The 121,695-nt window shown below is 40.6% G+C and overlaps 15 protein-coding genes, 4 long non-coding RNA genes and 1 pseudogene across 26 annotated transcripts; 12 read left to right on the top strand and 8 right to left on the bottom strand.

The window, feature by feature from the left end:
- Nucleotides 1-8,091: 8,091 nt before the first annotated feature.
- On the top strand, nt 8,092-11,649 carry LOC115736112 (disease resistance protein L6-like). The gene is made up of 6 exons (XM_030667630.2): nt 8,092-8,386; nt 9,446-9,477; nt 9,789-9,966; nt 10,126-10,889; nt 11,074-11,352; nt 11,442-11,649. Exons 1-6 carry the CDS (start codon nt 8,092-8,094, stop codon nt 11,646-11,648), a joined length of 1,755 nt encoding a protein of 584 aa, XP_030523490.2. The 3' UTR covers nt 11,649.
- Nucleotides 11,650-11,823: 174 nt separating this feature from the next.
- On the top strand, nt 11,824-16,345 carry LOC115736088 (erbin-like). The gene is made up of 3 exons (XM_048278003.1): nt 11,824-12,362; nt 12,534-13,290; nt 14,777-16,345. The coding sequence occupies exons 1-3, from the start codon at nt 11,824-11,826 to the stop codon at nt 14,813-14,815; spliced, it is 1,335 nt and encodes a 444-aa protein (XP_048133960.1). The 3' UTR covers nt 14,816-16,345.
- A 357-nt stretch (nt 16,346-16,702) lies between these two features.
- LOC115736071 (disease resistance protein L6-like) lies at nt 16,703-33,161 on the top strand. 7 transcript variants are annotated; one of them, XM_048277583.1, is made up of 8 exons: nt 16,703-17,122; nt 17,171-17,343; nt 17,828-18,932; nt 19,071-19,352; nt 19,445-19,702; nt 22,007-22,187; nt 22,284-22,405; nt 32,979-33,152. In XM_048277583.1, exons 1-7 carry the CDS (start codon nt 16,835-16,837, stop codon nt 22,379-22,381), a joined length of 2,385 nt encoding a protein of 794 aa, XP_048133540.1. In that variant the 5' UTR covers nt 16,703-16,834; the 3' UTR covers nt 22,382-22,405; nt 32,979-33,152. The 7 variants fall into 7 exon arrangements, with proteins under 7 accessions (XP_048133540.1, XP_048133543.1, XP_048133542.1 ...); XM_048277586.1 differs by lacking the exon at nt 32,979-33,152 and adding an exon at nt 19,805-19,808 and having other exon boundaries at nt 19,445-19,724; nt 22,007-22,028; nt 22,310-22,962; XM_048277585.1 differs by lacking the exon at nt 32,979-33,152 and adding an exon at nt 19,805-19,808 and having other exon boundaries at nt 19,445-19,724; nt 22,284-22,962.
- On the top strand, nt 24,593-26,830 carry LOC125314699. The gene is made up of 2 exons (XR_007198127.1): nt 24,593-24,840; nt 26,764-26,830. It is a non-coding gene; the product is annotated as an uncharacterized LOC125314699 (long non-coding RNA).
- On the top strand, nt 25,748-26,309 carry LOC125314697. Its single transcript, XR_007198125.1, has 2 exons — nt 25,748-26,118; nt 26,199-26,309. It is a non-coding gene; the product is annotated as an uncharacterized LOC125314697 (long non-coding RNA).
- On the bottom strand, nt 29,685-30,409 carry LOC125314703. The gene is made up of 2 exons (XR_007198132.1): nt 30,244-30,409; nt 29,685-30,099 (listed from the first exon to the last, which is right to left on the bottom strand). It is a non-coding gene; the product is annotated as an uncharacterized LOC125314703 (long non-coding RNA).
- An 869-nt stretch (nt 33,162-34,030) lies between the features above and the next one.
- On the bottom strand, nt 34,031-36,236 carry LOC125314695 (annotated as a pseudogene).
- Nucleotides 36,237-38,682: 2,446 nt separating this feature from the next.
- Nucleotides 38,683-39,868, top strand: LOC115736095 (disease resistance protein L6-like). The gene is made up of 3 exons (XM_048277606.1): nt 38,683-38,761; nt 38,799-38,905; nt 39,419-39,868. Exons 2-3 carry the CDS (start codon nt 38,814-38,816, stop codon nt 39,687-39,689), a joined length of 363 nt encoding a protein of 120 aa, XP_048133563.1. The 5' UTR covers nt 38,683-38,761; nt 38,799-38,813; the 3' UTR covers nt 39,690-39,868.
- Nucleotides 39,869-42,955: 3,087 nt separating this feature from the next.
- LOC115736082 (3-hydroxyisobutyryl-CoA hydrolase-like protein 2, mitochondrial) lies at nt 42,956-72,452 on the bottom strand. Its single transcript, XM_030667596.2, has 15 exons — nt 72,331-72,452; nt 49,520-49,670; nt 49,337-49,417; nt 49,114-49,182; nt 48,881-48,944; nt 48,330-48,409; nt 46,861-46,944; nt 45,260-45,344; nt 44,917-45,002; nt 44,704-44,822; nt 44,014-44,074; nt 43,691-43,789; nt 43,505-43,606; nt 43,313-43,354; nt 42,956-43,224 (listed from the first exon to the last, which is right to left on the bottom strand). The coding sequence occupies exons 2-15, from the start codon at nt 49,640-49,642 to the stop codon at nt 43,108-43,110; spliced, it is 1,212 nt and encodes a 403-aa protein (XP_030523456.1). The 5' UTR covers nt 49,643-49,670; nt 72,331-72,452; the 3' UTR covers nt 42,956-43,107.
- LOC115736080 (phospholipase D Z-like) lies at nt 50,400-55,363 on the bottom strand. Its single transcript, XM_030667594.2, has 7 exons — nt 55,054-55,363; nt 54,676-54,880; nt 53,808-54,009; nt 53,398-53,591; nt 52,061-52,214; nt 51,439-51,603; nt 50,400-51,041 (listed from the first exon to the last, which is right to left on the bottom strand). The coding sequence occupies exons 1-7, from the start codon at nt 55,226-55,228 to the stop codon at nt 50,583-50,585; spliced, it is 1,554 nt and encodes a 517-aa protein (XP_030523454.1). The 5' UTR covers nt 55,229-55,363; the 3' UTR covers nt 50,400-50,582.
- LOC115736111 lies at nt 63,054-63,497 on the top strand. Its single transcript, XM_030667629.2, has one exon. The coding sequence runs from the start codon at nt 63,066-63,068 to the stop codon at nt 63,372-63,374; it is 309 nt and encodes a 102-aa protein (XP_030523489.1). The 5' UTR covers nt 63,054-63,065; the 3' UTR covers nt 63,375-63,497.
- On the top strand, nt 65,368-67,798 carry LOC115736091 (nuclear nucleic acid-binding protein C1D). Its single transcript, XM_030667615.2, has 5 exons — nt 65,368-65,669; nt 65,815-65,870; nt 66,099-66,153; nt 67,270-67,350; nt 67,436-67,798. The coding sequence occupies exons 1-5, from the start codon at nt 65,465-65,467 to the stop codon at nt 67,693-67,695; spliced, it is 657 nt and encodes a 218-aa protein (XP_030523475.1). The 5' UTR covers nt 65,368-65,464; the 3' UTR covers nt 67,696-67,798.
- LOC115736093 (early nodulin-like protein 1) lies at nt 68,057-68,912 on the bottom strand. The gene has a single exon (XM_030667617.2). The coding sequence runs from the start codon at nt 68,809-68,811 to the stop codon at nt 68,236-68,238; it is 576 nt and encodes a 191-aa protein (XP_030523477.1). The 5' UTR covers nt 68,812-68,912; the 3' UTR covers nt 68,057-68,235.
- Nucleotides 72,337-76,779, top strand: LOC115736075 (transmembrane 9 superfamily member 8). 2 transcript variants are annotated; one of them, XM_048277593.1, is made up of 7 exons: nt 72,337-72,458; nt 74,166-74,330; nt 74,408-74,517; nt 74,607-74,715; nt 74,804-74,910; nt 75,006-75,162; nt 75,408-76,779. In XM_048277593.1, the coding sequence occupies exons 1-7, from the start codon at nt 72,345-72,347 to the stop codon at nt 76,563-76,565; spliced, it is 1,920 nt and encodes a 639-aa protein (XP_048133550.1). In that variant the 5' UTR covers nt 72,337-72,344; the 3' UTR covers nt 76,566-76,779. The 2 variants fall into 2 exon arrangements, with proteins under 2 accessions (XP_048133550.1, XP_030523451.1); XM_030667591.2 differs by having other exon boundaries at nt 74,804-74,916; nt 75,012-75,162.
- An 818-nt stretch (nt 76,780-77,597) lies between these two features.
- Nucleotides 77,598-82,357, bottom strand: LOC115736084 (probable protein phosphatase 2C 60). The gene is made up of 11 exons (XM_030667604.2): nt 82,002-82,357; nt 81,417-81,535; nt 81,249-81,312; nt 81,025-81,133; nt 79,889-80,042; nt 79,639-79,764; nt 79,244-79,367; nt 78,933-79,009; nt 78,663-78,715; nt 78,198-78,252; nt 77,598-78,116 (listed from the first exon to the last, which is right to left on the bottom strand). The coding sequence occupies exons 2-11, from the start codon at nt 81,531-81,533 to the stop codon at nt 77,907-77,909; spliced, it is 1,089 nt and encodes a 362-aa protein (XP_030523464.1). The 5' UTR covers nt 81,534-81,535; nt 82,002-82,357; the 3' UTR covers nt 77,598-77,906.
- On the top strand, nt 78,181-85,585 carry LOC125314704. Its single transcript, XR_007198133.1, has 3 exons — nt 78,181-78,322; nt 84,097-84,100; nt 85,575-85,585. It is a non-coding gene; the product is annotated as an uncharacterized LOC125314704 (long non-coding RNA).
- An 879-nt stretch (nt 85,586-86,464) lies between these two features.
- On the top strand, nt 86,465-89,754 carry LOC115736212 (putative glutathione peroxidase 7, chloroplastic). The gene is made up of 6 exons (XM_030667784.2): nt 86,465-86,889; nt 87,370-87,446; nt 87,527-87,588; nt 88,546-88,664; nt 88,751-88,918; nt 89,409-89,754. The coding sequence occupies exons 1-6, from the start codon at nt 86,605-86,607 to the stop codon at nt 89,436-89,438; spliced, it is 741 nt and encodes a 246-aa protein (XP_030523644.1). The 5' UTR covers nt 86,465-86,604; the 3' UTR covers nt 89,439-89,754.
- Nucleotides 89,755-98,977: 9,223 nt separating this feature from the next.
- On the top strand, nt 98,978-104,308 carry LOC115736110 (probable folate-biopterin transporter 6). Its single transcript, XM_048277597.1, has 3 exons — nt 98,978-99,716; nt 99,984-100,088; nt 103,414-104,308. The coding sequence occupies exons 1-3, from the start codon at nt 99,045-99,047 to the stop codon at nt 104,197-104,199; spliced, it is 1,563 nt and encodes a 520-aa protein (XP_048133554.1). The 5' UTR covers nt 98,978-99,044; the 3' UTR covers nt 104,200-104,308.
- A 7,937-nt stretch (nt 104,309-112,245) lies between these two features.
- Nucleotides 112,246-113,702, bottom strand: LOC115736233 (probable CCR4-associated factor 1 homolog 7). Its single transcript, XM_030667817.2, has 2 exons — nt 113,356-113,702; nt 112,246-113,209 (listed from the first exon to the last, which is right to left on the bottom strand). Exon 2 carries the CDS (start codon nt 113,125-113,127, stop codon nt 112,303-112,305), a length of 825 nt encoding a protein of 274 aa, XP_030523677.1. The 5' UTR covers nt 113,128-113,209; nt 113,356-113,702; the 3' UTR covers nt 112,246-112,302.
- Nucleotides 113,703-115,873: 2,171 nt separating this feature from the next.
- LOC115736232 (replication termination factor 2) lies at nt 115,874-117,369 on the bottom strand. The gene has a single exon (XM_030667816.2). It carries the CDS (start codon nt 117,208-117,210, stop codon nt 116,077-116,079), a length of 1,134 nt encoding a protein of 377 aa, XP_030523676.1. The 5' UTR covers nt 117,211-117,369; the 3' UTR covers nt 115,874-116,076.
- Between the last annotated feature and the right edge of the window lie 4,326 nt (nt 117,370-121,695).

The raw sequence follows: 121,695 nt of genomic DNA, 5'->3' as shown, positions 1-121,695 counted from the left end.
CTTATAACAACGAGGTCGCAAGAGAAATTGACCTCGAATTAGGTCATCGGACCGGGCGACGTCCGCCCTAGGGTCGCTCGATCCGAGCGACTTAGCCTTGGAGTCGCTTGGCCCGGGTCGCCCGGTCCGGGCAACACCTTCCCTAGGTCGCCCGGTCTAGGAAACTCAGACTCGGGGTTGCCCGGTTAGGCAACTTCTTATGACGTCAGATCCTTCATGGATAGGTCCGGTCGAGTCGGAGCGGGAGTTTTGTGGAGGTTGGTGGTCACCGGTGTCAAATCTAGGATTTAGTTTTAATTGTGCTCTGATATCATGTTAACGATAAAAGAGCAATTGTCTTATTTATGAGAATAAGAGGAGTACTTATAGGCTTAAGATTAAGCCTAGTACAATTTCACTTATATCCCAACTTGCTAATACTCTAACGGAGACAATATCTCTCGAGAGGTCACAAATTCCTTTGCCGAGAGAACCTTATGCCTTTTGAAAAGTTGGAGTACATGGTCAAAATTCAACTCCTTCATTTCATAAGCCAGAATTCCTCCCTTAATCTTCAATACAATAGTGTTCCTAGTAGTGATAATTATCCTCGATCCTGGATGCAACTAATCTCGTCCAATTAAATTCTCGATTTGTTCTTTCTCATCAACGTCATCAAGAACAATGAGAACCTTCTTATTGCCAAGTATATCTTGAATCCTCATCCTTCCTTGATCAACGTCATCAATAATATCTGCTGCTATAGGACTAACAATTTCTCTTACTAGCTTCTTCTACAACTTGACTAAACCATCCTTCTTTGACTTTTCTCGAACGTCATCAAGGAAGGCGCAACGCACTCCAAAGTGAGAAGAAATTTTGTTGAAAATGACTTTAGCAAGAGTGCTTTTACCGATACCCCCCATCCCATGAATTTCGAACAACCTCACATTACTATAGTTAACATCTAACGGGATAAGTACACTAAAAGTGCCATAACTTGTGTACGGCGTTCACTTGAGTGCCATAACTTTCAAAACATTCACTTAAGTACTATAACTTTAAAAAATCGTTCACTTGAGTGCAACGTCAGAGCCAAATCATTCACTTGAGTGCTACATCAACTTTTCCGGCGTGTCACGTCGCCTTTCCAACATGCCACGTCATCTTTCCGGTGAGCCACGTCAGCTTCCCGGCTGCTACGTCAACTTTTCCAGCGTTCACATCAACATAGCACTCAAGTGAACGATTTTTGAAAGTTATGGCACTTAAGTAAACGTTTTGAAAGTTATGGCACTCAAGTGAACGCCATATAAAAGTTATGATACTTCTAGTATACTTTTCCCACATCTAACAATTTCAATACTCCTTCCACTGGACCATCAAGTCCAACTAAATGTTCAGTCACAAACTTATATCTTCTCTTCAGCCTATGCAAAAGCTCTTTAACTACCAACTTCATAAGTTCCATTGGGCTACCACAAATAGAGGCCATTTCATTAGTTACAAAATCTGTTACTATCAAATAAACTAGCATGTAAGCCTCTAACTCCAAAAAAGGGTATGCTCCTTTTGCTTATCCTTTATAACGCATGCATATCATTGTACTATGTGAAGATTTGCTAATTTACTTATCTCACGATGTCCCTTGAATTGGGACGGACAAGATTCTAGAGCCGAAAATGTCGGGGATCTTTAGAGCTTACCTTCTACGCTTTGGCAGGCTCCAGCCCTTGAACTAATTGACCTTCATAAGAACCTGCTGCTAGGATTCTACTTCTTTAGGAAACTTCTTCTTCTGTTCAAGTATGGCCATATTGTATAATTGGGTTTTAAGCTTAACATCATCAAGCTCCACGTTGTAAAAAATGGGTAGAATCTGTTTCTTACCCTCCGACATGGATGTACTGTCTACAATCCTAGCGAGCTCCCGGAGACTCCATTTACTATCAGCATAATTTCTCGAGAAGATGGGTATGTAGATTTGGGAGTTGTCGATCGCCCGCAGAAGCTCTCCACCAATCTTTTCGCCAACTCAAAGTTCTTTGTCATCTATGAAGACGTTAGCACCATGATCTACCAAGTCATGATGGAGGAAATCGGTGAATCCATCTCTAATATCTAGTCCATGGAAACTCAGGAATACTTGGTACTCGCCTCCTCTTGCATTGTTGCTGCTCCTTCCAGCATTTGAGTTCGCCATAGCAGGAGCTTTGCTATGCAAATTAGGGTCAATCATTAAATCTCTCACTCACCATGAGTTCTTGGCTAATATGACGGTGATTTGGTATACCATAGCCGGTGCCTCCTTCCTCAAATCAGAACGAGTCCGAAGTTAAGGAAGATTAGGAAAACCACCCGAGTGAATCAACCAAGGGGACTTGACTTATTCGAACCAAAGGCTAGCGGCTTAAAGTTAAGTCTATCATGAGCGACCTAGCCGCTGGATCGCCAGGGAGGAGTGTGACGCCCTGAAATTTCGGCGTCTATAAGTTATCCGAATTCAATAAAAGGTTCGACATTTAGTTTCAATTTATCATGAAATATTGGATTTTAAGAAATTGAGTGATGAGATTTGGATAATTCCCGAGACGTCGATTGAATTAGTTTAGGATCCAATCGTTTAGTCGTCGCGCCTTCGGATTGAAATCCTCACGCCCGAGCCTAGCTTTGAAATGTCCATCCAGTCTCAAGATATCAAATGACCATTTTGCCCATGTATATTATTCACTAGAAGACAGAAATGGTCGATTCCTTTGTGCGTCCCACCTTATCACTTCTTTTTCCCAAAATTCAAAAATTCTAACTCTCATTTTCTCTCTCTTTCCCCCCAACCGACTCTCATGTTTCTATCGTGCAGCCCCCCTTCTGTTCTTCCTCTTCTTTTTCTTCTTTCCTTCTTGCTCTCCCTTCTTCTTGGTTGTGTGACTCCCCCAGCCACCGAACACCATCCCTCACTTTCCCTCCCGCCCCGTCGACGATCCCAGCTACCACAACCACCACCGCACACCGTCGGGCAAATGGACAGACCACCGCAAGCTTGAAACTAGCCACTACCCCGTATCCCCTATTTTTTTTTCTCATCCTCTACATCCGCTCGAACAGCTCACCGCTTCTGCCATTCTTCGATTCTGTTGTGGTCACTAAACCAAACCTTGTCGCTCCCTCCTCTACCTGTAGCCACCGTTCGTCGTTCCTTGCCTTGAGCCAACCTGAAAACAGCCTCGACGCCCCTGTCTTGCTCCGGATCTGCTGTTGTCGTTGCTTCCGGCCCCTCCGGCCCTCGAGAGCCGCTACTACCTCATGCCGACGTCCCCTCGAACCACCACCAGCCACTACCACCCTTGCTTCAGCCGTGCGCTGCCCCAAAGAGCCAAGAATAGCCCCAAAGTCCCATGTCCCGACGAGCCCCGCCGAGTGCCTTGATCCGCGGGCCAACGGGCTAGGCAATGGCTCGATCCGATCTGGGACGTGTCCTATGAGGTGGGCCGAGTGTCTTGGCCATGTGCCAGGTTGTCCCGGGCCTTGTCCTAAGTTGTGAGCCTTTATGGCCGGGCCCGTGTGCTGAGTGTGCCAAGCTCTGGTGCCACTATTCCCGGGCCGCGTCTTGAGTCCGTGAGCCAAGTTGGCCGAGGAATTAGGCCAAATTGTCCAAGAATTAGAGCTCGTGATCCGATCGAGTCTAAGTTCATGTTCGAAGGATTTTTGGGGATCAGCGTCGCACTCACCTCATCTAGTTAATTGTAAGTTGACCTTTAATCCCTGGTCAAGTCGCTAATTACATTCGGAATTAGTGTGATTAGATTATTTAGGTGTTTAGATAGATCGATTAGGATCGGTTTAAGTTAGAAATTGGGCTTAGGCTAAATGTCCCTAATTGAGGAGGTTAATCGATCTCAATTGCTTGAGACTTGATTACTTGATTTCGGAACACTTTTACAAGAATGAAATTGGTTTTCAAGGTGTTTATATTTACCATTGAATTGGCTATTGGTGTTAATTGATTGATTGCCCCAATTACGCAATTATGTACTATGATTGATTGAGGATTGATTGGATGCTAGTGTGAGAACTATTAACCTTGTACGTTCTTGCTAAACCTTGTGGTTGGTATTATGCATCCATATGACCTCGCATGACTCAAGTTGTATGTGTTAGCATGAGAATGGCCGAGAGCCAAGTTTTTTTAGCACGATTGTGTGAGTATCCAGCTAAACTCAAAAATAAGAATGAAATGGTTGTTGGATGAATTGATTGGTCATATGATGGAACAATGATGTGTGGCCTGGCAAGTTCATATCGTGTCTATGGCATGGACCATACGACTCTTTAGTTGCCCTACCTTCTATGTTGTGTCATGGATCGTCCGATTCTGTTGCGAGCTTATGACGGATCGAAGCTCCTTAAAGGAATGCCTACTCGGGGTATTGTGTTACCACCGATAGTTGCCATCGCCGAGAGGAAATGGGACGATGCCCGGTTTACCGGATAACGACCACAGTATTTTGTTGCATGGATCATATTAATAGACCCTAGCATTGTGTTGTGTGTATCGTATTAATAGACTCCAGCATTGTGTTGCATGGATCTATTCATATTAATCACGCAGTTCATCGTTAATAAATGGACTATATGCAATTGTGACTCATCGAGATTTATATCTCACCCCGTCGTCAATAAACTTTTCAAGTTTGAGTTGATGGAGCTAGTAGTTCTTGTGGAACTATTAAAGCAAGGGTGACGTAGACCTCATTTAGAGTAGATACAAAGTTTAACCTTACCATGCCTCGAAGCATGAGGCTGATTAGTATATTACCTTGATTGGGTCAAAACATGTCCGGAAACGAAATGATGTTTTTGAATTGAAGTGTTTCATGCTTTTTTGTCCCTATTTTATTTATTGTCCGGGAGTATTAAGCACTTCCGCTTGCGTAACAAAGTATCATGGGTCAATAGCGAGCCTGGGGCGCAATCTTTTATGACCGGAGGGACGATTTGACACGGATACCGCATGCCCAAGGATTGGGTCATGACAAGGAGCATCTCAAAGTATGGGGCAAAGGATCAAGTGCTTTGACTTTGTCTACCAAAATCCACTACGGGTTGGGTTTGAGAGCCGCATGATGGGTGACTATCCAGCACGGCTCGGACAGCATTTTTAGGCTGCATATGGCAACGTTTCTGTTCTCAGAACAACTTTTAGAACAAAACTACTTTTTTCTGTTTTTGTTCCCGACAACAATGTTTGGGAATAAAAACGTGTTTGGTAACCGCAAAAAAATTATGTTCTTGAAATAAATAAAAAAAGAGCATAAACATTTTTGGTAACTGCATAAAGTTTTTATTCTCGAAACCAAAAAAAAAAAAAACGTTTGGTAACCGCAAAACAATTGTTCCTAAATTTGTCATTTAATTAAGGAGACTATATATATTTTAAAATTAAGATGTCTTTATCTTTTTAACTTACTAAATCAAATTAAATCTTATTTGTTCAATTTACTAAATCAAATTAGACCAATATAAGTATCAGTAATTTATACACTATTTATCAAATTACAATACGGACGAGATCAACTCGTAAAAAAAAAAAAAAACTGAAAGAGAAGACGAATTGAAATTGGACAACAAGAACATCAAATATGTTTTCTATAGATAGGAAAAATTACAATTATGTGTCATACATAAATGCTCCCAAGTAGTTAAAAATATGATTACCTTTAAATGGGGACCCCTAGAAAAATATTAATTGCACTTTGAGTGCAACCGTGGACTAAAATAAAAAATATTTGTGCATTTAGGTCATTTTAGTCCAATTGTGCAATTTTTCCAAACGTGAGGACTGAAATGAGATGCAGGGTATCAAAGTCTCGTGTCATGACTCTAAAAGTAAAAAATTTTGGCTAAAATGATTTAAAATGAAAAATTTTTAGTCAATTTAGGATTATGTTCAATAAAGAGACATGTGGTCCCAAACTGAATTTTTAAAACTTTAAGAGGCCAAAATGAAAAGGTAATTAAAATAAAAATATGGACTATTTTTGCACATTTTTCTGACCATGATTACTATTTTTATTGATTTTCGGATATTTTTATAATTAAAATAAATCCCAAAAATGTCAAAAATTACGAAAAATATTTTTTGTTCAAAATTGGTTCCTAAGGCTAGGCCAAAACTTCCAACGTTGATTTTGTAATTTTATGAATTGTTTGGTATTTTTAATTAATTTTATAAAATAAAATGATAAAAAATCAAGTGCTAACATCGTGCAAGAACAAAAGAGAAGAGAGTATTCAAAAACAAAATTGTTCCCAATTGTTTTTAAAAAAATGTTCCAAATGTGTTTTTAGAAAGTATTCCAGGAACGCAGAAGAAAGTTTTTTTTTTTTTTCTGCTTCAAAAGTGTTTCTGTTTCTCAAAAGTGTTTCCGAAACACTTTGGAAACACTTTTTTACAATACGTATTGCTGTTTCCAAAGTGTTTTGGGAACACTTTGGAAATAGAAACATATATGGTAAAAAAGTGTTTCCAAAACTTTGGGAACAAAAATATTTTTTCTAGAGCGTTACCATAAGCAAACTCGGTTCGCGCTAGTAAATGGAACCCGGCCTATCAAGCAAGAAAGAAGCTGCTCTTCCCACGGCGGAGTCACCATTGACTATTTATTATTATGGTAAATCAGTCTATCATCAAAGGCCCAACTCAGCCCCTCAGGCCATCTAGTTGAATAAAAAAGAGAAAAATGGACTTCTCTTCTCTCCTTTGTGCAGCTCAAATAAAGGCAAAAAATGTAGATTGATGCTGGGAAACGCCATCCGCAAGGGATTGGTGACATGTTATTTTTCCCTCCCTTAGCATGTAAATTTGGAGCTTTAACTGCGTCGATTTCACCGGTGACATTTGGGTCGAATCTAAGTTATTAAATGGTAAGAATAAGGCTGCTCATATCCTAAGAAGATGTGGGATTTTAGGAATTACGTATTGGACTTTCCCTTTGAGATATCGATTTTTTGAAGTTCCTTGAAACTATTGTAGCGATAACTGCGACCAACAATTGTTCGTGCTGAATATGTCAATTGTTGACCCTATTTTAGGTTGGACGACTATCGGGTGTTTTAATACTTCGAGAGAGCTTTTTTTGACTTTAAGCTCACTCGATAAAGAGTTTAATTAAGAGAGACATTGCTTATGATTTTATAGCTTTCGAACAAAGATGACTTTCAATTTGACTTTTCATTAGCTGTCACTGGTGCTTATCTCTTTTATGATTTGTTGAATCGTGTTCTGAAAATGATAGGATTTAGATAATCATGAGTAATGAAAGAGGCATCGGATGGTTTCATACTTATTTAAAGAAAAAACGAGGTGTTTAGAGTATATACGTCGCATAAAGTGAAATTGGATCTTCTAGTAGATCGAGAGGGCTTCTTTTGACCATTGTTGCGGCCCTCCGAGACAGGGATTCATCGACTAAGGAATTTTTCTAAGAACGTGATCGGCGATTGGTTCATTGGGACGACCCAAAAGGCTCATCACTTCGAGGGGGGCGAGGCTCTTCCAAGCTCCATAGCTTATGCAACAGTTTGAAACATTTTATTTTAGGTTTTTGAATAACCTATATAGCTCTAAGTGTCGCCAATAATCATTTTCAGGAGTCGATTAGAAAACTTGACCGAAGTGAGGAAGAATCATTTTGACCTACGTAACCAAAGTTCTGGTTATTTTAGTAAAGATTAGTTACGACCGATTCGTAGTTGTCTAAAAGATGGAGGTCCTCCTCCGCCACATTTAAACATTAGGAGGGTTGCAATTCCAAAATGTTCTAAGGAAAACAGGATTATAAATCAAGGTCTTATCCTCCAAAAGAACATCAAAAGTCACAACCTATTGTTCCTTTTTTATTTCTTCACATTTTTGCAAAGCAAAGCACACTTGATTAAAGTGGGATTCTTAAGCCATAAGTATGAAAGTCAAAAGAAGTTAAACGGCAAGACAAGAAAGTGATAGAAGAAGACCTTCACTTGCTGTCTTGGGAGTAAAGCTTGAATGAACGAGAGAACCGACCCATCCTATTGTTGGGTGAACAGAGAGAGCCAGAAGGCTGTATACTGATGATGGCTGTGACTGCTGACCAAGAACCTCCGATGGTGACCTCGGCTGTTGGAACGAGCAGCGACGCCACCGCACTCGGAGCCAGTTTCCAGGTCTTCCTGAGCTTCCGACGACCCGACACTCGCCGCGGGTTCACCGATACCCTCTACCACGCCTTGGTCGACGCCGGGGTCCGCGTCTTCGGAGACGACGCCGGGGTCCGCGTCGGCGAAACGATCGGCGGAGCGCTTCTGCGAGCGATCGACGACTCCAAGCTCTACATCCCATCTTCTCCAGATCCTACGCGTCCAGCAAATGGTGCCTCCGCGAGCTCGCACGGATCGTGGAGAACACTTCTAGATCGAAAGGGAACAAGAAGATACTGCCCATTTTCTTCGACGTCGAACCCGACGATGTGAAGCTTAAGACCTCTCTGTACAGCGATGCTTTAGTGGAGCATGAGAAGAGATTTCCCGACGAAGCGAAAGCGTGGCGAGAGGCTTTTGTAGTGGTTGATGAAATTAAATGATGGAGCTTGAAAAACTATGGAGGGTAAACTCTGCAGATCCTTTTAACTTTCTTTTGCATCACCTGTATAATAAATAAATAGACTAAAATTCATGTGTGTGCAAATGGGATATCTAAAAGAATGAAATTTTGTTCTTTTCGTATGCCGTATTGTTAATTCAAACTTTCTGGTAAGAAACTTTGACATGTTGTGAATTTGCTCCCTGTTACTTGATAAGCTTGGTGAATTTGCTATTTGGTTTGATTCTGAGTATTATGTCCTGGGAGGTTCTCTTATGTGTTTATGAATGTGTATGTGACGTGAAACGGATAGTGGATTTGTTTCTGTCTTTTGTTGAATCTTTTTCATGGGTGCCATCCTGATTTTACAAGTTCAATGGAGGACACTGACCTGATAGATACCTGACTCGAGAACTACAGTTCTTCTCAGTTAAAGAGGAATCGAGAACTCTGATCTTACACATTGTTTTGCAATTCTGAAGTCGCGAATGGTTGTGGAACTAGTTTTGGTGGGTTCTATGAGCTTGATGATTTCTCTCCTACGTCTCACTTCCTTTATAAGTTTAGCAAGAATAATAAGTTCCATTTGGTTATGGCACCCCTGATACAGTAATGTTATTCCAAACAGGAGTCGATATAAATTTAGAGACATATTTTAACCTGCACTCAGTGTATTTGGACTATTAAGGACTGGTAACTAATGACAAGACCTCCCCTGTCCGATGAATTTTGAGGCAGCTCAATTGAGAAATTTTTATGAGGTCCGCGATGGTAGCGGAGGGCCCAGTCAAATAAATTTCGTATTCCTTTCTAGAGTTCTGATATGAAAGCTCTCTTTGTAATATACAGAGAGTGAGAATTCAGATGTATCGGTAGCTGAGGTATTGAGAGTTCTTCATGTACTCCAAATTTGACCAGTGAATTCCATGCTCATTCACCGGTGGATGCAGGCCAATGGCCATACCACATAGGATATTGCATCAATTTCTCTCTCTGTCTATTTATATTCATATACGTTTGTCGTTTAATTAACAGTATCGTATTCCGTATTTTTCCTCAAATCCTCATCAAATACTCATGATGGTGTAACAGGATTGCATTGGGAAGTAGTTTTGCCATGTACATGTTTCGAGGTTACAAGAACTTGCATATATCATTCTTTTCTACTAAAAGAATGTGTTCTTGTTGACAGGCAAGGAGAGCTTACAAACTGGTTGCTACTGAGGTGTTGGATAATCTCAAGACTAAACACAGATCTGTGACTGAACATCTAATTGGAATGGATGACCGAGTAGCAACCGTACAAAAACTTTTGGACGTCCACGCTGGTAGTGTATGGCTTGTTGGAATTCACGGGATGGGTGATATAGGTAAAACAACCCTTGCCAAAGTCATCTTCAATGAACTATCTTCTCAATTTGGAAACTGTGGAAGTTTCCTTAATGATATCCGAGAAGAGTAAAAAAAGGATGGGTTAGTCACGTTGCAAGCCAAATTAATATCCGACGTTGTTAATTCTAGAGTTATAGGCAAAATTGATGACGTTGGTTATGGAATGAAGAGGATCGAAGAAACACTTTGCAATAAGAAGGCATTGATTGTTCTTGATGACATGGATAAGAGTGAACAAATCAAGAAATTGATTGGAAGTTTTTTACATTCGGGAACTAGAATAATTATCACAACAAGGAATAGAAGTTTGCTGCAAATTAGGGGATTTAAGTATGAAATTCTACCTTATGAAATGCGGGAAATGAATTCTAAGGATGCGCTTCAGCTTTTCAGCTGGCATGCATTCTGTGGAGACTCACCACCAGATGTTTACAACCACCTTTCAAAAGAAATTGTCAGTGTAACTGGAGGACTTCCTTTGGCTCTTGAAGCTGTAGGCTCGTTACTTTATCTTAAAGAGGAAGTAATATGGATAGAGACATTGGACAAGCTAAGAAGCATACCAGAGGAGGAGGTCCAAAAGAATTTGAAGATAAGCTTTGATGTCCTTGATGAGTTTCAGCAGCATATTTTTCGTGATATTACATGCTTTTTTGTTAATGAGGATGTAACCGATCCGATTTACATGTGGACCGCCGATCGAAATTTCCCACAATGTGGGATAGAAGTCCTTATCAATATGTCCTTGATAAAGTTAGTAAAGAACAATAAGCTTTGGATGCATGATCAGTTAAGAGATCTTGGAAGGGAAATTGTTTATCAAGAAAGTCCGATAGACCCTTGGAAGCGTAGGAGGTTATGGATCAAAGAGGAGATACTCAACATCATAAGATCAAAAGAGGTAAGTGAGAAAAACTAGTAGTTTTTTGAAATGAAAAATTATATTCCCTGTTATTAGAAGTTTACTTGTCCACTTATTAGCTTTCTTGTCCCTGTTTCTTCTATTTAAGCTGTGAAACAGAATAGCTATTAGTACATAAAACTTCTTAAATTTAAGTTCACTCATCCTAAGTCTTTATGGGCAGAGGAAGGGAAAAATTCAAGGACTTGATCTAAATGGAAGGCATACTCAGATCTTACTTACAAATGACGAGTTTGAAAGGATTCCACATTTAAGGTTCCTTAAATTATGCAATGGAACCTTTGTTGGGGACTTTGCGAATTGCGGTACAAAGTTAAGATGGATGTCATGGGATTCTCCTCCTCCAGATTTTAGGGTGGCCAATATGTATCTACAGAACGTAGTTGTTCTTAAACTTTCTACCAATCGCTTCAATGACTCAGATGTATGGAGCCTAATCAAGGTATGGTACATGTTTACTTACTACTCTAATCGTCTCTTCCCAAAATCATTAGATGTTCTGTCATTCGGAAGCTTCATTTATTTTGGCAGATGGCCAGCAAATCGAAAGTTCTATCTCTTCAAGATTGTCCTAGCATAACAAGAACTCCAAATGTCTCTGGATGTTCTACTTTAGAGAGGTTGACTCTTCAGGAATGTGAAAATTTGAGGACAATTGACTGCTCCATTGGGATGTTAAAGTGCTTGATTGACTTGGATATTGACAGCTGCCCCCTCTCTCAAAGAGTTGCCCGATGAAATTGGAAGGCTTGGGACTCTTAAGCGCTTCTCTTTAAAGCACTGTTTAAAGGTGAGGAAACTCCCCGAGTCTATTGGTAAGCTTAGATGCCTATTAACTTTTGATATTTTGTATACCTCGATTAATGAACTTTCAAATTCTGTCGGAGAGCTGCGGAAACTTGAGTTTCTGTCCATGGCATCAACAAAGATAAAGGAACTCCCAAAATCTATTCTTAACCGGGCATTATTACTTGAGTTGGATTTTTCATTTGCAGAAATCATTGAATTACCTGAATCAATTGGAAATCTAAAAATGTTGAAAGTGATATGGGTGGGTCATAATCCAATAAAGAAATTTCCTCATGCTCTTGGAACATTGAAGAATCTTGAAGAGCTGCATGCCCCTGATTGTAAATTGGAAGGTGAAATCCCTACCAAAATGGGAGAGTTGTCCATGTTGAGAATCTTAGTTTTGAGGTTTAACGAAAGAGTTATTTTGTCGAGGATTATTGTCACGCTTCCTGTCTTGCAAATGCTGGACTTAAATACGTGCAGTGAGATTCAAGAATTGCCGGAGCTTCCCTCTAGTTTGACCTGTCTACTGCTGGAATCCCTTTCTCTGCAATTTGTCCCTGATCTCTCAAACCTTACTAACTTAGTTAGATTGGTCCCATCTGATGGGTTTCTGGTTAGAGGCACAACAAGCTTAACACAAACTTGTGACATGCGATGGTTAGGGAGTTTATCCAAACTGAATGAATTGAACTTATGCCTGTTGAATTTCCCCGCACCGCCTACAGAACCGGGCTCCCTTTCTTTTCTGTAAAAACTTACTAGGTATGGACTAGACCTGCAATCCCTCACAGAGCTTTCATCATCTCTGCTGTACTTGTGAGTCCATAGTTTCAGCTCAGCAGGGTTACCCATCTCCAAGTTGAAAAACTTGTCAATTTTCAGACTCTCACGATCAGAGCTGAAGGAAATTAAGCTCGATGGGCTTTATGAATTGGCAATTTTGAGTGTCTCGGACTGTGAACTCCTGGAGAGATTATCCTTTCCGTCAAACATAAATGAAATTTCTGTTATCGGTTGCCCAAAGTTGGTTGAAATTCATTTTCCAGGTGCTTTGGAATCGCTTGGGAGATTGGGTATTGAGAGGTGTGAATCTTTTGAAAGGTTAAGTTCTCTGCTGGAGCAAGGATGTGATGAGCTGACATTTTGTGGGGGGAGATTGTCCCTTCTATTGAGAACCTTTAAGAAGCTCAAAGAATTCAGTGTTCTAGAGTGCCCAAAGCTAGTTGAGATTCGAGTTGTGGGCAGTCCGGAATTATTGGAGATATTTTCTGTGGATGGGTGCTTGGTTTTGGAAAGAGTAGGCGATTTATCAAACTTGAAGAACCTCGAGTCGTTAAGTATGAGAGAGTGTGGTGCTCTTCGAGCTGTTGAGGGCCTCGATCAATTGGAGGGCTTGTGTCGATTGCTTGTTGGTGATTATGGATCATTGGAAAGGTGGATTGATGTATTGAGTGTGAAAATACCAGATGAGTGCGAGATGTTAATTTGGGATTGCAGGGGTTCATTAAGTGACCTTTGTCCACGTAAAATTGAGTGCATCTCATTCAATCGTTACAGAGAGAGGATTCTTCTTCGACCAAACCAGGTGCAACTTCTCTTCCTTGCTTATGTTTCTTCATGGCAAGTGCTACTCGCCCTTTCCTCTCTACCTGTTCATTTCTTCCATGTATCGTATTTATTTTCTGTTAGAGTATTTTCGTCTGGTGGCATTTAGAGAGTATGTTGTGTTCTAATAATTGTTGGTTATGGTATTTTTTAACTATTATGCTTATTGGATTGTTTAATCGATACCATTTCTCGTACGCTGTGGTGGTAATTGAAGAATAATGGTAATAAGAAAATCAAGATGCTGGTACCATAATGTACTTGTGGTGCATGTAAAACAAACTGTATCATCTCACACACTGTTTGTAAAATACTACCTTTTTTGGGGACAATGTAGAGACATTACTTTACCATGACAATCAATTCACTCTTACCACACACAAAATACTTGAGGTTTCATGAATGAGCATATTATGTGTACTGCATAATTCATAGCCATACAAATCCAAATGTAAATATGTTGTTCTCAATTAAAAATTGAAGTATGAAGAAACTTCATCTCTCAAGTTTGCAGTCTGTTGTTCCAACCATATGAACAAATTTAAAATGGAAACCCACGATTCTGCTAATACAGAGGAAGAAGTAACTATATAACTAACATAAAACCAGGGCAATCACTGGCATCATTGCAGGGAAACTGCCCCACAAGTTTAACCCACCGGCCCAAGGCGAAACTCAGAACATCCCAATCAGATTAGAGAGGGAGAGTCTCCAGTTGACGACTTATTCTGCCACTCATTTTTCTGTAACCTCATTTGCATACTACTGAATTTAGAGAAAACATTTTGGGGGAGGTCGAATCCTTATGAAACAACAGCTTATTCCTCCAAACGAGTAAGTGCTTGCTGACCAATCTGAAATGAAAGTCCAATTCAGAGTTGATAATATTTTTGCCATCTCCTTTGTTGGGTTTAGTTAAGACCACCGGTTAGGTTTTGAAGCAAAGAAGTGCTGATAAACTAACTTGGCATGGGGGCTTCTCACTGAAGATTCAAGCTTCTTTTCGTGGAACTGACAATCTGAGGATGCTGAGAGTTTCTCACAAATTGTGCTTCATTTGTTAGAAGCCTTTTACATGCAACCAGCCCCAAGATTTTTCTGACATTCTTAAGGACCTGGCCTTTGAAAGCAGGCAACTGTCAGATGCCTTCTCTAAGGGTTTAAGTTTATGGACCCAAAGAAAGAAAATGTTTAGCTCTTAGAATATCTTAAAAGCATTTCTATGCTACATGAGCGTGAATGTGCTAACACCAATATTTTGTCTTTTCAGAGGAATTTAACTTCGGATCAGTTACCGAAATAAATCATTTAACAACTCTAATTATCTGGGTTGTGAATGTGAATATTCTCCTATGTTGCTTTTGCTTAGTTTCATGCAAAAATTTCACAACCCCATTTTTGCTTTATTTATGGCTGTAAATCCTTGGACTGTTATTTATTATTATAATTTTTTTTTTTTTTTGCAGCATCCATGGTATTATAGATTGCTTTGCTGTCTCTTATAGCTCTAGGAGATATCGTTTTTGCTCCGAGGAGGAAGAGGAATTATGTCACCGATTCCATGCTCCATTGGTTTAAGTATCTCTTCCTTTCTATTGTGCGTAGTAGGTCCTGTAGTTGTAGCCCTTCATAAGGAGCCCATGGGAGCTTCAATTTTGTTTCGCTTCTGTTTTCAATGTGCTCTAATATGTGTCCAAAGTACTGTAATTGTATGTTCACCCAAATATTGACGGAATAGATTGGTAAATGGCTTGTCTTACTTTACAGGTGCATTTTTCCATTATAGATACGGAAATTCATTCCACTGGTCATGGTTCTGTTCACAACTATTGTTTTCTGAATATCATAACCAGTTCCTTGACTTATTTTTCTCAGTTGAATTTTCATTTGTCAAACGTCAAGCATTTGAAAGTATTGTCATCAGAGTTGCTCAGCTTCTGGGCTTATTGTGATTAGATTAAAGGTTTAAGTTTCAACATGCTAGAGATAATTGTCTCTTGCCATGTCTAATTCGTTGTTAAATGTTTTGATCCCAAGTCTATTGACTAGAAGGAAGAAGGCTAGGTACATACTGCACCTGTAAGGCCAATTCTTTGCACTCTCAATGAGATTAATGACTAGTTACTGAGTTTTGATTTCTTGTGGTGGCAAAGAAAATCAACTTTCTATTCAAAATTGCAAGCACAAGAATGATGGCACTTTACAGATGTAGAAGCGCAATAGTTAAGCAGGTGAGGGGCGTCTTCAGTTTTGTCAGTCTGTTCACTTTCTCTTGAAATCTGATCTGCTACATATTTGACGTAGGTAGATTTGTTGCCTTTCCTTTCATCATCGATACTCGTGTATCATGGAAGCTGCAGTTATCAACTAAAGAATCTGTCAAGTACTTAATATTTCTGTAGGAATGTAGTGTTACCTTTGAGTCAAATGGGGGTTTCCAAACTAAGATTCATGCGGAGATTCTGGCAATGAATGTTCAATTTAGTCTCAGCTGTTCAACATCTTGTGATGGGAGATCACAAGGGAGCTCAAATTTGAACTCTTGAAATGCCTAGGTGGACTTAATTTCACTCAATGACTCCAACTCGTTGAGTTATGAGCCAACCAAATATGTGCAATTGGCCCAATTTGTACCCAATATGAAATTATTCATTGCTTTGACACCTCATGCATGAGTAGTAACGAGATCCACCTACAGAACCCAACATGAGCTTCGCCTTGGGTTTCCTTCATTGTAAATTTGTCAAGAACATGACCCTCCTGTTGTGATTCACTTTGGCATGCTATAGAAGAGTAAAAAAATAACTGCAGACTCAATTGCTGCACTTCTGGTAGAACTAAAATGTTGAATGTAGTGGGCATCATCTTGAATCTAGTATGTAGATGAGCAGATTCAATGATACGAATGTATTTAATGGCAACTAAATATTTTTCTCGACGTCGAACCACCAGCGGAAAATAGTTCTTTTTCATTTTTTTGCCGAAAGGAGAATTTAGTTCGTTCTTGAAAAATCTATACTACTAGAGTTATTTTAGGTTCTCCACGTGCAAGGAAACTCATAAAAAGTTGACGACAAGGGAGACAAAAGGACAAGGTCGCATGTGAAAGAAGCGAAGACTCAGAGCCACTCCACATTGGATTCTTGGAAAGCACCAATTGCGTTTCCTTCTTCCAAGGAGTAAATAGAATTTTCAAAGACCTGCCCACTTTATTCAAAGCCATCGATTCTATGGGTAAACCTCTTTTCCTGAACAGGAGCATAATTACTGATGAACCCCTTGACCGGCTGATATACTGCCAACGCCAGTCTTAAAACATTGAATACTGAGAAACAGAAATATCATGATCTTGATTAAGCAAACCAAACATTTTTGTCTGCATTAATGCTTCAACTATATAATACTGGTGACTTTCACTTGGTTGTCTATATTGAAGCTATCTAGCTCTCAGCTTAGGTATCCACACACCTATAATTCTTCTATAGCGACTTCTGGGACAGATATATCTGGTAAAACAAGCTCTCATGGCGAACCTAGAGGCCAGAACGAGCAGCGTTGGTGCACCAGGAGGTGAGTATCAAGTGTTCCTGAGTTTTAGAGGAGCAGACACTCGTTATGGATTCACCGACTGCCTCTACCACGCCTTGGTAGGTGCGGGAATCCGCGTCTTTAGGGACGAAGATGAACTCCGTGTTGGGGAAGTCATTGGTGGAGAGCTGCTTCGGGCTATCGACGACTCCATACTCTACATACCTGTCTTTTCTCAAAATTATGCTACCAGTAAATGGTGCCTCCGCGAGATCGCCAGGATAGTAGAGAACACAGATGTGTCTAATAAATCTGAGGGTATTAAGAAGAAGATACTTCCCATTTTCTTCGATGTGGAACCTGATGATGTGAAGCTGAAAACATCATTGTATAAGGATTCCCTTCTAGAACACGAGAAGAGGTTCCCTGAAGAAGTGAAGGCACGGCGAAAGGCTCTTGTGAAGGTAGATGAAATCAAGGGATGGAACTTGAAGAAGGATGAAGGGTAAACTCCTTTCAAATCCTTAAAACTCTTTTTTTTTTTTTCATTTAGGGGAAAAAAGAGCCCAATATCATATCACTGTTTGTTTATCTTCAGTTCTTAATATAACTTCTACTTGATCATGAAAATAGATTCTCGGGGCAAATAACTGTACTTTCTCTAATATCTTTCAAGAACATAGTTCTTCTACCAGATTCTGAGGAATTCATTACTCTTAACTATTATGTTTGGGGAAACTTATGTTGTTTGCCCTTTATTGCTCTGTCTTGAGCTGCAATTATGAGATTTTCTGAGAATAGGTGATTGGAAGATACGTCAATTTATCCAACATACCAAATCACAGATCCATGGAACATTTGAGAAAGCATTGCATCTGGCTGGAACTCTAATCAGATGCATTTGCATATAGTTAGATCAATTCCCATCCTGAAAATTTTGTTATCTTTTTTTCCTCATTAATTTGATAGAAGGGCTTTTCTTTTTACAGCCAGGGACAACTTATCAAATGGGTTGTTGAAGAGGTTTTGGATAAGTTGAAGATAAAGCATAAACCCGTGACTGAACGTTTAGTTGGACTCACTGGTCTGGTAGAAGATGTCATGAAATTACTAGACATTGACTCTGGTGACGTGCGGCTCATCAAAATTCATGGAATGGGTGGTATCGGTAAAACAACACTTGCCAAGGTCATCTTCAACCAACTAACTCCACAGTTTGGAAAGCGATGCAGCTTCCTTGAAGACATTCGAGAAGAGTCGAAGAAGGATGGCTTAGTCAAGTTGCAGGAGAAATTGCTGTCGGACATTGTTCATTCTAGGGCAATAGAAAAAATTCCCGACACAGATTATGGCATGAGGAGGACCGGAGAAATACTTTGCAATAAGAGGGTCCTCATAGTTCTTGATGACATTGACAGGGGTGAACAAATCGAGAAACTACTAGGAAAATACAGTCTGCATCCAGGAACGAGGATAATTGTTACCACTAGGGATAGAAGCGTGCTGCCTATTAAGGGATTTAAGTATACAGTTCTACCTTATCCGATGGAGGAGCTGAATTTTAATCATGCACTCCAGCTTTTCGAAAGGCACGCCTTCGGTGGACTCTCTCCTTCAGATGATCAACACGTCCTTGCTAGGGCTATCGTCTCCACTACTGGAGGGCTTCCTTTGGCTCTTGAAGTGATAGGTTCACTCCTCTATCAAAAGCCCAAAGCAATATGGAGTGAGACGTTGGACAAGTTAAGAGAAATGCCGGAGAAGGAGGTCCAGAGGAAGTTGAAGATTAGCTATGACATGCTAGACGATTATCAGCAACAGATTTTTCTCGACATTGCATGCTTTTTCATTAATGAGGATAAGACTAATGCAATTTATATGTGGACTGACTGTCGGTTTTTCCCCGAAGGCGGAATTGATGTCCTTATTAGCTTGTCCCCGATAAAGATATTGGATAACAATAAATTTTGGATGCATGACCAACTCAGAGATCTTGGAAGAGAAATGGTTCATAAAGAAAGCTTGACAGACCCTGGAGAGCGTAGTAGGTTGTGGATAAGCAAAGACATCCTCGAAATATTGAGAACGAAAGAGGTAAAGTATGAAGAATTACTAGTTTGCAATTAGAAAATTTTACATAGATTGCTTTTTCTATTGAGCAACGTATCTTTATATGTGACAAAAGAAACATAGCTGATAATTAATGGATGTTTACATACAATTCATTGGCAGAGTAAGAAGAAGGTTCAAGCATTTGATCTAGATGGAAAGGCTTCTCCGAACTTGATCACAAATGAACAGCTTGAAAGGTTTGGAAGTTTGAGGTTCCTAAAGTTATGTAACACAACCTTTGTTGGAGATTTCTCGGAATGCCTTTCAAAGATAGTATGGTTTTCTTGGCATTCTCCTCCGCAAAGTTTTTGGGCTGTCAATATGCATTCAAGAAATATAGTTGTTCTTGAACTTTCTGACAATCACTTTACAGATGATTCGGAGGTGTGGAGCTTTTTCAAGGTATCTTCTCTTATGTGTTTATTACTTCTACTCTAATTTTCCTTATAAATATGTCTAATAGTTTCCATCTGAAATATAATTTCCTTGTGTAGATGGCAACCAAATTAAAGGTTCTAGCTCTCAAATGGTGCTTTGGCATTACCAGAACTCCAGACTTCTCCAAGTGCTTGATGTTAGAGAGGTTGACACTTGAAAGATGTGACAATTTGACAGAAATTGACTGTTCAATTGGAAGGCTGAAGTATCTGATAGACTTGAATATAAACGGCTGCTTGCGTCTTGAAGAGTTGCCTAAAGAAATTGGAGGGCTAGAGAAACTAAAGCGCTTCTCTTTGACGGATTGCTATAGGGTGAGCAAACTTCCTGACTCAATTGGTAAGTTAGCGTCCTTGACGGAGTTGTATCTATCAAACATGAGAGTTACAAGCTTACCTGATTCAATCTGTAGACTCAAATGTTTGTCGACTCTCAATGTATCAAGAATGCCAATCACCGAACTTCCAGACTCTATCGAAGCGTTAGTGAAGCTCGAGTCTTTCTCACTGATTAGCACTAAGATCAGAGAGCTTCCTATCTCCATTGGAAAGCTGAGATCACTGCGTTTGTTGGATTTTTCGTGTAAGATGATACCTATATTAACTGGAAAAGGGTGGAAGTTGCCTAGTGCTATTGGAATGTTGGATAATCTTGAAGAGATTCATGCTGAGCGCTGTGAAGAGTTAGAAGGCAAAATTCCTAATGAAGTAGGCAACTTGCTCTCGTTGAGAATCTTAAACTTATCAGGTACACGAATAGACACCATGCCCAGCATAATCAACATGCTTCCTTGCCTCCAAAAACTGGACTTAAGTAGATGCCACGAGATTCAAGAGTTGCCCGAGCTTCCCACAAGCTTGATCTGCTTACGTGTTGAATCTCGCTCGCTACTGTTGGTCCCTAATCTCTCTAACTTGATTAATTTGGAGGAGTTGCTCCTTTCTGATGGCTCTAGATATACAGAGGGATCACATTTAATGCAGACTTCTGACATATCGTGGATTGGGAGGTTATCCAAATTGAACAAGTTGGGACTGTGTCTCTGGAACAACCCCGCACCACCTACAGAGTTGAGCTCCCTTTCTCTCCTGGAAGAACTTACTTTGTCTAGTCTGAATCTGCAACCTCTCATGCAGCTTCCGTCTTCCTTGTTGGAGTTGCGACTTGATAACTTCAACTCGACCAGATCACTATCGTCAAACTTGAGAAGTTTATCGGTGTTAGTGCTAAATGGCTCTCGAATGAAAGAGATACAGCTCCATGAGCTTCCACAGTTGACAAATTTGACTGTGGAGGGGTGTGAACTCCTAGAGAGGTTGTCCATTCTATCAACTTTAACAAACCTGATTTATGTCCGGGTGTGCAAATGCTCAAAGCTGGTCGACATTCAATTTCTTGGTGTGATGGAATCGCTGCAGTACTTGTCAATTGAGGATTGCCAGTCTGTGGAAAGGTTAGAGGCTAAAATCCCTGACGAATCAGAGTGTTCGAGTGAGTTGACCTTTTGTGGGAAGAGAGTGTCCGTTCTATCAACCGCCCTAAAGAAGCTAAAAGAATGCAGTTTGGTAAGTTGCGGAAAGCTACTCGAAATTCAAGTTGTTGGCATGTTGGAATCATTGGAATACTTTCTTCTTTACCATTGCCATGCTGTGGAAAGGCTAGGTGGTCTGTCAAACACAAAGAACCTGCACCATTTGGCCATCGGGATGTGCACTGGATTAAGGGTTGTCGAGGGACTGGACCAATTAGAGATTTTGGATGAGTTGCGTATTTTTGGGTGTTATTCTCTGGAAAGGCCGATAGATGTGCGTACCACAAAAATACCAGATGAGTGCCAAATATATTTTAGTAACTGTGGGGAGTTACTTGACTCCGATCCAGATGGAGACAATGACATCCCATTTGAGCGTTACAAAGAGATGATTCTTCAAGGAACAGCAGACGCCGAATCCAAGACCAAGAACTCTCAATTGGAGACTGAGAAGGTATGCCTCCCTGGATTATTTGATGATACGCAATGGCATCGCCCTTCCTTCCATTTTCGTTGGTCCTCTCTCTTTGGTCATATTCTTCCATTCATTGACTTTATCTACAATATCTGTTTATACAAACATGAAGATGGAAATTCCAACTCGTAGACTGAATTTCTGACACTAATGTAACTGATCGACGGTAGATTGAATTGAAAAATTAGTAGTTCCTCACCATCTGCAATAAATGATGTCTTGTTCCATATAGTGCATATTATTTTAAATTCCTGTAGTAACACGGTCATTTCGTTTTGCTTCTTTTTAAGAAACTCAATGTTAGAGATTGTTACTTCTGGACATTCTGATGGATATGGAAGGTCATAATGTGCTTAGTAGAGGAAGGAACTAAATTTGGGAAAGTAAAACCAACTTTGAAGGAAGAAAAGGTGATTTTGACTCTTCTTGAACTACTGATACATCATTCAGCAGTATCTAGACTCATGATGTCTTGCAGATAGGAACCATGAGTTTGCTGTACCCTTGTTTATGAGAAAGGCAAAACCATTGTTAAGGAAAATATTTATTTGATGACATTTGCATTTTCTCATCCTAGAATACTGGCTAAAGAAAATCTCATTTGTCATTTAGGAGGAGGCTAAAATGGAAGGGGATGCCAAAGAGCCCGACACTGAGGTTCTGCTTCAGTTCCATCCATCTGCAAGTTCTCGGGATCATGAAATTAGTGAAGAGCCTCCACTTGACAATGTCAGAGAAGGGACTCCACCTGGAGAGGAAAATCACACTACGGAGCAAGACTCAAGCTCTTTAAGTATTTCACTGCTATTGCCGATGATTCGATCTTCTGTTATCATATCACAGACTGAAAAAATTATATATTGAATTTAATCACAAAATATTTTTGCAGGTCCAGATGAACTTGTTCCACCAAGAACATTTTCTGATAGGTTCAAGACATGCTTAGTGAGCATATTGGAATGTGTCTGCAACCGTGACTTTTCCTAGCTTTTATGCTGAGATTCTTTGAAGTTGGGAGCAGAAAAGGCATTTGAAGGATAATGCAGTAGTGCAGATGGGAAGACCAAGTCTCATCTCGTCTTTGTGGTAGATAGAAGAGCTAAGTGATGGCTTCAAAAGATAACTTTCAGACTCCTCTAGATGAAACTCAAAAGGGAACTGCGGTCGAGGGACAGATGTTCCAGAAACAAGAACTCGTGCTGCATAGAAATTTCCTCCGTGTCGGGGATTGATTATCCATTTGTCCCAGGCAAGTTTTTCTCTTAGTGGAGTACAAATTGATTTCCATATGCGTCAACTAACAAAGTATTTTCCGCTATTTGGCTTGCGTATGACAGTTTCTTCAACCTTCGATGGCATGTGATAGACCAACCGATGCGCTGACAGGCAGCAGATTGGCACTGATATACATTGTCAGCCGATGATTAGGTGGCAGTTTAGTGGTAGTGTTTTTTGAACATTCATTGGCCAAGATGTAATATAAGTTGCCTTATTTTGGAAGCAGCGAGTTCCTCAAAAATGGACTTGACACATTCCGTAAATAAAAGTCTTTCTTTCATCATCTAGTACGCACTGTTCGTTAACAAGGGAGTCATTCTCCGAAGTTGATAATCTGGTAGTTTTTGCGTGTTTGCTAAATTTCTCTTGAATTGGTTGGTTTGGATGTATTTCCCCCCACCAGCTACATAGAAATTTGCACAGGTCTGAAACTTTTTCCACAAGGAAATTGTGACCTAATTTCCTTTCCACCAACCATGTAGATCTTTGAATTTCTGTAGGTCTTATTGACATAGTAACTTCAGCATTTCACTATGCTTTGATTATTTGCTGTTTTTCGTACTTCCGGGTCTTTTTCCCAGGGCTTTTCCCTTTATAATTCTGGCAGTTGCCTCATCCCGTAGATAAGATTTCTGAATTCCACGTCGAAAACTACAAGAGAATACAGCGGCTAACAAGAATATCGCGCTAAAATGCTACGCTGGAGCGTAATTGCAAACAGTCCTAGCAACATTGAGAAATACTCTACAGTGGCATAAACAAATGACCAACAAAACAGGGAGAGAGAGAGAGAGAGAGCTAGTGATTAAGGCAGAGTTTCCTTTTTTTCTTCTTATTGTTCTTGTGTTTTGTCTCTGCTGATCTTATGGGAAAAAAAGAAAGATTAGACATAAAAGAATGACAGATCTTTGAACTGTGAGTATGCAAGAACCTCAATAAAATCAAATCACAGAGTAAATCTTTCTTATCGGCATTCATATATCTGCCATGCAGAGGGTTCTCGCGAGGCTGTGCATCACCTTGGATCTTGTATATAGATAAGCTGATTCGACGATTCCAATGTATTTGGTCACAACTAAAAAAAATTTCTCGATGTCGAGAACTCCCAGCTGAAAGTATTTCTTTCTCTATCTTTTGCCAAGAGGAGAATTTAGTCCGTTCTTGCAAGATCTGTAACACTCAAGTTATGTCATAGATTCTCCTCGTGTAAAGAAACTCGTATAAATTGACAACGACGAAGACAAAAGGACAAGGTCGCATGTGAAAGAAGCGAAGACTGGGAGACAGGCCTTATCGTCTCCACGTTGGATTCTTGGATACCACCAATTGCGTTTTCAAGTTTATGGTCTTCGAAGTCGGCATTCGAAGTCTTCAAAGGCGTACCAAAACTTTATTCAAAGCCGTAAATTCTAGGTATAAACCACTTTTCCTGAGCACGAGCATAATTACTGATGGACCCCTTGAACGGTTGCTGTGCTGCCAACGCCTGTCTTAAAAATATAGAACCCAGCTGGAAACCAAACAAGTTTGTCTGCGTCAGTGCTTCAACTGTTGTATTGGTGAACTTCACTTGGCTGTATTTATTGAGAATCTCTAGCTCTAAGCTTTGGCATACACGCCCCTATAACTTTTCTATAGCGACATCTGAGAGAGAGAGAGAGAGAGAGAGAGAGAGAGAGATCTGGTAAAATAAGCTCCCATGGCGAACCTAGAGGCCGGAAGCGGCAACGGTGGTGCACCAGGAGGTGAGTTTCTTGTGTTCCTGAGTTTTAGAGGAACTCATACTCGTTATGGATTCACCGACTCTGTCTACCACGCTTTGGTAGGTGCAGGAACTCGCGTCTTCATGGACGATGATAAACTCCGTGGGAAGGTAGATGAAATCAAGGGATGGAACCTGCAGAAGGATGAAGGGTAAACTCCATTTCAGATCCTTAAAACTCATTTTTTTTCATTTGAGGGGAAAATAAGAGCACGATCTCATGTCACTGTTTGGTTTTTTATTTCCAGTTGTTCATATAAGTTTTACCTGATCATGAAAATAAATTTTCAGAGGAGATAACTGTACTTTCCTTAATATCTTCGAAGAAGTAAGTTCTTGTACCGGAGTCCAAGGAATTCATTACTCTTAACTTTCATGTTTGGTGAATACCAATATTAATGATATTGTTTTCCCTTACATAGAGTTTTACATGATCGATGTTGCTTTGCCTTGTGCTGCAATTATGTGATTTTCTGTGGAAAAATGATTGCAAGACTGATATATCAACTTATCGAAACATATCGAATCGCAAATCCGGAAAGTCGCAGGAAAAAACGAAAAAACATCCATTTGGCTTAAACTCCAATCAGATGATTTGCATATAGTTAGATCAATTTCAGTCATTTATTAAATAGATGGGTTTTCTGTTTGACAGCCTGGGACAACTCATCAAATTGGTTGTTGAAGAGGTTTTGGATAAGTTGAAGATAAAGCATAAACCTGTGACTGATCATTTAGTTGGATTCGCTGGTCAGGTAGAACAAGCCATGAAATTACTAGACATCGATTCTGGTGATGTGTGGCTCATTGAAATTCATGGAATGGGTGGAATAGGAAAAACAACAGCAGTTAAGGTCGTCTTCAACCAACTATGTTCACACTTTGGAAAGCGACGTAGCTTGTTTAAAGACACTCGAGAAGAGTCGACGAAGGAGAGCTTAGTCAAGCTACAAGATATATTCCTATTTGAACATAGTCAATTCTAGAGAAATACAAAGCATTCCCGATGCTAACTATGGCGGGAGGATGACCGGAAAAGCAGCTTACGAATACATGCATCTATCGGGATAACAATATGTTATGGATGCATGATCAACTAAGAGATCTCGGAAGGGAAATTGTTGCATATGCAGCAATAAATTTTGGATGCATGATCAGCTTAGAGATCTCGGAAGGGAAATTGGTACATAGGTAACAATAAATTTTGGATGCATGATCAACTGAGAGATCTTGGAAGGGAAATTGTTACCTAGACAACAATTGAATGCATGATCAATTGAGAGATCTTGGAAGGGAAATTGTTACGTGAAAACTAGACATTCCATTACCGAGAATTGCCTTTTCCATTGAGAAACATTTGGTTAGTTGATGATTACAAAACGTTTACTTATAATTAGTTGGCATACGAAGAAGGTTCAAGCGTTTGATCTAGATGAAAAATATTCTTCCATCTTGATCTCAAATGAATAGCTTGATAGGTTTGGAAGTTTAAGGTTCCTAAAGCTATCTAATGGAACCTTTGTTGGAGATTTCTCAGATTGTCTTCCAAAGATAAGATGGATCACTTGGCATCCTCCTCCTCAAAATTTTTGCAGCTGTCGCTACGCGTTCAACAGATATAGTTGTTCTTGAATTTTCTGACAATCACTTTATAGATGATTCGGAGATGTGGAGCTTAATCAAGGTATCTAAACTTATGTGTTTATTACATCTACTCTTATTTTCTCCTTGTATTTATGTCTGATATTTTTGCATTTGAAACAGAACACCGTCTGTAGGTGGCAACCAGATTAAAGGTTCAAGCTCTCGAAAAGTGTTTCGGCATTTCCAGAACTCCAGACTTCTCTAAGCGCTCGATGTTAGAGAGGTTGACTCTTGAAAGATGTGAGAATTTGAAGGAAATTGAATGTTCAATTGGAAGACTGAAGTGCCTGATTGACTTGAATATAAACAACTGCCTGCGTGGATTTGCCTAAAGAAATCAAGGGGCTAGCGAAACTTACGTGCTTCTCTATGACAGATTGCTTTAGGGTGAGCAAACTTACCGACTCAATTGGGAAATTAGCATCCTTGACAGTGTTGTATCTGTCAAACATGAGAGTTACAAGCTTACCTCAGTCAATTTGCAGACTAAAATATATTTTTTTTTTGGTAAGGTGCAGACTAAAATATTCGTACTCTCCATGTTTCAAGAATGTCAATCACTGAATTTTTGACACTAATCTTACTGATCTATGGTAGATTAAGTTGAGAAGTTTATGGTTCCTCATCCTCTGCAGTGATTGATGTCTTGTGCCATATAATGCATACTTATTTTAGATTCCTGTAGTAATTCTGTCTTTTATGTTTGCCTCTTTCATCAATACATTCAACTTCAGTCACCTGAATGGAAGAAATTCAACGTTAGAGATTTGACTCTGGACATTCTGAGGGATATGAGAGGTCATAATATGCATCGGACCAGAAGGAACTTAATTTGGAGAAGTAAAACCATCTTTGAAGGAAGAAAAAGGGTGATTTTACAGTGTCTTGCAGAATGCAGTAGGAGCCATGAGTTTGCTGTACCCTTGCCTGTGAAAGAGGCAAAACCAATGTTAAGAGAAAGATATTGTTATTGATAAAAGAGCAACGTAACTTTTATTTCAGAGATAATAAAGAGTACTTATAGGCTTAGCTTAGGGTTAAGCCTAACAATACATTTACGCAAATACCCCCAACTTGCTAATACTCTAAAGTAATAAACATAACACTCCCCCTCAAGTTGGAGCGTACATATCAAAAAGTCCTAACTTATGACAAATATATGAAACTCGCCCACGTCGAAGAGGCTTTGTGAAAATGTCTGCTAGTTGCTCTTCAGAACGTGTGTGCACCAACCGTATGTCTCCACAACTCACTTTTTCCCGAACAAAATGACAATCCACCTCTATATGCTTCGTTCGCTCGTGAAACACCGGATTGCTTGCAATATGAATAGCGGGCCGATTATCACAACAGAGAATAGATGATCCAGTTATAGGCAATCCAATCTCGGCTAATAACATACGAACCCATTGAAGTTCACCCGTAACATTAGCCATAGCACGATACTCGGCCTCCGCACTAGATCGAGAAATAACAGATTGCTTCTTACTTTTCCAAGACACAAGATTACCACCAAGAAAGACACGGTATCCCGAAGTAGACCGCCGATCCATGGGGCAACCAACCCAATCTGCATCAGAATATCCTATCACCTCCAAAGATTCGGGGTTAGAATAACCAAAGCAATATGAAGATGACCCCGATTATGAAACACAAGTCCTTGACACGGAGCTCCCTTCAAATAGCGAACAATTTGTAGAGCGGCTTGCCAATGAGTAGTACGAGGAGTGCTCATAAATTGACTTACCACACTAACCGCAAATGAAATATCCGGACGAGTAATGGTAAGATAATTTAACTTGCCTACTAAGCGACGATACTTCTGCGGATCATGAAGAAGTTCTCCATGCTCATTATCAAGTCTCACTCCGGGATCCATAGGTGTGTCTCCGGGCTTAGCATCATGTAAACCAACCTCCTTAAGAATGTCAAGAGTGTACTTTCGTTGTGAAAGAGCAATACTATCATTAGCATAGGCAACTTCAACACCAAGAAAATATCGAAGACGACCTAGGTCTTTAGTGTTAAACTCCTTTTGTAGGAACTGCTTGAGTCGTTGTATACCTTCAACATCGCTTCCTGTCACAATGATATCATCAACATAGACAACAAGAATAACACAACCTTTTGAAGATGACATACTAAATACTGAGTGATCCACACTGCATTGATGCATGCCAAAGGTGATAACCGCATCACTAAAGCGGCCAAACCAAGCACGAGGAGATTGCTTAAGTCCATAAAGAGCTTTTCGCAACCGGCAAACCTTCTCCCCCCGAGCAACAAACCCGGGTGGTTGCTCCATATACACCTCCTCGTGAAGATCACCATGGAGGAATGCATTTTTGACATCAAGTTGATGAAGAGTCCAAGGTGAGACCGAGCGACCAAGGAAATAACAATACGAACGGAAGGAATTTTGGCTACGGGAGAAAAAGTCTCATCATAGTCAATACCATAAGTTTGAGTATAGCCCTTTGCCACAAGACGCGCTTTTAAGCGCTCAACCGAACTCATCTGGATTGTGTTTGACAACAAAGACCCAAATGACAACCCACCAATTGTTTATTCGCCGCAAACGGAACCAGCTCCCAAGTCTTGTTATTATGCAATGCAGCCATTTCCTCCTTCATAGCACGAGCCCAACCTGGATGGGCCAAAGCCTCCCGCACACAACTTGGCACGGCATACGGATGCAAGGGATGACACAAAGACAGATACAGAGGGCTTAAGTTACGATAAGACACGAAATTAGACAAAGGATACCGAGATCGAGTGCGGTGAGCAATAGGAGAACTGTCGGGAAGTGGTGGAAGAGGATCGGAAGCCTGGACTGGAGGTGGTGGTGGTGGAACGCTTGCTGGTGGAGATGTATGGCTCCAAATTGGGCGAGGACCACGTGTATAAACCCGAAGAGGAGTCGATGCTGGTGATCCTGGATCCGGTGGAGTATCATTAGAATTAACATGTGGTTGCTCCGGTTGAGAGAGAGATGTTAAGGGCGGCGGAAGATCCATGGTTAATGGTTCCCGAGGATGAACAGAACCAAAATATGCTTGATCCTCAAAGAAAGTCACATCGGCAGAAATATACTCCCGACGACGAGTAGGACTATAACATACATACCCCTTTTGAGTACGGGAGTATCCCACGAATACACATTTTTCAGCACGAGGTGATAACTTGTCCAAACCAGGAGACAAAGAATGAACAAAACAGACACATCCAAATATACGAGGACGAATAGACCATAATGGACGATCGGGATGAAGAAGAGTATAAGGAATAGCTCCTTTCAACACGGAGGATGGAAGACGATTAATGAGATGACATCTTGTAAGAAGAGCATAGCTCCCGAAAGACTTAGGCATATGAGTATGAAGAAGTAGGCAACGTGCAACATCCAACAAATGACGATTCTTACGTTCAGCAACTCCATTTTGTTGTGGAGTGTGAGCACACGAGCTCTGATGTAAAATACCATGAGACTTGAGAAATGGAGTAAAAGTAGAAGAAGAAAAATACTCACGAGCATTGTCTGTACGCAAACACTTAACGAAATAATTATACTGAGTACGTACTTCATTATAAAACTGGAGAAAAGAATGAAAAACTTCAGTACGATCTTTTATTAGATATAACCAAGTGATACGAGTACGATCATCGATGAAAGTGACAAAATAACGAAGACCAAATGAAGACTCTCGACTAGGACCCCACACATCGGAGTGAACTAACTCAAATGGTTGGGAAGCACGACTCAAAACTCGAGGGGAAAAAGACGCACGATGGTGTTTGCCCAACCGACAAGTTTCACAATTAAATTGAAGACTCGAACTAGACATAAAAGGAAATCGTCGGAGTACGTCTGGCGATGGGTGACCAAGACGACAATGTAACCTATATGAATCATCCACAGCTTTATTCTGAACCGTTGTAGCAGCAACAATAATCTCGGGATCCAGGATGTACAATCCACCGATCTCACGCCCACCACCTATTCGGCGTCCGGTCTTCCGATCTCGAAGAACACACGAAGATGAAGAAAAGATAATGTCGCAATCAAGATCACGAGTAATAGAACTAACAGATAATAGATTGTGAGGGAAGTGTGGAATATGGTAAACAAATGGTAAGGAGACAGAGGAACTCAATGACACACAACCCGCACCAGCTACTTTGGATTGAGAGCCATCTGCTAAGGTAACCGACGTAGAAGGAACAGATGAGGTGGATGTGAGAAGACGAGAATCACCGGTCATATGATGAGTGGCACCCGAATCAATAATCCAAGGAGGAGTACTAGAAAGTAGACAAGTAGGATCGTTATGCTGTGCCAAAGTAGCGAGAGGAACAATACCATTGGTATTACGTCGTGCTCTAAGCAACTCATCATATTCAGCACGAGTCAAGTTTACCGTAGCTTGTCCAGAAGAGGATCCAGGTGAAGAAGTCCAAGGTTCAGTATCAATAGAGGCATGTAGACCCCGCAGCTCGGGATGGAGGTCATAACAATAATCAATAGTATGCCCCGATAATTGACAATGCGTACAAAAGCGGTTCCCTCGACCACCACCTCGAGCTCCTCTAGAAGCATTATTACTACCACCACGAACACCACCTCGGCTTTGAAAACCACGACCACGACCACGATTGGAACCGTCAGAACTCCATTGTCCACGACCATTAATACGACCACGAGTCCCTTGACCTCCACGAGCCACCATAGCACTACTATCCGACATTGTTCAAGTCTTGGGACTGGAAGTATAACGAGCGGCTCGAGAATACACTTCTTCAATGGAAGGGAGAGTGCTCCGAGAGGTAATCTGTTGTCGAAGTGCATTGTGATCCGGACCAAGACCTCGGAGAAAAAGTACGGTCATCATGTCCGCTTCACGTTGTTGCATCCGAGTAACCGTGGTAGCCGGTGGAAAATAAGACTTGAGGCGTTGATACAAAGACGCAAAACGAGCATAATATTCTGCTAACCCAGCATCACCAATTTTGGCTTCAAATAAAGCCTCCCACATATCACAAACTCGACTCATGTTATTCTGTCCAGAATATAGTAAAGCACACTTTATCCATACCCGACGGGCTGTCGCACAATCCATGAAAAGATGGCGAATCGATTCAGCCATACTTCCCCACAACAACGTACGCAAAGTAGCATCAACAAACTTCCATTCTTCTAGACTGGCTAAATCTTCAGGTGGTTCTTCTTCAAGCCATCTAGACTGACGATTAGCATAAATAAAAGTCGAAAGAGCCATTGACCAAGAAGGATAATTGGTACCATCTAACTTGACCAAGGTATTATGCAAACCGGTCATACTATTGTAGGGACCAAAAGATACCGAACTCGAAGAAGCACTAGGGGGAACCAATCCCGAAGTAATAGACGGAGAACTTGATGAGTCGGTAGACATCTCCACAAATCACTAATCAATATAAAAAATTCACTTCTAGGAACTTGACCCACGTGTAATCGGATATCACACGCACCACCTACCAATTCCAACAAAAAAGCCAACCCCACGACCAGCACCAATTCAGCCACACAGAATTTAGAACTCCAAATTCGGACAAAATCAGCCCCACATTCAACTATCAAGCCGCTACTTTGCAAAACAGCACATTCAGCCAAACAGGACCAAAAATTACTTTCTTCAAGACAGCCATTCACTTCCGGTAGATTTAACAATATCCCAACAGCCACACATCTATCACCATCAACTCACAAACTCACAGATCACAATCCTTTAAACATCAACGGCACAAACCCACGTAAAATACCCATTTACAGCAACATAATCTGCAAAATCAGCACATTTAAAATCGAATTGGACCTCTGAAGATGCTTGAACTAGGTTTGTCGGCCAAGTTAATGTCAGATCTGAGGTCCTCGAAGAATCGCCGGCCCTTGCAATGCTGGTCCTGGGCTCACCGGGCCTGGACAAGGTCGGGCGAGACTTGTTCCGGGGTCGCCCGACCTGGATGAGGTCGGGCGGACCTGCTGCAGGGTCGCCCGACCTGGGCGAGTCGGGCGACGCCTATTCCGAGGTCGCCCGGTGCGGGCGACTCGGCCCCGAGGTCGCCCGGCTTGGGCGACACCTCCCGACGTCAAATCCGAGATGGCCGACTCCTCCCGACGTCAAATCCGAGATGGCTGACTTTGGGGATTGCTGGATTTGGTCAACGTTGAAGAATTCCGGCGAGAATTGTAGAAACGGTGGTCGTAGATCAATTGTTTTGTAAATCTAGGGTTTAGGTTTTTTTAATTAGGGCTCTGATACCATGTTATTGATAAAAGAGCAACGTAACTTTTATTTCAGAGATAATAAAGAGTACTTATAGGCTTAGCTTAGGGTTAAGCCTAACAATACATTTACGCAAATACCCCCAACTTGCTAATACTCTAAAGTAATAAACATAACAGATATATTTGATGGCATCTGCATGTTCTCACACCAGAATACTGGCTAAAGAGAATCTTATTTTTCATTTGGAATGCGGAAAATAGAAAGGGATGCCGAAGAGCCCGAGGTTCAGCTTCAGTTCCATCCATCTGCAAGTTCTGAGGGATCACAAGGCGAAGAGCCTCCCCTTGACAATGTGAGCAAAGGACTCCGCCTGGAAAGCAATGTCAGACCACTGAGCGAGACTCGAACCCTTTGTGTATTTCACCGCTATTTTCTATGTCGCGATTTATCATTATCATGTCACACAGTCTGAAAAAGTACAATATTGAACTTAATCAACATCCTATATTTGCTGGTCTTGATGAACTTGCTCCACCGAGAACATTTTGCGATGGATTCAAGAAATGCTTAGCGAGCATATTGGAATGTGTCTGCAACCACAAGTTTCCTAGCTTTAAAGCCTAAATTCTTTTAGCTCAAAACAGCAAAAGCATTTGAAGGATAATTCAGAAATTTTGGAGATGGAAAGACCAAAGTCAACTCGCCATTTTGGTTGATTGCAGAGCTAAGCGATGGCATCAAAAGATAACTCTCAGACTCCTCTTGATCTAGTTCCAGAACAAGAACTCATGTTGCATATGCTTCAACTCACAAAGTATTCTCCAATATTTGGCTCGTGTGTGACAGTTTCTTCAACCTTCGACAGCATGTGACAAACCAACCAACGCTCCGAAAGGCAGCTGATCGGCACTGAGATACATTTTCTGCCAATGATTAGGTGGCTGGTTACCGGTTATCTTTGTCTAACATTCATTAGCCGAGATTTAGTATAAGTTGCCTGATATTGAAAGCAGCGACGGACTTGGGAACCAACTTGGGAACCAAGAACAACTTAGCCAAAATATGAAGATTCAAACTCTCTTGTGAAATCACTGTGGTTATAAACATAACCTGCTATCATGTCATACAGAGAAAAGGGCTTTAAACGTAGAAATTCTTGCCTTACTTTGCAGGTTCGAACGTCTTTGTACAGGTTTAACCCCTTTTCACGAGGAAATTAAGACTTCTTGCAAGAGGCTAAATTGAATGAATTTCCCTCCACCAACCATGTACTATTTTTGAATCTCTGAAGGTCATATTGACATTAGTAATTTCTGCATTTCACTACGCTTGGAGGGAATTGCTGTTTTTGGTACTTTTGGATCCTATTCCAGTGGCTCTCCCCTATATATATCTGGAAGTCGCCTCATAGGTACGCCTTCTGATTTCGATGTTAAAACTACATGATATCTTCTCTGCACCGGCTTTGATGAAGCAGTGAAGATGAATATTGCGCTACAATGCTCTGTTGGAGTGTAATTTCAAAAAATCCTAGCAACAATGAGAAAGACACTAGCAGTGATCGCATAAACAAATAACCAACAAACCAGAGAGAGAGAGAGAGCTGGTGATTAAGGTGTAGTTGCTTTTTCGTCTTATTGTGCTGGTGCTTTGTCTGTGTGGCATTTCTGGGAGAAAGATTTGACATACAAGGAAAACATGATTGAAAGTTCTTGAACTGTCGATGGTATGCAAGAACCAGGATAAAATTGAATCACACAGTTTAATACCTAACCAACAAAACTGAAGATGGTGAAAACTCATCAACATTCATACATCTGTCATACAGACGGTTCTCGCGAGGCGGTGGGTAGTTCTAGCTCAGGCTCAGATATAAGTGGAGAGACATAAAAACCAACCATCTCCTTGGTTACTTCTTCCAAACTTGGAGGATCCCACTGCACATCATTTGGAAAACCACCGTAATTTCTGTCATGTAAGTTGAGTAAATGAGTAAGGTTGGAAAATTTGGGACTTAATTTTACCTTTGGAGTGAAGTCCTTATCAACTAACTGTGTCCGAACACCCCTAAACAGAACATAAATAGATCTTTGAAACCCCACGGATGGCAAAGAGTACAATCATCTGACGATAACGAGAGAGAGGGAAAAAACAAAAAACGAGACTCATTCATACAATTGCAGTGGATGTCCAACATTCGCGTACCTCACAAAAGTCTTTGGAAACTTTGCCACAGATTCCACGAAGGGATATTCGGTATTCCCGAGTTGAACATTGATCAAGAGTCTGGAATCTCCCTTCATGAATCTGAGAGGATCAATTATAGCCAAGTCAAGGTCTGAGACAAGGAATCCATGTCCAACAAAGAAAATCAAGAGAACGATAACTCACAGATTTTAGAGGAACTTTTAAGCTCAACGGAGAAGCTTCCCTTAGTTTCTTGAGGGTCACTGCACATCATCCATCATACGAGTCAGCTGCTTCAATTTCCTAAGCAACACCAATTTAATGAGATGGTAATAAAAGAACATCTAGGATATTGACTATGCTCATTGCATTTCTCAGATGGATAGTGCCAATTCTAACATCATGTCATCTGGCAAAATAAAACGTCAGTCATACCATCTCAAAAACTAGCATGTTGTCACGCATTATGGACTTCCCAATGATAAACAAAAGTCCTTTTCAGGTCTCCCGTCCAACTTACCAGTGCATGAATAATTTCCTCGACTGTGTCATGGCTAAAGCATTTATCGATCACATCAATCCTGAGTCAACACTAAAACATTGTAAGAGAACAAGACAAAGATACTCCGTTTGAAAAATTATTCAATACATACTTCAATAACTGCAACAAACAAAACTGAAGAGATTAGAGAGCAAAAGAATTGGTGGCCATAAACAAAACAGAATATGCAGGTTCGTTCTTTACATGTCCCTTGCACAGTTCGAATGCGCACAACAGCTATAATATGTTATCACTAATAAATTATCATGCAGATTTTAAGTGTTTAGAATGACTGATTCATAGTTCTACTCGGCTTGGATAAAACAGAATGTACAGAAAAGTGTGAAAATAGCTAGAACAAAAAGGTACTAGAACGCAGTATACTCACAATATACATCATTTATTAGCTCCATCACAAACTTCTCTAGTGTGCTCCCCCAGACTCTTGTATAATGTAAAGTTATACCGTATAGATCCAAAAGCAAACAGTCATTCACGCAGAGCAGGATGAAAGTAAAAAAAATTGCTGCAAAGATCCCAGAAAGCTGTAGACTAAAGTTGAATGTTACTTATGAATGATACTCCTCCTGTCGGGATAAACAAGATCACCATATTGTGAAAGGGATGTCTGCATAATGGACGGATCATCAGTGGTCAGTTTACCATGACGCTCTTCGATCAAAGCCAATCTCTGTCAAGGTCATTGTCCATAACTCAGAAGAGATTATCATGGCATGTAGTGCTAAAAACCCGGCAGCAGCCAAAGGTGCATTAGAAACAAACCGCATTTAGTGAATAGTGAGTAGCCAAGCGGCAGGCAACCATTTCCACACCATTAAGCTTATCCCCCGTCAGAGCCAGGTATTCCCCTGGAAGAAAGAGGCCACACATTCTAAGACAATATCCTAGTGCTAGTTATTGACAAATTCGAATTCAAAGAGGAAGAGTACTAGACCTTGTAAAGAAAATACTGCGGAAACTATATGAGCTTTTCATTACTAACAGGAGGACAAAACAACTGTATGATCTCTTCATGGTTTCAATGATTAAGTAAACTTTGCAAACAAAGGCTTCTCTTTGGTGCAATGTATTGGATGGTCTTCAACATAATTTCTGCATGCTAGAAGGGAACTCATGGATACAGTAAAACATACAACCATGCAGTAAAGACAGCCAGGTAAACGGGAAAGGTGGAAGGTAGCTCCTGCATCTGGATGAAATCCTATTTGAACCTCTGGATGGGACAAAACCTGCAATTGAAAGCATTAGCTCAAGCATTTTAATTGTAACGATTTAGTCCTAAACATTTTGACATTTGCCAACTTAATCCTAAATCTTTTGAAATTTTGCCAATTTAATCCTAAGCCTTTTATTTGAGTAATTGGCTGGAAGGAGTAAATTTGTAATTCGTTAAAATATTTAGGACTAGTTTGGCAAATCAATTTAGGGCTAAATTGGCATAATTGAAAGGTTTAAAACTATATTGGCAAGTTCTCAAAATGTTTAGGACTAAATTGACACAATTGAAAGGTTTAGGACTAAATTGACACGTGCGATAAGATTAGGACTTTTTGGACAATTTTCGCTAGAGCATTCTATTGGCTCTGTCCCTCGTGGGAACCAAGAACAGCTGGCCAAAATAGGAACATTCAAACTCTCTTGAGAAATCACTGCCGTTATTTTTTCATCTTCTATCATGTCATACAGATAAAAGTGCACTGAAATGCTTTATTCTAACCTAACTTTGCTGGTTTGGATGTATTTCCCCCCACCAACTATACAGAAAATTTGTGCTGGTCTGAAACTTTTTCCATAAGGATCCACCAACCATGTAGATCTTTGAATTTCCGTAGGTCACATTGACATAGTAATTTTAGCATTTCACTATGCTTTGATTACTTGTTGTTTTTCGTACTTCTGGATCTTTTTGTCCCATGGCTTTCGCCTTTATAACTCTGCCGGTCGCCCTCATCCCGTAGATGCGCCTTCCAAATTCCACATCGAAAACTACATGAGAATTTCTCTGCACCAGCTTTAATGATGCACAGCTGCGAACAAGAATACTGCGCTAAAATGCTACTATGGAGCGTAATTTGCAAACAATCCTAGCAACATTGAGAAATACTCTAGAAGTGACTTCAACAAATGACCAACAAAACATAGAGAGAGAGAGAGAGAGAGCTAGTGATTAAGGTAGAGTTTCTTTTTGTTCTTCTTATCGTGCTTGTGATTTGTCTGTGTTGATTTTATGGGAAAAAAAGAAAGATTAGACATACAAAACTGACAGATCTTGAACTGTCAAGGATATGAAAGAACCACAATAAAATCAAGTCACACGGTCTAAAACCTAACAGAAAAAACAGAGGACGCTGAAAACTTATCAGCATTCATATATCTGTCATACATACAGAGGGCTCTCGCGAGGCTGAGGGAAGTTCTAGGTCGGGGCTCAGACTTAAGTGGACACATAAAAGCATATCATCTCCTTGGTCACTTCTTTCCAAACATGGAGGATCCCACTGCACATTATTTGGATGATATAGAGGAACCGATTCAACAATACGAATGCATTCGATGACAACTAAATTATTGCTCGATGTAGAACTCCCGGCCAAATGTATTTCTTTCTCATCTTTTGCCAAAAGGACACAGAATTTAGTTGGTTCTTAAAAGACCTATAGTTCTCAACTTACTGTCATAGATTCTCCTCGCGTGAAGAAACTCAATAAAAAAATGGATTAATACCACGAAAAATCTTAAACTCGTATAATTGTGCCAAATTTATCCCAAACTACTTTTTTGATCACAAAAGACCCCAAACCGGTATACTTATGATAAATTTACTCCAAACTAATTTTTCGAACACCAAAAACTTGAAACCAGTACATCCGTGACAAATTTATCCCAAACCCGTACACATGTGATAAATTTACCCTATATTAGAATAATTAATACCATAACAAATTCCAAATTGAAGCACATGTGATAAAAAGAGGTTAAAAATCCCAAACGGGTGTATCCTGTAATTGCCACGTGTCATCTAACTCATCAATTTGATAATAAAATTTAATGGAAATGAAAAGAGGGTGAATTTACCATAGATGTATCAGTTTGGAGTAAATTTATCAAAGATAAATCAGTTTGGGATTTTTTGTGGTCAAAAAAATAATTTGGGGTAAATATATTGTAGGTGTATTAGTTTGAAATTTTTCGTAGTATTAATTAATTAAAAAAAAAGAAAGGACCGTAAGAGAGACAAAAGGACAAAGTCGCATGTGAAAGGAGCGAGGACCGAGAGGCAGGCCCTATCGTGACGGCATCGGATTCTTGGACAGCACCAATTGCGTTTTTAAGTTTATGGTTTTCCAAGGAGTCATCTTAAAGTCTTCAAAGACCTACCCAACTTTATTCAAAGCCGTTACATCCTATAGGTATCAACTACTTTTCCTGAACAGGAGCATAATTACTGATGAACCCCTTGACTGGTTGCTGTGCTGCCTACGCCAGTCTTGGAATATTGAATACTGCTGGAAAAGCAGTGATATTATAATCTTGACTAAGCAAACCCTACTGGTTTGTCTGCATCAAACCCTACTGGTTTGTCTGCATCACTTGGCTGTATATATTGACAATCTCTAGCTCTAAGCTTAGGTATACACGCCCCTCTAATATTTCTATAGGGACATCCGTGAGAGAGACAGACAGACAGACAGACAGACAAATCTGGTCAAATAAGCTCCCATGGCGAGACTAGAGGCCGGAAAGAGCAGCGGTGGTGCACCGGGAGGTGAGGTAAATGAAATCAAGGGATGCAACCTGCAGAAGGATGAAGGGTAAACTCCATTTAAGATCCTTAAACTCGTTTTTTTTTTTTTTCCATTGGAGGGGAAAATAAGAACACGATCTCATGTCACTGTTTGGTTTTTTATTTCCAGTTGTTCATATAAGTTTTACCTGATCATGAAAATATATTTTCAGAGGAGATAACTGTACTTTCCTTGATATCTTTGAAGAAGTAAGTTCCTATACCAGAGTCCAAAGAATTCATTACTCTTTAACGTTCATGTTTGGCAAATACCAATATTAGTGATGTGTTGTTTTATCTTATATAGAGTTTTACATGATCGATGTTGCTTTGTCTTGTGCTGCAATTATGTGATGTTCTGTGGAAAAATCATTGCAAAACTGATATATCAATTTATCGGAACATATCATATCACAAATCCGGAAAGTCTCTGGAAAAACGAAAAAAACATTGCATCTGGCTTGAACTCTAATCAGATGATTTGCATATACTTAGATCAATTTCGGTCATTTATTAAGTAGATGGGTTTTCTGTTTGACAGCCAGGGACAACTTATCAAATTGGTTGTTGAAGAGGCTTTGGATAAGCTGAAGATAAAGCATGAACCTGTGACTGAACATTTAGTTGGACTCACTGCTCAGGTAGAAGAAGTCATGAAATTACTAGACAGTGATTCTGGTAATGTATGGCTCATCGGAATTCATGGAATGAGTGGAATAGGAAAAACAACCGCAGCCAAGGTCGTCTTCAAACAACTATGTTCCCACTTTGGAAAGCGATGTAGCCTTCTTGAAGACACTCAAGAAGAGTGACGAAAGAGGGCTTAATCAAATTGCAAGATATATTGTTGTTTGGATATAGTCAATTCGAGAGCAATACAAAGCACTCTCGAATACATGCATCTATTAGGATATCCTTGATAGCGATAATAGGTAACAATAAATTATGGATGCATGATCAACTTAGAGATCTTGGAAGGGAAATTGTTGCATAGACAACAATAAGTTTTGGATGCATGATCAATTGAGAGATCTTGGAAGGGAAATTGTTACATAGACAACAATAAATTTCGGATGCACGATCAACTGAGAGACCTTGGAAGGGAAATTGTTATGTAGGCAATAATAAATTTCGGATGTATGATCAACTGAGAGATCTTGGAAGGGAAATTGTTATGTATAGAAAGTGTACAAACCAATTACTAGTTTGCTAGTAGAAAACTAGACATTCCATTATTGAGAATTGCCTTTTCTACTATGAAACATTTTGTTAGTTGATGATTACTAAATGTTTACTTACAATTAGTTGGAATGGTAAGAAATTTCAAGCGTTTGATCTAGATGGAAATATTCTCCCATCTTGATCACAAATAAATAGCTTAAAGGTTTGAAAGTTTAAGGTTCCTAAAGCTATCTAATGGAGCCTTTGTCGGAGATTTCTCGGATTGTCTCCCAAAGATAAGATGGATCACTTGACATTCTCCTCCTCAAAAGTTTTGGGGCAGCCGATACGCATTCAACAAATATAGTTGCTCTTGGACTTTCTGACAATCACTTTACAGATGATTCGGAGATGTGGAGCTTAATCAAGGTATCTAAACTTATGCGTATATTGCATCTACTCTGATTTTCTCCTTGTATTTATGTCTGATATTTTTGCATTTGAAACAGAACACCATATGTAGGTGGCAACCAGATTAAAGGTTCTAGCTCTTGAAAAGTGTTTGGGCATTTCCAGAGCTCCAGACTTCTCCAAGTGCTCGACATTAGAGAGATTGACTCTCGAAAGATGTGAGAATTTGAAGGAAATTGACTGTTCGATTGGAAGACTGAAGTGCCTGATTGATTTGAATATAAACAGCTGCTTGCGTAGAGTTGCCTAAAGAAATCAGAGGGCTAGTGAAACTTACGTGGTTCTCTTCGACAGATTGCTTTAGGGTGAGCAAACTTAACGACTCAATTGGGAAAGTAGCATCCTTGACAGTGTTGTATCTGTCAAACATGAGAGTTACAAGCTTACCTCAGTCGATTTGCAGGCTAAAATATTTGTCAACTCTCCATCTTTCAAGAATGTCAATCACCCAATTTTCGACCCTAATCTCACTCATCTATGGTAGATTAAGTCGAGAAATTTATGGTTCCTCATCCTCTGCAGTGATTCCTGTAGTAATACTGTCTTTTCTGTTTGCCTCTTTCATCAATACATTCAAGTTCAGTCATCTGAATGGAAGAAATTAGGTTAGAGATTGACTTCTGGACATTCTGAGGGATATGAGAGGTCATAATATACCGGAAGGAACTTAATTTGGAGAAGTAAAACCATCTTCGAAGGAAGAAAAAGGGTGATTTTACACTATGTCTTGCAGAATGCAGATAGGAGCCATGAGTTTGCTGTACCCTTGCTTGTGAAAGAGGCAAAACCAATGTTAAGAGAAAGATATATTTGATGACATCTGCATTTTCTCATACCAGAATACTGGCTAAAGAGAATCTTATTTTTCATTTAGGACGCGGCTAAAAAATAGAAGGGCACGCCGAAGAGCCCGAGGTTCAGCTTCAGTTCCATCCATCTGCTAGTTCTGAGGGATCACGAAGCGAAGGGCCTCCCTTTGACAATGTGAGCGAAGGACTCCGCCTGGAAAGCAATATCAGACCACTGAGCAAGAAGACTCGAACCCTTCGTGTATTTCGCCGCTATTTTCTATGTCGCAATTTATCGTTATCAGGTCGCACGGGCTGAAAAAGTATAATATTGAATTTAATCGCAACCTATTTTTGCTGGTCTTGATGAACTTGCTCCCCCAAGAACATTTCGTGATCAATTCAAGAAATGCTTAGTGAGCATATTGGAATGTGTCTGCAACCACAACTTCCCTAGCTTTAAAGCCGAAATTCTTTTAGTTCAAAACAGCAAAAGCATTTGAAGGATAGTTCAGAAATTGTGGAGATGGAAGGACCAAAGTCAACTCGCCATTTTGGTTGGTTGTAGAGCTAAGTAATGGCATCAAAAGATGACTTTCAGACTCCTCTTGATCTAGTTTCAGAACAAGAACTCATGTTGCATATGCTTCAACTCAGTATTTTCTAATATTTGGCTTGACAGTTTCTTCAACCTTCGACAGCATGTTATAAACCAACCGACGCACCAAAAGGCAGTTGATCGGCGCTGAGATACATGTTCTGCCAATGATTAGGTGGCTGGGTTACCAGTTATCTTTGTCAACATTCATTAGCGAGATTTAACAGAAGTTGCCTGATATCGAAAGCAGCGACGGACTTAACATGTTATGTATATGCCATTTTTCATCATCTAGTGTGCACTTTTCGTCAATAAGGGAATCGTTCTTCAAAGTTGATAATCTAGTAGTCCTTCGATATCTGCTAAATTGCTCATGAATTGCTTGGTCGTAGCAAGCAAGCCCACAGAAAGGATTTCACTTGTGGCGATGAGTCCTAAGGACCCTGATAATCAAGCTTTCTCTTGGCTCGTCCCCACTTGGGAACCAAGAACAACTTAGTCAAAATAGGAAGATTCACATACTCTTATGAAATCACTCTGGTTATAACTGCAACCTACTATCATGTCATACAGATAAAAGTGCATTGAACATATTAGTTCTAGCCTAACTTATGCAGATTTGGATGTACTTCCCCCCACCAACCATGGTACGTTTTTTAACCTCTGGAGGTCATATTGACATAGTAAACCTAAGCATTTCACTATGCGCAGAGGATTGCTGTTATTGGTACTTTTGGATCCTATTCCCGTGGCTCTCCCCTTTATATATCTGGAAGTCGCCTCATAGGCACGCCTTTCGAATTCAAGTGGAAAATGCAAGACATTGTCTCCGTCCCAGCTTTAATGAAGCAGTCAAGAATAATATTGCGCTAAAATGCTCTGTTGGAGTGTAATTTCAAAAAAATCCTAGCAACATTGAGAAAGACTAGCAGTGATTGCATAAACAAATAACCAACAAGCCAGAGAGAGAGAGAGAGAGAGAGAGAGAGAGAGAGAGAGAATCTGGAGGTAAAGTTGCTTTTTCATCTTACGGTGCTGGTGCTTTGTCCGTGTGGAATTACTGGGAGAACGATCTAACATACAAGGAAAACATGATTGACAGATCTTGTACTGTCGAGGGTATCCAAGAACCAGGATAAAATTAAATCACACGGTTTATACCTAATCGATAAAACTGAAGATGGTGAAAACTCACCAGCATTCATACATCTGTCATACATAAGGTTCTCGCGAGGCGGTGGGTAGTTCTAGCTCGGGCTCGGATATAAGAGGTGAGACATAAAAGTCGACCATCTCCTTGGTTACTTCTTCCAAACTTGGAGGATCCCACTGCACATTATTTGAAAAGCCCACCATAATTTCTGTCATGTAAGTTGACAAGATGTGTAAGTTTTGCAAAATTGGGACTTAATTTTACCTTTGGAGCAAAGTCCTTATCCACTAACCGTGCCCGAACACCCTACAGATGGCAAAGGGTACTATTAATTAGAACATAATCTATATCTTTGCAAACCCACAGAGGGCAAAGAGTAATCATCTGACGATATTGAGAGTGCAAAAAACAAACACAAGATTCAATCGTACAATTCCATGTCCAAGATTCGCATACCTCACAGAAGTCTTTGGAAACTTCTCCAGAAATTCCACGAAGGGATATTCGGTATTCCCGAGTTAAACATTGATCAAGAGTCTGGAATCTGCCTTCGCGAATCTGATAGTAATAATTATAACCAAGTCAATGTCTGAGAGAAGGAATCCATGTCCAACAAAGAAAATCAAAAGAATGGTTACTTACTGATCTTAGGGTCACTTTTAAGCTCAATGGAGAAGCTTCTCTTAGTTTCTTGAGGGTCATTGCACACCATCCATCATAAGAGTCAGCTGCTTCAATTTCCTAAGCAACACCAATTTAATAAGATGGTAATAAAAGAACATCTAGGATATTAACTATGCTCATTGCATTTCTCAGTTGATTACTGCCAATTCTAACATCATGTCATCTGGCAAAATACATCATCAGTCATACCATATCAAAAACCAGTATGATGTTAAGCATTATGGATATGAACTTTCCAACAATAAACATAAGAGTCCTTTCAGGTCTCTCGTCCAACTTACCAGTGCATGAATAATTTCCTCGACTGTGTCATGGCTAAAGCATTTATCAATCACATCAATCCTGAGTCAACACTAAATATTGTAAGAGAACAAGACAAACATACTCCGTTTAAAAATTATTCAATACACCCTTCAATAACTGCAACAAATAAAACTGAAGAGATTAGAGAGCAAATGAATTGCTGGCAGTAAGCAAAACAAACTATGAAGGTTCATTCTTTAATGAAGGTCAGAAGGAATATACTTGCACAGAGAAGGAAGAAACTTTTAATCCATAAAAGCAGCAATCACTATGCTATCTGGAATATTTATATGTCCCTTGCACAGTTTGAATGTGCACAACTACTACTAATATGTCATAACTAATAACTTATCATGTATATTTTAAGTGTTTAGAATGACTGATTCAAAGTTCTACTCGCATTTGGATAAAAACAGAATCAACCAGAGAAAAGTGTGAAAATAGCTTGTACAGAAAGTTAGTAGGACGCAATCTACTCGCAAGAGTCACAATGTACATCATTCATTAGCTACATCCCAAACTTTGCTAATGTGTTCCCCCCAACAAATGTATAATGTAAAGTTATACCATATAGGTCCAAGAGCATAGTCATTCACGCAGAGAAGGATAAAAGTTAAAAAACCATGCTGCAAGATCCCAGAAAGCTGTAGACTAAAGTTGAACGTTACTTATGAATGATACTCCTGTCAGGATAAACAAGATCACCGTATTGTGAAAGGGATGTCTCTATAACAGATGGATCATCCGTAGTCAGTTTACCAAGACGCTCTTCGATCAGAGCCAATCTCTGTCAAGGCAATTTGTTCATAACTCAGAAGAGATTATCAAGGTATATAGTGTTAAAAAAAAAGGCAGCAGTCAAAGGAGCATTGGAAACAAACCGCATTTAGTGAATAATGAGTAGCCAAGCGGCAGGCAACCATTTCCACACCATTAAGCTTATCCCCCGTGAGAGCCAGGTATTCCCCTGGAAGAAGAAGGCTACACATTCAAAGACAGTAAAACATTTCTGCATGCCAGAAGGGAACTCATGGATACAATAAAACATAAGAACATGCAGTACATATTATAGTTCTGAAGAACTTCCAGTTTACAGACACCAACAAAACATTTTGAGGCCTACATATCATCAAATACTTCTGGCCTATTTTAAATTTGGTGAATGATCTTCTTATTTCATTACACAGCGCCAAGACCTCCCATTTGTTTGCAGAGACAATGTACCTAGATAGCCAGGTAAACGGGAAAGGTGGAAGGTAGCTCCAGCATCTGGATGAAATCCTATTTGAACCTCTGGATGGGAAAAAACCTGCAATTGAAAGCATTAGCTCAAGCATCTACTATGAGGAATTGCTGCAGAAATATGAAACCAGGTGCATTATGTGCTTGTTTGGCCAAGTTAGTCCTTCCATTAAAAAACTAAATGAAAATGGTGACATGGCCATTAAGGGGTTGTAACATGCCACCTCAGCATATATGGCAGCCACATAGGGTCCACATGGCTATTACACAGTTAAAAAACAATAACGTTGTCGTTTCAGAAAGAAAATTCAAAAAAAAAATAATACTAAAGGAAAACCATCTTTAAATTTGCTCCAGCAAATATAAAGCAGTCAAGCACCGTCAGCCACCGGCAAGGGTGGCCAGACCGTTCCCAGGCTCAGGCAACGTTGGCTAGACCCTCCCCACACTTGGGTGACAGTGACCAAACCTTCAAGGAGCTTAGGCGTGTTGCAGCCCCCACCCTTCACAGAGGTACATGCCCGAGAGAGAGATACAAGGGGAAAGCAGTCTTGGTCCTCGGCCGCCCCTCGGCACACAGCAGCAAGGGCCATGGCCCTCACCACAGATCTAGGCGAGGGTCGCAGCCTCACGACAGATCTGCAGTGGTTCTGCTGGGATTTGAACTGGTCCGAGAAAGACGGAGTATGAGAATTTCATGTGTTCAAATCTTTCACTCGTTGCAAAACCATTGTCGATAAATAACAAAAACTAGATCAGAAGGATTGAGTGAATCACAAGTGCTTTGTGATTTGGAGGATTCAAAAATACGTTTCTTTCTTTCTTTTGGTCTATGATTCAAAGAGCACAGCTTGAGAGCTCATGGTCATTGTAGCCTTGAATTCTTGCTCTTCTGTGCTGGGCTCAAACAGAGTCAACCCCCTAAAAGAAAAGAAACTGGTATTTCCTTTATGCTATTTTTGTTGATGCTTTGTTAAATTTCCTCGATTTGGGTTGATGGGTTATGCCGAGCGTGATTGATAGAGTTAGTTCCAGCTTCCTTTTTCAAAAATTTTGCTATTTCATGTTTGCTGACAGAGTTATTTGATTCCACTTTTCTTGAAGATTTTGTGTTGTGCGAACACAACGTTGATGCTCTCTCACGCACTCCCTCTGTCACTGTCTTGCGTGTGGCACTCAGAGGCGACAGTGGCAAGTGCCCAGCCACCATGACCCTGGCGATGGCTGGGCGGCACCAACTCCAACGGCAGCTCCCCCTTCCCTGCCAAGTCGCCCTTACCCTGACCTTTCCCATCCTCTCTTTCTCTCTCTAGGCTTTGCTTTATTTATAAAAAGTTCAAGGACCTCCCTTACCATTATGCCATGTATAGAATGTGTTAATTCCCAATCCCATGACAATTTAGCTCACTAATGCTATGTTCCAGCTAAGAAGCAAATTCTAGAATAATGACAGACAATGGCATTGGAGCTCACTATTAAGATAAGAAATAAGTTGACAAAGGAAGTTGAATGAACACAACCCCAATGAGCACATATATGACAGCAGTTAACATCTATATTAGTATTTGGAAAAAGTCACGTACAGTTTTATCAGTTGCCAATCGAAACATTCCAGGGAGAGAAATCCCAGCTCCACATGCCATAGTGACACCGTCCAAAATAGCCAGCTGCCCAAGAGTGAAGTAAATAATGAGTGACCGACTCATAAGTTGATATTAATATGAATGCTGAGACATTCAAACAACTTTGATTGACTAAAAATTAAATTCCAGATGTTTAAAATACTACACCTACTAAATGGTTAGCAATTGCAATTTTTACCGTGAAAATGGGTTGCCAAGTTGATGTCAAGCAAACAAACACTTTAAATGAATATTACATGCCAGAAAATAAAAAATGAAAGTAACTTGAAGAACATCATGCAATTAATTTTAGAAACGGAATCCTGCTTGACATAGAAGAAACTGTGCCTATAAGATGACTACTATAAACCAATTTCAGTAAATGTCACTCTCTTTACATTTGACTCGAGGAACAAAGAGGGAAATTGTAAATGGTTTTTAAGCGTTCTTCCTTCTTAATTAAACCTAGAGTGATTAGTAGACAAGAGCTAAACATTAAACAGACTTGCTTTTGCCCCAAGAAGAATCATGTCAAGAATCACAATGACTTACTTTCTCCTCTAATCTCACGATGAATTGCCTTACTTATGAAGATCATGGTCATGCAGATCGTTAGTCAAAGATAGTTTTACTGATCAGGCCACCAATGGGGAGGTACCTCATCTACTTAAGATTCATCTGTAACAAAGTATGTCCACCTTAGTGACCTAGACTGCTTATGCTACAGAAAATGGTGCCAAAGCGGAACAAAGTAGATCACATGTCAAGAAGCACGATATCCAACTAGTAGGTTTAATCCTAACAAAAAAAAACCAGCTAGTAGGTTTAGTAATTTCCATTATTTGGATCGTGATAGAGCTCAAGGATTCATCCACCATCACTCACTTTGTAACACAGAAAGTTTCTTTTGCCAGTTTTTTTCTTTTTTGAGATTCTGCGTTTAGAGCAACATTTAACGTGATGTTACTATAATCATTCATCCAAGTTATTTCCAAGATTTCAAAAGTTCATGTAAACGCTTTATAATTGTATAGTGAACTGGTTATTGCTCGGATTCCAAATACTAGCGATCCACAATGTAAGAGTTCCCTATATCAGCATGCTTACATAGGAGGTAGTTGCAGGGAAATTAGCAATCTCCATATCTCTGGAATTCAGTAATACCACATGATGTGAGAGTCAAACATCAACTATATAATTTATTAGAATTATGGGAATCTAGGGTGGAAGTTCTGTTTCTCATCCAGCCAGGTTAAATCACACCCTCCTCTATGATGTATGACCTACGATATATTGTGTCAAGAGGTCATTACACAAAGCAAGAGAAATTCAAAAGAAAATCCAAGCCCTGAAATTATCCATTACACAGTAGACTGACTCTACATTTCAAAAGAGCTAACAGATTACAAACCTTAAAAGGAGATACTCACATGTGGTTTCAAATATGTCCCTTGCACATAAACGAACTTATATAATGTATCAAAAAAAGTTTTGCACTCCTCAATATTCCCTGCATAAATATTGACTATTTGATTAGAAACGACATTTAGGAAAGAAAAGAAAAAGAACTAAAAGATCATAATCAAAGGAGTAAAAGTAGATTCATAGCAGAGTTGTATGTTCTTTGAAGAGCACTTGAGGGGCATTATTTCACATTTCCAACTAATTTTATCTATCGTATCCAACCTGATTCAATATATTGTTCCACTCAAGTACACTAATTCCTCGTCCTTAACCTTTACTCTACAGCCACGAATCCACCATTGCATATCTTGTTCAGTCATAAAAATTACCTTCAGATGTTGATATTTAACACCCAAAATTATCACCTAATATAATATTCTTGCCCTTGAACCAATCCTCTGCTTCTAACAACAAATAATATAAATAGCAAAAAAAAAGGCCACCATAAAAACTATAGGAGGGAAAACATGTTTATAATAGAAAGCCAAATAATGGAAAGGACTCATCACCAACCGACCTTCAGTGAGCAAATGATAAAGGGCAACGACATCTCCACCTGAGCAGAAAGCTCTGTCGCTACCCTTCACATCAACAAAATTGTGAATGTTAAACCAAAGATTGTGAATCCTGACAATAATAAAAGGCATGCCTGAAATGTGAATCAATTCCTCCTTCTGTCTAGACTCCAGACAGAAGAAAGTCAGGTTCTATCTGAAACTATCAGCTCTTATATGAGTGTAATGGTAATACCTTCATCACCACAAACCCGATGTTTGGATTCTCTTCCCATGATTCATAAAGCCTCTTTAGCCTGGCCACCTGTAAAAAATAACAGCACAAAGTTGAAGCTCTAATTGTTCTAGAAAAGAAAACTAAACAGGGTATCATGAAACCCGAAAAATGAACAGGCTTTTCATTCTGATTGGGGTTGGTGAGGAATTGTTTCGAGTTGGAGGGAAAGGAAGAACCAAACCATTGAAGTAGTGAGAGAATTAAGAGCAGATGGTCTGTTGAGGATCGCAGTTCTTGAGTTGGCTCTTCCATCCACTAAAACCTGACGCCACAAACATTTATGAATCCAAATATAAGCTCCCAATCAAAATGAACCAGCATTTTGTATACACAAAGGAGACGAGACAGAAAGAGAGGGAGGGACCTGGTCTTGGATGTCGTCGTAGCTACCGTAATGGGGCTGAGCAGAGAAACTTCTCTGGTGAGGGAAAGAGCCGAGCTTGTGAAGCGAGCGCCTGGCTCTCACTAAAACCTTCAAGCTATGCATATCTCTCTCTCTCTCTCTCTCTCTCTCTCTCTCTCTCTCTCTCTCTCTACTTCTCTTAATGTATTTTGAATACTCTACCGAGGTTTTTGAAGGGTGTTCCTCTGGAGCAATGCCTGAACCTCTGTCGCTCCAGCCTTACCTCAAAGTGAAGAAGGGAACGCTGAACGCTGAACAGGGCACCCTGAGACGACCCAAAACGAAGAACAGAGCCCACTGCCAGAATCTACAGATCAAGTGGCCATTCCATCCAATTCAATGAGGTGTTGATCTGATTGTCTCAAGTCACAATTGTAAGAGAGAACTGACATTGGGCTTTTTTCATCTGGGCTTGCACATATGGACCGGTCTGATCCAGTCTAGGATCTGGAAGATAAGGGCCTCATTCCAAACGAAGCTCTATCATTAGCTCCTCCTCCAAGAATATTTTCTTTAGTTTGAGACCAAATTTTGTGTCGTTGAGTAAATTTTTGCCATATGATTTTTACTGCAAACTTTATACTTGTCTTCTAGCATTTCATGTTCAGTGTTGACTTTGTGTTCCCAATTTGTTATACCTGCTTTCGTGTCGTGTTAGCGCTTCAAGAACTGCTCATCTTAAGAAGATGTATAGAAGCACTGGAGCTGCTTGTTTTTTCGTTGTAGGTGGAGATACCAAGGGCTTCGGTCTGAAATTAAAAAGTGGAGATAGAAATGCTTTATTGCATTGCTTGACTAAAAACATTTTTTTTTTTACTAAAAACAAATTATTCTGGTCAAATAAGTCCAAAAGAATGAGGTTACATAAATTTCCAAGAGATTTAGCTTTGAACAACCATGTACTCGTCTCAGGAGGCGGTGCAACTCCATCGGTCGTACTCTTCATGTTCGAAGATCTCATTCGATTGTTGTTTTGGCCCTTTCAGTTACCTGTAGCCAGTCTGTACCTCGTGCGTAGCACTAGTCAGCTCGAAAATGAGTGCCCTTCCTCGGACTCTTCCACAGGAACAGCATATGGTGAACTCCAATCAGCATCAAAGACTTCTTGAAGCTGTGAAACTATCTCCTGGTCATGCGTCCCGAAGCCGACACCAGCAGTAGTATAGAAATAATCCCATACGAGGTTGCTTGTTCCAATGTGGGCTCTCACATCGCTAACAGCATACTTTCCATGGTTGACCCGGGTGAAACCAGGATACTTATTCCCAGTGCTAGTCCCATTGCGAATCGCAGCTCCAGTCGCGTTAAAACCCGGGACTAAGTAGTACTTAATCTCCACTTTGCCAGAACACTTGTTGTATTTTGAAGATGAGCAGAGGACATTTGAAAGGAGGAGAGATTTCAGGTAAACGTCAGTGTTGTTTATGAAATGAGCCCAATATGCTACCAATATCTTCACCTTGGCATGCTTGGCAAAGACAACCTGAAAAAATTATTGTTACCTCAGAAAATATGCTCCCAGTAACAACACATAGGAGGATATAAAGTGGCGAATGGCTGTAGCAGGAAATACTGCTTATGATAAGCTGAAAGCATTTTCATTTCTCTGTTCCAAGCACATGAGATAAACTAGAAAAAAGACGCCCATGATTATCCATCAGACTTCAGTAATGGTGGTGCCATTAAATGTTTCATTGGTTCACTCTTTGAATTATCGTGCGAGTCACAGTCCATCTCCATAACAGAAAAAACACAATCTGGCAGATGCAAGACTGAAAATGATTTGCAATGAACACCATATTAACCCGTACCAGACAATTTGGTTTCACACATACAAACGAGGGCGGAAGCTGTTGCAAACTTGCAAGGAAGGAGCCTACCTCTGACACAGCAGAAGAAAGGGACGACCAATAAACAGTTTGCTCAGCATATTGCGATTGACCAAGCCAGTCCATTGTGCTGATCCTAACAGTCCCTCCACTTCCAACTGATTTAATTGTGTCAACCCATGCCTGTTCGTCAGCCTGGTACTTGCCAAATGACAGCTGCAATGGCAGTATATTATATGTTAAAAGTAGAAGCTTGAAAGATGAAACAGAGGGGATCCTCCAAAAGGATCAGTAGAGCAATCGCAACGGGATTCAATCAACTTAAAAATTGAGCACCCTCACTATTCTTTAAGGAAAATGTACAAGAATGTTCCACACTGAAAAATGTTTACCCGCTGGATACCAGATAGAAGACGATAGACAACTAGACTGGGGTCAATTAGCCAAATTATAATCAAGCACAGACACCTGAACGGCAATATCACAAAACAACAAACTTAATAAACTCAACCTCAAATGCAACCATTCGATATCTTTTGATTCAACAAGCAGTTTAGGACGAAACAAATCTAAACTGTGATGGCAACTATTTCAATGATGTCCAATTGCATTCTTACTTCCTATATTAACACGAAACTGTAAAAGATAAATAGCTAGGTTTTGGACAAGTTACCTCTGGAGGAGCAAAGGAAAGATAGCTAAGTTGAGATTGAGAAGATGTATGATTACGTCCAGGAGTATCTATTGGAAGACGAAACATGTGAGGATGTGACAGGACTGGATAGCCTGCTACATGAGGAACCTCCACATATCGAGGAAGAGGCGACCTGCCATGACATGTTTGCTCACAGACAATAAGTGGACTCGGAAAATTGTAATGTCACCTTTTCTCTAGATCATTACGATAGGCTATAGCAGTGAACTGAAATTTAATCAAGTAAATAACCTTTAGTGGAGCACCAAACTGATCAAATGGTTACAACATTACATACAGGCTAATATCAGACCACAAATAGTCGAATAAGCTGCTGAATTCAAATTTGAGAAAAACTTTTTGACAGAAGCCTGTGCCCAAGTCTAAACATTGGAGTTGCCAAACTAGAGTGAGCCATGTCTATCCAGTTGTAGACAGGCATACTAATAGAAGTCCTCAATAGAGCAAATCTTGTCCTCTTATCTTGTTTCAGAAACTTCTTTCTTCTTTTAAATACTATGTACCATTCACTGGAGAATTTCTGCTTGATCATCAGTCCCATGGAAAAGCATTTTCCTAACGAACAGTTTAAAAATAAAACCCAAATCTCTTCCTTTCAATCTGTATATCTCTACTTTTCTTCTTTTAAAAGCTATTTCCTATAAATGAGAACAGTTCTGCTTTCTCTTTGCTCGTATATAGCATTCAATTATCTGGGAGAAAACAAACTGAAGAATAAGTAGCAAACGCCAGGAATAAGTATTTAAGATTCACTTTGGCAAACCTTAATAGCTGATCCAACCTAGTGGGTTAAATGACCAGGAAAAAAACCTAGTGGGTTAAAGCTTGGTTTGTTGTTGTTGTCAATGGTCATAGTAATTTTAAAGAACTGACGAAGATAAGAATCAAAAATCTGTTAAAATATTCTAAACTGCAGCAAAAGATCGGTCGACGAGTGTTTGTAAGTTAGCAACAAAAACTATTTTAACAAACAACAAAAGAATCAAATTACCCATCCCCTGTCAATCAGCATAACCTCAGAAGTTTTAGACCTGAGCCTAGAGTTAATCTGAAGGTTGAAAGACCAAAAAAAGATATTCCTTGACTAAAATTGATACAACAGAAAATCCCATTGAGCAGAGACATGCCTTATGAAAGGAAATTGTATTCTTTATCACCAAAAGAACCAAAGAAAATGAACAACACAACCAATGGCCAGGGGGAAAAACAGAAGAGCAACACGATTTGCAAATTCTCATATTAAGCAGGCAAAAGAGTCACACAGAAAAAGTGCAATATGAATGTCTTTGTCATACTTGCATCTCTCTTCAGACTCAAGGAAATGTGACCAACAGGGAACTTTCCTAGTAATCTGCCATTGATGGTCCGAGACATTCTTTGTGTAAGCTGAAGCGTTGAGAGAGGAAAGTTTCCACAGGTTGTCATTGTAGGATTCAACCTTCTTTGCTATTTTGGGACAATTAACAAGGTATATTCCAAGTTCCTTCACCTGTAAAGGTCTGAACATCAAAATTCTTCTATATGGCTCAAATACCCTAACAAATCTACAGGTTGTGGAGATTAAAAAGAGGCGATCCCGCACCTCTTCTTTCGCTCAGTGAAAATTTATTTAGCCACAGTCGGATCGGTATCCTCAGCAATAACAGAATGCAGAAAAGGCTATACTATATTCCTGAGAAAGGGACTTCTTAACGAAAATGCGTACCTGAGAAAGGGACTTCCAATCGTTGTTGGCAGATCCAATATAAACATCTCGATTATCTGATATCCACACTTTTGCATGAACTATGCCTGATCCCCACCATTTGGCAAATAACAGAGTTACAGATTTGACGTTTGTCCTTCCTGAAGCAATGTCATTTGGTTCTTTGTCGTAGTCAGGATACACTCCTGAGTGCTGTAAAAGCCTGATGGAGTTCAATATTCTTCAGAGGCGGTCTAATGTTTGCATGAAGTAAATGAGAACATATCTAATATACACGGCAAATATGAAAGCAGAAGCCTCAAAGAAGACGGGTTTGGGATTATGCAGTATAGACATTTTGCTCTACTTCCAAGATACTTAGTATCAGGCTTCAGACTTCTCTTTAAGTAATCAGTTACTCACTGCTTTAGTAAGTAATTATGGGACTACAGTCGTTCACTATCTTCATCCATCAGATTAATCTCCTTCTTGAGGCTCTCTCTGAGCTCTTGGAGGACTAGGATTCTCCAACGGAATGAACTTTTAATCTCTCAAAGTAGAATGTGTACATCAATTGCATCACTTATAACCCATGGTGTTCTATCAACGATTTTCCAGGATTTCACTTGGGAAAGCACATTAAGCAAATTACCTAATACGTGCTTCGGAAACTTAGAATAAGAAAACATTTGACACGTTAACAGAAAGTTAGATAAAATACCACAAGCAACAAAACTATGAAAAAAAATCCCAGATATAAAATAGAAGGTAGCCAAGATCAGCCATTTTGTCGAACAACCCAAACTGAAAGCTCCAATTGCCACCAAAGCAGCTTTACAAGGACAAATCAGTATATGCAAGGGTATGAGCAAGCACTATCTGCAATTACCTGATAGTGACATTCCGATCAGCGGCATCTTCGATGGCTTTGTAAACACCGCGACCAAAATCGGCCCCGAATCGGAGAATATCAGACTGAGAGTAACCATAATCGCCGGACTGGGGATCATCAGGACGAGCAAGCAGCTGCCAATACTGCGTTATGATGTCCAGCTTCTTCGTCGAGTTTCCCACCAACCACCGGAAAACATCCACTAAACCATTGGTTTCCCCAATCAGCAACTAATACATTTTAAAAAAATCCGATTTTTCTATCACCAACCTCAGTCTCTCCTACTCTGTTCCTTCCGTTACGCTTTCTGAAACCAAACTGCAGCGCATTGCTTTAGTTAAACGCGTCGTTGCGACGGAAGAGGGGGGCGCTTACCGGTGGAGAGGATGCCGGGGACACGGCGGAGGAGGGGCATGTCCGTGGGAATGGATTGGACGAGCCATGCCTTGCAGTGTGGCGAGCTCGCCGAGAAGGTAGGCGCAGAGAGATTGGCTATCGCGATGAGTGTCAGAGCAGCCAGAAAAGGAGATGAAGGGAGACGGGGCTTCATCTTCTGGGGTTCAGCTCATATGACTCCGCGCTCGTCCTTAGTCAAAATCGAGTTGGGCATGCGACAATGGCTGAAGAAAGTGTGACAAAGAAGGAAAGAGCAGATTTTCAGAACACGGAGGTTCCCTCTTCGGGTTTGACTTTTCGAGTTCGCCGAGGTGGCGTTATCATCGTCAGCACGTGGCAAGATGTTGGATCTTTAGATTTAGAAGTTTGGACAATTTCCTTTTCTTGACGTTTGGAAATAAGGAAAACGGGTTGCTTGACGCTCGGTCATCCCCCGAGAAACCGGATGAGCTGGTCATCCGGTCCCAGACGGTTCTCTCCATTTGACAAGCATATTCTCATACAAGACAATACAAGCATAGCGTACTAAAAAACTGATTTCGTTGACACGTTCTTCGTTATGTGTAGCCTATAATCATACTCAGTGAAAAGAAATTATCAGATCTATCATCTATTAATTATTTATTTAATCATATGACCTAGGATTATGTGTTAAGTATAACTGCAATATCACATAAATTATGCCCCTATTTTGTTTTTCAATAATCTCATACACATGTATAGAGTAAGACGGTCCGGTCCTATCGCGTTTTGCTATTGGTCGCGTAACCGTTGCCTTGGAATAGGATAACTTGCTCTTTCGATCCCAGGGAAGCAGTGGCCTGTCAAAACATTATATAGCGTCTAGAAGGTTATTTAGTCTTAGGTTATGCTTAATTAAAAAAAAAAAAAAGACCTAAAGGATCATGGACGCTGCACCTACATATTGATGCAACATTATTATACTTGAAATATATCAAAATTAACATTTTATGACCTATAATTATGATCATGCGCATTGTCAATAATGTGTCTCATTTATATCATCGGTACAACATTTCAAGGTGTAACACGCGATATATTCATTCAATTACATAAACTGCAATTTATGAAATTGATTTATCTCTTGACATCAGCTGAAACCGAGTTATAAAATTTTATGTATTGCTCTTTAGAACAATTTGTCATGGGCTATTGCTACGTTTTCTTGAAGCCATCTCATACTAATAAGTTCAGATAAAAATTAAAGTGATCGAGTTAATCTAAAAAAAAATATTAATTTGCCTCAAGCATAAAATGCCTACAAACTTTTACTAAAGTAGCTTAGTTAGATAGTGCAACGAGGTGAATTTGGGAGGCCAACCCTATGTCAAACTCGAAATAGTCCTAAATAAAAATTGGGTTTCCCAATAACAATTTCAAAGACATCCTACTGTAACATGCAAGAGCCTGAAACTTCATTCATTTACGTTTTTTTATACTTGGATTAAGATCAACTCAAAATTAAATAATTACTAAAATAATTTAGTACTCGGTAATTCAAGGCCCGAAAATCAAGGGAAATTTGTGCAAAAAGTCTTAAATCAGTTGCACATTTGCCAATTCAATCCTAAACCTTTTAATTTTGTCATTTGAATCCTAAACTTTTTCTTGTCTTGCCAATTGAGTCTATCTGATCAATTTTGGCCGAAAAAACGTAGATGTCATATGTTCTACGTCACACGATCAGCATTAATGTAGATAATTTTACATAATATTCAAATGTTTTTCAAATTTTATTTCTAAGAAAAAAGAGAGAGAGAGAGAGAATGGCAAGCTCACCAGCAGGGGGCTATGGCTGCCGCCGCCCCTATCACCGGAGAGGGCCGTCGGAGGTCCCCGGCCTTGAGCAAGGGTGGCTAGCCTTCGCCAGGCCTAGGCGAGGACGCCCAAGATTTGGGCAACACCAGCATCCGCCCTTAGTGAGGAAACAGAGAGGCGGAGTAGAGAAAGGAGTTATGAACTACGTGAGGAGTAATCACACAATACGATCCACCCACAGTTATAAAACTTATGATATCCATCGATTCTCAACCTTCGACGTCGGAGTACCTACTAACAGCACTCTACTCAATGTGCTTGAACAATGTTGAGTTCTTGTCATCCAATAACTCATCTCATGGGCCTAGCGAAGGTCACCATACTTAGGGGAGGGCTAGCATCGCCTAGGCTTGGCGAGGGCCAGCCACTCCGCAGATCGGTGGCGGTGGCGGCGGCGGCGGCCCATGGGCGAGACTGCCATGTTCTTTCATTTTCTTTTTAGTTTTTTTAATATAATATTAGCTTTTCTCTTCGAAAAGTTATTAAAATTTTCTCTACGTTAGCACCGGCCGTGCCACGTAGAATAGCCGACCTTTGCCTTGGCGATTTCCACCTAAAATTGGCTGGACGAACTCAACCGACGTAACTTGAAAAAATTTAGGACTAAACTAACAAAATTAAAAGGTTTAGAACTGAATTGACAAAAGCACAATAAATTTAAGGCTTGGACAATTTTTGCCAAAAACCAAACAATATCCTCGTATAGAAGAAATCAGACAGCACCTTTGCATATAAAACTTGGAGTTACAAATGATGGTGCTTAAAGTGTGGAGGAAGATATAGGATGGATCTAGAAATTTCATTAAAGAGGAACAAAAGCAATTCAATAATTACAAATAAAATCCAAAACTTTCCCGAGGGAAAATGGAACTTTCTTTTTTTTTCCAAAACCAATTATATTCCTAGGATTTTTTTTTTCCACCATTATGCTAGCGGCATCCAATTTAAAACCATGAGTGGAGCTTTCTTCTTCTTCTTCTTCTTTTCCAATTCTTCTTCATGGAGTTTGGAAATTTTTTCCGAATAGTATTTACTACATAGATAATTTAAAAGTTGTTTCGAAACCCACGTGAGGTTTTTCCTGAAAATGGAAGAACCAACGTAAGATATCTTCCCCATTGGATGAATTGTTGAAAGTATGGCCACAACATCATTTCGCTTCTTGTCCGCGAAAGAAGAAGAGAATACTTTTGTTAGGATAATATCATCAAACAACTGAAAAAGATAACAGTAATTAATGACATACTTGCAAAAGATTCTGGCGGCTGAAGCTCTTGACCCATCATCAACTTTCGTCCAGCCTAAATTACGCCGGGAAAAATATGATCTGTCCATTTACGTTTGACTTCATTTTGAAGATAGGTTGCGAAATGGGATAGTTACACAAATCATATTTTGATTTTGGTTTAGGGTGTGATGTGGTCCTTGAACTTTTAATTTGTTTAATATAGTCATGTACTTTAAATTTGTTCAATATGATCTCTAAATTTTTTGTTTATGTTCAATTTAGCCTAGCATTTTCATAAAATGTAGGGACTAAATTAAATATGTACCAAAAGTTTAAAGATTATATCGAACGAATTTAAAATTTAAGGACAATATAAAGCATTAAATTAAAGTTTAAATATCACATTAAATAAATTAAAAATTAAAAGATCACACATCACGCTAAACTAAAATTTAGGGATTATCTTTGTCCTTTCCCACTCGAAATATAGTCTTCGTTTTATCATAGAAGAAACGCGGCGAGGGTGTGGCGTACCCTGCGGAAACCGCTCAGTTGCAACGATGCTGCTACGTATGAACCCTAAAGAACGACACTTGTAAGGACACAAACACGTGCAGCCACCACGTGTCACGTCAGCTCGACACCTACATAAAACATGTCCAGTCGGACCTCAGTCGATTGTCTCCCGGCATTTGATCAAGACCCTTATCGCCTGTCTTTCATTTCATCAGCCTCAGGTCGGTGAGTACTCTCCAAGAGAGACAGAGAGAGAGAGTGAGCAGGAGATGGCGGCGGACGATGCGCACAAGGTGAGGGCAGGAGGGAGGGACTGGCGGATGAGCCCGAGGGCGATGGCGGTCGGCGGGATCCTCCTGGTGGCGGCGGCAGGTTATTACGTCTACTACAAGGACAAGAGGAACACGAGGGAGGGACGCGCCAGAGTCAGGAACGAAGTCACCACCCAAGACCACCCACCTTCGGATGTTCGTGCGAGGAAGTGAGACGGATACAGCAGTCATTTTGGGCGCGGGCGAGGGACGTAACTTGTGAATATACGTGTTCAGGAGTCTTGGTCACGTCTAAAATGTATCGGCCATCTTGGAGTTTACGTTGATAGATGATGAATAGAAAAGATCGAGCATGAGTTAAATCCAAACTAGAAAGCACATATTCTCGCTATGCTCGCGATGAGAGATGATAGAGGAGCTGGTCTTGATGCATGTAAGCTCATTTCATTTCGCGATTAAGATGTCCAAAAGGCTCTCCGACAAGTGTAGATTGTTGAAAGTTCACACGAGAGCCGTACATAAACTGAACGTTGTAGTAGTTATAATGCTCTTCCCAAGTGCAGATATGTTCGGACATGGCGTTCCGATTGAGTCAAACGATACTTCACGTGTGAATTTAACCACAAACATTACCCGTCATCCACAACACACTACCTTGTCCAACCCATGTCTCTCCTTTTCTTGTTCTTTGCCACACCATTTGGTCTGCGGTCGGCGGCCCCAACGATCGTCTCACGACTCGATCTCTCTTGCCAACACTTGCTCCTTCTTTTGATCCATCGGAAAGAAGTGGATATGTATCTCATCCTCTTGACGGTGGCAAATCTGGCTCCATCGGAGCCATCACCCTAGAACGAGCTAGGGAGCCGTCCTCGTTGACTGAATCGATGCCAGCTCCGTTGAGGACGAAGCCAATTCCGGCTAGCCTCATCGATGATGCCAAGAGTGCCGATCCGCACCCACGATGCTCCCAGTTGTGGCGGAGGCAAACAAACCAACCCACTTGTCCTAATCAGAACCATTGATGGCTCCTTTGTTCAGGGGACATGGTCGGAGAACTCTGTCGGAGACAGGGCAAGAACCTTCCCTTTGTTATGCCCTATCAGTTCTTCCATGTTTAGAAAAGTGTCGACGTCGACGGAATTCAACGGCGTTCTTACGATGATGCTAGGCCGCTGTTCCAAGACACATGATAAGACAGAGAATATGTTCATCTTGATCTTGAAAAAATTGTCAAAAAAAGTTCCAAATGTTCCACACTTTTGTCAATTCAGTTCTAAGTGTTTTAAGTTTGTCGACCCAATCATAAACCTTTTCACTTTTTATCGATTCAGTTCTATTGAGCGGAATTATTAACGTGGATGCCGGTCAGCTTACATGGTACCGCCGCCCTCGACATGAATAATCTTTAATAACATTTTTAATAATTTTATAAAAAAATTCTAAATTATAATTTTTTTTTCTTCTTCTTTTTTCCTTCTCTAGGCAAGGTTTGGGGAGGGTCGTCAGCCCTAGCAAGAGTCGGCGGGGGCCGGCAACCACTACCAGACCCCGGGTGGAGGCCACGAAGCCGTCACGATCACTATCGAGGTGTCGCGGCCCTCACTTGTCCTTGTCATGGCCGGATCCGGCTACCGATAGCCAGATCTAGCCACGACAAGGACAAACGAGGGTCGCGAAGCCCTAGCTACAGCCAAGAGGGTGAGGGCTTGGCCGCCGACAATTATCGGCCTCTAACCTAGAAAAGAAAAAAAAAAGGAAGAAAAATAAAATTAAAATCAATTTTTTATGAAATTATTAAAATATTATTAAAAATTATTCACGTCAAGACCGACAATGTCATGTGACATGACCAGCGTCCACATCAGCAATTTCCGGTCAATAGAACTGAATCGGCAAAAATTAAGAAGGTTTGGATTGAACTGACAAAAAATGTGTGAAAGGTTAGGACTTTTTTTATAATCTTTCCCTTAATTTTTTCGTCTTTTGTTTTTCTATTGGCCATTAAAATGTCATTGCATGGTGTGAATGGATACTCAATGGGCGGCAGCAAAACCTTTTCCTTATCTTCAATCTAGGCCTGATGTGATTAACTTCCATAATCGACTCATCCTTCAAAACAAGGATACAAATGACAAATATAAACCCGTCAAAAGGACAATAAACCCACCATGGAATTGTCTCACTGATAAAAGCAGTTTCATGCTTTCAATTTTGATTCTAAAACTTACGATTGTGGGTTGGATTCCTACTTTAGAAAACTCGTACTCAAGTGGGAGATTATAGCAACCGACCGTTGTTGTTTCGAAGTGTCTATATATAATCTCTTTCTCTCTAAATTGAAAGTTATCATAGAGATGTGTGAGGTGCTAATTATAGTGAAATCATACGCTAAATTTAACCCTAATTTAAGGGTGAATTAAAAAAAAAAAAGACCTTGTATCTCGATTTCTCTCTCGCCTCTATTTTCTATTTCGTTGTGTTCGTGCGTTTAATTCTAACAGTCATGCTAATTCATCCAAATAACCGAATAGTTACCATCAAACCTATATATGATTATAAAGAAAGCATTATTTCACGAGCAAACTTCCCGATCTTTTTTTTTTTTCCTACTTTATAAATGGATAAGTGCACTAGAAATTCTAAAATTTATCACGAAAGTGCAATTGAGTTATAAAACTTGTAAAAAATGCAATCAAATCCTAAAATTTAATGAATTGGTTTAATCTAATCATTCCATTAATTCTTTCCTATCCGGCTTACGAAAAATGTTAACATAGATAATTTTATTACTTTCTTTATCCTATGTAGTGATGACATGGCTAAAATGATGTTATTTTGGCCTAAATTTAATTTTTAATACAAATTTTATTTAAATTAAGTTTGAAAATTTAGCTAAACTCGAAAAAGAAAAAAACAAAGAGAACTATGCAGCCCTCGCCGCCCCACCATCATCTGCCCTTCCTAGCGATGGTGGAGGACGGCTAGCGAAGGTCGCTAGGCCCCGATCAAGGGCTGAGATTCTTGCAAATTACAAGCGACCCTCTTTCGATCTAGGTGAGGGCAACAACCCTAGCCCAAAAATGAGGGAAGGCCTACAGGCCCTTGCCCCTAATCGAGGTTGGATGATTCCCGCTGGCCATCTCCCACCCTCGTCGGCCCTTCCCGACAATGGTGGGGTGGCGGCACGGAGGGTAGCGAGGGGTTGCCCCCCTCCCCACCTTCTCTCTCTCTCTCTCTCTCTCTCTCTCTCTCTCTCTCTCTCTCTCTCTCTCTCTCTCTCTCACTCATTTAGCTACATTTTTATATTTGACCTGACTAAATTGGTATTAAAAATCATATTTTGATCAAAGCGATATCATTTTCACTTTATTTATCATAATTTAGCCACGTCATCACCACCTAAAATAAAAAAAGAAATAAAAAAAAAGTCACATTAGCATTTTCCGTTAGCCAAGTTGGATAAAGTTAATAAAAGACTCGATTGAACCAATTTGACAAATTTTCGGACTTAATTATACCTTTTTCCAAGTTTTGGGACTCAATTGGTTTTCCTATTTTATTAAACAAATGAGACAGTTTTACATATTAGACTAATCCAATCGAAAGCATGACAGCCGTAGGAAAAACGTATCATACATTCACAAGGGACTCTGCAGCGCAACAAACTGACCCTTACAGTGATTTGCTAAAAAACGGTGAGATTCATTTTTGTTTTGTGAGTTCTTCATTTAAAATTATATTATTTCATAAAAAAATAATAATCTAAAAGGCATTTTCGAAAAAATAATTTTTTTTTTTTTACTGTCGACCATATTTTGTGCGAAATAAACTAATATCTAACTATTTTCTGCAGTTTTTTTTTTATCAGAACTATTATCTGCAGATTAGTAGGCTTCAGAAATATCCCTCGAATAACACAAAATCAATGGTGTAAGTTACGTTGGTTCTTCCCTCTACGACCGTGCCATGTACGTAAATGCAAACGACCACGTGTCCCTTGCTACAATAGGAGGCAGACATGCAAATTGCCACGTGGAGTTCGAAGAGGCGCGCACTCCGGGACCCTCAGCGTGACAATCTCAAGACTTTCGAGCATCGTCCCGAGAGAAAAAAAGAAGAAGACGATCGAGAAGATGGCGAAGGAAGGAGATCAAGATTGGAGGAAGATGGCGGATACCCACAAGATGAGCCCGGAAGAAGTGAGGGCCGCCGGAGTCGAGGCGTCGAAGCGGCCGCCCGGACAAAGGCCCGGCGAGGTCCTGCACCAGCGGCGCAGCCTGCCCTACAGCTTCGCCACCATGGCCGTCGCCGGCTTGCTCATAACCGGGGCCGTCGGCTACTTCACGCTCTACATGTTGAAGAAGCCCGAGGCCGATGCTGGGGACGTCGCCAAAGTGGCCACCGGCGTCGGTAGGCCCGAGGACACTCACCCGAGGAAGTAGCCGACCGACGCCACCTGGTTTCGGATTCTTTGGGTTTCTCTTTTCATTAAAGAAGGTTGTATCAGCTACTTATGACTTATGAGATTACTTAGAAGGTCGAGGATTTGATGAATTGAATGCGCGTGAGTTCTATTCAGCGAGAAGTTGTGTCTTTTTGTGCGTTGAGTTAATCAACATTGCTCGGGACGCACGCAAATCGTCCGGTCGATCGCAACCCAGCAAGAGTAACCTGCGAATTGCAATGATGTGATCACAGCAATGGCCTTCACGCTGTGTATATGAGCAGGTATTAGGGCGAAAAGCCACTTAAAGATAATGTCCAAAGCACAAATCGACCTAGTAGAAGTCGAAATGATGCAAGATCGACCTAGTAGAAGTCAAAATGACGCGAGATCCTACTATAGGAGCTTACCTTATATTAGTCAATCGAATTTGACGTAAAGTCTTACTTTATTCATCGTCATCCAATTTTCTTTCTTTCTTTCGTCTCAAGAAAATACCTCTAAATTTTAGGTTTCAAAGTTCGAAAGAAGCAGTTTAAGGATTTTTTCATGTTCAAACTCTGAACTTACTCTAAGTTGAGAAATCTCAGGCGTAGACGTAGAGGTCTGCGTGCATCTTTTAATTGATGCATGTTCCGTTTTGGGAAAAGAGAGCGAGTTATTTAGTGTGAATTTCTGTAATTTTGTACGTTGAGTCAACCAACATTGCTTGCAAATCATTTCTAACTCTGTTTCGATGCCCGATCTCTAGGTCGAGAAATCTCGAGCGTGGACGTAGTGGCTTTACCGGTGCAAGCTCCGCCATCGGAAATGGATAACATGTATCGGTTGGACGATTGGCATTGGAAGTTGTTCCTCCCGTGCTTGTCAAATTCACGGGATGTAATTGTCGTAAAATTGTCACTTGTCCATTGGTTAGTGGGGGCACAAATCATATTTCAATCAAAGTGTGCACAAATCGTAATGATATGTAAATGGAGTTGCATTGCTTTTGAAATCAATGTGCGCCGACATGATGAAAATTGAGAATTGATTCTATATCATCACGCTCACAGTCTGTTTTGGATAATAAAAAGTAAATAACAATCAATTGAATATAATTGTAGAGTTTCTTCTTTTAAAATTTTGCCACTTATCATAGACGGTTATTTTCACAGTCACTCAAAGAATGTTATATTAGCAAAGTCTTTGAAAATTCTACTATCGCTAACTGATCACAGAAAAATACTATCATACTTTCATGACATGAACTTTGTCTCTTGTGCATATTGATGTCGATTTAACCTTTAAAAGAGGGGACTCTTCGACCATTTTTCTATGCATGAGATTTAAATAGGGATAAGTCCCTTTCATGATTTTTATTAAAGCTCCAAGTTTATAGAAGCTTAGTTTTAAGCTTTTAGATGGCAACGTGGTTTATGATTAACATTATCCAATATTTTAACATGTAATTCGAGAGGCAAATAAGAGTTTGTAAAGATTTGAACTTAAGATTTTCTATCCGATACCATAAGAGATTAAGATTTTATGTGATCATTGTCAAATGTTCGAAATGTTTAAACTGTTACACGAATGAGTGATTTATGCTTTAACATTTTAAGACGCGATTTCAATATTTAACGTTCTAACAAAAGTCTCGATCCCTTTTTTTCCCTCTCTTTTTGATTGGTAAAAATAGTGGCGAGCGTCTACCGGCGTGATTATACCTGCGGCCCTCGAATTTGTGATTTCTTAGAATATACCGCGACCCATTTTATCATTGGGCTATGATGGTCCATTTTTAACATTGGGCTATCTCGGCCCATTCTTAAAGCCCATAGTCTTTTGCGTCGCCCTTTCCTTTTTGACATTTAGTCGTCATCCTTGCGTAATCACTTTGCGTTTTTTTTTATAGGAATAATCACTTTGCATTTGGAATGCAAGTCTCTCCCTCTTGCCCAATTTCAGTTGAAGCAACCTTAAAACCCGACCTTTTCCGTGTTAAAGCCCTAAAATTTTCGACAGAATCTGAGAAATACAGAGACAGAGACAGAGATAGAAAGAGAGCTTTTGGTATCGCGGAGAGAGAGAATTTCTTCAGATACCGCAATGAAAGGAGGTTCGAGCGACGGCATGGTGCCGGAACCAGTGCTCGATTCGGCGAAGACGACGTTGCGCGACTTGGGGGCGTTGCGGGGCCAGTTCCTGGAGTTCCTCTCCCTCGCCGACCCCGATGTCCTCGCCGAATTGCCTCCTCTCCAACGCGCTCGTGCCCTGCTCGTGCTCGCCAAGGCGGCTTCGACCCTCTTGGCTGGTAACTGCCGTCGCATTTCGCCAGCCTTCGCCTTTTTTTGTCTTTTTGATGACAAATTTTGGGTCTGGGTCTTGATTTTATGCCGCACATTTCACTGTTTCGGTTTTCTTTGATAGCTGATAGCTCGGTGTTTTGTGTGATACAGTGAGGTTGAGGTGTACTGGTGTCGACCCGGACGACCATCCTATCAAATCTGAGCTTGTAAGTGCTGAAAGATCTCACTGACTATTTTCTTTTTTTTCAATTCTGAATTCTTGTAGATGTCAGTCACAACATATTCCTGGCTCGATTAATTATATTTGGCGGTTGAATGTGCTTAATTTCTGTGTGACTCTGGCCTCTACTTGAACTTGATTGTGTGGAGCAATTTCTTTTGAGTGCTCGCTTAATTTGTGTAATCTTTGGTTTGTTCTGTTTCGACATTTGTAGGAGAGGCTAAGCTTGTATGAAGGCAAACTTGAGCGGCTTGTGGATTTGAGTAAAGGTACTTGTTAAGTGGATATGTTACTGGGATTTTATTCTTCAGTTGAGTGGGTTACCAGTATTCATTCATAGTCGCATACGTAACTCATCTGATCTTAAGTAACCTTTATACATGCGTTTAATCTCTTAGTCTATATACATTAGGTTTCTGATCTAAGTCTTTTAACTGATGTAGTTTGCCCAAGAAAGTCTGAATAGAGCGACATTATCACTAGTAATAAGTATCCGCCGGAGCATCCTCACCATAATCATCTGCTAGTATTCCGTTTTGGAATGAGGAAAAAAATATGTGAGAAGTGAATCACGGAGAGAACCAACAGCAGAGATCCTCCCATCAGACCGGCTACTATTTGACGAATGCACGATCTACGGGATGTCTCAAAAGGCAGACGCTGGAGAGTTTTTTTTTTTTTGGGGGTCAAATACGCCAGAGATAATGAGCAAAAGCTTTTCACTTCCACAGAAAAAACTATGCTCTTCAAAAAGAGTGTTGCAGCTTTGGATTTGCCAGAGAAGCACTTAACCCCAGCACGAAAGTGCAAAAGATGGTGATGTTACCCATAATTTCTTTTCATTCATCACAACATAAATGAAGGACAAATACCATGCTGAGGTTGGTTGAGCAATTGCGCTTACATTTTTCTCTATATGGTCCGAATATGATCCTTGGGATCAGGATTCAGGAAGGATGAAGAAATGAAAGAGAGATCAGCTTTTCGAAAGAGAGAGTCCATTGCGAACCCCCATTCTAACCCCCTTAAGGAAGAATGTGTGCTACAAAGCTCCTGGTTCGGTCAAATGTGAGTTTAAACTTGGGTTTATGACCTGCATTGCCAGCTCTGTTCCTTTTCAATCCAATAAAGTAGGATGTTAAACAATTAATCAAGTTTCATATTACGGTCTTCAAACTTATTTTCCTGAATCCTTTATTTTTGACACAAAATCTGTTGTGGTATGGTGACCATGATCAGAATTGTTTGAAATGGTGAAATTCCTTGGTGTTGTCTGTGGCTTTTAATTGTTATGCTAACAGTTTGCAGCATCTGGTTTTTTTTTTTTTTTAACCCGGTTGCTGTACTGTTTACTAAGTTAGTATCCTTCTTTCTTCTTCCTGAAGCTCCACTCCGGCCTTCTACTACCTTGAATCACCAAGCAGCCACCCGCTTCATCGAGCATTCTTTGCCTGATCTCACCCCAGGTATGCCTTCAATCACTTTCTTCATATAGCACATTGATTGTTATCCGCAGATCCCAGTAGGTTTCATGGAGAGGTTCTATTGCAGACCAGAGGCAGAGCATGAGGGAACTAAGTAGAGGAGGGGGGCCAACGCCTAAGAGCTATGAGAGGAAGAGGAAGTATCAGTCTTCCGGGTTCCAGTCTGTTCAAGCTACCACCAAGGATTTTCTTGAGAAAGCTGCGCAGGAGCTTCTTGGTAGCAATAGAGGTGGTTTTAAGGGACCTCTGATTGACGATTCAGACGATGAAAATGAGCATGAAGAGGTCATCAAGGGATTGGTAGAGATTTCATCGGATGAAGATTAACTTTTCTTGGGCAGATATGGGCTCTAAACCCTTTGTTGCGCAGGCTCTTTTCTTGTAAAGTTGTTGTAGTTCATTGCCCGTCATCAGCAGAGTTCTTTGGTCATATTTCCGGGCTCTTTTGTTTTGGCGGTCGCGTCGCCGTGTTTTATTTGACCCACCATTTGAAATCTGGTAAGGCGGTGGTGCCACCAGCTTCCAATGTTCTTTCTATTCTTTGGCCAAATCGTCAGCTGAATGTTTGAAAATGGTGAGTGGTGTGGGGGTATTGGAGTTAAGCCCCTTGTTACTTAACGAGATGACATGGGAATACTTTCTTCTCTGTTTAGGATTAGAACGTACTAAAAGCAAAAAAGCTGCATAATTTTTCTTTTCTTCAGAAAAATAAAATGAATGAATTGCTCAAGCCAATATTAATACATGTTAAATTCGATAGCCTGCAAATTTGCAAAGAATGAAAGAATCATGGTAAAAAAAATTGAGAAGGAAACATCACGAGTCCATCCCATCCCCACACAAAACGGAAATCCTGTATCTTCCAACTCAAAACAAGCCCAAGCCGACGACCCCCAACAACGAGCCCGCCGCCAAGGCCAAACCCCTGTCGAGGCCGGATCTCTCAGCTCCACTGGTCGGAGCCACTGCCGGCCCCTCAAGCTCCACCGGAGCAGGAGCCGGAGAGCTCACTCTGGCGTAGGCATGCCTGGGCGACAACACGACGACGATCAGCTTCTGGCCCTTCTCGCAGTGGCCCGGGGCCCCGCTGATGAAGTAGAAGGCGCCGGATCTCTCCAGCTCCACCTTGGCCTCGCCGTCCTTGTTGACGTGCTGGGCGACGGGACCGGACGCGTTGCAGCTCAGGTAGCCGGCCCTGGTGACCTGGAGGACGGAGTCCTGGGCGGCGTCGTACCTGAAGACGAGGGAGTCGCCGATGCGGAAGCGGGAGCTCTCGGCCCAGGCGTTGAGAGTGAAGGTCGTCTCCGAGGAGGGGATCGTCCACCCGCCCTCGGGGGATCCGCCCACGACGATCTCGCCCGCTTGCGACGAGGAGATGCTCAGGAGCAGAAGGAGAAGGGCCAGCGAGAGAGAAGGTGGGAGAGAGGTCGCAGGAGCTGCCATTGGAGAGGGGGAGAGAGAGAAGATGCTGATTTATGGTGGGAAGCTTTACAGGCTGCTTCTGAGGCGATGGCGGTGCTGGCTTTGCTTGTGAGCTCTGTGCGTGTAGGGGAGATATAAATAGTGGGGGACTGGGGAGAGATGAGAACCGGGAGGTAGCCGTTGGAGAGAGAGAGAGAAGAGCTGGCGTGGGTCAGTGCGTTTTTCGGACGTTCTCGAGGTGAGGGACAGACGGCAGGGGCTGGTGTCGTAGGAGAAGGTGAACAGGGGAAGACTCAACGGTCCGAAATGAGTTTGGTGCTGGGTCAGGTCGGGTTAGTCGGGGTCTGTTTGGTAACGTACTTTATTTTATTTTTCTTTTTTTATTCTCCAACACAGAAAATGATGATAACCTCAGTTGCTTTTTCCGTTTTCCGAAATAAAAATTGTCCCTAAGAATAGGTTTAAAATAAAAATAAGAATTAAAAAAAAGATAACTTCTTTGTTCTCGCGAACAAAAACAGAAATAATGTTATTTTAGAAAAATAAGCTAATTATAACTTAATGCTCGTCTTTACAATCACGAGTCCACCACCAATTGCCGTCGGTTGCCGTTGCAACTGCCGCTGCCGGTCTCTAGTCTCCATCACAGGTTATCAATCTCCATTACTACCGATCACAGCCACCGTCGCTGCTGTAGCTCAATGTTTCCCGCCCCCTCCATGACATTTTCATAATTAAATACAAGAATTGCGAATAAAAATGTTCAAGGTCGTACCAAATGCATCTATGTTCTTTTTCTATCCCAAGAATAGAAATTTTGAGCAGTTACCAAACGCGGCCTTTTGCTTAGAAAATGTTCCCGGGAATTGAATTAGAAAAAAATTATTTATGCTCGAAACCTGTTCACGGGAACAAAAACGACACCATGCGCCGTTTGCAAACAACCAAGTCAATCATGATTCGATAGGACGAGCATGTATATGATATTCTACTTTTGAACGTGAAATAATAAATACTCTAGCGGACAATTTTATCATGTTCAATCACAATTCGACAAAACGAACATGTTTAAGATATTGCAATTTTGAATTTGAAGTACTATACTCTTCACCTAAGGGTTCCCCACTAGTACGCTTTCGGGATTTGCAAGATAAGTTTCATGTTTGAAAAATTAGGGTACATTTTTTGATAGGTAGAATGCAGGTCAATGGAACCTAGAACTGTAACTTGTAACAAGTTTTTATGTTTTACTTGGTATTTATCTTCGAGCAATCCCGCGGTATTCCGTGGCGTTCGATGATGAATGTGTAATTTGAAACCACTAGCTTCAATTTCATTTTCAGCTAACTGAGATTTTTACTTTGTTAATATTTTATATTTATTTATGTGTCTAAATATAAGTTGTAATCAATGGATTGTAACGGTATGTGGTAGTTATTAAGGTAATGATTTACCGCAATCATTCAATTAAGAATACATATGGAACTCGGGTAGACCATGGAACCGACCCTAGAAACTGTGATAAGGTAGATTCCAACTTATAGGATATGCAAGATATGTTTCGGGTTTCAAAAATGAGAACTATGTTCTCACGGGAAGGTTTTAGATTCCAAATGAAACTTATACGTAACCTAGAACTGTTCACCTTTAAGTTTGAGGTAGATGTCCCCCGCCCCCCCTTTTTCTTTTTCTTTTTCTTTGGCTAATTTGGTCTCTATTTACTTTTCCTTGCTTTACTCTCATTCTAACGAGCTTTGCTTTTTTTATTTAATATAGATCTTGCAACTTCTATCTCCCGTTTCGTGGAGATTTCCATATCGATCTAGTCTAAATTTGGGGTTCTTGCATGTATAATTCCCGGTTCCACTTTTCTCGGGCTTCTTTGGTGTATAAGTCCAATTTCAAAGGAAGTTAGAGGCATTTCGTGAAGGTTTCGCTTTCATAAGTGTGGAATATGTGATCGTTCAATCTTGTTATTCCAAATTGTGATGGTGTTTGGGATGTCGAATCTAGGCGCGCCCTGCCGAAAGGTAAAACAAGAGTAACATATATAGATCTCAATGTGTACTTGTTATTGAAGAGTAAAGATAGATTCGATAATCGATTACCAATTTCGGTTTGAAGAAGTTGCATATCTGCTCTTTATGCGCGCGACCCTTGTTTTTATTCTAATGATTCATTTTATTATATGGAGTTTATTTTTATTTTGAAATTGATTGGGATTTGTCTTGATTTGCAGTTAAACCGTGTTGTTTTTCTTTTTTTTTTTTCGTAAAATTAAATGAAATCTTATTTTAATCAAAAAAGAAAAGCAAAACTTAAGCTAGTAAAAGCGTATGTGGATCTGAATCCCGATTGTTTATTATATACATGGGAAGTGGGCCTCTTCACATTTTGTCTTACACGATGTGATGCATCTTACATTCCGTGCGTGTGGAAGGCTCGTCCATTGGCATAGACCCAGCTGGCCAAAAAAGGACTAGGGAGAGGATAGACGAAAAGCGTATATGCACTCGCATGCTCCTACCTTTGTTAGATCAAAATTTCGGCGTGAGTAAGACGGACCGACCGGCCGAATTAAAAAAAGTCTCGATTCATATCGAATCAGCAGGTTCGGTCTAGATCCCGAGAGTGTCGGTCCGATTTTCGATTCCATAATTTCCTTTTTTGGTCGAAATGTTACATAAAATTGAAATTGGTAATTTTTTGTTCAATTCCCCGATCAGATTGATTATTTTTTATTTATATTTTATTTCTTAATGAACTTGCTAATCTATCGATTTTTTTTTTATTGAATGTAAACCTAATTTTTATTGATACATTGAAATTAAAGTTCGTGTTGCTCACCATTAATAATAATCCATTGGATTCCGTTGGACCTTCCAAGAACCGGACTGAGAATCAATCATGCCCCACCAAAATCTAGAAAATTGAAAAAAGGGTTCATCTCATCTCCATTACCATATTGATCCACTAACTTCCCTTCTCGTGCATTTATGTACCTATTCGGTCTAACATCACAAGATTTCGACCCGGTTTGTCAAAATCAACCCGAGTCCATTAGCTCCCATGTTAAAGTGGAATCATTTCGTGATTCGCCATTTTATTTTTTTTTGACGGGTTGAATTTTTAGTACATAATAAAAATCTTGAAGCTATATTTTCAGAGAAGGCGGGAGTCGATAGATAAGATATTAATTTAGGTGATATGAGCACCAATATTCGTAAATCTAATTTCGGGGCTGAATCGCAATTGAAAAATCGATGGGAAATGCACACTATAAACTTCACAAATTAAAAATCTAGGTACGAATTCCGTATATTTTGGAATTACCAGAAATAAGGCAAGAAAAGAGTGAAAAAAAAGAAGAAAGAAATTTCACCAGTTGGGCCCTTTCTCTCTCTCTCTCTCTCTCTCTAGCTCGCTCGCTCGCTCGCTTGGATTCCACACAACCTTTGACGCTTATAATCGATCGCGAAGGCCGATAGCTCGTCTAGATCTGAAGCTCCCTCATTTCTTCCATCTCACTGTTCCTCTCCCCTCGCTCGCTCTCCATGGATTCTCTGAGGAGATCTCTCTCGTTCCGCGCTCTAATCCTCCTCCTCTTCCTGATCCATGGCGCTCGCTCCTTCTACCTCCCCGGCGTCGCTCCGGAGGACTTCGAGAAGGTCAGTTCCGGCTCGCAATCTGCGCCTCGGCTTTTGGCCCTCTGCTGCGCTCGCTTCATGCTAGTTCTTTCCGCCGGGATGCGATTTTAGGTTTTTCCGGATGAGAGTGTGCCTGCGTGCGCGTGTCCGGCGGCGATGTGTTCGTCAGTGTGTGACCGGGAGAGAGAGGGCGGGGGGGTGCTTCGAGAAGCGGCTCGATCTGTGCTTGCTTGTTGGATCTGGTTGATTTGTGACTTCGGTTCTCGCCTGTGATCGTGTCGTGTACCGGATCTGATTTTTGATTTTGCGGTCGAGGAAGCTGAGAGCGTTAGGGATTTGAGATTTTCGTTCGCGTGGTGATGTGGCGATTTTTCTTTTTCTGTTTTTTTGCATGTCGAAACGTGAAACGGTGCTCGATTGGTTTTACCTGAGTTCTGGTTTTCTTGGTTTGTCCGATGCTTTTTGGCTGCCGACACTCTTGATGGAAGGAATTCGGCAGTAGAGATTGCTAGCTTCACGGGAAATGTGAAATGACGTTGCGTTGGTGTCTTGACCAATAGAGAGCCTCTAGGATGAAGTTGTGGGAATGGCTATACCTGTTTACTTTAGTAGAATCTCCAATTCCTGATTTTTAGGTCACTGCTGTTGAGCTCTAGAGTAACTTGGTGTGGGGATGGGAGTGTCATCTTGTGGCTGTGCAGACTAATCCTGAGATTGGGAGGTGGGCTTGTGATGTAGTTAGTTGGGATCAAATATTCATTTGAATAGCTAGATCTTAGCCTTTCGGAACTATTATTGTTGGGTTTGCGCAAGAAGTATGTGCTCACGAGTGTTATGGCTGTGTAGTTGAATTTATATGGCGTGCGAATAAGCTGTAGCACTTGATGCATTTTATTTCTTTTATGTTAGGCATATCTTGGATGTTTCCTAATGTGTTGTAAGTCTGCATTTCTAGATCTGGCAAGTGAGGAAGCAAGATTTGGAGATGTAGACAACTTAGCTTTAGATATGTAAATTTCAGCCATAGAACTAAGAGAAAATTACTATGACTTATGTGGTGTTTGGCAGTGAGATGATGATAGCAGTTAACGTGAAAACTGAGAAATACATTGCATGCGCTGCCCATGGAAGACTCATGATCGAGCTAGACTTTGTAGTAAGAATGAAAGACAAGCTTCAATAAATGGCGTAGGTGTTAAGAATTGCAGAATCTATTTACCTAATTCTCGGTTCTTAAAACACGATGATCACTGGTTCGAGACTTGATTTGGAAGGAATATATCAATTCATGAAACTCCTCTCTTTGGTTCGCTGTGTTGTGACATATTTTGGATGCATGGCCAATGTATAGCAATCAACCCATTTTGTTTGGTGGATATTTTGGTTGTCGAGCTCTCCTTTTAGCATGCCACTTATAGACTGAGTTTCATCATTTGTTTTTCCTTATGTCATTTGAACATTTATTTTTTGTTGTACTTGCATTATATGTCAAACTTAAGTCATTTTTCAAAGATGAGTAGTGATGGTATTTTCTATCTAAAATTTTGTTGAAACTGTGTCTGTTCCCACTTGCCATGATTGTCTTGGTGTGCTATGTATCCTTTTTTGAGCTGTGAATATCTGTGCCTATGTTATTTTGTGCTTTTTTAATGTGCATTCTGATATATGAGGGTTTTACTTGGACATAATCCCATGTTGACTTTTCGTTTGTCACATTCTTAAATGCAGGGACATCCGCTGAAGGTTAAAGTGAACAAGCTGACATCTATTAAGACGCAGCTTCCTTATTCCTTTTATTCTCTACCATTTTGCCCCCCCAAAAAGATATTGGACAGTGCAGAGAATCTTGGCGAAGTACTACGTGGGGACCGTATTGAGAACTCTCCTTATGAGGTTAGTTTTGGTATTCGCAACCTTTTATCTTGAGAACAAATTTTTTATTTTGCTAATTACCTAATTGATTTCCGCAGTTTAAGATGCGGGATCCTAAGATGTGCAAAATTCTCTGCCGGATAACCCCTAATGCAAAGGAAACAAAGGATTTGAAAGAAAAGATTGCTGATGAGTATCGGGTCAATATGTAAGGAACATGCTTTTGGACCAGTCTAGCTTCTGTTATTTTCTAGTGTACATTGCTCAATTCAATTTTCTTGATGTGCTTAATGACAGGATTCTTGACAACCTTCCTGTTGTCGTTCCCTTACGGAGATCAGATCAGGACTCTACTCCTGTATATCAACTTGGTTTTCATGTTGGGCTTAAAGGCCATTATTCTGGGGTATGTTATCTCATAACAGAACAAACTTCTCCTCTTTGCTATTATTTTTTACATTCCATGATAAGTTTTTTTACTTTATTATGCACAGAGCAAAGAGGAGAAGCATTTCATCCACAACCATTTGGCATTTACTGTCAAGTATCACAGAGATGCGGAGACTGACTTAGGAAGAATTGTGGGTTTTGAGGTCAAACCCTTTAGGTTGGTTTTGCTTGCTTTGCAAATTTTACTATTTGCTACATCCTCCTCCGCTTCTAGCAGACCTGATATGTTTGATTATGATTTCGTGAATATAGTGTTAAGCATGAATATGAAGGGACATGGAATGAAAATAGTCGGCTAACGACGTGCGATCCCCACGCGAAGCACACAGTAGTGAACTCAAACTCTCCTCAAGAGGTTGAGGAGAAAAAGGAAATTATATTCACATATGATGTTGAGTTCCAGGTGAGCTTCCTTGCTTCAATGGTAACCTTTTCTGTGATATGCTGATGAATTTTGGGCATTGCTGATTTTCGTCAGTTTCATTCATATAAACTGTATCCATCCTGTGAAAAGTCTTTTCATTAGCTGAAGCACTTTTTGACATTTTTTTGTAGTTACCTTCAAATAAATCTTCTAGATGAGAGTTGTCTCTTTGCTGACTCGTTATCTCATTAGAGTAACTCCTCTCTCCTTCATTTGTCTTTCAGGAGAGCGATGTGAAGTGGGCTTCTCGGTGGGATACCTATCTTTTGATGAGTGATGACCAGATTCACTGGTTTTCGATCGTTAATTCTCTGATGATTGTCCTATTTCTCTCTGGAATGGTGGCTATGATAATGCTGCGGACACTATACCGCGACATTTCCAAGTACAATGAGCTTGAGACTCAGGAAGAAGCCCAGGAAGAGACTGGATGGAAGCTGGTCCATGGTGATGTTTTCAGACCCCCTTCCAACTCAGATCTACTGTGTATCTATGTAGGAACGGGTGTTCAGTTTTTCGGCATGATTCTCGTAACGATGATCTTTGCCATCCTCGGGTTCCTCTCCCCTTCAAACCGGGGTGGTCTCATGACAGCCATGCTCTTGCTTTGGGTATTCATGGGTCTCTTTGCTGGATACGCTTCTACTCGTCTGTACAAAATGTTCAAAGGAACTGAGTGGAAGAGAATAGCTCTGCGGACTGCAATTTTGTTCCCTGCAATCGTCTTTGCCATTTTCTTCGTCTTGAATGCTCTTATATGGGGCCAGAAGTCTTCTGGGGCAGTGCCATTTGGTACCATGTTCGCTTTGGTATTCTTGTGGTTTGGAATTTCAGTCCCACTTGTTTTTGTGGGTAGCTACATTGGATTCAAGAAGCCGGCCATTGAGGATCCTGTCAAAACGAATAAAATTCCCAGGCAGATTCCAGAGCAGGCTTGGTACATGAATCCGGCCTTCTCAATCTTGATTGGTGGAATCCTTCCATTTGGAGCTGTCTTCATAGAACTCTTCTTCATCCTCACTTCAATCTGGCTGAACCAGTTCTACTACATCTTCGGTTTCCTCTTCCTGGTCTTCATTATCTTGATCGTCACTTGTGCTGAGATTACGATTGTGCTCTGCTACTTCCAGTTGTGCAGCGAGGACTATCTTTGGTGGTGGAGATCTTACCTCACAGCTGGATCCTCGGCCTTGTACCTTTTCCTCTATGCCACATTTTACTTCTTCACAAAGCTCGAGATCACGAAGCTAGTTTCTGGGGCGTTGTACTTTGGCTACATGCTGATCGTCTCCTATGCATTTTTCGTGCTGACCGGTACCATTGGCTTCTATGCTTGCTTTTGGTTCACGAGGCTCATTTACTCATCAGTGAAGATCGACTGATCACAATGCAATGAGCACGTGCTGGTTAGCTTCTTCCCTTAAAAGAATGAAAACATTGCGACTGTTCCGATCTCTCAGATTTAAAGCGTCTTCAGATCATTCATATGTATTCTTATGTTTTCAATTTTGTATGTCGGCAGAACTACGATTTTTGTTATAGTGATTCCAAAATCCTCATGTCAAAGTGGTATACCCTTCTGAAGCTCCTTGTCTTTGATGTTCGATGTTCGTGCTTGGCTGGTTGAAGTTGATACTTGTATCTACATGCTGCTTGATAACGTAGATGCTCTTGAAAGCTTCCTATGGTTTTTGAGGCCTAGTTCCGATGAACTTTTGTTTTTGTTTTTTTTCTTTTATCGATGAAGTGCTTGTTGGTAGAATTAGCCGATCTTGTTACCATGATTTTGCATAATTTAGATGTTCATTAATTAATTCAGCTCATGTGAAGCTTAAGCTTGGGAGGGTGCAATCGGGTCGTGCGGCTCTCGAGCTACGTCGGAGTATAGCTAAGAGTAAAGCTTAAGCTTGGAAGCATACTAGGCCTTCGAAGGCCCACGAGCCTAATATGAAGTTTATGTAGCTGCATATTCTAATGTATATCTACAACCGTTGTGGGCATATACAGTGGTTCTCTCATGTTCTGCTCTAATTGTGCTGTTGGTGTTCCGAGAGTAGCTTAAGAGTAAGAAACTGAGATTTACATGCAATTGGAGTTAGAACTGAACTAAAGCTTATGCTTGAGCCTAGCATCCTCCAAATTTAGCTCGAGCCGAGTACAGTCAATACCGTTGGTGCCGCCCTTAATTGTCCTTAGTTGTCAGATACCAAAGGCATTTTGGTGACATTTCATAATGGAAGTAACATCTTTCAAGTTGAAAGAACTACGCATCTTAATATGCGTTTTTCCAATGGTAAATTTTGCGCTTGCAAAACTCAAGCGATGAAGCTTAGAGATTGCCCAAGGTAGCTGCACTTCTCCATGTTCTCCTTTACTTTAAAGCATGTTTTGGTACCTAGCAAATCCGAGCCAAATTCCCAACCTGCCATCCAATAAACGAAGTGCAAATGTCAAAACAACAGTCGCAACTACAAGCAGCCAAACCTTGTCCAAGGTCTCTTTTCCAATCACTCATCACACGCAGAAAATAGTCAAGACAAACTTGATTGCACTATGTCACGCTTCCATCTCGTGCAAATCTTCTCTACTGCTACAATAAATTTACATGAGCCAAAAAACGAGGAAAAAAGAAATAAACATTATATATTCTCAAGAAATCAGCACCCTCTAGGGAGAGATCCCGAACTGTAAACCCCGTGCATGAACACCAGCTTGCGTCAAGTTTACTCAGGTCCGGACCCATTGTTCTCTGGTTTTGACTCTGCATCGGTAGGCTGAGGTGGGGATTGCTCCTCGGCGGGCATGGAGGATTGGATGGGTTTCTTGAACTGGACCAAGATCATGGTCATGTTGTCGCATCCCTCACCAGTTACAGTGGATGGTGCCAAACATCTATCCAGAACTCTCTCGCACACCGCAGACAGCTTGGATTCCTGCATTGAACGTCGACTGAAATGAAGATGCAGGATCATGCCGCCCTCAGACAAACATCTATACGAGCATAAACAACTTACCGACTTCAGCTGGTCATGTATGAAATCCACTAGCTGCTGGCTCGACATGCAATCCCTAAACCAAAGTGAAGAAAATCACATGACCATCTCTTTTCCAGATGCCGATGACTGCATCTCATATGCCAGTGTTGTAAAAGAATCAATCTAATGACACGAGCGCAAAATAACTGTGTTTACAAAAGCATCATCTACACAGAATCAGATAACCTTGAGATTTACATGTGAAGCATGATACTCATGGACCCTTCCTTGAATTGTATCATAGAAGTTTTTCGGTTTAATCAATGCAGACCTCATATCAAGCACGTCCTATTCCATTCAGGCACACACAGTCTTGGATCTCTTAAAAATGGAAATGGGTGGAAAAGTAAGTAATCACCGAATACAATGCACAAACTACTGTATATGGCAAAATCTTCTGCCTTTACGTTAGTTAAGCAAGACATGAAGAATATCGAGATATACCAGATTCCATCACATGCCAGCACGATGAACTCGTCGTCGTCACAAAGCTCCACCTAAAGATGAAACAGTAAAACGGAAGGATTAGAAGTGGCACCTAATATAAATCCAATAATTAAGGACTAAAATGAGGCACAGCCACACCAAAATCCTAGTTAAACACTAAATCATAACAAGGATCGAAGGAACTCTAGATCAGGAAATCTCCACAACTATCACTTTTGCAATAATGTACCAAGAAAACAAAAGAGTGATCTTTGGAACTATACATACAGTATTTATATCTGGGTTGGCAGTTACAATTTGCTTCTCGACAGGCAAAAATTTGTTCTGCTTGAATTCCATGTCACCTGCAATATGTGGAAACTGCTATGCTCAAAATACTAAAATTGCAGGCTGGTGTTTATCAATGCCATATGCTGTGCGATAAATTCCACTGTCAATGCGAAATTTCAAATTTGCCAATCACACCAACAATGCGAAACAATAAAAATGACAAGACAAAAATGGAATCTAGAATAAAATCCACAACATTCACATTATAAACATGCAACATAAAAAAATCCCAAGGAGAAAGGAAGTACCTATAGCCCTAGCAAGATTCAAACTTCCATTAACCCGTCCAGCATGGATGAAACCACCGGCTTTTATAATCCTCTCTTTTTCAGCCTCCAAATCAGGTTTATGGTCTCGAGAAAGATTGTACGCCTTATCAAGGAGAATCCAGGATAAAATGTTACGTCATACCTCTATCCAGAAATACAGGAGACATACTACGTCTACCAATCAGAATATCTTGACCACAACATCAGATTTCAATTTATACAGTGTCCTTAGTCATCCATGGTGCAGAAATTAAACATCATCTTTAAAATATCAATCGAAGATAATGGATACTCAAAAAAAAAGAAAGCAATTGCATGACGACCTTTTCCAATAAATACAAGAAAGGTTTTGAGTAGTGGATTTGGCATCCTACCTGACCCTTCCTAGATATGACACACCGAGAATCACCAGCATTTGCAACAAGAAGCTGGTTGTTTCTAACGATTGCAACACAGGCTGTACTCCCAGAAGTTGGTCCAGTAAAATCAGAATGAGGCCCCTGACAAAATGCCAAAAGGACAATGTCTGTATCACAGCTATGAAATATTGATAGAAATTTAAGTAACAACCGGGACTACAATGATAATAAGAGGAACTATCTCTGTATGGCTTGCTGCACCTACATCCTCAAAAGCCCAATCATCAATCCGGCCGTTAGTGTCACCACCCCTTGGAGACCATATTAGCCCTTCTATCATACCGGAGAACTTGTTTATTTTGTCCCCAAGAACAGCTAGCTCCCTCCACCCTCTTTGGCCACGCATCATCTCATCCATTCTGCAAAAGAAGCAGCAAAAAAATCCCAGTTTTGAACCATAAAATGTCAACAAAACTATGCATGTGAGTCTGTCTCAGATAAATAAATGCAGCAGAACTAATATTCCAGTAGTCTCTTATACTTCAAACTCTGTCTTGCAGATCTCAACATAATATGATTCATCAGACATTTTCTGCAGTACAGAAGCTCTACTTAGCGAACTTTGATCATCAAACCAAACATAATGTGATCCAACATTATTCCAGAAAAAGCTTTGAAGTTGTCCACCCATTTTTGGTCAGAAACTTTGGTTGATGGTCATGTCGACCATTCAGTCTGATAATGGATATACTTGATTTACAATACCCGTTTCTTCAGAATTTAAGATTTTAGAAATCGCTGCATATCATGATATCTGAGTATAGGTTGAGTGTTCACACCGCCACACTCCGTCTTGTAATAATTTTGTCTTTCACTCTATTCCTCCATTGTTCCTTTGACATGATCATGTCCACATTCAGTATTTTACATGTCACACTCAACTTACATATAAGAGGCAGCACTACAATATCTTGACACAGATTCTGCTCTAATTTATACAACTGTTTTTTTTTTTTTTCGTTATTTTTTAGCATCAGACTATTCTCAAGTTAAACAAATACTTAACAAGGGCAACAAAAAGCTAGATTTTGAAGTTCTGTCATTTGAAGCAGCAACCCATTTTGTCTTTTGACTTGTTAATAGTTATTACAATACAAGAATGACATGATAGAATAGGATACCGTGTAACACCATTTCATGTGTTGACTTTTGGGACCTAACAGATTCAGCCATACATATTCTACACCCTATCCATAACAAAGCATTCTCGCACTAGAGATCAAAGTCACACAAGCAGTAACCACATACTAAAACTCAATAAACCATATATGCAAAAACCTGGCGAAAAAGCGGAAATATGAACAACAATGCATTGAAACTCAAACATCATTGAGCAGCAACCTGAAAAATGCCTTTTGAACAGAAGTTCTAATGTCTCCAGCCGAATAAGCCTCGTCCTTCAAAACTTGCTGGTGAAGAAATTTGGCACAAAACTTGGCAACCACCTTACCTGCAAGTGAGAGAAGATTGTAGCTTTCATGTAACTATCCATCTTGCTGACCAAGAGAAAGAGAGAATTCAGGAAAGTTACTGATATTGAGAGTATACCAAAAGCACGTTGTTACCTCCGTGGCCATCATAAACACCAAAGAACGAGGTGGAAGAGTCCATATTGGGATAGGCAGCATGCTAGCAACACATACAGTAGTAGGAACTAAGCAACATCAGTAACGGCAACAGCCCTGAATGTCATACAGTAATCTCAAAGGCCAAACGCCAAACGATGCACTCACAGCATCTTCCATAGTGGCACGCCACCCTTGCATTGACGATAAACCATATCTGAGCCGGTCACTCTCGCCATCTTCCGAGAATTTCTCAGTCTTGGGAGTGCTCAAGTATACTCCCATCTCTGCATTTCACCCAAATTTAACACATCAGGGGGTCGTAAATTGTCACTTTCGCAGACTAAGTATAATATTGGCAGCAACCAGGACCTCTTTCTATGGTTCAAAACTCCAAAGTTCACATCATTCAATACCAAGCCACAAAGAAAGTTCACCGAAAAAAGTTTCTCTTGCTAAAAGATAAGGCACAATAAAGTATAACTCTCTACACAATTTGTGAAATGCGATGCTCGAAACAGAGCTCGTCACCGAGCACGAACGCTTGAAATGGACACATGAAAGAACAAGAGAAAAAGTCAAATCCTCATACAACAGAGCAAAACCCAGAAGTACCCTGCACCAGACCCACGTATTATTCCCCACTCAGGGAAAACGGAGAGATCGTATCAGGCAAAAGCCACGCGAGATCATACTAGTCACCGACACAGAAGCAGAGATTAAGGCCTCCTGTACGGCGCCCGCTTGACTTACACGCTTTGATCGAGCTCCGTACAGCGCCGAGAAGTCCAGAGCAAAACTCGGAGTGGGACGTAAACGAGATGGGGGAGGCGAACTTTCCGCGATTTGGCCGAGAAAGCAGAGGAATTTCTCGACGAACTTCTCGAAGATTCAACGGAGAAGAATTGAGGTGGGGCGAGATGGGGCGAGAGAGAGACAGAGAGAGAGGAGCCAAAAGGAGAAAACTTTAGCAAAGCGCCATGGAAGGTGAGAAGACCCAGTTGGAAGAAGATGGAAGGAGATGAATTCTGTCCTTTTTTGTCTGGTAATGAGCGGGGGACTGTTAATCAACTTCGAGACGTGTGCTAGCGAACACGAAGGAGACTCTCTCTCTCCACTGTGTCACACAGTAAAGCGACACGTAGAAAGATTACTTTATTTTCTGGCCCCTCCTTTTTTTTTGGTCGGAATTTTCTGGCCATTGAACCTATCCACTTTCAGATTTTTTTTCTCCTTTGATCTATCCGTTCTTTACTTTTTATTTCTAAATTTGTCCTCTTTAATTCATTAGGCCCCAACCGAGGTTTCCTATATATAATGAACTATTTTTCGAGTTAATGATAATTTTTTACTAATACTACCGGACAAGTCTCTCAAGACGTGATCGTTGAGAGTCGAACCCGAAACCATATCGCTTTAGTTGTCTAAGGCCCAAGCATTTTACCAACTCGTGCGACGTTTCATTGGCGCATTAGGCCTCATTTTTCATATTTGGAACATTCATAAAAATGTTGATATACCTTGAAAAAAATCCCAAATGGATATCTCAATGACACGTGTGTTTTAAACTAACTTTGCATGATTGTAAATTAATTTTCATCTCGCAAAAGTATTCAAAATCGACATTATTACAGACATATGTGATTCATGTGGCAAACAATTGCAAGACGGGTCTAGCATGGAGAATGATGAGTCCGACATGGATAACCCACGTGCGTTAGACTCATATGTATTTTAATAGAGGGTAGATTTGGATCGAGGTACTGGGTTCGAGATTTTCTTTTAGAGAAAGATCAATTTGGGGTGAATGTGTCGTGAGAGTACCGGTTTGAAATTTTTCATGAGACCAAAAATTACTTTGGAGTGAATGTGTCATAGGATACCCGTTTGAAATTTTTAATGGTATTAACGGTTGATAAAAGTAGTCAGTTTAATTAATAGCCTAGGTATATTGTTAATCGGTCATATTTAAAGTCTGAAGAAATGCATTTATAACCATATTAACCTTGTAAATCAATTTTAAAATAACTACTACTTCTATTTTTTTTAGATTTCTTATTGGTTGTCAGATCAGTCTGGTCGGTTCTTTACGCGTAGTTTTGGCGTAATAGCTATATTCCGCTTCACCCTTGGAAAGCCGTGGATATACTTCTTGACAATGGAATTCGCGGTCAATCAATGGGAGAAGACTAATGCATCAGTTGCAGTACGATAGAGTTTACTCGTGGACCAGAGTTCATCCTTGTGAAAACCTTGCCAGCAGCAGAAAACAAGGAATGTCCGCGCCCGCAGATTATCTTGAAGCAATGGGTTTTGCTTCTTAAGCGCTCTCTCTCTCTCTCTCTCTCTCTTTCTCTCTCGAATTTTCAAGAAAGCAGTCCTTTTCAGCATCTTTTTCTGACTTTCCGTGTACTTCAGGAGATAAATCTGGGCTCACACCTCACAACCAACCATTACTGCCTTACCAGATTCCACTTTTGTCCACTGCCCTTCCAAATTCTTCCGTCCATTTGCGAGTAACAAACGCATTGGGGACAAGGCAACCCAACAGGGCCCATCACTGGCAGCCTCCAATACAAGAAACAGGATGGGTGGACCAGTCTTCAATTTAAGCAAACTGCTTCAACTTGCAGTGACAATGAATTGTTGGTGTGGTCACCAGTTTTGGATTGGTAAAACCTCCACGGTGCAGGGATATGGTTAATTTTTTGGGAGGTATGGCATTAAAGGTGGTTGACTTTTTATGGGGGGGGCAGAGATCAAGGGGTTGCATCTGTAAATGCAACTGCTCAATAACGTGAACAATATCTTTTTTGCATTGCAGAGAACACACAAAGGCCCAAAAGAGTGACGTTGAGAGTTATCAGCTCCCAAAAGAAGTCATTAATAATTTGGTACTAGTTAGGTGAGACTTCAACTTCGTAGGCATAGCAAAAACAGACATGAAGTGGTATGATAGAGAGAGAGAGAGAGAGAGAGAGAGAGAGTGAAGAGAGAGAATCCAAGGATCACTCCTATTCTGTGTGCTCAGACTACTATTTAAGGTCAAACCAAATGTACGGCCTGAGCATGGAGCCCCTGTGGAAAAGTCATATGTAGGATCATAGGACATTCGGGCAATTCCTATGTGCTGATGAATCAACCCAAATGGACTTGTCTCCTAACAAGGAAAATGCTCAGAAAGTGCAGGTTCAGGTGCAGGTCACTTGGAGCATATGGGCACCCGGGATTTAACTTCAAGAGCTAGAAGAAAGGTGAAAATTCATGAAAAAGGTTTGAGAAAGAGGAGCAAGTGATTCTGGCAAGACGCTTCTTTGCAAGAAAGATTCAGTCCAACTTTTTCATGAATTTGTACAATTTTGTTGAAGTCAAGAGAGAATTTGTAAGCTCGACGGAGCTAATTAATCGGTGTTCGAGTTTTAGCCGGGTCGAGAACGTAACATTTCAATGAGCAATTGCACGGTACACGCACATCCAATATCTATATCAGAGACATCCTTAATAAGGTTTAGGCCAAAATTTTGAACTGATCAATTAAATTTTGGCTGAGTGGTGATCGCTTATGCCACTCTTCTTTGCTGCAATAGTTAGATTAAAAGATACGTTGACCACGAGGGGAAGGTACCAGAAACGTTTTCAGCTTTAGGGAAACCAAAACTTATAAAAGTTGGGAGTCCCAGTAATTATCTTATCTGAATGCTGCAGCTTAGCTCACAATCAACCTTTTAATAAGAACAGGACAACTAGAGAATAGAGCGGACTCCCAACACAATGATCAGCGATCCACTTGTATTAGTCAGATCACTAGAAACGAGTCTGTCGATCTCTTCTTTAATCTTATCTGCTACAAAATATATGGAAAAGATCACCCAATAAAGGTGGCATCGCATAATCATTAAGTCCCCGGAAGTGGCTTAAATCGGTGAGAATGAGAGATAGCTGAGAGGTACACACGGATCTTATTGCCGACTATGGTCCCTTCAGCACATATTAAACTCTCATCATCCCAACTTAAAGGACTCAGGGGTAAATCTAGACACTCGCATGGGCATATTCAGTACATAGGTTTCCACCAGGAAAAGAGTGTATCAGAAGAAGACTCGTCAACATCTGGTGCAGCCAGACAGTAGGGTTCATCTTCAAAGGTCCAAGCCTGATGAATCTGTTCACTGATACACGGTTCTTTCTGGGGCAGCTTTAGAAACTCGTTCCATGCCCACTTATGACATATCCATTGACAAAATCGTTGAACTTCGACCGGGTTGGGCTGCCCATGATGGGCCTGGCCCCAAGATTAGGTGCATGAAAATTGTCTGAGGACATCAGATGATCACCAATTTTGGATAGACCCGGAATTGTGTTTTCTCGAGGAAAACAAGAAATTATGTGAGATATCAATAATTGTTGATTAGATTTCTCCTACTATTAACAATTGCTAACCATATGATTAGTAGATATGGATTGATGTCTTTTTACATGGCAAGTCGCTTTCACTTTCCTCTTTGATTATTTTGACAAACTTTGAACTCTTTTCTCCAACCTCCCGGACAAGAATAAAAAGAAATGCTAGAATAGCACAATCTCTCCATCATCCCAATATTGAAAGGAGCGATCTCGTAAAAAACGATCACATGGCATGACTCTTGCTAATAAGAAGATGGCTCAATGTGCTCCGCTTCATTATTTTGGTTTCTACTCCCAATTATTACCGAAATGTTTTAAAAAAAGGGTTTTCGGGCGTAGGCCTGCTTCTTGCTAAGCGAATCGAATCAGGTACCTATTCCCAAGCTATTGTTCTCTTATTTTGTTGTTGCAGATATCACCATTACAGTGGAATGAACCAAAACAAACTTTTTTTCTTTTTCCCCTTTTTTCCGATGATGGGTGAGACTCGGAGAGAAATGGATAAGAAAGGAAAAAGTAGAGAATTTTGTAAAAACGCCCGAGTAAAAAAAAAGTTTGTGAATTTCAATAAGTAATCTCTTTTATAGTATTTATAGTCATTACATTAAGAGCTGAAATATTAAGTTAACAAGATTCATAACAAAAAAAAAAAAAAAGACTAAAATTGAAAAGTCGGCTGACGAAATATCCACGTGGACCAATGGAAAAACACCATTTTCCCGTACAAAGGGAAAAAAAAAAAAAACCACCACTTTATAGGAGTAGTGTGAAAAAATGGCCCACGTGGAGCAACAACTCCCACTGCCCAAATTCCACAAACTCCAGAGAGCCCTCTTCACTTGCAGTTTGCCATTTTTTTTTTTTGCGGCTTCTTCCCCCGACTGAATCGATCTCTCTGCAACTTCCAACCTTGCCTCACGAAAGCTCCATTCCCCACAATCACCCTCCAAAAATGGCTTCGACCCCTTTCTCAGCTGCTTTCTCCACTCCTTCAAATGGCTTCCATCAGGCCAGGACGAATCGGAACTCCTCCTTTTCGACCTCTTTTTGGTCTCCAGCCGCTTTTCTCATGCCGTCGTCGACAAGATCCTCGCTTGGTTCCTGTAAATCGGCTTTTTTCGTCAATGGGTTGTCGTTATCCCTTCCAAGTTCGTCGCGACTTGGCTTCAGTTCTGGCTCGTCCGGTGTTTATGCTAGAGCCGCCACTGAGAAGACCCTCTACGATTTCACTGTGAAGGTATCGGATTTCTCTTCTGGGTATACCTGAAATTCGTTTTTAACGACGTTTGCTTCCGTTGGCCATTAGGGAGTTTGGTAATTTCACTTAAATTCGACGTTTTCATTTTCTATGTTTCTCTGTAGGATAAAGCAATCATCTTGACTTGCCCAATCTACTTTGAGAATTAGAAAAGAATATATCCTAATTGTCTCAGCCGCCGCACTGCTTTTGCATCTTCTCTGTTTTGTTGTTTCTTTTCGATGACGAGGAAGCATATTTTAGCTAGTAAATCTCGGTTCTTTCAATATGGACTGAAAGAAATTAAGCTGAAGTTGAGGTCTCTTATTTGATTTTTGTGCATGAATTGAACTCGTTTGCAAATTCTCCAAGGTATGCAAATCCTTAGAACTAAGATTCGTTTATATACTGAGTTTCTTGTAAAGCTGCTTTATTCATGATAATTGCTAATTGCTGCACACATCTTTCTTGATGGTTCAGGACATTGATAGGAATGATGTTTCATTGAGCAAATTCAAGGGAAAGGTCTTATTAATCGTGAACGTTGCTTCAAAATGGTAATTACTTTGTTGCTGTCAATTGTCTGTTTTAATTTATTAAATGCACAGTCTCATTGAAGAATTTTCTTATGATTTAGTGGTTTGACGACATCAAACTACAAGGAGCTCTCGCACATATATGAGAAGTACAAGACTCAAGGTGAGATGAAATTTTGAGGAGAGTTATAGAATTCCTTAAAAGCTTCCTCTGTTTGGAAGTTAGACTGCTATGTTGGAGCTACTTGTAGGAATCATAAGCTAGTAAAAACTGTAAATATAATCATCATCCAGCCAAAGGTTTTAAATCACCTTATTATGTCGGTATCTTTTCACACTCATCTGCAAATGTGCAATTGCGCTGGAGTTTTGTGTCCTAGATGCCAAAAGATTCAATTAGAAGTTTTCTTCAAGTTCTTGAGACCATCTAATATGGAGCTGAATGTCTGTTAGCAACAGGTTGTGTCAATCATTATGGTTCTCAATTACAGTTTCTCTCAATGATATGGGCTCCGACCATAATTTAAATCTTCTGAAGCAAGTTTTGTTTAGTTTGGTCTGTGGTAGCGTGTCTTGCAGAGATTGATAAAAGGGTTTTACAGTGGTCTTTGCTGCTGTTGAGTGTAACAGTGTGCTATAAATCAGTTGTCCTTGCTATGTTTTTCTGTGAGAATCTTTTACCAAATATACAAGTTAACCGCTATTGGTGTTCTTGTTCGAGTCCATTTTCAGGTGAAATATTTTGCCAATCATGTTAAAAACATCTTTTTCTGGTAATCTTGCACATTCATAAAGGACACTGTTAGAGATCCTTCCTCTGTGTGGGTGTGGGTGTGGGTGTGGGTGTGTGTGTGAGAGAGAGAGAGAGAGAGAGAGATCTTCTTCTTAGAAAGCGAAATACGTCTTTGCTTAGATGTGTGGAGAGAGAGATAGTGAGGGGGAGACAAAAGGACAGACCCATTTCCTACAATGCGCGCGCGCACACACAGACCTATTGGCTCTAACGGAAGATAGGGAAGGTTGTTTCTTGGCTGTGATGCAAAGATTCTTGAGACCTCTCTCGGATACTATACATATCTTTGAAATTGATGGGAAACACCTCGTGCTGTCCATGTCACAGGTTTTGAAATTCTGGCTTTTCCTTGTAATCAATTTGGTGGCCAGGAGCCTGGTTCAAATCCTGAGATCAAGCAGTTCGCTTGTACAAGGTTTAAAGCAGAGTTTCCGATTTTTGATAAGGTTTGACTTCCACGTGCATTCTTTCCACTTTAGCCTATAAGTGATGGCTGGAATGAATAACTGAGCTCAAGTTCTGTTGGAAACAGGTTGACGTTAATGGACCAGGCACGGCTCCTGTGTATCAGTTTTTGAAATCGAGTGGTGGAGGTTTTCTGGGTGACCTGGTCAAGTGGAACTTTGAGAAGTTTCTGGTTGACAAAAATGGCAAAGTTGTGGAGAGATATCCTCCAACAACATCTCCTTTTCAAATAGAGGTATGTTTCTGAATCTTATTGATGGAGTTCGGAGAGTTGCCTAAGTAACCGTTGTTCTGAAGTTTGGTCATTACTTGCTTTCATGAGTGCTTGGAGATGGTTACAGTTTTTGATGTTTGTATTACAATATTTACAGTGTGGTTTTATGATTGTTCACCTTGCTGTTCTGACAGAGAATGCAGGTCCTTATTTTCTCTTTCTGAGGCAGAGAGAGCTGTATGTTCATTGTAACTTCTGTGTTTTCTCAATGCACTAATTCAGCTGATTCATTGACAGTGAATTTTTTACTCCGCCCATTTCATCAGAAAGGAGGTCTATATGTGTCACGATCATTGATCCCAGAAGTGATTAAAAGAAAGACTTCTGTGCACATCAGATTGAACATCAAGCCTCATAAAGATTTGAGAAGTGATATAATCTTTTGAACATCAAGCCGCATATAGGTTGGAGAATTCTTTTTTTTTATTAACGTTCTCGAGTCTTCTTGCAGAAGGACATTCAGAAGCTTCTTGCTGCTTGACTGTTTTTCCGAGATTGGATCTCTCAGTGTAAGAGGAAACAAACTGAACGAGTTAGGAATACAGGTTCTGTGGCACTTCTTAGCATGATGTATTTGTGACATTTGGACGTGCTCAACTGGAGTTAGGTTGTTCATTCATCTACAGTTGCCTTTAATGGTGTTAGATGGTATAAATATGAACTGTTGTAAGGTCAATAACAGCCGGACGGAGCAATGACGCATGTACTTCCGCTTGTGAAACTCGGTATAGAGACTGAAAATGTACAGAGCTGGATTTAGTCTAGCGATTGAACTTCCAAACCAAGGACCTTTTTCTTTGGGTAAGAGTATCTCATTTTACATTAGGATACCGTGGGAAAGGCGAAAAGTTTTAGGGCTTGCATGACAATCATTCTATTATCTGATTCTGTTCTCCGGAACAGAAAAAGATGATAACCTTATTTGGTAATATAAATGATTCTGATTCTAATTCTGTTTTTTGAATCAGTTTCAGAGCAAAAATAAGAACAAAAAAAAGTTGGTTCTGAAAAAAAAAGAATCACTTTTGAAAATCACAAAATAAAATGAAGTCACTTTTCCCTCAACCTAAAATAGAACAATGAGGTCTTATTTATAAAAATAAAAATAAAAAAATTCGAAAAAAATTGGCAAATTTCTAAAAAATCACAAAAAATTTAGAAAATCCGTAAAAATAGAAGAAGCTAGATTAAGCTAGTTTGATCTCATTTTCATAAATTTGGGCATAAATTTCCTAGATTTTGTTCTTTTTTAGAAAAATCATAAGCACCTTTGAAATTGAACTTGAATCACATTTTTCTAAGTCCTTAGGGCTTCGTCGGGGTTTTATGATGCGAATAATCAATGTCATGATTCCTTGATTGTGCACTTGATTTAATTGATTGTGATTTGCGTAGGTTTATGTATTTTATACTTAGTCTAGTTTTAGAAAATTCTGGAAAAAGATAAAATAACCAGCGTGAACACTTAGCAAGCTCTCGTTCTTAAGTTTTGGATGAATTAAGACTAAGATTTGATTTTCTGGAAAAAAAAAACGCACACCAATGCAAGATAGTGCAGTGCATTTTCTTTGTAAAAACGAGGGTGTTGCTCGTGTTGGTTATCCGCTCCCTCAAAAGAGTTGGATGAAACCTCATAATAAATGGCGAAAATGACTTATGATGATTCTTGATATTTATTTTACATTTCAATATGCAATATGTTATATAAGAGAATCAATATGAATTAATATTCGGTTAATTCGAAATGTAGGATAAAATTTCACAAAGCAACTACATAATTATTTGACTTAAATGAAAAAAATTGGGAAGAACAATTGTTCCCGGGAACAGAAATTATGTGCATTTACCAAACACATTTCTATTCTAGGAACAAAAATTTAATGCGAGTTACTAAAGGCGTTCGATTCCCTAAAACTCATTCAGAGAACATAATCAGAAAAAGTCATTTTGATTGGAATCACTTTTTCGAATTAGAATGGTTGTCATGCAGACCCTTAAAGAGTTGGCAATCGCCTACCTATCATATGCCATGCTTAGAACTGAAAGGTTGGGAGGATGTGCGAGTAAATAGAGACTCCAGTAACGGCGAGTGTTAATGTTCCCAATCATAGTAGTGAGAAAGATGCCCAAGAGCTCAAAAAGTATTCATGCATCCATTCCGGATACCTGATTCTAATGGCAGCTTATTTTGATGTCTTCCACAGAGAGAGAGAGAGAGAGAGAGAGAGAGAGAGAGAGAGAGAGAGAGAGAGGTTTACAGTTAAGAGGAGATCTCTTGTACTACATCCTTTGAGGCCTGATTAAGGGGGTCTGATTTGGTGCACTGACCCTTGTTTGTGTGCTGGAAATATAGGATTATCGCACGATTTATTATCGACTTTTCTGCTTTCACTTGCGATACATTCATGATGCCGAGTCCCGCAGGATAATTTAGGCAGCTTCGAATGGGTTTTCACTTTTCTTCACGGTGATCTTTCTTCTAGATATTGCCGATCGAATCGTAAAACCGGCAACAATGTTAATCTACCGGTGTGCCAACCATGGCGATCGCCTTAATTGGCACATCCCGAAAATTTGTCTACAATGTTGTTTTTAATGATCAAGCTGATTGAACAACATCTCTCGCCTTCCACCCATGATGGATATGGCGCATGAGTAAAGCAAGCAAACCTCTCTTAATGAACTACGCACGCGTTATTTGCATGTGATTAAGATTAACGCTTTGAGACCTCATCTTTCTTTCAATCTAATAATTACATGATTTTTTTTTTTGTTACGAGAGGATTGTACTAATCTAAGGTAGGGATGTCAGAATTAAACTGCAAAACTAAACCGAACTAAGAACCGAATAAAAAAATTCATGCATTTTTGTTCGGTTTGATTTTTGGTTATACCGAAACAATAGCCATATTTTTTTGGTTGAGTTTATTTCAAATCGGTTCGATTCGAACTCGAAAAATAGACCCAACTTAAAAACTAACCATTCTCTCTTCTTCTAACTTTTTTTTTTTGGTCGGAACTCTTCTTCTCACTCGAAGGTTGCATTACATTACATTCGTTATTAGATGTGTCAAATGGGTGTGCTAGGTCGTATATGATCCGACCCATATTGATCTATTTAATCCGTTTTGATTTATTTTTATATAGTACAAATTTTATGACCCATACCCAGCTCGGCCCATATCCGACCCGACCCGACCCGCACCTGTATTATTTAAATACTTATATATTTAACCTAATCATGAAATAGTTGTTTCATAAATTAAAACAAGTAAAAACTGTTTCGCCGACCGTCGTCACTTGCGGCCCACCACCAACCGCCCCGCCATTGTGGCCTCGCTAGCCTTCTCTCGCCTCCCCCACTCGTCCACTACCGTCGCTTGCCCGCCGCTAGAGAGATTGCTTAACTGGAACCAAGCGATCCTGTTGACATCATTTGCCCTGCGGCAATTGAAGAAACGGTGTTCACAAGACGGCTTCTGATCGTCGCATACTCTTCTCCAGCATGCCTCCCGTCGTTCGATTGATAACAGGTACCAAGAAGCTCAAAGTGTGGTGTAATAGGAAGCTTTCTTGTGTGTATCCTATGGATGCTACTGTGTTGGATAGATGTGTCTTTTTAAAACTTATGGCTACCCTTTTTTTTATTGTGCTCCTTATTATCTTGTTGCAATAATAATTTCAGGTTTTAATTGTGATAGATAGAATGACGCCGGGAGAAAGCGTAGAGAAGTAGGAGGTAATACAAGTGAGGAATTAAGGGATAGAATACTCGCCACCAGTGGGAATCCACCCAAAGGATAAGAGTAGAAACAAGAACTCCTTCTTGTTAACAAGCCAAAGGCTCAAATAAATTTATCATTCAACAAGTCTGCCATTCTCATTCATCGAAATGCCCTAATATAGATGAACATGGAACAACCCTCCAAGCTTGAGTAAATGAGGCTTTTAGGAAATATCGAAAGACTTTGGAAAATAGAAAACACAATTAAAGTCTAGGAACTAGAACTTGACTCTTAGGAAAGACGCGATACAATTTAATAAGACTTGGAAATCTAAAGATTACTCAACTACTCTTAAAAAGATAAGAAATTATTAATGCCCTTTGACACCTTCAAGGATTGCTCCGGCATCATACGCTTCTGCTGCGTGAAAACTCATCCCCGAGTTTCCCTCATTGTCTTCTTCATGGTAAGGAGAAAGATCAGCAACATTGAATGTTGCAAAAACAGCATACTCACTAGGGAGTTCGATCTTGTATGCGTTATCACCAATCCTTTGCAGAATTTTGAAAGGTCCATCAGCTCTGGGCTTTAATTTTCCATGACAACCTCGAGGAAATCGTTCCTTCCGAAGATGAAGCCAAACCAAATCTCCTTCTTTGAAAGCCACGGATCGTCGATGCTTGTTCGCTCTTTCTTGATACTTGGCATTGTGCTTCATAATTCTTTCTCGAATTTGGGAATGGTGCCTTTTTAAATAATCAACATATGCTTCAGCGTCTCCGCTAAAATGATGAGTGATGGGAAGTGGAGCTAAGTCCAATGGACTAATAGGATTTTTCCCATACACAATTTCAAAAGGACTCGTTCCGGTTGTTTGGCTTGAAGAACGATTGTAAGCAAATTCAGCTTGAGCCAAAGTGAGATCCCATTGTTGCAAATTACTTCCAATTAAGCTCCTCAATAAATTTCCCAAACTTCGATTAACAACTTCGGTTTGCCCATCTGTTTGAGGATGATGAGAAGAACTAAATTGAAGAGTTGTGCCGAGCTTTTTCCAAAGTGTATGCCAAAAATGACTGACGAATTTGGAATCCCGATCGGAAGTCATTGTCTTGGGAATGCCATGAAGTTTCACAATCTCTTGGAAATAGAGATTCGCCACATGAGTCGCATCCAATGTCTTGCTACATGGCACGAAATGCGCCATTTTGGAGAATCGATCAACGACCATCATGATTGAATCTTTACCCTTTTGTGTTCGAGGTAAGCCAACCACAAAATCAAGACTCACATCTTCCCAAGGAGCCATTGGTACCAGCAATGGAGTGTACAAACCGATGTTTTGAACATGACTTTTGGCAATATGACAAGTTCGACAACGATTCACATGCCGCATGACATCTTTCTCCATTCAAGGCTAGTAAAATTTTTCTTTGACTAGAGAGTACGTCTTGTCTCTTCCGAAATGACCCGCTAAGCCTCCTTCATGAGCTTCTTTGATAATGGCTTCTCTCAAAGAACCTCTTGGTATGCATTGCAGAAAGAATTGCTGAATTGGACCTTTGGAATAATCTTTCCAAATCTTACCGAAATCTTGATCATCTTCATAGAGCTCCTTGATCATGTCGAAGCCTATAACGTTCACTTTCATAGTGGAAAGCAATGAATGTCGACGGCTTAATGCATCCGCAACACGATTAAGAACTCCAACTTTATGTTTGATGAGAAAAGTGAAAGCTTGAAGAAACTCAACCCACTTGGCATGTCGAGTATTGAGTTTATGTTGAGTATTTATATACCTCAAGGCTTCATGGTCCGAATAAAGAACAAACTCTTTGAACAACGGATAATGTTGCCAATGATCCGAGGCCCGAACAATAGCATAAAATTCCTTATCGTAAGTAGAGTAATTCTTTCGGGAATTATTCAACTTTTCACTAAAGAACGCAAGTGGCTTTCCTTCTTGGCTAAGAACCGCGCCAATTTCGACATTAGAGGCATCACAGTCAACCTCAAAGACTTTATTAAAATCTGGAAGTGCAAAAATAGGAGCCTCGGTTACCTTCTTTTTAAGGAGTTCGAAGCTATGTTGTGCCTCTTTCGTCCACTTGAAATTTCCTCCCTTCAAGCATTCTGTAATAGGAGCAATGATGGTGCTGAAATGCTTGATGAATTGACGGTAAAAAGAAGCCAAGCCATGGAAGCCAGAAGTGTTAACAATTTTTCAGGTTCTTAGCCATAGAAGCCGGAAGTGTTCGCAGATCTTTTTTGAGTAGCACGGAGTAGTGTTAACCCATAACCCCGACTTGGTTTTTTTTTTAGGGTTGTGGGAAGTGGCCCCGAGGTAGGGCTTGTATATATACGTTCTTCCTAGGGTTAACGGTAAATAAATAAAAAGAATTGTTTGGTGTGATTTCCTGCTTTTCTATCCTTGTTAATTTTATAATTGTTTGGGAGTTTCACGTTCCGTATGCGCTTAATAAAAAAATAAAAATAATGGGTCGATGACGTGCCCGGGACGTCGTCCTTTTATGACCTGAGGCGTTTTGGTAGGGTTGTTGTGGGCCCGGGGATCGAGGCGTGACACCGCCTCCTCTTTTTCTTTCTCTTCGTTCTCTTTTCTTTTTGTTTCTCTTTGTCTATTTCCTTCTACTCCATCCGAGCTGCAATCTCATCCTCGATAGTTGTTCTCACAATGGCCCGAATCACTTCTTCAATCTCATTGTCACTTGCTAAGGAGCTCTCGGATATTTGTTCACTTTCGTTGGGTCGACACTTGGTTGTCCTTGATAGGTGAGGCCATTTGCTATTTCAATGAATCTATCAAACATTTCTTTCACTGTTTTATTAGGCTTCATTTTGAATGCTTCGTCCTGGCCGATGAGTATGTTAACTTTGGTCTCCTTGACTTTGTCCGTTTCCTCATAGGTTACATGGAGTTTGTCCCATATTGCTTTTAAAGAAGGACAATATGCAATACGTTTGTATTCAGTGAGAGATAATGTACTCTAAAATGAATAAATAGCTTTAGCATCTAGAGCATCGCTCTTTACTAATGCAGTAGCAAGTAGAGCAAAGGTGGGAGTAGTGCTGGTGTTGTCCCTTGCATTTGAACGGCCTAAAATGCTTGCAGATGGATTAACCCATTTTTGCACGACATCCCCTATTTATGGGTTTTAGCAACCGAGATATGCCTTAAATTTATTTTGCTAATCGTTGTACTCCTTTCTGTGGAAATAAGGTGGCATGTTGTTGCTTCCTCCTTCAATCCAAGTGAGAGCAAAATTGCTAACCATAGTAATCATTAGCTTAGAAGTAATAGCACTTCAATACAAAAAATGAGCACTAGACACCGATACCAATTGTTGTGGCTAGCGTTATCACCTAGAGGGGGGTGAATAGGTAATTTCAAAGATTTTAAGAAATCAATGCGGAATTTAACTAGTATGCTCAGAATTTCGTTCATATGACATTAGCTAGTAATATTTGAGATCCCCTCAGAAGCAGATCTGTGCACAAATCTACCGACACAGTATACAAACAGAGAGAGTAAGGGAAAGAACATGTGCATAGAGAATTTATAGTTATTCGGCTTTGTTCAAGCGTACGTCTACTTATTCACGCTGGTGGCCAATTAGCTGGATTCCACTAGTGAATAGCTCGGAGGCTACAACTTGGAGAATAGACTTCCCGTCTAACACTCTTACACTCGTATGTTCTCCTCTAAGTATTATAATGTTGGATCAAAAGTATGTGAAGTTCTCTCGCTCTTGGAGTTTGAAATTTTGTTCTCTCGTACATGCGCTCTTCAACCTTGAAGTTTCCTTTTACACTCTTCCATCTCTAACTACCAGTTGCAAGATCTTCAGAGGATCACTCTCCAGAACTTTCCCGTTTGGACGAGAATGTATACAAAGGATTTTGTAGTTATTGAGGTCGACAAAGGAAAGAATCCCCTGTTGGATCAAATCGCCCATACAATCGGGATCTTGGATTTCGATAGATGGAGTTGTTCATTAGGTGAGTTATCCTCGTCTCCTTTAATCCACGTTTTTTATTGATCTTCTTGATTGAAAATCTCCAAGTACGAATTCAGCTTGATTGCTAGCCATTGTGATGATATAATATGTCCATTAAATTATCTTGAAATAAATCTCTTGATAATCTAGTCATTGCACGTAAAATACTTCACTCAGAGTTTGAGCATCATTCCAATGTCTAAGCTCGATATTGTATCTAAGTCCTTCGGAACAACGTCTAAGCCTTTTTTGCTAGATTTAATCCTGTGTAATCCACACTTTTTGGATAATCTATTTCACTGCATTAACTTAGATAGTAGATATTATGGATTATTTTGTTAACTTCAAAATAAATTATGGATTTTTCTCAACACTTGAGTATGTCTTGGAACAAACCATGAAACATGTGACAAGGTAGATTTTAGGTTCGGGGTATACTGAATAGGTTTCGGGTTCCAAAAAATAGGGAATTGCTTTGGATGGGTAGGTTCGAGGTGGAACTCGGAAGGAACTTGAAATCCCTCACCTCCAATAGAAAGAGATAGGAGTAATGTCAAGTGTTAACGGTCCCAACCATAATAGTGAGGAAGATGCCCGACAACTCAAAGAATTCCATTCCAGTTAGCTGATTCTGATGGCAGCTTGTTTGGGTGTTTTGTTTTTATTATGCAGTAGCAGAGAGAGAGAGAGAGAGAGAGAGTTTACAGTGAAATGGACCTCTTGTACTGCATCCTCGAGGCCTGATCCAATAAGGGAGTCTTACTTGGTACACTGATCCGTTCTGTGTGTCGGAAATCTAGGATTATTGCACGATTTATTACCAGACTTTTCTGCTTTTACTAGCGATACATTCATGATGCCGAGTCATGCATGATAACTTAAGCAGCTTCGAATCGGTTTCACTTTTCTTCAAGGTCCGGTCTCTGATCTTCTTTCTAGATGTTACCAATCGAATCGTAAAAATGGCGGCAATGGCAATCTGCCAGGGTGCCGAGTCTGCCGACCATGGCAACCGATAGCCTTATTCTGAGATTTCTGGGCAATGGGCATGTCCCGAAAATCTTTCTACATTCCCATGATGAAGCTGATCGAACAACAACTCTAGCTTTCCGCGATGGATATGGCGCTTGAGTGAAGCCAAGAAGCCTCTCCTAATGATCAATGGCAGCTTTGTTTAGTTGCAGATTTTAGATTCTGACATTCTCATGTGAATCAACTTCGAAATAAATAAGGGTGTTAAAATTTTGACGGCAAAGAAAAATACCTATTTATGTTATTAAGTGAGTGATACCTTTATACGCTTTTTCATATACAAATATGAAATAAATTATGAAATCATTCAATTAAGGGCGAGCGGTTTCAGATTCCGTACATGCTCCACTTGGAACATGGAACCTATCCGTCGGAACATGTTTTTCATTTTTTGAAACCCGAAACGTGCCATGTCACAGGTTCCAAGGTCGGTTCTAAAGTCTACCCAAGTTCCATCTATATTTTTTTAATTAGACGATTGTAGTGAATCATCACCGTTAATGACCACCACTTATTGCTACAATTCACTGATTACTACTCATATTTAGACACACAAATAAATATAAAATATTAATAAAATAAGAATCTCAGTCATGATTATCGTTGAAAAGGGAAGCTTAGACTAGTAATTCCCTATTACACACTTATCATCGAACGCCATGAAATATCGCAAGATCGCACGAACACAAACACAAAGAAAAACACAAAAAACTTGTTCCAAATTCGGGTTCTAGGTTCCATCTACTCGTTGAAACCGGTTCTCCAATTTTTGAAACCTGAAATCTATCTACCATACATATCCTAAAACCTAAAGGCCGATCGATTTTAGGATCCACTCTGAAATCATGCTCACCCAAACTTTCGACGATCCTCCAAACCCCTCCTCCACATCTCAGGTTAAGGGCTCCTTTTTCTTGATGTGTGCCCGTGTAGCAAGCATTACTCAGTGTACTACACACATTAAAGCAAATCCAGACCGCTGTGAATTTATAGAAGTGGGAATTTGAGAGGAGAAGTCATGTAGAGTAAAATGATCCTCGAACATGTTTAGATCATGCCAAAAATCTATTCCTACAAATTATACAAGATGCCCAAAGCACAATGCATGTCCGAACCCAAAAAGGTGTTTTACTACTACACGAATAATTTTGCGCATATGTAGAAATTATAATGTATTGGGAAGTAACCTTCACAGTCCAACCTCTTTAAGGATTAAAGTATTCAGTAGTGCATCTCAAACCTTACACATGCACCAATATCTAGGAGTCTCCATCTCTCTCTCTCTCTCTCTCTCTCTCAAACCTGCGCAAAATGGGCTCTCTAGAAACCGAGAAACTGGTCCAAGACTCCCTCTCCGACCACCACAAGCCTCCACCGCCACCGTCTGCCGCCACCGCTTTCCAACCGAAAGCTTCCAACAACAACCTCTTCGCGCTCCTCCTGGAGCCCATCCAATGGCTCCAGATGCTATCTGCCAACCTCAACCCGACCTTCGTCCTCGGCGTCTTCATCGTGTACGGCCTCAACCAGGGCTTCGCCGGCTCCTTCTTCAAGGTCGTCTCCGACTTCTACTGGAAGGACGTCCAGCGAGTCAATCCCTCCTCCGTCCAGCTCTACAGCGGCCTCTACTACATCCCCTGGGTCATGAAGCCCCTCTGGGGCCTCCTCACCGACGTCTTCCCCGTGATGGGCTACCGCCGGAGGCCCTACTTCGTCGCCGCAGGGGTCCTCGGGGCGGCCTCGGCGACGGCGGTGGCGGCCGGGGGGAGGCTGCCGGTGCCTGAGGCGCTGGCGTTCCTAGTGGGGCTGACGGCCGCCGTGGCCATCGCCGACGTGACGATCGACGCGTGCGTGGCCCGCAACAGCATCGAGATGGCGGTGCTTGCGCCGGACATGCAGAGCCTCTGCGGGCTGTGCTCGTCGGCCGGAGCGCTGATCGGGTACTCCACCAGCGGCTTCTTCGTTCACCATATCGGAGCTCAGGTCAGCTCAAAGTTCCTTTCTTTTCTTGATTATTGTTCCCTTCTCTAGATTATCAATCCACTAGATCTAACGAACGGATCTTGATCCCGCGTGTGAAAGCAAGATTGACCTTTTTTACAGCCAAATTTAACTGCATGAAAACCTCATGCACGGCATAGGATTTCCTCCTCCGACCGTATAATTCTTAATGATTACACACGACTTTATTTACCAAAAATGGAGGGTAAATGTCGTTTTTTTTTTAAGGATAATTTCAAATTTTTGCAGGGAGCTCTGGGGATATTAGCAATCCCATCAGCTTTGTTGATAGTTCTTGGCTTCATAATTCATGAATCGAGAACAGACGATCTACATTCCGAGAAAAAGAAAAAGGTCAGCATTATTATTATTATTATTATCGCAACGCGTTTCTCGTGGTTATATCTTTATTTTTTTTCTCTAATTTATAGCTCAATTGGGCAATGACCCTTAGAGCTCGGTTCTAGCTAACACGTCGACTAAGTCAGTGAACATTAATTTAGAGTAAGATGGACTTGTCTCCATCTAGCGTTTGGTCAACTTAGCGACGGTATCCAATCCCAATCTGGGAAGCGCATTAGCATGTGAAGATTCACAAATCAAAATCGGCTTTCGTTGCCGGGTCAAAGTCAACGGGGCTATTTAGGTGATTTTGCTTAGAGGTTTCTTAAATAAATTCACCGATGATGATGACATCCAAGAGGCCGGTCTCATTTTATTTTATTTTACCAAGTACAACAAAAAAAGAAAAAAATAAATCGCGGCGATAACCGGGGTAGATAAAACGAATGAGATAAATATATAAGTAGAAGGTAAAATTGCTGCGGAAATATAAGTAATTTATACGAACATTGCTGCAAAATTTTACCTTACAATTTTAGTGAAGCGTGGACTTTCTGGCCACATTGGCTGTTGAACCTCGGACAAATACATATTTTTCATCGAAGACTCCAACCCCAGATGTGCCTGCCCTAGAAACACTTACTTCATTTACTGAATTATCTTTTAGCTAGGAAACAAAAATGAAAATGGAACAATGATCTCCAGCCTGTATTATTCTTTAAAGAAAGCATGTGATATCTATTGAGATCCTCTAGGTTAAATTGCTTGTTTTATAAAGTTCATGGATGGAGTAGAAGACTAGCGTAATTTAAACCAAACTGAATCCCGAAAAAAGGGCGATGCTATTTTCACAGCCGTAACTATTTTTTCAGTTTGGCAGGGTAACTGTAGTTCCGACTAGTGATTTCCATTTCCGGGGTGATTTTCTTTTTACCTAATCTCGTCACTTGATATTGTATCTTAGGTTCTTTTTTCTTTTTTTTTTAATTACCTGGGTTGTCTTCAGTGGCCGAAATGATGTTAACTGTGTTCACGCATGAAGGTGATGCATGCAGCAATAATGCTCCTAAAATCTGCAGGGAAAATAAATTGTCATAATGGGATTTTCGATAAAAATACCAAAGAGGAATGACGTGTAAATTAACCCTTTTTAGGTGGTTATATTATGTTCTGGTCTCGGGGAAGTTTAGAGTATAGTTTTGTCAGACAAATTGTCTGTGTCCATTAATATCAATGGGATAAGAGATTGACGTTAGCCACCAAAACATATTCTTGCACCTTGGCTTTGTTTATTTAGGCTACGCATGATAACCATTTTGTTTCAAAAAATTGATTCCGATTAAAATGACTTTTTCCGATTCTGATCTTAGATGAGTTTTAGAGGATCGAAATGTGTTTGATAACTGCCCAAAATTTCTATTTCAAAAACTATCTCTCTTCATAATTTTTTTCATTTAAGTCAAATAATTGTATAGTTACTTTGTAAAATTTCATCCTAAATTGAAGATTAATTTTCAATGCACACTAAAATAATTTAAAATACATTATTTTTTTAGCATGTCATAAATTAAACACAAATTTTAATACATTACGTTTGAAGTTCAATTGAAGCATGGGACAATTCCCATATTAAGAATTTATTTTTTTTTCTTTAAATGATGGGTTGTCCAAAATACATACAAATATAGCAGCCGAATAATCAAATTATCGACTGACAAAAAAAAAAAAAAAATTATCCTCCCCGATATGAAGTACAAGTCCTTCACTATCATTTTGCAACTTCTATCCTAAATCCAAGTGGGTGTTCAGCTTCAACTCCACGTGTAGATGTTTACATTTTGTGACACACGGCTATGAGTATATATGTTATCATTCACTAGTTGGATGCCATCATTTTCTATGACATTTTTTTGGAAAATAGTGAAATCTATGAAATCTGAGAAATTTAGGCCCAAATTTATGAAAATGATGTTAAACTAGCCTAATATAAGCTTATTCTATTTTTAGGGATTTTCTAGATTTTTTAAAAAATATCTGATTTTTTTTAAAATTTAAAATTTTTATTTTATTTTATTTTTATTAGGTTGAGAGAAAAGTGACGAGAGAATTGAAAGAAAAAAGTGAGAGATGTGAGACTTCATTTTATTTTGTGGTTCTCAAAAGTGATTCTTTTTTTCAGAACCAACTTTTTTTTTGTTCTGGATTTTAATCTAAAACTGATTCTGGGAACATAATTAGAATCAAATTTATTTGCGTTACCAAAAGTGATTCTCATTCTTTTTTGTTCATAGAATCAAAATCAGAGAATGAGAATGGTTATCATGCAGGCCCTTAATCTTCCATTGGAGAGATTAACGCGTCAACTATCTTATTTATTGGAAAATTTAGATATACAATATACAACAGACATTTCTGTCTCATGGAATCATAAGGAAAGACAAGAAAAAAAAACTATTACAAAAAATTTAAAAAATAATTGAAAATTTTAAAATATATTAAACAAACAACTATTAAAAATTGTCTACGTCAGCAACAATAGTGCCACATCAATGCCAGGTGGCCAAATAGAATGAATTGACACAAATGTAAAAAGTTTAGGATTCAATTAGCAAAAGAAAAAATGGATTTGTGACCGAATTGACACAATTGCAATATATTTAGAACTTCTTTCTCCCTTAAAATAATTGGGTAGAGGAGCAAAAGATGTATAATAGATGATAACTTTCATCAATACCAGTATAATTCTAGTATGCGGTGCCCAAAAATACGGATTTGTTTTCCAGGGTGGTAAATTTCAATAAGTGTCATTGTAAGTATCAAAAAAGTTGTTGTTAAGGAAAATGACCAATAACTTTTCTTATGTAATTTGTTCGTAACTTACCGACATTTTAATGAAATTATTAAACTTTTAATAGGTTGTAGATTAGCAGTTTTTGTATTAACTTATGAAATATTATTTGTATAACTTACCAATGCTTCAAATTTACTTACTCGTATATGAAGTTACTTACGTATTGATTACCGGTTCATCAAGGCTTTTTTTTTTTCTTTGTAAGTCATCCTTTATTTATAGAGAGACACATTTCGACTTAACCCGTAACGCAATATGCCCGTATTTTCAGAGCGTGGAAATCCCACACATATATTTCGCGCGGTGAATTGACGTTGGATCACCGGACCAAGCATTATTAATTGTTCATTTCATTTTATTAAATGAGAGTAAATTTCAAAAGTTTGAAAATGAAAAACATTCACAGGTATAAAAACTAGGCATTATAAAGATTTTCTATGTAAAGGCATTGACTTCATAGCATTGGCTTTGACTTTAAATGTGCAGGCGATGGACAAAATCGGAGCAGCAACGAGAGGCATGTACGAAACAATAAGACTTCCCCAAGTATGGAAGCCGTCTCTCTACATGTACCTATCTTTCTCTCTCAACATAAGCACGCACGAAGGCCAGTTCTACTGGTACACCAATCCAGAAGCTGGCCCCGCCTTCTCTCAGGAGTTCGTCGGCATGGTCTACGCCGTCGGCGCGCTCGCCTCCATGGTCGGCGTCCTCATCTACCAGAAAACCCTCAAGGACTGCTCGTTCCGGAAGCTCCTCTTCTTCGCGCAGCTCCTGTACGGCGCCACGGGGATGCTCGACCTCATCTTCGTCCTGAGGTGGAACCTGGCGCTCGGGGTGCCCGACTCGTTCTTCGTCATCGCGGAGGAGTGCGTGTCGCGGGTCGTGAGCAGGATCAGGTGGATGCCGATGATCGTGCTGAGCACCAAGCTCTGCCCCCTGGGGATCGAAGGGACGTTCTTCGCGCTGCTCATGTGCATCGACAGCCTAGGGTTCCTGAGCTCCAAGATGGGGGGAGGGCTGGTCCTTCACCTGATGCACGTCACGAGGACGGACTTCAGGAACTTGTGGCTGGCCCTCTTGGTGAGGAACGCGCTGAGGCTGGCCACGCTGGGCCTGATCTTTCTGGTCCCGGAGGGGGAGCAATCCGACGTCATCGTCACTTCCGGCGGGTTGACCAACAAGAATGGAAGCACCGAGGACGGCGGTGGCGACGAAGAAGAAGGGTTGCAACTTGTTCCCGCGAGCGAGAAAAGCGAGGTTCAACACTAATTAATTTTTGTACAGAGATTAAGGCATCTATGAACACTAATTGATATATTACAATTTTTCTGGTGCATATCAAATACGATGAAAGGCCCTCTCTCGTTTATCGAACTCTAGGGTTCAAGGTTTTTTTTTTCCCCTCCTTTTTTTCATTACCGTTGTCCACGAACGACAGTCCGTTTGATTTGCGGTATTTGGTCCCACAAGTTCGGCCCGGACCCGACCCGGGAGCTCTGTTTTTGGGAGGGGGGGGATCCGACTCCCGCGGACTGGAAAGGTTGGACCTGGTGGGGCCCCGCTGTCTGAGCTCTCGTTGACCCAGTCTTTCACAAGGGTATATATGCCTTTCGATCTTTTTACCTCTTTTCCATTCCAAAACGCGCCATGGGACCCACATGCCCACTCTCTCCTCTCCCTCCTCACCGGCAACTTCATTTCTCGGTCTTTTCGATCTTTTTTTTTTTAGCTTAAACCAAAGGCCCAATCAGACGGATGAAGGAGTTTACATAACTTTACTCAAACATGACAATTGAATTTGATCGATGTTTCTGCGTACGACGTTGCCTTGGCCTCAGCTTCCGGTATCTCTCACCTCGCCTCCGGAATCCCATCAACGGCTTCGATTCCTCCAACCGCCCTCACCAGTCGCGGGGGCGATAGATGAACTCGTTGATGATTTAGAAGTCGAGAGAGCAATGTATCAATCCTTCGCGCCTTTTCCTATTTTGACCTTACAAGCTTTTCTTCTGGTTGATTTTTTTGGGCTAGTTGTCTCTCAGTGTCATTTTAGGCTTCTGCAGAGGCCCAAGTTAGACTCTAGAGTTTGGCTCAAACTTTAAAATGGGGACGATGTGAGTCCTTGCTCTTGGGATTGTGCACTTAATTTCTTTGTCCGCAAAGTTTATCTTCGGAACTGCCTAAAAATCGAATAAAGTCTGACATAAAAATACGAGTGCATTTAATTCCAAGCAAATATAAGAAGCATCTCGTTACTTCCCATAAGGGCATTTTAGTTATTTTATTTCCAAATATCATTATATATAAAATAAAATAAAATAAAAAACTGCCCTTGTGATGTGTGGTCTTAGAGATTTGCTCGGGCCCTCAACTAGTGATACGAAAATGAAACAGAGAAAAAAGAAAGAGAGCAGCACGTAAAACACAAACAAACAACACTTCAAAATGAAATGAATGGTCAAATTTAAAAGGGAAAAAGGAAAACCCACAAAATAGTTCATGAAAGCAGAAAAAGAGGCCGAAATGCTAAAAATAAAGGAATTTAGCGCACAAATTTGATGAAAGAAAGAGAATGAGGAGAGAAAATCCAGTGGGTGAAGCTGCGAAACGCAACGCTTTTAGGCTCAGACCAAGTTTGCAGGTTACGATCAAAGCCAAAGGGCAGAGAGAGGCCACCACAAAAACGCACACCAGCACCGCCCTCGGCTGCGACCAGACGGTTGCCGGTGCAAAGGAGGACGGGGACCGTCCATCTTCCTTCACGGGCCATCCGGGTGGGTCGCCCAGCCGAAGTGGGGAAAATGCGGGTGGGTTGAGTGGGTGGGTGCTCCCTCGATGCCCGACCAGATCCCCCATGCGCACGCTCTTCCACAAACTTGGGGAAAAAACACCATCATCACGGCCTTGTCAATCGTTCCGGTTCGGGTCGGACAGTCCGAGTCCGACCGCGACGGGGGGCGATTTTAGATCATCAGAGGAGATGAGGAACAACAACAACAACAGAACCCCAAGAAGAAGAAGAAGAAGAAGCAGCAGCAGCAGATGCATCAGAGAGAGACAGAGAGAGAGAGAGAGACACAGTCATGGTCGATGGCGTTTCAGGATCGCCGTGAAATCACAGGCTTCATCTCAGATCGCGGACGCGAGAGACAGAAAGCCTCATTCAAGCTTCGAGCGTGCCCGACGAATCCCTAAAACGAAGGTTTTCACCTCGGGTGGGGTTTCGGGTGATCTTCTGGTTTATGTAGAGGCCTCGCCTTTCGAGGTCCTCGTCGATTTTACCTTTCTGCCCTTCGTCCTTCCCGAGGAGGACGAATTAGACAGAGGGCCATTTAGGTCTCTCCGTAGCCGGTAATTTTCCTTTTTCTCTTAAACCTGGACTCAGTGGACAGACGGCAGTGATTATCTGATGTTTGAACGGACAAGATTTTGTCGATGCTAATCAATATTATTATATCGGAAAAAGCCGCGAAAAATAATCCCAAAATAATATTGCTCATTTAGTAAATGTTACACACACACAAGGGTAAATGTGTATTTTAGGATAAAAGCATCAGAGCCATAACTTACAAATTTTTTTTTTATATAATTTTTATCCTAACTAATTTAGAAAATCATGCAATTTTTAATGTTCTAATTATTCTTTCTTGTTACTTTTGAAAAATCAATGACTATAAAAAAAAAAAATTCTCGCGAAAAAAGGGGGAAATTTCAAAGAGCGGAGCAATCTGCAGGCGAGATTAAACAGGAAAGAAAAAGTTTTGTTTTTTTTTTTAATACAATAGAGACGTACGAAAAACTCAGCAGCAGAACCAAATCGTCAATCAAAAAGAAAGAAAGAGAGGCTCAGATTCGACAATGGTCAGGCAAATGACAAAAAAGGGAACTCCGCCATGGCTGCGACCGGCTCTGGCCGCCCCGCCAAGATACGGCCGGTTCTCAGTGCCTGCCGCCTTCATTTCTCTAACCCCCGCATTTCGTCACAGCCTCCTTCACTTACCGCTTTTCTATTCTCCTGCAAAACCCAAAAGTCTGCGGAGATCGGAGTCGTAGTTGGAGGTTGTTGGTGGTGGTGGTGGCGGCGACGAAGTGTGTATGAACATGGAGGAGTAGATCAGATCGGATCGGGAAGCAGGCATGGCGTGGTCGTTGGTCTAAAGTTCATTTTCCATTTGCTTCGCGGAGCGGCTGTTTCAGACAGGTGGAGACATGCGCCGAGGCACGCTCACCGTCGCGGGCCGGCGAGATCATCGGCCCCCCGCCCTCGACCGGAGAGGCGGCAACCGCCGCGGGGACACCCAGGAGCCTCTCCGGGAGGCGAAGCCTCATCCCTCAAGACTCACGTGAGCCGAATGCCAAACCCTAAGGTTGCTCCTTCCTTTCGCCCCTCTTGGCTTTTTATCTCGTGGAGGTTCTTTCCCATTTTTACCCCTCGACGAGGGTAATGTCAATGACCCGGGTCCAACCCGTTCTCAATTCCAAACGGGTTCACGTCTCCTCTTCTTCTTCTTCATGATTTTCTAGTTCGTTCCATGACAGAATTTCTCCAAAACTTAAACGAATTTATTTGGTGCTGCAACAAACACGATAAAACACCAAAAAAATAAAAAGGGAAAAAATTTTCAACAGCACAAGAAAACTCATCATTAAATTGGAAAAAAACCAAAACCCAGGAGCAAAAGAAATACAGGGGAAAAATTTGGGGGAAAGAGAGAGAGAGAGAGGCTCAGATTCGCCTTTGATCAGGCAAATGGAGAAGGAACCCCGCCATGGCTGCGGACCGGATCTGGTCCGCCCCGCCAAGATACGGTCGGTTCTCGATGCCTGTTTTCTGTAATCCGCATCTCGTCATCGCCTCTTTTTCTCAGCGTTGTTAACGCCGAGCGTTTCCTCAACGAAGCGGGAGATCGGAGTCCCCCCATCGGTGAATCGTCGTGCGGGTGTGAAACACAATGAGATTCAGGTCAGACCAGAAAGCATCGTCGCCGTCGTAGGTACAAAGGTTTAGGACTTTTTGTGGCATTTTCCCCTTTTTTTTTTTTTTTTTTGCCTTTTCGGAATGGCGGCTGTTTCAGATAGATGAGCGCGTCCGCGAAGGGCGCGCTCATCGTCGCGGATCCGCGAAATCACCGGCTCCGCCGTCGACCGGAGAGGCGGCAACAGCCGCCAGGACACCCCGAGAGCCTCTCCGGGAGGCAGAGCCTCATTCTTAAACTAATGAGTGATGGTGGAGACTGAAACCCTAAGCTGGATTTTATAGCTCTGGCAGCGTGCCTTGGCGGAGGTTCTTTTACTCTTTTACCCCTTGCCGATGGTAGCTGAGCTGTTTTTTTTTTTGGATAAGAATTGGGTAAAATATCCACTTTTTAAGGTTTTTTGAAAAGGAAAAGGAAAATTGGAAAGAACTAATTCGAGAAATCAAAAATAACCCATTCGGTAAATATCACATAAGCTTTACATATTAAGGATTATAGAACCATCTTCCTTACTGTTGAGCTACCATGCTTAGACGTTTTCCCTCCTTTTTCTTTTTAATTAAAAAAAAAACGATACGAATAGTTCATAAACTTTTTTAACTTTTAATGTGATCCTTAATATTTTAAATATTCTCGTATAATTTAAAAACTACATAAAAAAATTAATTTATCAACTGTTTAATGACTAAATTAAATAAATTTAAAAATCTAAAAAAGACGATATTGCAAAGTCAGACCAATATTGACATGGCACATTGAAGCAATATTCAGAATCATTTGTCCTGCCGTCCCTTTCAATTTCGAGTTTTCTCCCCGGAGTAGATGGCCAAGTTTGGGCAAATGGTTTTACATCAAAAGGCTGGACCTGCCCAATTTCATGAGATGGACAAAATGCGTCAGGACATAAAAATCGCCGCATATGGATCAGTCGATTCCATTCATAAGACAAACTAAACTAAAACTCACTTAATTGAGTTCAACCACATGACACTCTTTCTTTATATCTACTTTACAGATGATACAAACGCGCAAGACGGTCCGATCTTCATCGTTTTCGCAGGAACAGTGGCCTTGGTCAGGCTTACGAGTTGCATCGTTCTCTCGAGAGCTTCTCTCTCTCCACGCTTCTAAGCTGGAGCTCCTCCCCCCATCAATGGCTTCTTCACCAAAGCCCAGTGAACACAGAACAAACGATGACGCAAAAGCGCGGAGAGATTAACGAGAAAGAACCGATCTTTGAGAACCAAAAAAAAAAAAAAAAGTGGAAATGGGTGAGAATTATGGATCAGGCTCAGATCAAGTTTGGAGTCTTCGGACTCGGGTCAAATGCCGCAAAAACGGACGGGAGAGGAAGAGAAGAGCACCGAGTCCCCGACCCACCGTGGCTGCGAACGCCGGTTGCCGGCGAAAACAGAGGACGGCGAGATCGCCGTCCCCTCGCCCGACCGTCCGGGTCGCCCCGCCACGAGGAATGCGGGTTGCTCGGTGATCGCTCAGTCCGCAAAAAGGGCCGACCCGATCTTCCTCTCGCACACACGCTCTCCTCCAAACATGAGCAAAACGGGATCGATCATCACAGCCTTAGAGAATGCGTTGGGTTCTCGTCGGAGGTCACAGCGTTCGATTCAAAGCTTTGTGCGGGGGGGCGATTTCATGCGAACAAAAGAAAGAAAGAAAAGAAAGAGACGTATATATATTCCATCACACATACACACAGAACACAGAGCTCAGAGAGAGAGAGAGAGAGTAGAGCACAAGTCCAGCCAAGAAGATTCCAGCTTAGGCTTGGAGACCGAGAGACGGAGATCAAGAGAGCGAGCGAGCGAGCGAGAGAGAGATGGAGGGGTTGGCTCAGGTTGAGGTCGAGGGTGGTTTGGGGGGAGGTGAATCACAGGCTGCTTCTTCTTCTTCTTCTTCGAGCCTCATTCAAGCTCCTTGAGCGTGTGTGCCGAAACCCTAATCCCTAACCCCTCCCTTCTTCCTCTCTCTCGTTTTTTCGATCATGGCCTGCCTCATTTATCGGAGAGGTCTTTTCCCCTGTTTCCCCACCATGCCCCTTCGTCTTCTCCCGCTTTCTTTATCCGTGAGGGTCAATGGCGTCTTTTGGTCACCACCGGGTTAAGATTTTTCTCCATCGGCGTTCGGTTTGGGGAACATAAACTCGGAAGAGGAATTGCATTTTACAACGACAATCCAAACTCGAATCGATTACATCCGTTGGCTCGAACATTTCGAAAAGATGGGCACACCGATTTGACCTGACATGCCGCGACCCCGATATCCTTTTAGCAAATGTGTTTTAGTTTGACAAGTTGAAGATTCGAAAACCAGACTTATGCAGCAGTTCGAACTGTAGCGATGAATGGTTCGAAGTTCAAACGTCGTGATAGGCAGCCGATGGAACACCCTGCTCCTAGCCAAGCACATGAACAGTACATAGGCTGTTTATTCCCAATTTTCAGCAAAGCAAAAGGCCGCAAAGAGTCTCTGTTCAAGCAAATATACGGTCGATTTCGACACGGATCTTTTCCAGGCTATGACTAAGAAAGACGTATTTCGGTTTCCAAATAACTTTTGCAAAACTTGGCCTGTTTCACGCGACATCCAGAGCCAGAAAACAACTTGATATGCAAAGTACCTGTATCAAGGAGCGAAGAAGAAGAGCAAGAGAACCACTTGCAATTCCTCAACTTGATACATCATTGAAGCTTTGTCAACTGACATTGGAACTACTCCGAAGGATCTCGAATCCGTTGTTGGGATCTACAACTCGCTCCCAAATAAGAACTCTAAATTCCCTCCTGAACTCTGCTCATTTTCATTCACTTGATAACAGAAACGAATAGAATGTACCAAAAGAAAACACACCTCTTGACATGGTTTCTTTCTGGCTTTCAGCTGCAATAGTCTTCTACTTTCTATGCCAAACCAAAGCCAACTCAAATGCACGAATAAGAGATGACATTTACCCAAGTAGGGAAGCATGTAACTGTATATCATAACTCAGTAGTCTCACATCAGCTATTAACTTATTCTACAAAATTTATCCTCACAAATCAAGGGGGTGATCATCATACTACCTATTGCGTATCTAACACGTTTTCATCATGCTGAACATCATTTTCACCCAGGATGTAAATGCTGAACATTGGAGTATACAAACGTCCATTAGTTTGTAAAAGCCAGATGCCCACCCATTGCAACAACATCAAACTGAAAGAACTTAAACATTTGCCAGGAGACAATATAACAGAGGACACCGGTAGTAGCAGAAAGTTGCAACACAAGCCAACAATTTGTTGCACAAGATCTACCCACTGCACCACTATGATATCCAAACTTCCAGGTCACAGTCGGTAAGATTAATGATAGCCAAGGCAGGGGAAATTTCTTTAAGCAGTGCAGGTCGTCTGCTCAGAAAATATAAGTTAGCATATCATGACTGCACAATGATTCAACACCACTTCCAGACCAAATTACACATTAATAACAGAAAAGGCAAGGAGATATGCTGAGAAATGTATGATTCAGACATAAAGAATAAAACCTTGCTTAAAAAAAAGACCTGGCATGAACTGAAAATCCATACAAATGCACGAGGAGCCTATGGATAACACAGTGGAAGGTGCCTGGACAGGAAGACAAACTGAAATACTGAGCAGTTAACACTATGAAGCCTCAAGTCACATAGCAGTGATCCAAATGGAAAAGAAGAAAAAAGAATTTCACAGGCCACATACAAAATAAGCTTTTGTCTTCTTAGGTAAGACAGGGAGGGAGAAGACAGGAATTGAACCAAGACCTCTTGGATCTTGGTAAGGGTAAACCACCCCATGGTCAAATCCATGTCCTAACCTAGCATAAATACTGCTTAAAGTAACAGATGAAGGCAAACCAGGGGACATTGCAAGATATAGTCAAATGGCCATGTTGGTTAATTTGTCGTGACCTAAAAAGTAGTCAACACAAAAGGACGGATGCGCATGAGGTGAGTGGGTGCTGTGTGCGCTGTGCGGGGCGTGTGTGTGTTCTGCCGCGGGCACGCACCGTCAGAGTCTGTCCACAATTAAGTTCATCCTTGAGGTATGTCCTCCTAAATCTGATAAGCTATAAAACACGACGAAGCTCAGTCATCTTGTCTGCAATGCTTCAATGTAAAGCAAAACGAGAAGCACGAATGTAGTTTTCCTAGGTGAGCATGTCTATTATCCTATCTCCACTACTTGCTAACATTCTCAAGGACCTCAAACTATGTACCACACAACCTTGGAGAGTGAACAGCAATCCAATTGACTGTACAGCACAAAAAAAGAACAATGTGAATTGGGAACATGCAATCTGGCAGTAAATTTTCACATTTTAAATTTTTATTTCAAATAATTTTTTTTTCCTCATCTCAGTAGCCATTCTGTCCATTCTCAACACCAAGTCCATACAAAACCCCAGCATACTTCTCAGGCGAGCCATTAAAGAAATTCTCCTTCAGTTTCATGAAAGTACAGCAAGTGAGCAAACTATCAGAACCTGCTTGATGACATACACCAACCCGTTCCACTTCCAACAACTCAGCAACCTTATTCAAACCCCCATGAAGGCTATTGCAAAACTTCATCAAATGCTTGATATCGTAAAGCACGGGGAAGTACATCTTAATCAGATCAAAGAACCCGGACTGTGTACTCGGCAGACTCTGGCAGGTTAACACCTTAAGCAAGTACCCGAAGTCATACCCGCTGTGGAATGTGACCCAGTGAACACTATCATTCAACACTATCCCAGACGACATCAATAGCTCGCTGAAGCGGTTAGCATCGATGCCCACCTCGTTGTTCTTCTTAAAGTTGATCCCACTTTGAGACAACAAGTCAATTGAGTCGTGCGCATAAACATCCTCATTTAAATTAAACTCGCGGAAATTGAATTGCCACACATAGTATTTATCGGTTCCGCAGGTCGGGAGATTCCCCTTCTCATCCGCAAAGGTCAGGCCCAACTGGATTAGCTTCAAAAGATCAACATTGGCCTTAAGGGTCTGGTAATTATACTCCGAGCTGCTCTTAAAATTTCCAACAGGGCGAAGTACCATCCCGGGGAACTCTGTGTCCATCGCAATGTAGGGATAATCATCTACAATCTCACGAATCAAGGAAAACTCGTCCTCCAGATTGTAATCCCAAACATCCCTAATCTCAACAGAATCGCTTTTCGGCAAAATGGACATTCTGGAAACTCCTGTCCTTCCAAATTCGCCCCCACCCCCAATATACCGAAACACGATCCGAGCAACCACAAGAACCCGGAATCTGCGTCACGACAAAACACAATCCCAAATCAAAAGGAGCTACACCCCCACATCGTCAAATAGCAGCAGAATCGCGCATACCCACGTCAAGGCAAGAACTTAGGAATGACCCGACAAAAGAGAAACATAATTGGACAAGATCATTACCTTTGGATATCCGAGATGAGGACCCCCCCTTCGTGGGCTTACGAGGAATCAAAAGGGTCACGAGCGACGAGCTTCGAAAAGGGATCTGGACGTTTCTCTCTCGGGAACTGATCCTTAAGACTTTTCAGGGGAAAATCTTCTGGGGATTTTCATTCAAACAGGGGATAAAGATTGTGTTTTTCTTATTCAATTCACTACGGAATTGGGAGAGGAGTGAGAATGGAGTGCAGAGGAAGGGCTAGAGGCACTTGCAAGAGAGCAAGGGCAGCCTTCCTGTGCTCACATCGTCGAGGACATGTGATTTGATTTTATTGAGCTTGAAAGAGAGATAAGTCGGTGGCTGTCGAGTGATATCCTCTTATGGAGCACTCCATCTCTCTCTCTCTCTCTCAATTTATTTATTTATTTTTTATTTTTGGTGTGGCTCATAATTTTTTTATGACTAAATATCATTTCACCGTTAGATTAAACACCACTTCCATTTCTAAAAGAGAGAATTCCAAGATATTTTTTCCTTTTAAACAGGTGTTTAGCAAGTGCCCTTAAAATTTTCGCTAATGACTTTTCTTTATCAGAACGCGTAATTCTTTCATTTTCAAAGTGTATTGAATGGTGTTATTCTCATTTTTAATTAATTTGTTTAGTGTTCTCGAGGCACTTGTTAACGAGACTAACTTAAATAATTAGTAGTTACGATGCGCAATGAGGTGCGTGTGCAAAGCAAGGAAAAAAGGAGTGGTATGAGCGGTCGTAGATGCATAGATAGAGAGAGTTGGCAATAATCACTTTCACAACAAAGTCATTTTAGTTAAGGGTGTGCAACTGGATCTGATTTATTCAAAAACCAGACCGAACCACTCGAAAAATAAGTAGAGAATCAATCTCCGTTCAAACCAATCCGGAAACATGTTCTAATTTTTGGGAACCGATTAGAACCGGTACGGTTCCCGATTCCAAGTGAAGACCCAATCAGCAATCGGATTGATTTTGAAATCGATTTTTAGCTACTGTTAAAAAAAATCATAGTCCCGCTCGCCTCACCTCCTCTGTTTTAGAAACTGGTCAATAGAGAGGAGGAGAAATGGGGAAGCTGGTTTCGTCATGCAGAGTCCAAGGTCAGAGCATGCGCGAACCCGTTCCGGTCACGAATTTCTCTTACTTTCTAAAAGCACAACTTCTCCAAGCAACCAGTGTAACTTCTCAGGTGTCGAATTTTAGCATGTGAAGTAACTCTCATAGAGCAAGTGATGAAAACTTCTAATGGTATCATTTCAGCCCGTACTGCTACATCCTTTTGCCTATGATAGCAGGAGAGGCCCTGAAAACAATGTGCTAAAAAAGTTCTGTACAGTAGCAAGTCCCACCATTGCAAAACTGCAAAGAGGAAGCCATTCGTTATGAAGCCAGTTAGTCCAAATGCCATGACCACAAGAGAATATGCTTTAACTTGTGTACGGTTAAGGGATTCTACCATTCCTAAAAAGCTGTGGGCTACAGAAAAGAAAATGGTAGCAGGCAACGGGCTAATACCAGAACAATCTGCACTATCATGGTTGCCTAGTTTGAGCATAAGAAAGAATATCACATGGTCCAGCTCAAGCTTGATTAAACTCGAGTCAAAACTTCTATAGAGTCTCGACTTTTCGACTTGAGTTTGATTTACCAAAAATGATTCTGACAGTTTGAACCAAAAGCTGTCTATGATCAACAGTCACGTATATACTTCATCTGGTTCATATTCTAAGTCAATTACACAATTAGACCCACGATCCCATCGAGTCGAGCATTATGAAGCTCGAACTAGACTTAATTAGATGCTCGAACTCAAACATTCAAACTTACAAGAATGAATAACGTATACAATTTTAAAAAAGCTTAAGAAACATCTGACATACATGAACTGAATGAACAGAACCCCAAGTCTTCCCATTGCACAGACCATAGACCATTACAGAAAATGAATAAAGGAAAGGATAAACAGTCATAAAAAAAACTGCTGCAGATTTGACCACAAGCTTGCATGGCATTATACCATCATATACTAATAACAGGTTCTAAGAGAATGTGCAGGTCATGTGCATTGAGCAGATTGCCCAACTACAACTAACCCAAACAGTCAGGTTAGAGAATATCTGAAGCTGGCCAAGGCATATATAGCGAAGAAGAGCCATGCAGTTACAAACATAGCTAAGGAGTACAACATTGGAGAAGGTTATCATACTAATGACACTATTGTATACACAGATAATGCACAAACCTGGGGAAGCTAAATGCTAGAAAGGCACAGCAGTAGATAAGTGATTCCCACAAGCTCAAGCTCTGAAATTATGACATAAAAATATCAACAAGATATAATACAGTATAATACACTCTATCCACAGCCATGCTTCTCCAAAAGACTTCATGGACTAAAGAACCAAAAGCATATGCAGGGCATATAGTTTGCAGGCTATGCTGTAAGGAATGAGAGAGAATCTTCATAACATTTTTTAAGTTCAAAACAAGAAGAATGTCTTGCTCAGTACAAATAAACTACTTGCATTTCATGGTTAAATAAAATGTACATCAAAGAGATATTCTCTGATTGGAAACATCAAAGATCTCCACATTAAGAGAATCCCAACATCAATAACCAACTAAATCATCCATGGCAAACCATGATTTGTGAATACAGCCAAACACAGCTCAAAAAGGGTGCTCAAGTTTGAGATCCTTCCAGAACTAATTCCTACCAAGCGGAAGGGATCTGCAAGAATACGTCTCTTTGAAGCCACCTTTCTTGGAAGACGTAAAAATGGATGCGTAAACTTCCTTTGTAGCATTACGGGGGACCATATCTGCCGCCTTAAACCTCTTCGCTGCATCAGAAGTCGCACCCTTCACTCCTACTCCGCCATTTTTCACTTTCCCATTTTCATCAACTTTAACAGAGGCTTTCTCAACATGGTTTACATCAATGCCGCGTTTAGCACCAATTAACTGAGTAGTTTCTTCTCCACAAGCAACCACCTCACCATTCTTCACCTTCTTCGCCTTCTTATCTCTCAATTTCACCCTCTCCTCCTCCAATCTCTCCCTCAGGACCGCCACCTCTTCCTCGCTCCCATTGATCGCAATCTTGTCCAATTCACTGAACTCCTCATGACACACCAAACAAGAAGACGACTTCACCTCCTTCAACGCCTTGGCGCTCAACACATGGCCGCAAGTCCTCAATGTGAAAAACTTGTACTTCCCATTGAACTCAAGACCGGTGATCGGGCACTGGTACCGCGCGCCCCCACCCCCACTGACATCATCCTCTAGCCCCGGAATCTCCGTAAGCTTAATCTTGACCATATCCTTGAGACCCTTTATGTACCCGAACTCCCGCGGCAATTTCTTGCCCAGAAGAGCCTCAACCAGAGCTTGCTTATTGAAGATATTCCCCAGTTTGTCCACAACGCAGGGCTCCCTCAAGGGCTCGCAGGACAAGGCGCAATTCATCCATCTCGAGAGCCTCTGCTCGTTAGGGTCTACCTTATCGGGCTTCTTCACAGCGTACATGTTCAAGTAGCAGTCGCGCGACTCCGCCCCCGTCGCGCCGCCATCGCCGCCGCCGCCTCGGAGCCTGCATCGCAAAACCAGGGTCGAAAGCGGCGAAACTCCGGAACCCACGATCGGGGTCGAATCCTGGAGAGGCTTCCCGTTCAGCGTAAAGTAGAGATCAGGCGAATCGGCGGCGGGGAAGAGGGAGCGCTTCAGGTGGCGGAGAGTGTAGGAGGGCGTCGGGGTTAGGGTTAGGGCTCGAGTAGGGATGTGAAGATCGTGCGATTGAAGGAAGATTTGGAGGGGTTCCTGAGATCTGAGCTGCATCTTCGGATCCTTCAACTGCGAATCGAACGAGAGCTCTCAGATTACAGAGGAAGGACAAGAAGAAACCTAGAATTGAGCTTCGTTGTAGTTGACTTCCTAATCGCGAACCGCCTCCGTCGACTTGGGGACAGATCGATCGAGGAAAGAGGATGTCGGTTTGCCTTCGATTGATTAAAAAGAAATTAAATAAATGAAAACAGAGTGAATGCAATTAGATGGGCCGGGCCTGAGGAATTAGAAAAATGGGCTTTATGCAGAAGGCCCAATGTCAATCTCCGGACTCTACCGCGAAGATTGAAGCCCAACTAGGATAGAATCTGACATCCGCGATCGCGGAAAGAGAGGCTTATTGAGAGGGTTAAGCGCTCGATTTTGAATCCAACATATTTCGTATTCAAATCGCAGCTTCACCCACTGATATGAATCTCAAAAGCGCGCTCGCCACCTTGTGACTCGATTATGAATCCGATTGATTTTCGTATTCAAGTCGCAGGTTCACCCACTTATACAAGTATCGAAAACATGCTCATTACTTTGCGAGTAGAGTCTGTAACCTCAACAGCCTTGTGTTTTGATTATAGGGGGATACTAGGGTACCTAAACGATGTTGGTTATGCTGCGACCGCTTGTGTTAGCAACATCTAACCCTAAAGTTCTTTTTTGTTTTTTCAACTAAGACTAGGGTTTACTATCTTTTAAACTTGTGACCTCCTAGCATTCAGCAAAGTCCCAAAACGTGCGAACAGAAAGCTACCTTGCATTTCGCTAAAGACACGATGCTCAGACTTGACTTAAATATGCACATCTGTCTCGTGCTATAAATCTTCAGCCTTTAATGTCCGGATGGGTAGATGGCTCTCTCTCGAATGGACAAGACAGGGACGGCACGAAGAGAGGAAACAAAACTGGTGGGCATCGTTGAATCGAGAGAAGCGAATTGTGCTCCACGAAAAACACGTGGATGTCTGGGGTCCTGGGGTTTTGGCTCATCGAGAAGGTGCTTGATTAATTTACTTAAAATTAATTTTTGACTATCCAAAACTACAAATTGATACATCTGTGACAAATTTACTCTTCGTTAGTTTCTTGTAATTTCGGCTAATACCACGAAAATCTCCAAACTAACACGTCCGTGGTAAATGAAGGGTGAAAATCGTAAACTAGTATATCCGTCAACCGTCACGTGTCATCTAACTCAAGAATTTGACAGTAAAATTTAATAGAAGCTAACGGACGGTGAAATTCGTCGCGGGTGTACTACTTTGATATTTTTGATAATAAAAATTTAGTTTAGGATAAATATGTCATAAGTATACTAATTGAAATTTTTTGTGGTCGAAATATTAGTTTTAAATTTAATTAATCACGGATGTATCGGTTTGGTGTTTATCGTGGGTATTAACCCTTCTTTCAAGAACATCGACACAGCATCACTCGCCGCCGCGATTGTGGTTACAAAACGAAAATTGCAGCCAGACACCATTTGTCAACCAAAAAAAAAACAGCATGCGTGGACACAAAGCTCCTTCAAGTTCACTTAGGTGGAGTAGCTGCGGAGCTCTCTTGTTTGAGATTTCCAACAACCTTAAGATCTGTTGTGCTTCAGGTGCAGAGCTACTCTTCCTTTTCTCGCTTTTGACTTGTCTGTCTGGTCCCCAAGACAAGATTTGAGGAAACACAACCCCCCCAAACTTTAGGAAATTGAAAAAGGGTGTGAGGAAATATGACTTTTCAAAGGAAAAAAGATAGATCTTGGTGACATCTATCGACTGTAAACGAAAGGAGAGAACTCTCCAGCCTCCACCCTCTTAAATGTCAGAGAACATCGAGAGTACATAAAAGCGGCGTGCATTAAAGATTATCAACTTGAAAAATGACACGAAGAGTTAACAAATGTTCCACAAAAAAAAAAAACTCATCAAGAAATTTTAGTCGAGAATGAAAATGTTGTTTTTAAGTCTATGTTAATATTACTGTTAAAATTAATATAAACATAGAGGACTTGTTAAGTTATTTTCTACTTCTATTTTTAAAACTCGAGGGAGTTTGTAGAAAAAATTAGCAGATTTCCCAGATCTAATATTTTGGTGATTTGAATTTATTGTGACATAAAAGTTAGTTCTAAATAAATGTGGCACAAGTGTATCCGTTTGAGGTTTCATGTAGCAGGAAAATTAGTTTGAGATAAGTGTGGTAATTGTGTATCAATTTAGAATCAAAAATTAGTTTGGAGTAAATTTGTCATGAGCGCACCAATTTGAGTTTTTCGTAATATTTTCCCTTAAATGTATATTCAACTAATTTGACCAAGTTGCATTATGTTACATTAATTGAGTATGACATCAATTTCTTTTTTTTTCTCTTTAGTTTAACAATTTGTGATCAAATAATGCCCGATAATAATGTTACAAAATCGTTTCATGATAATCTTTTATTCTATTTTTTAATCATAAATTTCACACGTGGTCTTGACTTTTACATGAAAGATAAATAATATGTTAAGGTGACATTAGATGGTAATCTTCATATGTTTTCAAAAATCTCACCGTACTTAACACCATATAAAATTGCGCCCACCCCCTCCCCCCCGGGCGCCGCCCCCGCCACCCCCGCACAACCACCCCGCTGCGCTTCCTTTTGGGCTGTGCTAATTCCACCTCAACTTTGACCATGTACACATTCGGCGAATTAAAAAGATCCAATGAATAAAGCACGAGACTGTTCAAGTAAAAAAAATTGTACTGACTAAGGATTACATGAACTCTCCATCACAAATCAAGTCAAGAAGGCTTAAATAATCAAGTCGAGACCATGAATAGTATTGTTGTGTTGGGAGTAGGGATATGCGGCTGAAAATTAGATGGGTTGTTTCTATTAAATTGTAGAGACTCCCATAGCCTGCACTTTGATAGCATTTGCTTTATACAGACACAAATAATGAGGACAAGACAGCCAATCCTCTACAAGCTCATGAATTGCTTGAGTGGGAAGTTCGTTTGGAAATTTTCCCCTCTTGTACTCACCCTGTCAATGTATGCTCTGAAGGATCCACACAGGGTAGATTGATATAATACAAACCTCTTCCACCGTGAAGTAACACGTCCGATAAATGAATATTCAGTAATCCGTTTTAGGGATTGGTTACTTACCCATCGGTTGAGTTGGCACTGGACGATCCCAAAATGGGTACCGGTGCATCGAGTGAATCCAATACTAGACGTCCGTTGGCATTCGAGCATTCCATCTCCTTCCAGGGCATATCCAAAAGAGAATACAATATTTCTTAGTTGTGAATAATATAATAGTATGAACCAGTCTGTAGATATCTTTGCTTTAGAATAAAGCAACTACAATTAGGTTCCGTCAATTGGAATGTGCAGTTTCTATATATGTGATCCTCTAGCCAAGACGATCCATCTACTTGAGTTGAAAAAAATGTCTATCATTTTATTTAGTCACTCATTGAAATTTAAGCCAATGATTTGTTATTGCAGCAAACAATAACAAGCATTTCATCTGACATGCTTAGTTTAGGAAAATTATTAAAAAGTCCTAAATATATTGTACTTGTGCCAATTTAATCATAAACCTTTCAATTTTTTCAATTTAATCATAAAAATTTTGATAATTTATCAAATCAGTCCTATTGGCTAGAAATCACTTATGTTGACGTTGGTCATCTTACATGACGCAATGGAGGCTGATGTGAATAATTTTTTATTTTGAATTTTTTTTTTCAATGCATCACTAGCGAGGGCCTTTATGTCCTTGCTAGTAGCCGATGAGGGTCGCCAGCACAATGAAAAAATAAGAGAAAAAAAGAAACTAATAAAAATATATTTTTATTATTTTTAAAATTTAAAAAAATATCCACGTCAATACCGATCATACTACATAGGACAACAAGGCATTCATGTCGGTGATTTCTGACCAATAAAATAGAATTGAAAAATTGTCAAAAGATTTATGACAAAATTGTAAGGTCTAAGACTAAATTAGCACAAATGCAATAGATTCATGACTTTTTTGGTAGTAGCTTTGATTTTCCAATCGACTCACATCTTTCATTCATGGATCTTTTATGAAGTAACGAGTAATAATACTAGCTATTCTCTATTAGAAAAATTCTTTTTTAGGCGATTCATATCATTTATCTATAATGTCTTCATCTAAAAATTTCCATTCTTTTGCATTTGGACAGTTCTATATCGTTTCGTGTCGGTATGATTAGTTCGTCAATGGTTGTAATACCTCTTCTTACCGTTGTGTTTATGTTAATGAATCCCAATTAATGATACGTGATCCTTTACAGAGAATATAGATCGTCCATATTCTTAATCAATCACTTCTTACTTGGAGGGGGTACAATACAATAGTACTTCATTGCTACATAATATGGATTATTGAAAAGGATTAAGACACAATTAGAATATTATTTCCCATCAAGTTTTACCATTTACAAATTTTTTTTTTTTGTTTTTACAT

This window comes from Rhodamnia argentea, chromosome 4 (genome assembly GCF_020921035.1).
Source record: "Rhodamnia argentea isolate NSW1041297 chromosome 4, ASM2092103v1, whole genome shotgun sequence".
Classification (NCBI taxonomy): Eukaryota; Viridiplantae; Streptophyta; class Magnoliopsida; order Myrtales; family Myrtaceae; genus Rhodamnia; species Rhodamnia argentea.
The sequence above is the reverse complement of the archived record's forward strand: the minus strand, read 5'-3'. Positions and strand labels throughout refer to the sequence as shown.

What these genes read in the sequence shown, in the direction of transcription:
- LOC115736112 (XM_030667630.2), top strand. Translation starts at nt 8,092, where the DNA reads ATGGCTGTGACTGCTGACCAAGAACCTCCGATGGTGACCTCGGCTGTT. An exon ending in ACATCATAAGATCAAAAGAG is followed by an intron (nt 10,890 to 11,073) that starts GTAAGTGAGAAA and finishes CTTTATGGGCAG; the next exon opens with AGGAAGGGAAAAATTCAAGG. An exon ending in ATGTATGGAGCCTAATCAAG is followed by an intron (nt 11,353 to 11,441) that starts GTATGGTACATG and finishes TTATTTTGGCAG; the next exon opens with ATGGCCAGCAAATCGAAAGT.
- LOC115736088 (XM_048278003.1), top strand. Translation starts at nt 11,824, where the DNA reads ATGGCATCAACAAAGATAAAGGAACTCCCAAAATCTATTCTTAACCGG. An exon ending in CAAACTTGTGACATGCGATG is followed by an intron (nt 12,363 to 12,533) that starts GTTAGGGAGTTT and finishes GTGAGTCCATAG; the next exon opens with TTTCAGCTCAGCAGGGTTAC. An exon ending in TTCTTCTTCGACCAAACCAG is followed by an intron (nt 13,291 to 14,776) that starts GTGCAACTTCTC and finishes TTTTTTTTGCAG; the next exon opens with CATCCATGGTATTATAGATT.
- LOC115736071 (XM_048277583.1), top strand. Translation starts at nt 16,835, where the DNA reads ATGGCGAACCTAGAGGCCAGAACGAGCAGCGTTGGTGCACCAGGAGGT. An exon ending in TCCGCGAGATCGCCAGGATA is followed by an intron (nt 17,123 to 17,170) that starts GTAGAGAACACA and finishes ATTAAGAAGAAG; the next exon opens with ATACTTCCCATTTTCTTCGA. An exon ending in GCAAGACTCAAGCTCTTTAA is followed by an intron (nt 22,188 to 22,283) that starts GTATTTCACTGC and finishes ATATTTTTGCAG; the next exon opens with GTCCAGATGAACTTGTTCCA.
- LOC115736095 (XM_048277606.1), top strand. Translation starts at nt 38,814, where the DNA reads ATGGCGAGACTAGAGGCCGGAAAGAGCAGCGGTGGTGCACCGGGAGGT. An exon ending in AACCTGCAGAAGGATGAAGG is followed by an intron (nt 38,906 to 39,418) that starts GTAAACTCCATT and finishes TCTGTTTGACAG; the next exon opens with CCAGGGACAACTTATCAAAT.
- LOC115736082 (XM_030667596.2), bottom strand. Translation starts at nt 49,642, where the DNA reads ATGCATAGCTTGAAGGTTTTAGTGAGAGCCAGGCGCTCGCTTCACAAG. An exon ending in TCGGGTTTGTGGTGATGAAG is followed by an intron (nt 48,945 to 49,113) that starts GTATTACCATTA and finishes GTTGATGTGAAG; the next exon opens with GGTAGCGACAGAGCTTTCTG. An exon ending in GGACATATTTGAAACCACAT is followed by an intron (nt 46,945 to 48,329) that starts GTGAGTATCTCC and finishes ACTCTTGGGCAG; the next exon opens with CTGGCTATTTTGGACGGTGT.
- LOC115736080 (XM_030667594.2), bottom strand. Translation starts at nt 55,228, where the DNA reads ATGAAGCCCCGTCTCCCTTCATCTCCTTTTCTGGCTGCTCTGACACTC. An exon ending in ATTGGAAGTCCCTTTCTCAG is followed by an intron (nt 53,592 to 53,807) that starts GTACGCATTTTC and finishes AGACCTTTACAG; the next exon opens with GTGAAGGAACTTGGAATATA. An exon ending in GAGTCTGAAGAGAGATGCAA is followed by an intron (nt 52,215 to 53,397) that starts GTATGACAAAGA and finishes ATGTCATGGCAG; the next exon opens with GTCGCCTCTTCCTCGATATG.
- LOC115736111 (XM_030667629.2), top strand. Translation starts at nt 63,066, where the DNA reads ATGGCGAAGGAAGGAGATCAAGATTGGAGGAAGATGGCGGATACCCAC.
- LOC115736091 (XM_030667615.2), top strand. Translation starts at nt 65,465, where the DNA reads ATGAAAGGAGGTTCGAGCGACGGCATGGTGCCGGAACCAGTGCTCGAT. An exon ending in GGCTTCGACCCTCTTGGCTG is followed by an intron (nt 65,670 to 65,814) that starts GTAACTGCCGTC and finishes TGTGTGATACAG; the next exon opens with TGAGGTTGAGGTGTACTGGT. An exon ending in ATCCTATCAAATCTGAGCTT is followed by an intron (nt 65,871 to 66,098) that starts GTAAGTGCTGAA and finishes CGACATTTGTAG; the next exon opens with GAGAGGCTAAGCTTGTATGA.
- LOC115736093 (XM_030667617.2), bottom strand. Translation starts at nt 68,811, where the DNA reads ATGGCAGCTCCTGCGACCTCTCTCCCACCTTCTCTCTCGCTGGCCCTT.
- LOC115736075 (XM_048277593.1), top strand. Translation starts at nt 72,345, where the DNA reads ATGGATTCTCTGAGGAGATCTCTCTCGTTCCGCGCTCTAATCCTCCTC. An exon ending in TTGAGAACTCTCCTTATGAG is followed by an intron (nt 74,331 to 74,407) that starts GTTAGTTTTGGT and finishes TGATTTCCGCAG; the next exon opens with TTTAAGATGCGGGATCCTAA. An exon ending in GATGAGTATCGGGTCAATAT is followed by an intron (nt 74,518 to 74,606) that starts GTAAGGAACATG and finishes GCTTAATGACAG; the next exon opens with GATTCTTGACAACCTTCCTG.
- LOC115736084 (XM_030667604.2), bottom strand. Translation starts at nt 81,533, where the DNA reads ATGGGAGTATACTTGAGCACTCCCAAGACTGAGAAATTCTCGGAAGAT. An exon ending in GTTCAAAAGGCATTTTTCAG is followed by an intron (nt 80,043 to 81,024) that starts GTTGCTGCTCAA and finishes CTTCTTTTGCAG; the next exon opens with AATGGATGAGATGATGCGTG. An exon ending in ATGATTGGGCTTTTGAGGAT is followed by an intron (nt 79,765 to 79,888) that starts GTAGGTGCAGCA and finishes GCATTTTGTCAG; the next exon opens with GGGCCTCATTCTGATTTTAC.
- LOC115736212 (XM_030667784.2), top strand. Translation starts at nt 86,605, where the DNA reads ATGGCTTCGACCCCTTTCTCAGCTGCTTTCTCCACTCCTTCAAATGGC. An exon ending in TGAGAAGTACAAGACTCAAG is followed by an intron (nt 87,589 to 88,545) that starts GTGAGATGAAAT and finishes TCCATGTCACAG; the next exon opens with GTTTTGAAATTCTGGCTTTT. An exon ending in AGTTTCCGATTTTTGATAAG is followed by an intron (nt 88,665 to 88,750) that starts GTTTGACTTCCA and finishes TGTTGGAAACAG; the next exon opens with GTTGACGTTAATGGACCAGG.
- LOC115736110 (XM_048277597.1), top strand. Translation starts at nt 99,045, where the DNA reads ATGGGCTCTCTAGAAACCGAGAAACTGGTCCAAGACTCCCTCTCCGAC. An exon ending in TTCACCATATCGGAGCTCAG is followed by an intron (nt 99,717 to 99,983) that starts GTCAGCTCAAAG and finishes AAATTTTTGCAG; the next exon opens with GGAGCTCTGGGGATATTAGC. An exon ending in ATTCCGAGAAAAAGAAAAAG is followed by an intron (nt 100,089 to 103,413) that starts GTCAGCATTATT and finishes TTAAATGTGCAG; the next exon opens with GCGATGGACAAAATCGGAGC.
- LOC115736233 (XM_030667817.2), bottom strand. Translation starts at nt 113,127, where the DNA reads ATGTCCATTTTGCCGAAAAGCGATTCTGTTGAGATTAGGGATGTTTGG.
- LOC115736232 (XM_030667816.2), bottom strand. Translation starts at nt 117,210, where the DNA reads ATGCAGCTCAGATCTCAGGAACCCCTCCAAATCTTCCTTCAATCGCAC.